Genomic DNA, 144,179 nt, shown 5'->3' with positions numbered 1-144,179 from the left:
TGGAATTATTTGTTTGTCTGCCAACCTTAACATGCACTGACCGTTTACAACGCACAGCACACGGACGCCTTTGCGCTTCGCTTCAATCGAAACGCGGTTGCCGGGGAAGGTTTCGAATCTGGTTATTCCGGTCAGTAGTCGAGCGCTTGACCACTGAGCCACCGCCGCGAGCGACAAGCTGATTCGCAAGGCTTCACTCTTCGCCACAAATCTTTTCCAGGAGCTCCATTCAAAAGCGCTTCAAATAATTAAAACGACCAAATATTCATTAAACCTCGTACTTTGATGTGTTCTCTGCTTATTCATCTTTCTTTGAATGCCAGTTAATCACTTTTGAAAGCCATTTGACCATGGAACTCTATTACCGAAGTTTGTTATATTTATATCTTGGTCCTGATTAATATGAGATAATACAAATGTTGCAATAGTGAGGGTAATCGACGATGCGCATTAAAAGGAAGTGTCTCACACAAAGCTCATGCGTTTATTCGCTTTCAATTCAGGACACTACGCTGCCTTCCATCTGCTCTAACACCACCCCCAAACCTACAGCAGCAGTGCTCACCAGTTCAAGTATGACGGATGAAGGCAAACCTGAGGTACCTCGCGAAGTTTTGCGCCTATCTTCAACCGAGGACAAAATCCCCTCGAAAACAAGAAAGGCTGTAGGCAAAATGACAGTTCCCGTCACTTCCGAGGTGCGTCCCGCAACTTCGCAGCTCGTTGACAGGGACCGATCGTTACCGATTACCCTCAATAGCGGGGGGCCGGCACACGAGGCACCGAATTTGGTAGTGAACCCTGAGCTACCACCTGTATCCAAAGATCACCCACAAACACCTAGGGACGAACCTGCTATTCCAGCACAAGCAGCAAGTGAGAAGACAGCCCGAAAGCATGACAAACGGCGGCGCTCCTCAGTCAAGCCGCGCCAAAGTTCCGAGGAAAAAGAAGTGGTCGCAGGGCGCGTTGGAACTGGACGCATCAAGCGACGCAAGCAGAAATCAGCAGAAGGCGAAGCTGGTCACCCTGAAAACAAGGAGGGTGCGCTTATGCAAGCTCAACCTGCGCCTACCTCGGAAACTGAAATGGAACCGATGAGCAAGCAAGGACGCCGCCTAGATCCAGCTGGCGAGTGTAAGCCTGAAGCCGCAACTTCTGGGGAAGATCTACGCAAGCAAGAAAGCCAGAACACAGACTATACGCCTCATGTGGGGCCTCCGCCGTTCATGTCCTCAGCCTCGGCTTTGAACAACCACCAAGCTGAAAAGGTCAAAGGTGGAGAAGGTGGCCGTAAAGAAACCAACGGAAGCCGCTATGATGACGTGAATGTCGATGCTCATGCGACTGAGCCACCTAAAGAAAAAGGAGAAAACGTTCAAGGAAAGACCGAAGAGGAACGTACCGAAGATCGCCTCAAAGATGATGCATCTGAAACCAGAAAGAAACCTGCCAGAATGCTTAAAAGAATGAGCTGTGTCAGTTTTCAACCACCACAAGAAGACCAAGGCAGCCACGTGAGAGGGTCGTCTCTCGCGGGAACCCCACCGAGACGACTCAGTCGCTTCCGAATGAGAAAGTCGGATGGAGAGCTGCATTCTTTGTACTCAGTGGTGGCGCTCAAAGACCTGGCAAGTACTTCCTCTTTTCGTGCCCATTGCTTCTGCAATGTAACGTAAAAGCCGTCTCTGACCCGAAGAGTTATGTCGCGAGCCCACATGGGCTGGCTGTAATATTTGGCTGTGAAATCTGGTGTCGTACGCCGTAAGCTAAGAAACATGAAAGTGTTTCAGTGGTTAATACTTATAGGGAATAAATGCATCGCCATGTGAGCTGCTCCGTCAAATATAATCCACTGCTTCCTTATCGACTAACTACAACTGAAATTCGTCTATGGTGCTCATTATATAAGGCTTACAAAACAGTCTCTTTGGTTCAGTCTTCTGTACAACCAGGTGACTAACAGGTTCCTGTAAAATCAAACAGGTCACGTGACCGGCAAACGAATTACGAAGAAACAGCGATTCGGGCTCATCATTGCGGTGCTAAAACAGTATACTGATATGCAGGATGAAACAACGCAAAGTGGACGACACAGAGCCGCTCTTACAACAACTACAAATAAACGTCTGAATAATAAAAACAAGAAAAACTGCACGTTATCATTTGAGCAAGCTAAGCTGTCAAGGCCAGCCCTCTCAAGTGCAATTAGAGTAGTTCAATACACATACTTTAGCGTAGCAACACTATCTAACGCTCCCATGTCTCTGGGTACGGCTTCCACAGTGACTCAAAGTAAATTCCAATCGGCCGAGTTCGAACCCGAGTATTCGGAGTCGATCAACTCCAAACAGGTATCCAAGCATCCCTATACCACGAAACATGGCCCACACGACAAAAGAGCGAATGTGTCTGGTGCGGAAACACCGCTACATTATAGCACACAATGTGGGGATGTAGATCTATCCCCATAATGCCTGCAATAGATAACCCTGGTCTTCAGCAGAGGGATGACTTTCTTGCGACTAGGGCGCACAGCATCAGCTCATGCTGGTGCGGCGAGCCAAAGCCGCAGGTGAGGCCAACAAACTCCTAGACTCCTAATTTCCGACCATTTCTCCCTCACTAACTCTTTCTTAACCCACTGCCCATTACCCCCATATTTCAGTTGATAACGTTCATCAAAAAAATAGATTAACCACTGGTTCATCCCGCCGATGCACACGATCGTTATGAACCCTTGCAAAGCTCTGGAAGTCAGCTTCTCGGCACAGCAAATACACCTTCACCATGGAGGTCAAGCCTTTTTGGGGGGCAGAAATCGGGTGCAGTGCAGGAGACGTCAATTGCGACAATAATGGCCACGCCCATTTCCTGCATCCCTATACCGTGTGTTGCTGCCACAATTTTGTGATTAAGAGCCCCCTCCGCAAAGCCAGTGCCTCGAAAGTGTCATTTATAACGTATTCCCCGCCCCTACCACCTGCTGGTTTTCAATAGCGGAGGAATTCTGCTTGCCAGATTTGTGCATGTCATAAGGCTTGACATAAAAGTATTCTGCGCTGCACCTAACTTCTGCCACCAAAAAAGATTTGGTCGCCTTAGTGAAGGGCTCTTTACTGTACAGAGAAACTGACTTTCAAATTTTCTTTTTTCCTACGTTAGCGCTAGTACCACAAGTTCTTGACAGAGAAATTACACCCATAGTGCGCTAATCCTGGATAACCGTGGTATAATTTCTATATATGCCTTACCGCCCGTTCGAGCGAACTATCTATCCAGCGAGTTTCAGGAGTGGAAGAAAATCTCTTGACAATCTATAGGTACGAAGCATAGCCCGCTTATATGCAATCGCCCTGAATGTTGTCTCCTTCTTGATGAAACGAAGTGACAGCAGCATCAGACATGATGGGACTTAATGTAAAAATTTCTATGTTTACCTTATCGCCCGTTCGAGCGAACGATCTATCCAGCGAGTTTCAGGAGTGGAAGAAAATCTCTTGACAATCTATATGTACGAAGCATAGCCCGCTCCTATGCAATCACCCTGAATGTTGTCTCCTTCTTGATGAAACGAAGTGACATCCCATCAGACATGATGGGACTACCGGTAAAAAAAATAGCAGTCGATTTAACTAACTCGAGCAGATGCGAAATTTCCGCGCTAGCACATGCGTTTTAACATCGCTACCGGTTCGAGACTAGGCATGAGGGAGTCATTAACGCTATCTCCTCATAGCATTAAAGGCACAGCTCAAATGTCCCCATAATCTTTTTCTCTGGTCCCATAACGTCTGAATCGCACAATCTATTCAGTAGGATTACCGTGTAAAATCACCATTAAAAGCCGCGAATATGGCAGCCTTTTTCGGGAGAGGAAAATTATTGTGTATGACAAATATTTACAAGAAGTTCCAAGAACGCACCTGACAAGAACTGCTGAATGCACGTTGCTCTGCACGGGAGACCGGTAAGATAAAACTGACAGATAACAGCGGTTTGGTCATATATATCGATGATGTGGTCAGCAGTATCTTCGGCTGCGTCTAATGATAATATGAAGCTAAAACGGTGCTTGCGTGCTCTGTTTATTTTCGGTGATACCAAGCTTGAAAGCATTTTACGCCTTAAATGAGCGGCGTGACTAGATCTCGTCACCGAAATGTGTACGCAGCAGTAAATATCAGACTCAAAGGTGAAGATCACAAGTCAAATTGATTTTGGTCTCTAAACGGGTGAGGGCCAATCAGTCGCGCAACGAACATTTAGAAACAGGTTCGCCGTCTCCTTGGCAATGCAGGGCCGCCACTGTGCTCAGCAGAGTATTTTAGATGGTCACGGGCAAACTTGACTCCCCAATAGGGTCTTTGGATCTCAGACTCAATAGCAGTGAATCAAGATGACAAAGAAAGTTGCGTCAATCTGTCTGAAAACAGTTCTATGAAATAAATACTACACAAGAACTATACATAAATGCGTTTGCATTTTCGCCTTTAAAGGAAATTAAGTGTCTCTAAAACCTTTCCTTTGTTCATCCTAGTAGATTCTCTCTGGTGACGGCTGCACATGTTCACGACGGTGCCTCATTCTGTGACGATTCTCGATTTTCAGGCGACTACGCTCAGGGTCAGCTCGGTGGAGCGAATACGGCCGTCCAATCGGCAAACGGCCACGCTGCGAGCCGCGAAGTACCGCACCTGGGTAATTTTGATTGCAGTGGCCTGTGTCCTGGTGGCGCTCACGCTTGTTCTGTGGATCAGAAGCCTCCTCAAGCCCGTGCCAAGGAGCGTCTGTGGCTCGATCGCGTGCGCAGAGCTGTCGGCAGCTTTCGAAGGCGTACTCAACTACAGCGTCGACCCCTGCGTCGACCTGGACGCGTTCGTGTGCTCCAAGGGAAACAGTCCGGGCTCTGGCTTCGACATATCGTCCCACAGTTCGGTGGCGCACTACATCAAGGAGTACCAACTCACCATGGTCGAGTTGTTCCTCAGTGGCGAGCCCCCCACCTTCATGGCATCTAGGTGATTTCTTTATTGGTCAAAATCAATAACAAAGGAAGGCAAAGCCTTAGGCTGTTCGGTAAAGATTCGGCAAATATCTTGTCCTAATCGGGGCCCGTATTCCGAGTTTGCGTCGTTATCGAAGTGTCGCTATCTCACGTGACCCCGAGTAATCTGATTGGTCGAAACGCCGGAACTGGGTGTTGCCAATACGGAACCGGAAGAGGTGGCCACATCACATTCCGTGGTTTCCACCAATCAGATTACTCGAGGTCGGGGAGATGGCGACACTTTCGATAATGACGCAAACTCGGAATACGGGTCCAGGACTGTTTGTTCGGACTACTGTTGTCTGCTTAAGCTACCGTCTGCCGCATTTAAGGGTAAATATTTATTGCCAAGATTAGGTAGTTTTGGTCAGCTTGTATTTTTCTTAATGGCAAGTTTGAATGTGAAACACTTGCAGCCTAACACTTCCAGTTTGGCATGTGTTAGGCTTTTCTTTTTAACGTTCATGCTTCATGCATGCTATAGGCAGTGTTGTCTGTGTTTCTCTTGTATTTTATGTGTATTTAAATTTATCTTTATTTTGGGAGAAATCAAGTACACGTTGAAAATAAGAAAGATCAGACGGGAAACATTCTACCAGGGTAAACAGGCAAAATCATTTCAGACACGCCTGACAATGCCTGGCGAGAAATATTGCATGCTTTATAAAAGCAATTAAGATTCAATATGAAAATTACATTGTACCTCTCACCACGTGCAGAAAGCAGGTTAGTGAAGTAATGTGATCAAAGCATTATATAACATAGATCGTAAGTACTATAAAATCCAAGAAAAAAAGAAATTTACGTCCATACAAGAATTACCGCTCAGGACAAGTCAGTTGTGATATCAAAAGGCAAGATTAAGCATCAGTTTCCCAGAGATATACAAAAATATAAGAAGAAACATGGCAGTGTGTTTCTAAAATTGCAGGCGCATTCCGAACATCAGTACATCCTAAGAAACGAATTTAAATAAATTTTACTAAGTTAATATTCTCAGTGCTAGACGCTGGTGAAATATACTGGTAATAATAGTATCTCATTTCTGGATGCATTCTAAGGATAAAAGGACAAAAATATAAGGATACATTTTACATGCATGAGGATATATAGGAATATAAGGATACATTTGAATACCTTTGCGTAGCGATGCCTCATTCTAATATGCAGCATTGTAATCGAGTTAATCATGATATTATAAAGCTGGCGGGTTTAGCCATGTTTGCTACCATAATTAAATTTATATCTTTTTAGCATTGCACAAGTTTTGTCTCGGTTCTTACTCAAATATTTTATGTGCAGTTTCCGGTTGAAGTTCTCGTTAAAGGGCACACCGAGAAATTTTGAGTGGTCACAAGATTTAGCGTTTCCTCCTTGAAGACCAAGTTAAGATTATTGTCAATTGCATTACTGTTAACCCGAAAGATAATGTAGTTCGTTCTTTCTGTGTCGAGTGTTAGTTGACTGCTGTGTTGTAAGCACAATAATAATTCATGAGACATGAGACATGCATTAGCATTTTTCATTAGGAGCACATTAGTTTCGTCAACGTACAGCCCTATGCTACAACCTCCTTTACCCTGCTTCATGCATCAGGTATTTCATGTGTTGAATGTAGCTCGAACAAATAGCAGCGTTTTACCTACAATTGAACCCAGTTTGGTAAGTGGTAGCTAGGATTGGTTAGCCAAAAATAGGCGCATCTCAGCCGAATTACTCGCAGCGACTTTAATGACGCTGCCGCCCTAAAATTACGGAGGACACTTAACCTTTGCCTTCAAGGGTACGACACTATAGCAGTTTCTCTTTCGCGTACATCTAGTTTCATCTCGCTTAGTTGCCAACCCCTTAACTAGCGTCGCTAATGTTTGATATTCTGACTAGCATATCATCATCATCATCAGCAGCAGCAGCAGCAGCAGCAGCAGCAGCCTGATTATACCCACTGCAGGGCGAAGGTCTCTCCCATATTTCTCCACTTAACCCGGTTCTGTGCTAGCTGCATCCACTTGACCCCTGCGAACTTCTTAATCTCATCCGCCCACCTAACTTTCTGCCGCCCCCTGCTACGCTTTCCTTCCCTTGGAATCCAGTTTGTTACCCTCAGCGACCATCGGTTATCCTCTCTTCGCACTACATGTCCTGCCCATGTCCATTTCTTCCTCTTAATTTCTACTAGAATGTCGGTAACTTGAGTTATTTCTCTGACCCACTCTGCACGCTTTCTATCTCTTAATGTTACCCCTAGTCCTGAGCTACTACGCTATTCAACTGCCGGTCGTAATTGACCACCTGAAAAAGGTATACAGCCCCGCTTTAACCGAGCCGTGCTAACAAGTCTGTAACACCTAAGAATAGCGTGCCTTAATCGGCGTCCAAAAGGCCTGGAAGCTTGACTAAAATACTGCCTCCCAACGTCTCAGTCGCAACCCGAGTTAGTAGCTCTCCCCAACTTTGTGACAGCATGCGTAATCGTACGTCACACAACCAGCCGTCTAATCAGTGCTTTTCCAAGCCAACTGCCAACGACCACCTGCCAGAGCCGTGTTAGTAATTATTAAGCTGCGCTTCTCAAGGTTAAATTATAGTCAAATTAAACACATCATTGTGAGCGACTTTTTGCTTTGAGAATGGATACCTCTCACAAACAACGAATGCCTATAATTCAAAGCATGACAATAACCCTTGGCAAATAAGTAGGCAAAAGATCGGGGTCCGTCGTCTGCCCATCCACATGCAGACTGTCGTTTCGTGCAGACTTCTTGCTAAGGCGGGCTGACGTAGACAAAAGCGAGAGTCGGCCCGTCCGCTTTTTTGCAGGGTGGTGACAGACTTCTTGCGCGAGTGCACGGACATATCCGCTGCATCGGCGTCCGAGGAGAGCCTAATCGATTTCTTCGACCTGATGTCCGTGCCGTGGCCTTTCGGCCACTCTGGGCTCTCAGAGATGCATCCTCTGGAGGCTGTATTGACGCTAAGCCTTACATGGGGCATAGACACGTGGTTTCGTGCCTATGTTCAGACGCCTCACTTCAGTGGTGCCCCAGGCTTGTTCATTGAGGCAAGTCGGCAAAGTTAGTAAAAGTGTAGAAGCTTCGAAAAAAAAAAAACGTATTACGAATACTTAGCAGACACTGTTACACTCTAGACTGGCGAAAGTGGCTATCGTTCTCTCTTGCGAAACTGCCAAATCATCACAATGTTTTCAAAGCTCACGTACCGTCGTTCACTCTTAATGCGAACACTCGAGCTCTGTTTAAAACGCCATTGCGTACAATCCGGCCGCGCATTGAAGCCAAGTGGCAAGCCGTAGGTCCCTCTGGGTCCGGGCCACTTTGCTTCGGCGGCGGCCACGTCGGGTGTAATGGCGCTTTGAAGAGAGCTCGATTGTTCGCGCTAAGAGTGGACGACCCTGTACAGTCGCAGGGCTCACTGTTGGTCATCGCAAAAAAAAAAAAAAAACATTCTGGTATGGTACGTGACCCGGAAAGAGCTGGTTATGTAACCAGCACTTGAAAATGCTCAAACATGCACAGAAAAATACTTTCAATACCTCCTATTGAGGCAAGCGCGGGGAATTTCGCGCAGTATTGGGCAATATTGAACACCAAGTGCTGTACAATCGGGACGAATAGATAGTTTGAGCAGTACCTGAGTTGAACTATCAAAATCTCTCAAAAGAACTCTCAAAACGTAGCCAACCGATAAGTACTGTACATGCTCCTCACAACAGTGACATATCTCGACAACAGTGAATTTCTTACCATGATTTCATAACAGCTCAATGTAGAAAAACCAGCTGTGAACGCAAACGCCGGACAACATTTCTTCCTTTTCTACAAGCACGTACAGTCTTGGTAAAAAATCCTGAAGCCAAATGATTCTCATCTCAGCCGTAAAATGAAGCCGCCACACCATCATTAAAAAAACAAAAGGCATATAAAATGCTAGAAAATGATTTTTTATCACAACAAAAAACTGTCTCGCAGCATTTCACGGCCCTTCAGTCTTTTAATGGCACCGTGACGGTTCATTTTGCGACTGAGACAAATATCATCTGGCTTCGAGACTTTTGACCAAGACTGAAGTCAAGATACGTCATGAAGTGAACCCTTATGATCACAGGCATCTTAATTTTTAAAAACGTCCCGTGGATGCACTTTCCTGAACACTTTAGGCTTTTGAATTTTCATTGGAACGAACATGTTAGAGGTTGAGACCGCAAATGCGGCAGCGCATTTAAGGCGTCGCGTGCGCAGGCCTCGGGGCAGGCTTCTACCTGGCTTGAATACGTCCAAATTCTGGATCGTGTCGGTGGCCGTGAGAAGTACTTGCAACTGTTCCACGAGAGGTACAACGTGTCTTTACCGACGGCCGAGGGCATTGCGCTATGGTTGACTACCGAGAAGGAAGTGCTGTCCATCCTGGACGCTGCGCGATCACCAGAGAACCTGGAGCAACCCGCGATCGCACACCTGGCCAAGATCGCCGCTCACGTCCGCAACAGCACCGTGGACAATTGGCTCACGCCGGTCACCGAAGCGCCGGGAGGCAACGCCGTAGACGAGAGTACGCTGGTATCTGTGCAAGGCGTGCACATTTTGCGAATGCTCGACCAGCTTCTTTACAAGTACAGCGCGCATGAGCTGATGCACCACCTGTCCTGGTGGTTGCTCCAGATCTTCATTGTGATTGGCTCGCCTCAGGATTACATCCTCATCGCTGGCAGCCGCGAGGTGAGCCATCGAAGGAATTAGTACACCGTATCCTTCTTTTCAACTTTAAAGGAAATGTTGTACTTGGCTGCAGCGTTGAGTCATTTCGTTAAAACGATTCTGGCCACACGTGCCACTGCAGAACAGGAATACAAAAATGTTTATTTCTTGCACTGTAACAAACTTATCTTCGATATGGTACCAGAGTAGCGTCAACTTTTGAAGTGCTCTAAAAGTTTAACCATCGCGGAAGTCCGCAGCTATTTCTCATGGTGCGCGAAAACAGAATGCGAAATAAATTTAGTTCTTGAGGACGCAATTACCTGTGCAGTAATCGAGTGCACCTGATGTTTTTGAAGCATTTGATCTCGAAAGCGGACTGTTGGGTAGCAGGTACGTGAAATATACTAAGAATGTGCATGCAGTGCAAGAGCGCCGCTTCGCGCAGTTTGCAGCAAAGGAGGTGAATGTGGAGTGCTACAGAATGGCGGCTGCTCGTTTTGGCCTGCTGCTGACCTCCGAGAGTTCCGTCCGCTTATTCACCCGGAACTCGCGCCGTGAGTTGGAGGTCTTTTTGAGGGGCCTACTCGACATGCTTGGAGGCCTTGCTGCAAACGCTACTCGGATCAGCGACAGTGACAAAGTGGCCATCGCCCGGAGGATCCAAGACCTCGATGTATGAATCCACAAAGAAGTATCACTTTCTCTTACCAAAGAAAACCATTTCTTCATAATACAAGCATCACTCTGAACTGCTGCGATTTTGTAGCGAGTTACTAAGGGCCTTTAATGAGGCCTTCCTAATAATCCTGATCGAATACATTTTATTGCGAAAGTGCGAAACCAATATACTGCTAGCACTTTTCTGCTGTCGGTGGAGGTCGTTCCTTCGCTCCGGCGCAGCTGCGGAGCAAAACCACGTGACAGCGTAACGTCACGACCAGAGGAGAGCAGGGGCCCCAACTCGTCTCTTCGGCCGTAATCGTTCCTTCGCTCGGCGCGGCGGCTACCACGTGACAGCGTGACGTCACGACCAGAGGAGAGCAGGGGCCCAACTCGTCTCTCCGGCCGCAGTCGTTCCTTCGCTCGGCGCGGCGGCTACCACGTGACGGCCTCCTCGGCCCGCCGCGTGAGGGCACTAGCTAGGAGAGGATAAATGTTGTGTCCAGAGTAAATCCTTTAGTTGCACAAAAGGCGAAGCCATGCCAAACCACCAGCAGAGCCAAGAGCCAGGGAGGTATTGCTTTCGCAATAACTCAGGCTTAACCAGAGCTAAGCCACAGCTAATTTTATTTGAGAAGATACCAGGCAAGAAAAGTATTTCAAAGAACTGTCATGAAATTTTCATTGAAACGCTCTTGCGTTATCCTGTCTGTCTCTCTCCAAGAACATGTGCAATCCGTGACTATTCGTGGTGATTTTAGGTTGCTGGTCTCTCCCTCTTTTTCTACGGTAGGAAGTCACTACAGTGTATTTAATGATGTCCTTTACTCGCATACCATTACAAACAAACATATACAGCACTCATTGATAGCAGTTATCTTCCGTGTTAATTGGCAAGGGTGCGTGAGCTAAGCGTCAGTTTCACCGACGTATACTAGTACGAATTAAATAACAGCGTGCAGAGCTTCTCACAATCCCAGACTTATAAAGAATACATTTCCGCTTTTCTTTCTCAGCTGCGCTTTGACGTTTATTGCTTCAAGCGATTTACTTTATTTTACTCAATGCACACAGCAGGATACTCGTAACTTTACACTCACAGTCGCTGGCGCAATTCTACAAGCTGCATTGTTTAATGCACTCCTGGCATGAAATCGAAGTGCCCTAAAGCCTGTAATCTCGACACGCTTAAATAAAAAGATCGCCCTGATGGAAATGATGGTTTCCTAACCCCTTTATTCGGTCACTACCGCAAATATTCATGATGCTATGTCAGGATATTTACGTGCCACTAGTGCGTGTACGGCCAAGTTAAATTCAGCATGCTAAACTGCAACTTTCTGAAACAAATTTCAGCCACAGTAATGTAAGAAAATTGTTAAAAAAATGCTGCCTATTTAACTAATCCGGCAAAATGCGAAGTACGTGAGCAGGAACGTCACGTTTCTTTTCGCATTCGGTTCGATGCTGGGGTTTCAAGGTCGAGCTTCGGCTTCAGGCAATGATCGACAAAATAGACGACCGGAAAATTTTCGTGGTAGAACAATATGAAACTTGGGACTGCCGAATGTACCTTAAGAGGGCAAAGCGACAGTGGTGTGTTTGCATCTATTGCCTACGGCTGGCAGTTGATGAAGGCTACTACATGTAATGCGCAGTGCGAAATAGTGACAATTGAACACGCCTTTTGATCGGTCGCGTCGATAAATACGAATATCCGTGTGACGAATTTTGTTTAGGGTCATCGTTTCCCATGTACCTCACAGTTTTTTTATTTACCCCATGAAGAAGCGGCTCCGAACTAAAACACGACAGTGGTGATGCCTGTCAGAGTCGGACGCCTGGTGTAACGTACTTCACCGTTAACGAGTGAAAAAGTACTACGAGAAGATGAAACGCTACATAACACAAGCATCCACTCGCAATGAAAGTTTATTTTCCACCTCTAGACGGAGGTAGGAAGAAAAGAAAATATTACAGCCGCGCAAAGAACCCGAATCGCTGAATATATAAAAGGCAGAACTGAGAGATTGCGTTTTGTCGTCTTCCCCTTTGTCGTCGTCTTTCTGTGCTCATTAACAATAAAACCGCGCCAACTAGCCCAAATTATGGCGTTAATGGTGTGTTAAACATCCTGACAAAAGGTTGATTGGTCGTTTTTAGCGCCTATAAGAGTATGGTCCTGCAACAGATATTAATTAGTTCTTCAGTTAATTGCATCTGTTTTCTCGCCCCATAGGTCGCTCTGTGGCCACTCAAAGTGGATGGCTCAAACGAGACCCTGTGGCAGTTGTACGGGAATTTCTGCATTTCATGCAAGCCCCTTAGCAACCTAATCACTGCACAAGCTGCAGAGTCTGAGACCAATGCCACGAACCCTCGGGCGATGCTAATGGACCTTTTGTTGCACGCCAACACCGTGCTCTGGAGTTTTACAGCCGATCAGCGTGAGCGTATGCAGCTGCAGTGGCAGCATGACACTCTGGACGCATTTCGGTACGAGCCGCTGACCAACCGACTTCGGGTATCGCACGCGGCACTGCGCCGGCCGTTCTACCACCCAGCCAGCGAAGATGTCCTGCCTGCGAACCTCGGAGGACTCGGGGCGTCCTTCCTGAACCACGCGCTGCGGATGTTCGTTGCGCCGGTGAGTCTGCAAGCACCTGGTGCTTGCAGTATACAGACCTCACTGATGCTGCTCTGTACACTCTAAGCACGATTAAGCCTGTAAGGGAGTAAAAAGGGAGTAACTTGCCTTCTAGCGCATTCCCTTTTAAAATCATGGCATGCTGCCCAAATCTTGGGGCACATTTTCATCACTAGACATATGGAAGCCAATTCTCAGACGAGAATATACGAATTTGTGGCAATTACGAAGATTTTTAATTAGGTTTCTGTGTCGTTTAACTGCCGATTTCAAACCTCCTGGTGCAGTGATTAAAATCCTCTTTTCAATGCTAACTACATCACGTAAATATTACTTGAGAAGGGAATATGTTTATGTTGCCAAAGTATAGCATTCCGTAGAGTGAGTGGTGAAGATCTACCTGAGGAACACCGTGCCCCCACAATGGAGTGTGCTAGAGGACATGGTGCTCCCTTTTTCCTCCCCTATAAGCTTATTCTTGTTTAGAGTATGTATACATTGCCAGTAATATCTTGCAAAGGGCCCCGCCGCGGCGCCTCGGTGGTTATGGCGCTCGACTGCTTAACCAAGGAAGCAGAGTCAAGTCCCTGTTTTCGATGGTGGCGAAAAGCAAGGCGCTCGTTACGGTGCGATTTCAGTGCAAGTTAATTAAAGAACCACAGGTGCGCGAAATTTCCGAAGCAATCCACTATGGCTTATTTCCTCATAGCCTGAGCAGCCTTTTGACGTTAAACTTTTGAAAGGAAACCAAACCATATATCTCACGAAGCGTTTCCGCGAAGCATTATTCGTGATGTATCGACACTAAACCACTCAAAACCCCATGTGTAAAAACGTTGCTTGGTACAACAATTTAAGCAGCATGATGCACCACGCCGCAGGGTAGGCGACGACACGCAGGAGAGGCATACAATCCACACATACACATAGACAAGGACAATGCTGCACTGACAACTGAATAAATATAACACCAACATCCTCTTCCTTCTCCCCTTCTAAGGACACACACCACTTCTTCTTTGACGGTCCTCCCCATGATGCACTACGCCAACTCTGCTGCGTGGTGCATCATGTCGTCTGACCAACTAGCTCGACTTTCAACTGTAGTATTTAAGGGGTTTTCATTCTACGTCCGTGTCGTAGTATGCATGACGTTAGCGAAGATTGCGTCGATATTTCGCGGGCTTTCTCAAGCTTTTCAGCGTGTGTGTGTTGCGGTGTGTCAAATCTCCGACGTATAGAAGATGTTAGCGTAAAAACTTCGACAAGGACATGGAAGCGACAGAAGACAAAATACAATGGAAGCGCTTGCATTTCGTCGTTCGTATTTCTTCTATGTTCTCGTCCAACGTTATGAGCTAACGTCTTCAATACCATGCAAAACCAACTAGCCCAACAACACGCCTTTTTGGACTACCCTACGACACCGTTTGCTGCCCGTATTTTGTGATATGTCCGTTACGTCTTTATCTCTGTCGGCTGTAGTGTTGTATCCCTATTAAACTGAGACAGTAGTAGTTCTGAATAAATAAATGGCAAAGAATTTGCGCGGGTTACGAAATATATATACCGCTTCCACTCAGAGAAATACTCCACGACGCGAGTTTATGACTCAACAAAATGCAGTCTAAAGAATGAATTGCATTCATTATGAGTGGAGCATGAAACCTGCGTTATTGCAACAGAACGTTCATGAATCAAACCAAGCACGATAGACCGCAGACACCTAAGCGGTATACAGCAGTCAAGCGTCGCCTTTTGCAACGCACACCCAATTTCAAAACTCAAGTTCAGCATGCGCTCACTACATTGTTCGCTTGCAGCAACCTGTCATGATTCACTATATGTGTCTGCAACGCATTGCCGAAGTTCGCCGCATTTTAGACTGTCTTCAGGAAAACAAAACTCAGCCCACGTATGCACAAGTGTAAAACTTATCGACGCAGTAACAGTGCATGGCCCACGCATATGTCGGGAGACCTTATGAACGCATTGAAGAAATAAAAGTGCCAAAACATATAACGCCCACTTTACGAATTTCTAGTCTTCTTGCAAACGTAACAGCAGTTATAAGGCCCTAATATTACATCACACGAAAAGCCACTTTTTCTTGTGGTCTATGTGAATGCATGCAGGCTGCCGTTATCGAGCTGGGCGTGTCCCTCTCGACCTGGCCGGATGTCGGCGGCGTCACAGCCCTTGCGAAGAGCCCGAACTGCAGCGGCGAAGCCCTGCCCAATCTGCTGGACGTCTTCGCCTTGGCGCTCTCCTGGCACGCGCTGCAGACCACGGCAGGCGCCTCTTCTGAAGGCGACCATAGGTATCCCTCCAGAAGCGCCCACCTGGCCATCAGAGACGAGCATCACGTGACGCACTTTTACAGCGGAGACCAGCTGTTCTTCCTCTCCTACTGCCGCAGTAGGTGGGTTGGCCTATAAAGGTCGCTTGTCAGAGTCGAGACCTAAGGGTCACAGGTTCGACTTGAATTTAATAACCACAGTGTTCTTTTAAACTAAAGTAAATTTACCTTTTTAACATGACATAATGACGTTTGAATGGTATCGTGACTTCATAATTACAGTTTATCCTATGTTTAATTCAATAAAAATTCTGTCCCTTAAGCGGTCCGCTCATGTTTTTGAAGGCACAAAGCTCATATTACTGCACGTAGACACGGTATAAAAGAGCACTGAACAATGGTTAATGGAGGCGGGGGGGGGGGGGGGGGGGAGGGGGGGGGGGGGAGCCTGAGTTCGCAGGTCGAGCCAACGTTTCGACAAGTGGACTTGTCTTCGTCTGGGCAAAGCGATCATCACAGCGATCGCTTCGCCCAGACAATTGCTGTGATGATCGCTATGTCCAGACGAAGACAAGTCCACTTTTCGAAACGTTGGCTCGACCTGCGAACTGAGGCTTCCCCGCCCCCCCCCCCCCCCTTCAGTGCTCTTTCACACAGTGTTATCCATCTTCTTCCTCTCGTTCTACCTGCGCATAGACAGGGAAATATCATCCATATTGATACGAACATCCACATTAGAGGAAATATATAGTTTCATGATGCTGACCATCGCTGAGGTCGAATATGGCACACTTCGTCACCTTACCCTTATGCGATCCTCTTGAGAATATATGAAAGCGCGTGACCCCAAAAAACCGTCTGAGGGATATTTAGGCATCGCGTCACAAATTTTGAGTGCGAAATGCGAAAAAATGTTTTTTCTTCTTGGTGTCGCGCAGGTGTGCAGGAAGACGGCGCGTCGGAAGCTCCCGAGGTCCGGACTGCAACGCGGCCGTCCGTAGCATCGCCGACTTCGGGCGCACCTTCAACTGCACGCCCGGGTCCCCCATGGTTCCGCGCAATGCGTGCAACGTATTGGAATTCTTCTGACGCACACACCAAAGCTCAAGAACACTTTGTTTACTTTTCCTTGTTATTTTTTTCTTTACAGTGTTGCCGTCGGGGCCCGCGTTCTCATCTCATTTTGCGAGCAGCAGAGTTCTGCCCGATTTTTATTTCCTATGCATCGTTACAGCTTTTACTTGGTAATCGTACTTAATGCTAGTTAAAACCGCAGCTCCAAACTGATGCGTGAGTTAATAGAGCACCGCACAGCGTTAAAGCTTGCGAAGTTAGTATATTTCCCCCGCTCACGCCAAAGGTTCGGTCAACTTATTTCCCCTGTTGTGGGCTGCGATCCTTTTCCGAAGCCATATGTGTTTGGTAACATTTAGCTTTCCAACGTGCGTAATAGAGAACGCGTATGCGTGCTTTCTTCCTTGTTTCAAAGGACATTTCTGATAAATTTTGAAGAAAAATTATCATATCCTATAGGGGCCGAAATTACAAGAATATTTTGCCGCTATAAATGCGCATAGTACTCGGAGAACTAGCTGCATCAGCCGGCAGCAAGTGTTGGACACAGGTCTGAGAGACCTTCGCTTGGTGTATTCAGTGACTTCCTACGGTTCTCGGCTGTTTTCTGGACCATTGTACATGTTGCCCCGCCAGGACTTGGTAAAATCGTCTTTTTCAACGCGTGATGCTGCCCATGGATTCAGCGATTTGATTCAGCAGTGACTGAATAACGCAGTGTCTTTTCTCTTTTGATTTTGTTTTGGTTTTTTTTTTTTTGTACTTTCGGCGAACAATGAAAAACCTTGCAGAACCAGTATACGCGCAGCGTGCTTTTTCCTGAAGGATGTGATTCGCTGCTATGGTATAACATTGGAACATCTCAGTGTTTTTAACGCAACTGTTAACGTTGCTTAAAAAGATTAATATTTTGGCTTGTGGTGTGCTTCCAGTAAATACTGACATTCGTTGCACGTCTTTCGTGTGATTTCATAGACCCCTCATCCGTTAACGTCACAGGAAAAATCAGTGAAATGCAGGCGGTCAGCTTCGCGTCAGCTCAGCACGCATATTCCTATGGTTACATTTTATTTTTTGTTCTTTGTCCCTAATAAAATTCGTTAAACAACCTTGCTTGTTTGGCATGTAAACACACATATTTGACCTCTAGGACGAGGTTAGTGCTACGCTAATTTGTACTCAGTAATTCGTGAATCGTTACAATGGCGCAAGCAGAGCACATAAATGTGAACCTACCTGTACAAGCGAAACTGCCGATATTTTCGTTTTTCACGCTTTCGCAAGGGCTTGTAGTTCACGAATCAAAAAAGCGAAGCGAAGTGCACCAAAAGCGGTCTGTCTTCTGCAAGGTATTGCGAAATTCGCAATTGTTATATCTCTACCGCCACGATGTTCGCTAAGGATTAGTAAATTGAAGCATCCACTCCTGTGACAAGACTTTTAGCGAACACCGCATGCCGATTCTCAAAGTCCGACACATTCGCAACGCTGCAGGGTACAGACCTCTGATTCAACCTTCTGGATTGCCATTCAGCTCACTAAAATTAGACACTCTCAAGAAAAATGGTAAATTAAACGCAGGTATTTCACGCTACTACGAGCAACACGTGGAACAATTTAATGCGTAATCATGCATTAAGTGACTATGTTGAGGAGTTTGCCACCAGAACATTTTAGTCAGGGTTTCGCCGAAGTGAAGGAACACAGAGAAAGTCGAATGGTTGTGGTCGATAGACGATGAAAAAATGTCACCAGGAGAAAAATTTTATGCATGTGGACTCATTAGCTATTTTACAGCCAGTTAGGTCAATTAGGTCATAACTGCAGATGAAGTTATGTGATGAACGACTGAACTGAACTGAGGTCAATTAGACGTCGAAATAGCCATACGGAGTAATGTCGACATCTAGAGTGATCACGTGGTACCTCACTGCCGGTCTCGTGACTATGAGAATGTCGGATTAGGGATGTAGTTATGTCGACGTCAGATGTGACGTCAGTGTGTGGTGACATAAAACCGGAAATGTGCATGTTTGGACATAAGAGAGCCGAATAATTAAGTGAAAGTGATCGAGTATGCAAAGGTACCTGTTACAAATGCCGCCAGAAAAATATTTGGTGCATGTAGAGTTATCTAATTGGAGCCAAATAAGCCAATTAGCGGTCGAAATAGCCAAAAGGGGGTAATGTCGCCGTCCAAAGTGATCTGCTTACGCATTCCTTCAATGCGGGTGGCCGCAGTGATCTCGAACAATATTTTTCAGCAAGAGGCTAAGCCAATGTCAATAAACGTTTTCATCATCATCATCAGCAAGAGGCTTCAAGTACAGCTGTCAAACGCTTTCAAATGATGCCCAGTCATCAAAATATATAGATTTTTTGTTGTCACAACAAAATTTGTGTACTGTTTGACAGTGAACCTTCTTGTGACAACAGAAATTTCTTTAGTAACGTCAGAACTTCCAGTTATGACAGAAAGTTAACAGAACAACAGACTGCAAAAGTGCGACAGAAAAAAACTGCAGACCTATAGGAAATTACTCAAAACTAGAGGATATCCTTGCGTTTACCGTTTTCAAAAGAACTATAGAATATTTTTTTTTTTATTTCTGACACACTTCTTAGTTTTTTAGACTATTTGCGCAGCAGAGTGCTTGTTCATCAATAGTAACTGAATAGAAAGAAAACCTTGCTGATGCTCCTGATCGCCTACTGAATAAGATAGCATTCTGCAATCCCGTCTCGATTCGTCGTGTCACCGTGACAACCTAACTCCGCCTGCACAATAAGATTCCTGGAACACAGAGATGCGTCAAGGAAGGGTAACTGGTCAGTGGGATCATGAAAGTAGTTTATTGGGGGAAAAGGAAGAAGCTAGCGTTCACTGTTAATTTCAGTACACCATTGCTTTGAGCGTAGGTATGGCTATGTAGGTGAGAATCCACTTCAAGCCTAACACTCGGTGCACCAAATGCAGCTCAGCGCTTATGACACCACAATGTCGATATTACCTATTTTATAAAATTGTTTTCGTTCGCCGCTAATTATCATCGCTTGACCGGAAGCTATTCTGCAGAGAGAATGCAGCCATGCGGCCGATTGCTGAAACAAATTTCTATCGTGGTTAATTTGGCACACTAATGAGGGAAAGGGAGGCTCCGTACGATAACTACGAACCTCGCCCAACAATGCAATAATCTGCAAAGCCGAGCGCACCATAATCCAGTTTTTTTTTTTGTGTGTGTGTGTGTGTGCAAGTTACCTCCAAACGCCTTCACATCATTTTAAATATTTTAAGGTTTGCCAGGCATTGTCTTCTTACGCGCCTTTTTTTTCGCTCTTGGTAGACATTTTCCACCGCAGCTTGCGAAGACGCCTCTGCCTGCTCGGCAATGCTTCAATGCCTATACTCAGAATTCACTTAAGTGATAGTCCACGTCCATTTTAACCCATACAGTAGACTACAATTAAGTGCATTTGGGACCCCTAACACACATTTCATATGGGCAGGATACGTTTAGTAACATCTGCGTATATTATCAGTAAGTTAACGGAATGCTTACCGTTGGTAAGAAAAGTATAATAAACCGAAAGCCTTCATGGGCTCATATGTGGGCGGGCGTGCTTGTGTCCATACGTCGACAGAAAGTGCCACACTCAAGCTGTCACTCAAATGATGCATCCACCACCAACGAGAGACGCTCTGTTTAACTTTTTTTTTTTAAGAAATCATCCTTCACCGGGAATGGATTCGTGCCCATCAGATCGCCAGACGAGCGGCTTAACCAACTATGTCACTGCAGGCACGCGAGAAACATGTCTTAATTCTCCTTGTCTGGCGTTCCTGCTGTCTCCACGGCAACGCAGGGGAGCAACGACAAAGCCTTCAGCCGGGACTCCAGGAGGGCGAGTGGCTCACGCCATCTGCCGCCAGCTATGAAACCCAAGCGCCACAACGAGCGCGCGCCATCGCCGCCAAGTGAAACTGCTCACCTCGAATCCGGCACGCAAAAAGCACCGTCTGATCGGCGCGGTTCTGACAAATAGGCATTATAGTAGAGTTGGCCCCAAAATTGTTCGTCTTATCGGTCTTATGGTGTGTTACTCTACTAAGGAGTCTTATTCTACTAACTCTTCTCGACTTCACAGAACTCATTTGGGGAATCCTGAAGCGTGCTGCTTAACCATTCGACATCCTCCGTGAGAAGTGCTGGGAGTTGGCACGTACAAAAGCTGTCGCGCATGCCGACAGTGCTGCGGCCTTCTTTACTGCTGGCTAACGAACATGCATAACATAGGGCTGTAGACCTTGCTCGCGTCTCTAGAATTCCTGCGCAGTATTATTCGACCATGGCATATTTTAGAGAGAAAGAATTCACAGTCGAAGAGGCAAATCATTCCTTTTCAAGACTGCGCGAACGATGCTAGCGCCGATTTTCCTCCTTAGTGGAGAGGCGCGGCCCTATGCAGGCGTGTCCAGCTGTTGGTCCAAAGTTTAAGGGAAATTTCACGAGGAGGAGTCGATTTATAATAACGAAGTAATCACCGTTTAGCATCTGTATGGTTGCAAAGAAACATTATACAACGTACTTAGGAACTGAACTAAATATATAAGGTGAACGTGTTTGTTGAAATTGAATTTTATATAATTGTCCTGCGATACTAGCGCCGATTTTCCTCCTTAGTGGAGAGGCGCGGCCCTATGCAGGCGTGTCCAGCTGTTGGTCCAAAGTTTAGGGGAGTGTCACGAGGAGGAGTCGATTTATAATAACGAAGTAATCACCGTTTAGCATCTGTATGGTTGCAAAGAAACATACTAAATATATAAGATGAACGTGTTTGTTGAAATTGAATTTTATATAATTGTCCTGCGATGCTAGCGCCGATTTTCCTCCTTAGTGGAGAGGCGCGGCCCTATGCAGGCGTGTCCAGCTGTTGGTCCAAAGTTTAGGGGAATGTCACGAGGAGGAGTCGATTTATAATAACGAAGTAATCACCGTTTAGCATCTGTATGGTTGCAAAGAAACATTATACAACGTACTTAGGAACTGAACTAAATATATAAGATGAACGTGTGTTGAAATTGAATTTTATATAATTGTCCTGCGATGCTAGCGCCGATTTTCCTCCTTAGTGGAGAGGCGCGGCCCTATGCAGGCGTGTCCAGCTGTTGGTCCAAAGTTTAGGGGAATGTCACGAGGAGGAGTCGATTTATAATAACGAAGTAATCACCGTTTAGCATCTGTATGGTTGCAAAGAAACATTATACAACGTACTTAGGAACTGAACTAAATATATAAGATGAACGTGTTTGTTGAAATTGAATTTTATATAATTGTCCTGCGATGCTAGCGCCGATTTTCCTCCTTAGTGGAGAGGCGCGGCCCTATGCAGGCGTGTCCAGCTGTTGGTCCAAAGTTTAGGGGAATGTCACGAAGAGGAGTAGATTTATGATAACGAAGTAATCACCGTTTAGCATCTGTATGGTTGCAAAGAAACATTATACAACGTACTTAGGAACTGAACTAAATTATATAAAATTCAATTTCAACAAACACGTTCATTTTATATATTTAGTTCAGTTCCTAAGTACGTTGTATAATGTTTCTTTGCAACCATACAGATGCTAAACGGTGATTACTTCGTTATTATAAATCGACTCCTCCTCGTGACATTCCCCTAAACTTTGGACCAACAGCTGGACACGCCTGCATAGGGCCGCGCCTCTCCACTAAGGAGGAAAATCGGCGCTAGCATCGCAGGACAATTATATAAAATTCAATTTCAACAAACACGTTCATCTTATATATTTAGTTCAGTTCCTAAGTACGTTGTATAATGTTTCTTTGCAACCATACAGATGCTAAACGGTGATTACTTCGTTATTATAAATCGACTCCTCCTCGTGACATTCCCCTAAACTTTGGACCAACAGCTGGACACGCCTGCATAGGGCCGCGCCTCTCCGCTAAGGAGGAAAATTGGCGCTAGCGTCGCAGGACAATTATATAGAATTCAATTTCAACAGACACGTGCAAGAGCAATATCACTGCGTTTTCCATTCTTGTAAATTGACTTGATGCTCAGAGTCGCAGTCCCTGTGCGACAGCTTCTAGGTGTAGCTTCCAGAAGGGAGATTCTGCAAGGATATTGTTACTAGTATCTAGTTACAACCTCATCTCTCAACATATTCAAGTCTAGCCATGCTGTACACTTTTGACCAGTCAGCATTTCCTCGAGCCGTCCTTTCAGTCCGCCGTGTGGCTGCTGTCAGATGGTTGCCAAAGAGAAACAACACATATATTATGCGATTCAGTTTGGTTCGATACAACAGGAGCTCATGATCGTTCCATGCACATCGCCTTTTATCTGAATACCAGGGTCCACGCACGATGAAACAGGAGAACATTGGTTGTACGTTTTCTGCCTTCTTTGCGTGTAATACCTTATCCGACTAACGTTCGACTTCTCACTGACAGCTGTGCGATACTTGCGTACAGAGGTTTACGCTGTCTAAGTGATAGAACCACAACGAGAGTTCCCAGCTACATGTAAAAGCAGTAGTCAAACAAAGTTCAGCTAAATAGAATGCGAAAACGCAAACTTTAGGAGCAAGAACATTCACTCAACATGACTGACAATACACAAGAATGGGTGCTATTTACAGCTGTTGCTATGTGACGGACACCTGAGGCTCTGTCAGACAGCAAAAGGGAGATTTCCCACCGACCGACTAACCAGTTAACTATCATTTCGAAAACTGAGTTCACTTGAAGATAATCACATTTTATGCAGGACTATATTTAATGCCGGTCCATTCCGTTCTACAATCCGTTATTTTCGAAGCAGTACCCCTTAAACGATGTCTTAACTAAAATGCGGCAAATGCGTCTCGCAGCGATCGATGGCGGAGCACTCGTCACACAGACCTCTGCGCTCGCGGGAGCAGTGGTACGCACTGACGAATTCGGGCGCGAAATTGGCGAAATCGTTCCACTCGTCGCGACCGCGTGCGTCTCCGCAGCGTTCGAAGCAGGCTAGTCGAAAGAACAGCCTCTCGAAGCTTCGGTTCTCGCTCGACGCTTTAGTCGGGTCCATTCGCAACGCCAATTGGACGGCCCAGCGATGTCCCATGAACGGCTTCACTGCGGCACCGATGTGGCCGTCACTCTGTTCCGCCGAGGAGGGCAGGCGACCGATGGCGGACACTACCGAAGCGGCGAAGCACCGGTTCACGTAACTTGCAGCCCAGGAAGGGTCGTAGGCGGCCTCTGATTCGAAAATGCTCCTGGTTTCGCACCAGGGACACATTTCGCATCAGGAACTGGCACCGCCCTCGAGACGAATTGAATACACATCATTTTAACAAGCTGGTTAACCCTCATTGAAGGGCGAAGGCTGATTAATATCTAATCAGCCTTGCTCTGCATAAGCCGCAGTGACCCCACCTCAGTAACTTCAATTTGGTTACCACGAACATTCAAAGATAGATTCACTTACTAAAAATAGCGAAACGGACCACTTTGCAGATAATCATAGTTATACCAGGAGCACCAAAACTGCTAACGTAGTAAATAAAATCAGCATGAAAGCAGTGGCGATGTAGGTTACCCCTACGGCAAACACATTCAAACACGAAAGTAAGCAGTGATACACCGTAAAATACCGAGCAAACGCCCCCCCCCCCCCCCTCGCCCTCTCGTGTGTAGAAATTACAGGGAAAATGGAGAGTGGCGCTCGCTTTCCCGGTAAGGCACCGAAATTCAAAATGGCGGTGACAAATTTTCCCGTCAGAAAAATAAATTGAGCGCAGTGCAGATAGGTTCAATTTTTGTTTCTCTCTGATCAGGTCACTCGGGGTTAGAAGTGTGCACTGAGACGTCGGCAAGCTGCCACCTGTGTGTTCTCGTTGCGCTGCTACCTCGATGCGAACTAACCGGCGCCCACCGCCGACGTCTCTCGGTGCATTATTTAAATATGTTAACGAGTACCTAATTTCATTTCGGCGCCACCTCCTGTCTAGACAGAGGCCATCTGCTCATCTGGTCGCGCGCATTGTATGTCTCGCTTGCGATGGTCATCCGGCGACAGCCGTCAGCCTTTGATCATGCGCTTCTCTGGGCGAGCCGGTGCCGTGCGGGTGCTGTTTTTGCTTGTGATCTTTTTGAGGGTTGATATTGGATTTGATTCTCCCACTGGATGGGGCTGGCAGTGTTGCCAGGGTGAGGTCCTTGCTAAGGGTATATAGAACGGCGAGGTGCGGTGCAGTATGGGAGGGGGGGAGGGGCTGCATTGTATTTTATGGTAGATGGAGTGCCCCTATGAGAACAAATAGCGTTTTCGTGAAAAGAATTTATAGTAAATGTCAGGAAGTCATTCTGCTCAGTCCATCTTTATACCATGACTGGCACAGAGGTGATGTTGGGCCCTACTGGCATCATAATTTCATTATGGCTTCCACACCCCCAAGATGGACTTGCCTGTGGGGCGCTTGGCCGCTCTGACTGGTGAGCGGGCTGTGTTACGTCACGAAACCACATGTCATGGCCAAATTGGCTATGACTACCACTGTGGGACGCTCTTTTTAAACGAAGTATAACGCACCAGTACTCTCAGAAACCCGAGTCAGACATGTTACTCCTATGACATGCAGGTACGTTTGTGCATCTTGGTAGAAGCAGGAGTTTTCATATGTTTCCGGTGGTCTAGCTATTACACAATGCCGTCATCTTCGTCAACATCGAAAGTTTGTTCATGTCATGCACCGGAATGTTAAGAAATTCCCATGAATATTTGCATAATATTTCACAATATTTCACGACTACCTCGCAAATAAAAGCAGCCGCAGCAGAGAAAGCTTCAGTTCCATCCGGAACATCTCCAAATCTCCACTGCCACGTGACAATTTTTCACCTCTGGAGAGGCACATTTCTCATTTATCACTAATCAACTTTTCCTCCAAGAGAACATTCATTGCCTTTACTTGGCACTGCTTATGTTTCTCATTTGCATTTCCTCATTTTGATGCCAGTAATATTGTCGGAAAACGGTCTTTGTTCTTTAACCCAAGAAACGAAGAGCTTCCGTGTGCTGCGCAATGTCAGTGCACGTTAAAGATCCCCAGGTGGTCGAAATTACTCCGTAGCCTTCCACTACGACTCCCCTTTCTCTCTTTCCACTTTCATTCCCGTCTTCCTCCCTTCCCTTACGGCGCGGTTCAGGTGTCCACATAGCAAGTGTGACAGGTACAGCGCCTTTCCCTCCCTGTGAACCAATTATTATTATTACTATTATTCTTTAACCCAAGCTATTTTCAATTATTGAAACTTCTAAGGGCTATATATACGCACTTGAAGGAATACAAAGCGAAGGAGGTGGTGAAGGGTGGCTGTTCCTGGCCCTACGGGGCTGAGACGGTAGGTCAACGCCGCTTGCGGTGGGGGCTAGCCAGCCGCCGAATTTTTATCTGTTGTATGCCGTCATTGCACCCGCCACCTCTTCGGTGGTGGACGACGGCTGTTGCGGCGCGCGTCTTTCTGTTCCTCTTCTTTTTCTTTCTTCTATACTTTCTCTCTTCTGTCCGCACGAGGCAGCGGAGGTGGCTCAGCTACAGTGCCAGTAGCAGCCCGTGCCTTTTCTTTTCCTTCTTCCTACAGCCACAACAACAACAAGGAATGCAAAGCCAGGCCTCGTCTTTCTCTTCACGTTAATCTTATTTTCCTCTGCTTCGCCTTTTGTGGTGTTCCAAATTTAATTGTAATCAGCTCGTTGCCTGTTTGACCCCAAGTGAAATAAGTAATCGACGCACAGCAAGACGTCAATCTAAATGCTAGGTGTTTTGGTCCAACTTTCTTTAGGTGACAATCCATCTATACACTTTACTTTATCACCAAGGACACCAGCCATAGCGTAGTCGAATCAAGCTACAATCAAATCCCAAAAGCTGTCACAAATATGTCACTAATTGGCCGGCTAGCCCCACTCCAATTTGCCAATTTAAACTGGCGGACTTGTCAATCAATATAGGAGCGAGGGTAGGCTATTTTACAGATTGGCGAGTTTTTTTCTTTTTTTTTTGTTTTTTTTTTTTATGCGGTCAAAGAGTAATTCGTCCCCAGCCCATCAGTATCGCTGCAGACTTCGCACTCCCTACGCGCTTTAAACAGCAAAAACTTGAATTGTTTGTTTAACTATCAGCATTATCATTCCACCTGCGTCCACCGCATGGACAAAGACATCAATTAACATCTCCTATTAATCCCGCATCCTATGAATCGTTGTCTCATTTTGTCTTTGTTTTCACGGAAAGCATTCCAGCAACGATGCAATTTTTTTCATCACCACATCTAGACTCATGTTCCCAAATAGGCCTCTGCCGGCCGTGGATACGCTTAAAATATCTTACTCATTCTTGTTGCATAGCAACAGACACAAGATGTAGAAGACATATACACACACGGGCGCTGTGTCTCTTTCTGCGTCCTGTGTCTGTTGTCGCCTCAAGAATGATAGACCACCGACTCGCCCAAGCTTCCACATTAGCCCATTAACTTCCCTTGGCTTGGCTAGGCTTACAGCGTGGCTATAACGTTTGCCTGCAACTGTCATACCTGAGGATGCGAACGACTAGCGTCGCGTATCGCGTGTCCTGGCTGGCAAATGGCGAGTACAGGCTCGTTCGGTGTACGAAAACGGTGCCGACCACGAAGTCGGTTCCGTGGAAGCCCAAGTGACCTCTCAGCTGCAGAATGGAAGCCTGCAGAAGCGCTTCATTCACGCGGCCCACTCTTGACGCGATCAGTCGCGCCATGTTGGGCAGAAAGAGGCTTCCCAAGGTCACCGGAAGCATAGCGGTCGACATGTTGCCACTATCTTCGTCGCCTGTTGGTTGATAAGCAAAAAGGAGGCAGAATGCAGATATTAACGTGGATTACATCATTCCCTTGTACTCTGATATCAAAACTGGAGCGACCAAAATCAATTTTCAAAAATTTACAAAAATTGTTACCGGCGTATAGTATTTGCGCTATTTCTATGTTGCTTGGTTTTTGCATTTTCAGCGTTAGCCGATTTTCTCATTATTAAGTACTTCTCAAGAAGTTGCAAGGTGCTTCTTATTGTCTTTTATTTTATGCCATTTCTGCTCCAACCCCCTACGTAACATCCTCTCATGAGGGCTCCTAAAGTAATATGTGAATAAAAATATATATATGTAAAGAACTCTTAATTGTCTCTAACAGTTGATACAATAGCGCTGCTGCATGCACTGAGGCTATTGAACTGATTACTTGGTAATTAATAGTGCTAATAAGCACAACTCATCGGTAAAGCTGTTCAGTAGCGCTGAGTAGATCTCATCACTACAGCTATTCAACTCTGCCAATTGGTGAAAGTAGCCCCCCAAAGGGGCTACTGTACGCTGCATGAGATCAGCAAAGTGGGCTTGACAAAATATTGACCTCACGACACGGATAAACGTTGAAGTGAGAGGCATCGCAGGCTCCAGGGGGCGCTGCCAACCCCAGTCATAGCGTGGGGGTGTTCCCGCTGTATGTAAGCGTTCTAAATATCTAGCTTTTGCTCAATTTAACGATCTACTCAGTGATGACATAAACAATGTGCAATAGTTTACACTATTAATATTTGCCAGATACGCACCCAAAATCACAAGTCGGGCCTTCACGAGGCGGTACGTGCTGACCACGACGCCCATGTTGACTCTGTTGCTCCTAGTGACAGTCGAGACGATGTAGCCGAATATCTCTCTCAGTTTTGTCACGTCGCCTTCATCCTCGAAATTATCGCGGACCCACTGCGGATATATGGCGTCGAAATAGGTAGCCGTTAGTTCCAGACACCAGAGAAATCGGTCGGTCGAGCTGAACGTGTTGAACGACTGCTTCATGGGCGCCTTGTACTTCATTATCTGTAAGCGAACATTGTAGCCCTTGTTAATGTCGCCTATGAAATAGGCTTTCAAAAATCCGGATCTAACAGGTTAGAAAGCAAATTAATAATTTCTTTACCGAGTTTTTCTCCTATCAAAAAAAGTTTTTGTCATCTGTCAGGTTCCCCCATTATTACATATTGCGTGATATGATGTGTCTGATCAAATTATGTTTTAGCACATGGGTGTGAGCAACATTTGAAATGCAATAAAATAACCAGTGTCGATGTGACCTCTTGTCTGTGGTGTCGGCCGAGGGCACACGTCAAGCTCTCATGTTCCAAAGCTAATTTATACGGATATTAGCGTGTGTGGGTGCGTTCCAATTTCTTAGACCTCTAGCAAGACGGCTTCGTAGACGTCATCGTAGACGTCTACACATTCTTGTAATGAGACGCGCCTACCTATGTCTCCTGCCACCTCGCGTCATAAAAGATGAACGTTTGAATAACTATTATAACGATGGTTCTTAAACCTTTACGATAATACAGATGAAAACAACGTTTTTAACGGTTCGCAGATTTTTTGCAACAATAAATTAGAGTGTTTAAACGTCACACCATAAATCGACTATTGGGCGGTCTATTTGCAGCAGACAGTACTGACCGTACTGCTCGGGCAATGCGCCCGCTCACGGCTTGTCGGACGAGAACGTTAGTGACATTTTTGCTCTATTATTACTCATGTTGTAGTGTACATGTTTCTCAGATGTGCTCATGCACACAGCTGTAAGCATGAAAAAAAAAATGCAAAAGGCTTTAAACTTGAGAGGATTACGAAAGAAATGTGATATATATGGCTACAGTAAAAAACTGTGCGTCTTTACACCTGCCGTCTGCAGTCACTAGGCGGGGAAACCAAAGACAGCAACTTGTTTCAGTATTATACAGACAGGCTAAAGTCAATGTGTAAAAAGCCGGCATCTTCAAGTGAGTTAGTTCCTTCGAAATTAACTGTAAATGCACGGAAGAGTTTGCGATCATGTAAACAGACCAACAGCATCCAACTCTTAAGCAACACTCTCAACCGCGCGTCTATGTCTTCCGCAATTCAAGAATCTGCAATGCTATAAATCTCACCACCATAAAGGCAGCCGAATTAGCCTCTAGCTAACGTAAGTATTGATGTAACAACTGTCATCTGAAAGATCGCGCATATGCATACCTCGGCGCTCACGAAGAGCACGACCACCGTAAGCACGACTCGCTCAGCTAGCTCAGCGCTATGGTCCCTGCCAGTGCGATCCGCGCACTGTCCGCCATGCTTAGAAAGCGAAATAACCTGCATCGATGTTGACTACGGCGAAGGAGCTTCTTTAACGGCTTCGTGAAAACTAGAACGTGTTCCAAGATGGCGGCTGTATGGCTAGCCATCTTAATAGACGTCTACTAGGGAGTATTAAAACCAACGTTACTAGTTCTAGTAACGTTCATTAAAACCACGTAATTGGAACGTACCCTATAAATATCCTTTATTTACGTGACCGGGAAAGCCAAATCCAAGTCCAAGACAAGTACGAGCACAACCCACAAAACAGAAACAGAAACTGAATACAATAGACAAAACCCAAGATATAGCGTAGTCTACTGCTGTTTTCCCGTGCATTTTCATCGGTTTCAGGTATCGGCTGGGCCAACTAGGCCAGGAACCTCTCCTATAACGTTTTCACGGGAGAGCGTCCGAGCTCGACGCACAAATGTAGCACTTAGCTGGAACGTGCGAGGATTGTTGAATGAGTTATTCCTGTCGAGGTGTACGTTGTGTTATTGGGGAATCATCGAAATATGCAGCATTTAAACAAAAGTCTGGAATGTCCTCTTTAATTTCCTATCGGCAACGCTTAAATGTTGCCACCAAACCATCTGTGCGCTAGTCTCTAAATGATGTCGTAGGAGGAATCGGGACAGCTGTATGCTTTCGCCTATTGTACAGACTAGAACTTGTTCCCACCCACGGCAACTCCTTCCAAAATGGCTCATTAGTACACATTTTAAACGCAACGGTGAAGTCCCCACTGCAGTGCGCGGCTGCTCTGTCACAACCGGGCTTGTCTATAGCTTCGAAATGGGGCTAAAAAACGTAATGTTAAGTCAGTCTTATTGCTGTCAATGGAGCTGCTCTGGAACGCAAATATATAGCACGTGGGACCCAGAGAGTTTCGTAAATTGTGGCCTCTTTTTTGGTAAAGCTGAGCTTGAGTACTCTATGCAAGCCTGCATGTCCATGCCTGCATTCCTGAGGAATAAGATGTCCGAAACTGAGTTCAAGGCAGAAGATGCCTAAATTTTGTTACTATAGTAATACCGAAAGCAATGACCAGAAGGCAAGACTAATTGAACATAGTTCTTGGTACAGATGCGGACGAAAAGGGGACGCCTCGTATATCCCTGCGACGTTAGGTTTTACGTTGCCCGCCAGGTTTAAAGAAAACCACGGCCACATCCACACCTCACGCCTGCTTACTACTCGCTCACCTGCGACAGCAGGACTACCAGAGAGTAGAGGCCTGCGGATGTCAGAGGCTCAGCCCGAAGCCGATCCACTAGCCGCACGATATGCCCGGCTCCGTGAACTCGCACGTGGCTCCTTTCGGACCCGTTTCGGAGCCACTCGGGTAGCCCTCGGTCCAGAGCTCGCGCCCAGTCCAAGCCAGGGAGCAGCAAACCCATCTGATTGCGGCTGCTGTGGGCGGTGTATTGAGTAATTGGCTAGCAATAACGAAAAGTAAACGTACTGACTCAAGCGATGAAAACCATCATTATTTTGCTTCCAACTGATAACGTCTTTCCTTAAATCGTGCAATTAGCAGGCATTTGGCCACTGCGAGTTAACGTAACAGCTAGCTTACTACTTGTGGACCAAGCTCAACAGCTTCTAGCGCGCTAAGCCTAACAAGGCATCTAATTAGCCCCTTCTAATCTATCCCTGCCACACTATTTTCTTCTGGAAAGTCATCTTCGTGCCTAAATTTCAAGCACATGGGTTTGTGTTTGATCTTGTTCCTATTGTATTGGTTCATATTGGTTTCTACTGGTCCTTGTTGATAGGTTCCATCGGTGGATTTAAGACTCTCGGCAACGTAGGGGTGGAAGAGAAAGAAAAAGGCAAGCGAGAAAAGCGAGGGCATATCTGCTTCCAAAAATATATGCTGACAAATCTTAAAGGAATGTGTTGTGCAAATTTAGTCAATCACCTACAAGTGGATTCAGCAACAGACCAATCCAAGAAATTCTTACGGTCACCTTTGTTCCCAAAAATTTTTCAACGGGCATTTACCTGTAGTTAGACCAGGGCCTCGGTCCGGGCTCCTGCCTTATATTCTCGAGCTCGTCGTCGAGTTCCAAGATGGCAGCAGATGCGTTTTTCCCTGGGCCCCACACACCCTGGAAGGAGAGGACGTAGCCCGACACGTAGTTTTCCACTCCTTGGTACTGGGCAAAAGTCGAGGTCAGCGTCTCCCCCAAGACGACCTCATACGACTTGTTCCTGCATAAGCAGTTTCGAATGAATATTGAGACATAGCCGTCGTAATTATCATCGGCATAAATAGATGCACTACTACAAATGCTTCTCCTATTTACCTCCAATTCATACTGCACTGCGCGTCTACACGTTACATCCCCGAAGCCCATCCGCTTGTCTAATCTGCCACAACTGCTTTGTTTGTTTTCTCGTGGAATGCATATTGTGACTTTAACATATCAATGGTTACAAGCCCCAAAATGACATGAACTGCCTTTTTCGATTTTTCTTAACCTCAGTTGCATTGTTAATAACTTGCGCGTCTTTCCTAGCTGTCTCCGTTCTCTCCCTCTCAACGTTATTCCTATCGTGGCCGCTTCCACAGTGGCAGAGTTGTGCGCAGTTCAACTTTAAACACTTTATTAGCCTCCCAGTTTCTCACCACAGGCAATTTACCACACACCTATTATATACAGCTGAACCTAATTATTAGAGCGAAGTGGAGGGCATTGCAAATTCTTCTTAGCTACATGCGGCTTACTCTACAGCGGTCAAATGTCATTAGGCTTACACCTGTCAGAGACTATAAAACAAAACAAGCATTCAACATTATGTTTGTGTATGTTGCTGAAATCTTCAAAATTGGCACCAAGCGCTCACGATTTGGTCGTATACGTTTGCACCAATCGAATTTCAGACTTGCAAATGAGCGTCCGTGTGTTCAACACCTTCAGGAATCTAGAAAACTGATCTCGGTGTAATAATGTCGCAGAGAAAAAAAAGGTGGGTGGGGGGAAGATCCTTATCAGAATATGTAGCTTCGTCGTTTTAGCGCGGAAGCCAACACGAGCCACATTTTGACTTATGTATAAAAGCAGTGGATATCAGACAACCGAAGTTCATTCAGGACAAGTGGAGGGACATGAGCAAGTCTTCTGTCCTGCAGTGGACATGTTAAGCTGGCAATTATTATGATGACGGGGATGGTTAGGATTAGGCATACTGGAATGACACCGCGACGAACGAGGGAAGTCCCGTCTTGAGGCTCGTGGAAACCACGAGTTCCAGGAGAGAGCCGAAGCTGGCGACGCTCAGCCACGTCGTGACGTCAGTACTTAAGGCATCAAGGACGTCTACGACGCTGCCTCCACCGCGACCAGATCCCAGGGCCGTGTTGAAACAGCTCAAGTAGAACACTGCCATCTGCTGCGGGAGAGTTCGTGGACCCTCAGGCGTCGTTAGGGCGAGGCGAGCAGCGTTCAGGAGGGCCGTTATGACGTGGTTGTTGAAGGTGCGCACGAGTTCTTCTGCCTGCAAAGCGTATTCAGCTTCAAAATTGACCAAAGCTTTGCAAAAGTTAAATCTTCAGGGATGTCTTGTGCGTTAGTGAGTTCCAAAAATATTCGTTCGTAAGGTAAGAAAAGATACATATGGAAGCAAAATATATAGAACGAGTCCTGACTCCCTCGCGCTTGCCTTTGTAAATGACTCTCAGTCTTCCAGAAGAAACGCAAATTAGCAGAATGACCAAACTGATGCGACGGACGTGCATAAGCAGCGGCGATTAGACCCTTCCAAGTAATGTGTTTCCAAATGATGCTTTTGTTCTCAGTGTTTCCCCAAATCTGCCGCACTTAGCCTGTACTTGGTATCCATTCATGTCGTCCATCTTTTATTTTTGTTGGCTCGTTGAAACGTGCCGCACTGTTGCCTGCGATGGCTCAATTCACTGTCCCAATGGTTGGCGCATGTTGTTATCAAGATGACCCTTCTCCACCCTGGTAAACTTCTGTACTTACTTATGTCTTTAAATCACTCAATGAATCTTTCGTGACTTATTTGCGTTTCAGGGCAGAGTTGTTTTAGGCTTATCTGTAAAATAGCCTTTCCTACGGAAGCTCTGGATAAATCGGCAGGACCGTAGGGTTATGATCGAAGAAATATGGCAGCCAAAATATAGGACTGCGATGATCGCTTGAGCGTTGAGGAACGCTAGGTGCAGGCAAGTTGTGCTTTGCATGGATACTGCACCTTCGGACTTGCTTTGCTCAAAGCGGCCACCGAGATTCCACCACAGCCATAAGGGGAGGGGGAATGTGGGGGGGGGGGGTACATTAATTCAAAATATGCATGTATAACTTAACACTTCCTCCTTGTCATTTTTCTGTTGTAGAAGCGACAACATTTAAGGAATACACATATGACAGGTCCATTGGATCCAAAAGAACACGCAGGTCACAAGTGAGAGCGGTCGCCCAGCGTCCCATCTTGAAAATATTATTTTATACTATAGCATTTGCAGGGTTATAACTGTTCACACTGTAAAAACACTGAGCAATATGCGATTTACCTAGTGTTGTAGCGAGCCACATACTCAGCAAAAAATTTACAAGCGTTACGAGGAGTCCACGAGGACTTCGATCAAGCAAAAGCCAACCTGCGAGGAGCGGTTGTTATTCCAGCGGTTCCACCAGCCACACACGTGCCCGTAGAAGTCGGAGCAAGGCGCCACGTTAGGGTTACTGGCCTCCAGCACTGACGTCATCACGTCGTGGCAGTCGCTAAATTGCCGAGCACGAGGAGAACCAGGACAGACCTGCACGCACGGCGATGAATCGTGCAGCCCACCCGACATGTGACAATGGCAGCAATTAGCCATGCAATAATAATCGTGCTATGTGACGACGCCAATTCATGCAGGCGACGAGCACCACGCAACAAAGAAAAGGTGAGGCGGTGTCCTTAAATAGAAACTGACGCAGCAAACGTACCAACAGATGTTATAATAACACTAGCATTTAACGTAAAACCTGATCTGGCATCACCCTAGGCGCGCTAGAACAAAAAAAATCATGCCATCAATTTTTTTTTTAAATTTGGGAAAATGAAACACCGCCTTTAAGGCTATGATGCGACAGCATCGATGGCTCCTGTCTGTGGGTCCCCTTGGGAATCCTTATTTCCATATATACAGTCTTTGCCAAAATATTAGAGTACCTGGGGTTTGCTTCTAAGCCGTGTAGTGACGCTCTCAGCATTCGTGGAAGTTGTACCCATTGTAGAGGGTAGGACAAAACTTCTTACCTATAGAACGCTTAGAACACAAGGAATAGATTACGAGACACAAGATGTGTGGCTCAGAAGCACTCTCCCTGGGCTCTAAACATTTGACAATGACGGTACATTGCTACTCGCTATATTATTGGTCTCTTAAATTTCTTTGCTGTTGCCTCACAAACTCATTGTCAATCAGTCGCAACCTACGTGTGAAAAACCACATGGCATAAAAAAATTCGTTGGAGGCACTCAGATCTTTCTTCAAAGCGGTAAGGCGAAAGCCTTTACAGCGACTGTTTGTACTCATTTGCTAATAATGATAATAATAATCGTAATTATAATAGTGGTGAATAAAATAATAAAATAAATATACAATAAAGTAAAGTAAAATAAAGACATTAAAAAGCAATAATAATAATTATTGGTTCACAGGAAGGGAAAGGCGCAGTATTTGTCACACTTGTTTTTGTGGACACCTTAACCGCGCCGTAAGGGAAAGCAGGAAGGTGGGAGTGAAAGTGGGAAGACAGGAGCCGTTGTGGAAGGCTACGGAATAAACGGGCGCTGACATCGCAAGCACAGGACGCCTCTTTGTTTCGCCTACATCGAAACGCACCCGCCGGCGGTCGGGAATGAACCCGGGTACTCCGGCACAGTAGTAAAAAGTAAAATTACAAAAACGTCCTGACAGTGCTAATTCTATCGCATTCTAATCCAGTTTCTGCAGTGAAGCTTTTTGCAGCGCTGTCTGGCGACTTAGATGACAGTGGACGGAGCATGCATGTTTCCTCGTACTTCCCGTCATTTAGGGCTATTTGCCGATGTTATTTTGAACTAAAAGAACTGCGGATTTATGTCCCGTAACGCTCATGCTACCATCTGTACGCGCGGCTCTCGCAGGCACCTTACACTACAGGTCGTGAATGGTACATTGACCAAATTGCTCTGGTTGCAGGCCTTTCTCAAGCAGCTATGTAAAGCAGCTAACTCATCGAATGTTTTTGTGGGCATGTGCTTAAGGGTGCTCCTAGCTGCGCACGATGTTGTGCAAACACAGCTTAAATCTCTAAAATCGAGCGCGCCACATCAAAGCGGACTGCACGCAGCACGTACCTGCATGAGCTCGGTCAACGTTGACGGATCTGGCGAGCTGTCTGTACGACTGCGGCCTTTAACCAAGGAGAGTAAGTAGACGATGGTGAAGGCCGCAGCCGGTAGAATGACCAGAATGCAGCACAGGTCGCCCACGGATGTCTTTTCGTAGTTTTCATCCGAGCAACCTGATGCGACGCAGAGGTTCATTAGAGCGTTTATCACACCGTGATCAGCGATCCCCTACCATGATCCGCCACCGCGTGCGTTTCACTGCGCATGCTCAGATCAATTTGATGCCGATAGATGGCGCCAGATACTGGGTGTCGGCACATAGACCTGCCGCATTGGAACCAATCGGCTTGTACGCCCCGACCACGAGCGGTAGAGGGTCACGGTGGCGGATCGCGCATCACGGTATGCTAAATCTCTCTATAGACTTACTGTACCGTGCGAACGAAAAACTTCAGGTCAAAAGCGGACTCTTGTCTGCGGTCCCTCTTGGGAAGTGATCGGAAGGAATCACTGGTAATCGCTTAGTTTCTTTTTTTCATGCCTATAAACTTTTAATGATTGAGCATTCATGAATAATTCATGATAATTCCCAAATGGCGGGAAATTAGGTGTCTATAGAACAGGTGCATCATGCACTGCCCCTCACAAGATCTTTACCACGTCACCTTATTGTAGAGGACAATCTAGATTACTTAACTTCTCTAACACTGGTTGAAGGTCGAGCGACCCGGGTCAGCTCAGTTCTTGGCAAGGACGTTAACAAGACATATAATCACCTCTTTCATACAGCCCTCGTCTAGGAGCTGCGTTGGGGTTTTCAACGACCACATCAGCGAAATTATTCACACCGTTCTTACATGTATTGAATTGACTTTCACAGTGACAAATAAATGTTGAATCACTTCGGCTACATCAAGGAGCCCTACAAAGATCAGCGCCAATCGCCCCTACTTCTAGACGACATCAGCATCCCGCTACTGGCGTAGACCTTGGACAGCATTCCTATCCAGCACTCACTCGTGCGGTATCATGTGGTATGCGTGTGGTATCAGTCTAGTTCATCCTCCCTGCAATCTCAAGCCGAAAGTTTAGGGCTCGCCCTTGGTATACTGACGACGAGTTGTGGTCTGTAGAACGTAGTCATCCCCGAAGACGGTTCAACTTCGAGTCGCGAATGCGCATCGTCATCGTGAATTTCATCATCATCATCATCAGCATCAGCAGCAGCAGCAGCAGCCTGATTATACCCACTGCAGGGCGAAGGACTCTCCCATGTTCCTTCAATTAACCCGGTCCTGTGCTCGCTGCATCCACTAATTCACCCCTGCGAACTTTCTACCGCACCCTGCTACGCTTTCCTACCCTTGGAATCCAGTTTGTCACCCTAAGTGACCATCGGTTATCCTCTCTTCACACTACATGTCCGGCCCATGCCCATTTCCTCTTGATTTTCACTAGAATGTCAGTAAGTTGAGTTATTTCTCTCACCCACTCTGCACGTTTCCTATCCCTTAATGTTACCCCTACCAATTTTCGTTCCATAGCCCTCTGAGTTGTCCTCAACTTAAGTAGAACCCATTTTGTTAGCCCCCAAGTTTTAGCCCCATAGGTGAGTACAGGTAACATGCAACTGTTGTATACTTTCCTTGAGGGATACCGGTAAGCTGCTACTCATAACCTGCGAGTGCTTGCTGGGTGAATTTACCACCACCCTAATCGCCTTTTCCTCTGGGAACAGAAGTCTAGTCGTCCCTTCTGCCGAGTCCTCGGTCTTGACGTGTATGATTCGACTCCGCCAGCTCCCATGGTATGTCTCAAGGTGTCTCAAACGCTGAATTTCACCCGCCGGATGTCTCAGACAGATGGTTCCCCATACACAGTCGCCTGTCTCTTCAGTCAAAATTGATATACAAAGCCTAATTCCATCACAAGGCATGCGCAGAGCTGGGTCGCTTGAAGCCTGCAAATCGAACATCAGTTCGTGCTATAGCGGGCCTCCCCCAATTTCCCCCTTCACGCCGTCCACACTGAAGCGAAATTTAATACGCTCGACGAACTGATTCATCAGCAACACCGAGCTCGATTCATTGTCATACTATGCCTGACGCTTACATAGTATATGGAATACAGCTCTGTTTTGTGCATCTTTTCCTGCCCGCTACTGTTACTGTGAACTTATCAGCACGTAACAGGCTCGACTGTGACCTGCGTACACACATTGTTTTTTGGCACCAATTTTGTAGCTTGGTAGCGGAAGGCGCTTCATTTGCGAGTTAAAACTCTCCGGCAACATATGTGGCGTATCTCGACGCTACAGCGTCAGCGAAGATTACGTCGCCACAGCTATCGTTTGTCTTGAACTTACTGAGAGGAACAGAACCTGCTGTATACGTCTTTTCCACTGCCTGCCCGTCAACGCAGGTGAGGCTGCTCGCAATACCGGACGTATTACGCATCATGTGCCCGCTCCTTTTGTCTGTTATTACCCACACTAACATCGGCACAGACTCCTCAGGCGCCGTCCGAATGGTGCGGAATATTCTGAATGCCTACGTTTTGGCGCTGGAAATTCAGGGAATGGTTGCTAAATAATGTCACACTACAGGTACAATGAATCCTTTAAAATGAACTCTTCATTCAAGCCTTGATGGACACAGCCAGACAAAATTCAACACATATTTGTCCCCTTCAGTTCCCCCCCCCTCCACACATACACACACTTCAGACATATTGCTCATAAAAAAAAAGGAAAACATTCGACGCGCCATTCCCCGCCGGAAGGCACCGCATGATATATGACACGTCTACACTATAGCGGCCTTACACGCGTGTAAAAGGTCATTCTTCGAACATCTTCATATCGCCGACATATCTGCGGTATCCTGGCCCATATCCGACGTAATTTTACGCTCATTTGGCGACTCCTGACCTTTCTGCCCTGCTCCTATTCACGAGGCGGATACTATCCCGCTGCTCCGGGTATCCTCTTCCCTGCGCGCCTTATGGCATAAACACCAGTTCCGACGGACCATCTCTAGGTCAACCATGAATATAGAAGAGCGCACCTGGCAGCATATAGCACATTGAAAATTTGATATTTACAGTTTACTACCACTCTCTCAAAGGCATGCGTCGCAGTAAAAATATTCAAGCTTCAGGCCCAAGTTTAATACCTTGGTGAGGCACCATGGCCTCGACTCACGCATGATATGATAAGGTGTATCTCAACCTGTAAAACGAACTGAGTGCTCTACATAATGCTAGAAAAAACACCAAATTATTAGCATTACCGAAGCGCTAATTCAGCTGTTACATATTGGTTTGTGAAAGAGCCATGTCAGCACATGAAGATCATGTACTATACATTGCGGTGCGAGTGGAAAAGTCGCTGCACAGCAAACGTGCACAAAAATCGGCACAGACGACACCACAGCATGTATGCCTAAATATTGAAAAAATGATTCAATATTTTTTATATATCATTGCTACAAAAATAAATGCGATGTGTAAGCCCAAGGTTCTAAGCTCTGTATTCAAATGCATTTTATATTTCAAAGAAGGATAGAGAAGAGACGATACCTATTGCATCCCTTTCGACTTTAGAAGGTCCAGATGATGATCCCGCCCCAACCTCGTGTGGATGTGGGCCTGCGTGGCGTTCCGGAACAGATGGCCTAGGACTGACAGTCTGCACAGATGTGCTCGCTCCTACATTTGGCGCCATTATCCTGACATCTTCCTTGGGCAGAGTCTCTGGGTGCACCGGCACGCCGCCATGAGAAATGACCTCACGATCTCTGACTTGGTCGTCTCGTGTCGCTGTTTCCGGATCTGAGGAAACGGCGATGGTAGGACCATGGCCCCAGGCCGCGACTTCACGGCTGGAGGTTGGTTCTTCAGCCGTTGTCCTATCGGTAGTGGAGCTGGGTTCGACCTCAGCCCTTTCGCAGGCCGCGTCTGGGTGCAAAGAACTGAGAGGAGAGCCTAAGACTCCTGATTCGCCTTCGAAGGCAGTCTTTGAGGTGCTACCGACCGTGGTATGGCGCTCTGATACGGGCGCAGGTGGGACACCGCTCTTGCCGGAACCTTCAGCGGTAGACGAATTGTCAACATTTTCTAAAGCTCCGGGAAGCCTTTCAGATGTGTCCTCGCTTGTCGAGGAAGGCTGGTGCATCTTCCCAGAAGACTGTTGGTGCTGGCCTAACGAGCGAATACCGAGTCGATGGCACGATGTCCTGCTTCTTCGTCTTCCGCCACGCGCACTCTTAATCACGAGGGTAAGCCATGGTAAGAAACATCTCTGACTAAAAGTGCAGAGTTATCAAGAACGTAAACAACCATATCTGGGTTAAGACCGCAGACCTAAAGAACGACTGCTGGATTGTAGCAACAACCATCAGAACAAAACCTCTCAGCCGATGAAGGGGACAATTCACATTGATGCATGAACTGGGACAAATTCCGCAGACAGAGATACGGATGCCCCGCGGGACATAGAAGACATCCAAAAGTGGACAGTAGAGTCACATGAGGATGTAGAAATTCACGCCAACGTAACTGAAAAGAGCGAAAACCAGCCCAGAATAAAATCCAAAGTCCCACCATTTGGAGGCAAGAAACGAACTAGTGCGCAGATATAAAAAACAGCCTCAATATAACGTTGAAAATCAAGATAGCTGGACCGGGAACGGGAAATGAGAACCACTCAGAGCAACTCACTAGATAACAGTGGGCCCAAACGTGTGACAACTTAAATGGTCAACTAGGCAAAACAAGTGCCTGACACTTAAATGTTAATACGCGCACCCCGTACATCCATCACAAACCGTATCCGCTAACCAGTTGGGGTAATCAATAAACTCGTCCATTCACCGGAGTACTTCAACTGAGAACGGCGGGAAAGACAACCCCCACTACGCTGGTATCGACAACCCTAAAGACTGGTTCACACTGGCGACTCGCGGAGGTCGCGCTGCTCGGTTCGTCACGAAGGGCGAGACCAGTGACAAGCGCCGATCGAAACCGTGCGTTCACACCAGCGTGCGACTCGCTTCACGACCCCTTCTCCGAACGAGATTTGAATGAAGAGCAGATTTTTGCGCCTTTATGGCCTCTGCTACCGCGTTCGGAGTAGATCAGTTCACTCATTTCGAGTATGAATATGTGCAATTATCAGCGAGGAAGCAGATCTTATGGTTATGCCCCTGTTTAGGGCTGCTTCGACAGCGAAAAGCGCTCTAGTTCGACGAAGACGGAAGCGGCGGTGGTGTGCTTTGCGGTCTCGCGGAACATCAGCTCACGAAATCGCCTCATGCCAGAGCGTCGAGCATATGACCAAGAGTACGAATACAAACGCGAATTTGTACGCTTCACTATCGCAGTGATCCAATTGACATGTGTGCCCAACAACTGCGGGCGCAGTAATTCGTGCACACGCGCGCATGCACTCTTGAATTTTCCCGCCCAAGTAAGAAAGCAAAAGCGCCGCTGGTTGGCTGAGAGGAGTTCTGCGACTTGAAGCAGCATGGTCGCAGTGTTTGCAGTGAAGCCATGGTGAAGCCGGCAGTGTTCACACTGACGACTTGCGGTCGTGAGACACGATTCGTCAAGAAAGAAGACCCGAACGAATCGCCAGAAACTTGAGGGAGTCGCTCGCTGACCGAATTCTTGCGAATTAACTCTATGGACGCGACTTACAAGTCGCAGAACTCCTCAGCCAACCCGCGGCGCTTCTGCCTTTTTCCTTGGGCGGGAAAATTCAAGAGTGCATGCGCGCATGTGCGTGCACGACTTACTGCGCACGCAGTTGTTGGGCACACATGTCAATGATCACTGCGAGAGTAACTCGCGTGATAATGAGTTCGGCGCTCGGGCATGAGGCTATTTCGCGATTTGCTATTTCGCGAGTCCGCAAACAACGACGCTCACACCACCGCCGCTTCCGCCTTCGTCGAACTGGAGCGCTTTTGGCTGTCGAAACAGCCCTAAACATGGGCAAACCATAAGATCTTTTTCCTCGCTGATAATTGCACTATTCATACCCGAAATGAGTCCGGATTTATCTACCCCAAGCGCGGTAGCAGAGGCGCGTAAAGGCGCGAAAGTCGACTCTTCGTTCAAATCTCGTTCCGAGAGGGGGTTGTCGTGAAGCGAGTCGCACGCCGGTGTGAACACACGGTGTCGATCGGCGCTTGTCGCGGATCTCCCCCTCCGTGACTAATCGAGCCGCGCGACCTTCGACCATGATGTCGCCAGTGTAAACCAGCCTTAAGCTACCTGGCACAACTGAACACGACGTTATCCCCCGGACCAGACTGGGTCACAAGCAAACTCTCAGGAATTCCGAAATCTACAGTTGTACAGCCAAAATCGGTCGCCGCCCTACCCAACAACATAACAAGTGCTGGGAAACTGAAGATATTCCGAATAGTCGGAAGCGTGCCCTCCTCGGATCTATCTCCGTACCTCATATGCTCTGAATACACCGAAACTTTCTCATACCATGACTGAATTCAGAATAACAATACCCACCAAAAATGTCATGCTGCACCTCTCACAGGACATTTTAGCCGAGGGCCAATGCCAAGGCCATTCTCACTGCAGACCTTAAAAAAGCATTTGACAATGGATAGCACAACACGATATTAGAGAACCCAGCGGGCAGAACTCAACTCTGGAAGGGTATGCCATGGGGGCGATCCTATTCCTGCTCAGCCTTCCACTATCATCAAGCTAAAATAAACTTAACGCCAACAGCAATGCTCATCATAGCCTGTACGCAGATCAATGTCACTATCTGGATCCATCGGGGCTCAAGTGGACAGATAGAAGCATTAAATGCATGGCAGGTCAGTCGAGGAAAAGGCTTACAAATCAACCGAGCAGGTCAGAACTGTGGGTAATTCAAAGATATAGTCCAGAATATGATACCAATCATATGGTTAACTCCATTGTAATGAAATGGGAGAAGTCCAAGAAAGCAAGATGCTTGGACTAAATGCGCTTAGTAATGCAACCATGCTCAAATCAAAGAATCCGTCAACCAGACAGCCAAAATTATTGGGCATATCACCAATTGAAATAGTGGAATGAAAAAGCACAATCTCCTAAATCATTAACTTCTTTGCACTATAAGTAGAAAATTGTGCGGCCTATCCAAGGTCGAAGCCGGGAATGTCAACGCTATGACCAAATCGGCTTACAAAACAGCTCTACCGGCCTCCCAAATTGCACAGCCGAGTAGCTAATTGTGCTCGCAGTTCACAACACATTTCAAAAACTCAAAAGACTAACGACTGCAAATTCATAGCCTACCCCCTATATACGCAGGTATATGAGCGATGTACACACCGTAGTGCGCCAAACGCGAGCCAGACTCACTCACGCCCCGCACATATGGGATAGCGGCCAGGGCTTGGCAAGGAGGACCAACTGGTTCTGATGGGCGTGATGACCGTCGAAAGGAATCCACAAAGTGCGTGGGATAGCCGCACTCACAGAGTTCTCGGCGCACTTGGTGTAGGTCAGCAGCCCAATCTACTGGCCTTGGGCAGATGTTTTTGGCGCGTCGGACAAGGGAAGCCACAACAGAGCTCTTGTGGCAAACTGAGCGAACAGAATTAAAACGAAGGTACTGGCCAGTGTCGGTATCTTTTCTACAAGCTTTGAAAGAAAGGCAGCTCCCACGGCGTTCAACCAAAACGTCCAGAACAGAAAAACGGCCAGCAGCCTCCTCCTCTACAGTGAATTGAATCTTCCATGCTATTAATGCGATCTGTGAAGGCCCCTAACACATTCTTTTTGATAATGCAGAAGCAGTCGTCGATGTAACGTAAAAAGACCTTTGGGCGCGGTGTGAAGGCAGCCAGTATGCGAGCTTATATTGCTTCCACAAGCTTCTATAAGATTCCCTGTGCAGACTGCGACTACTGCTATATCAGCGAGAGCGGGAGCTTCAAAAGATGATCGAGGGACCACAAAAACGACGTCAGAACACGTGGAAGCCACTATACATAAAATAGCCTGGGAAGAAGCATCAGTTATCGCAAAAGAAAAGAATTGACTGTCATGTCGGTATCTACAATCCCTGATAGTCCGAATAACAGAAAGAATCCTTAACCACAACACAGGCGATCTTCCGCCTATGTACACAAGATGGCTAGGGCAATAACTGTGACGCATTTAAGCTTCGTGCTTTGGGCTTTCCGCTCAATGATCAAGGTTTTTGTACGGAAGCCGAAACATATTCATATTAACAACAAACTTTGGTCGGCGTTCCTTTCCTTAATTCATGTTGTAATGTGCTGAGTGGAAAGAGGAGGAGAGGGATTTTTGATCACCGATATTTTCTGTGTTAGGTTAAAATTGTTTGCGCAGTGGAGGCGAGAGATGAAATAAAGGCTGTTTGTACATGTTTTCTAGTCTTTTGACCACATTGAAGTCTGCAGCAAAGTTTTCAGCAAGTTTATTACTACAAAAATATCATTTAACAGTGAAGACATGAGCATAACTCTTTGGCGGTGTTCTTTTCACTTGTTATCCAGGTGGCCAGCCCAGCTGGCGACCACCAAGGACATGCAGGTGAAGGTGGTAGACAGACTGACAGCCTTGCTTCCCATTGTTGATCACTGCAGATGCAAATAAATAAAATTATACCTACTGCTGAAAATGTATCAAGCCAAGGTTAACGAACAAGACTGGAGTATATAGGTTTGTTCTCAACAGTGATTACAGTTCCAGGTAGTGGTTCAATGAAATCAAGATTTACGACTAAAAAATCTGGCAGTCGATGCAGCACAGTCAAGACATGGCGGCAATGATGTTTTTATCCAAGCTCAATCATAGTTGACACAAAGAAAAAAGCAGACTAGAAGTGTCTCTGGGTTGCCTGTGCTCAAAAAAGGAGTCACTCAGTCTTGCCTCAAGCCACAGTAATCTGGCAATGACACCGACCAATACAGGCTACAAGCTCCCATCACATATGCAGGTGTTTTAGACAAATGGTTCACGTGACAGCACGAAAGTAAAATTTTCCCATACACTTACATCCCGAACTTTGGTTGACTAATGTAAAACTTAATTAAGAATTTAACTAACCTAGAAAGATGCCTGCATTATTTGGCACACCAAATTAACCAGTGCTCCCAGAAAAAGTCTCCAAAACCTGTTGTTATCATAGTCAGCCTGTTTGGTGAAAACCTTGGTAATAACTGTCTGCTGCTGAAATAAAAACTGTGCGGCAGCAATGGCTTTTCACAGTTTCACCAGATATGCTATAATGCATGCGCACTAAAGCAAATCTCAAAGCAGAGGTGCCCTGTGGCTTCCCTCATGAAGCAACATACACAGTAGTGGAGATTCCTCATAAGTGCTATGGCCGCATGTGAGGCTCCGCTGCACACAGCACCAATCTCCATCCAAAGGGCATGCAACTGTGCCCCGCTGGCCATAAGAGGGACAGCGCAACGATAAGTAAAGCGAAGCTGAAACTAAGCAGCCCGACGACAACAGTCCAATTGATTCAAGCAACTGACAGTCAATTCAGACCAATTCCACAATTTAGATTGGTCAATTATGCATTAGATGCATAATTATCTACCAAGCGTTTGGTTATTTAGCTCAATTCAATGCCTGTGCTCCTGGTATGTGACAGAGCAGTCGAATACATTAGGTCTGTGACATAGCGTGAGCCGCTAACTCAGATGCAGCCTGGAGTAGAGCCGGGTCGAGGCCTGAATGGCAGTGATCGGAGGTCCTCCGTTGCCATGTATTGCCGTGTTCCGAGCGTCGCCGAGCCCGCAGCGACATCGGTCGAGCTCCAGCGAGGCGAGCCAAACCAAACTGCACACCATTTTTGACACCAACTGGTGCATCACTACTCTTTTTTTTTTTCTTTGCACCTCTGTAAGCATTAGCTCTTCTCGGCTCATTCCTCCGTTTTCAATGCTCTTTGCAGCATAGAACACCTGCTACAACGGGTGATTTTGGCAATGCACAGACGTTACAGAGCCAGTAGCAGCATGGCGTGTTTGTGAAAAATTTTTTGATTTTATGCCACAACACACTCATAAAACTATCCTGCGAGTTTCACACCATTCCGGCACACATGTATGCTCCCAGCGCCGAAAATGCATGCTTGTCACAAGGTTATTCCCGAGCTGCAACCTTCTTATGTGGATGCTACCACTGGTAAAACTCCACCGCTACTGCTTCACGCCTGTCCCATATTGGAGTAGCTCTGCTGATATTCCCGACAGTTGGCATGCATTACAGCAAAGAAAAGCATTGCAAAAAATCATTACTGCCGCATAGTTTTCACTCAAAAGCAGAGGACTACTGCCTATTTGTTTAATCGATTAAATTTGGAATGGTGCAAACCCTAATTTTTAATGCACTTCTGTAGCCATTCGATGGGCTGACCTCTTGTAATTTAGACTATTTTTTCATTCCCTCGAAGTCCTCATTAATGTGGTTTTATTCGATATGGATATGTGTGCATCATAGACGATTTTTTTCTTCTGCACATAAGCTAGACACTGTTGATTTAGGAAATCCATTGAAGCTTTTCGATACATGTGCTATTAATGCTAACAACGTTTAGGCGGATAAATAGTTCTTTAATACTATTTGTATGCACTGATATCCATGAAGCAAATGACATTTAGTTTTGGTCAGATTAAGGTCATATATTTCTGATGATGCAAACAAACATCTTCAGTCCTTTGAAGTTTGGATTAATGAAAGTCTGCTAACTATTCACTGGTGGCAGTGCCCTCAGACCATTATAAAGCTTTGCGTTGCAACAAGTGTTACTTGGCAAATTGCTTCCTGTTTTAGGGGTTACACCTCTAGGTCGCCTTTCAATGGAAGCAAGTCCAAATCAACTGTGTCACCTCTAGATGACAAGAAGCTGTATAATCTAGGGAGCAAACAAAACTTGTCTGCTTGAAAACAAACACATGTGAACAATTCAAGTACCATCTGCTAGCCTCCACGAGGTACCAATACGCATGTAAAGTGGCCAGTGCCTGCCTGACATGCGGTGCTACCATCTGTTGCTTGCATCTGTCACCAGGATGGCCAACGCTCACACAACAGAACGAGTTTATTTTCAATGAGTGGAGTTTGGGAGGAAGCAGAGCAAGAGAAGCGCACATGAACGAATTAGTCATGTGAAAAAGACGGATGAACTGGTGTAAACCCAGCTGCGAACAAATTATTGAGTGTCTGAAGCAACAGATTTACATTGGTGTTGGCCACGACCATAATGAAAGTCTGAATTGCCAAGGTATTACTGCATGTTGCGTGCCAGTTAGCAAAACATCACTTATCCAAAGCATACTTCAAAAGTGTAGTATACGTTTAGACCCTAACTCTCTTTCTCTCCTTCAACACATCACAAATATGAAGCAAGTACAAAGACAATAAACTAGCCATGCCATAACGGCAATTAAGCTCACAAGAAATTCAGTGCACGAATGTCCCTGAAACAATGGGGGAACAAGCAAAGCAGCAAAAAAATTGTGCAGTCATAATACTCGCTTTTGCTTAACTATCCAATGACAGTCAAAGATGTGCAATCATTGATTGGGCTTTCAACTATGTACTCTTACTCCATTTAGTGTGACCAGCTCTTTGTGGAGACATCAGCTAGGTCCTAAGATGCTATGCACTGCATATCAATTGTAAACAAAATGCATACATAAGATCTTTCTCTTGCCTCCTCCATCATGTTATGTGAAACTGCAGCGAGCACGGAGGATGGAAGGGTCAGCATTCACGTTTAACACGCACTACGCCTAAGGTCCCTTCTCAACAGAGCAGTGACAAAGCCGGGTTGTCATGAATAGCAGCTCCAACCACAAAATTGCAATATAAGCCAATACTTCCCGAGGCCCAAATCATAGGCAGAGTTAAAAAAAGAGTGTTCCGAGAAAAGTGTGAAAAGCTAAACGTGGCAGATTTGATTCTAATATTCTCGGACACAATGAGCAATTGAGCGCTATAGGGCCTCCAAGGCATTTCTCATAATTAACAAAGTAATTTAGCGTTCATAAACCTATGAGTTTATTGAATAGCCGAGGGCTTAAAAAGTTATGTCAAGCCCATGGAGCATCAACAGCCAATGCACTATTTCCTGGTTACACAGTGCACACTTCCTGCAACATAAGACCACAGTGACCTCTCATTCAGCAGTGATAACGCAAAAAACAATGGCTAGGCGTGCTAGCCCATTTTCCAGTCAAGTGGAAAGCACAGTTGGCCTTAGAAAACTAGGTGATGAATTATCTAAGCCCATTAAAGTAGTTCACAACTGACCTTGGTCATTCAATGCCAGGCTATCACAATAACTGAAACTGTGGGCATAAGTCAGTCTAGACCACTTTACATATAAGGTGTTTTAAGAATTTCAGCCCTTGGTTCATTGACATCAACTGTAATTCTACTTCAGTATTAGCACCAACCAGCAACAGTAAGAAACTGTATTAATGTGATTAGCGTGGTTTGAAGACAGCTGGGCTAGTCGATTTTTAGATATCTGGATGACTATCCTGTTGTGCTAAAACGAGTGATGCTGAATAGAATGAACAATACTGCTGAGTGTGTGCTTAGTGTTTTTTCAAGCCTGTGGAAAATGCTTACATTTTACTCATCAGATCTCTGTTGAGGGTTGCTTGCATTACTTTGATCTCAGCATTAAATTTGACGTAGTTCACTCTGTTGGACATAATTTGCTAGCTCAAAAAAGCCTGTTCTAAGCTGCAATTCCGCTCATTCAAAAATAGTAGAAAGAGGGATAGCATTAAACTTTTTAAGAGCCACTCTTCAAAAGTCCTGTGAACACAAGATTAATCTGAGCGTTCAGCAACAGGTTCTCAGTCTGTGTAACACTCGCTTCCTTGAGAGCATGCTCAGGTCTGTCACTGAGAGCCTTATTAGAGAGGTCACAAATGGACGCAAGACAGCAGGCTGCAGCTATGTTGGCCCCCTGGAATGTCGTGTGTCCGTGCCTTACACGTACAACCTGTCCCATCGGCCCAAAAAAGCTGCATGAAAGTGCCGCATTTCTGTCGTCTTCTCAAACCCTCAAAAGCTGTCAAGAATGTGCCACACGATTAATGGTTCACCCCGTTGTAAACACTTATGGAATTAAGCACGCCATGCAGTTTGTGAAGTGCAGCATAGGAGTGGTTTATATAATTACACTGACTTGTGGCAAGAACTATAGTGGGCCAACAGGCCAGTGGCTGATTCGAAAGGCTGTAGAAACACTTAAAAACTGCCGCAGCTCTGATGGCTGGCAGCCATTTGGCGGTACTGTAAATGCAAAGTAAAGAGAGATGGCAGAAAAGAATAAAAATGCGCTCCAATTTTTCCAACGCATATGTGTACTGAAGTGGCTCTTCAAGCCGATAGACAGGGAAATTTTCGATGCCTTTTGCATCAATTAGGCTGGGCACCCCTTCACTAATCCTCACGAAAAAAAAAAAAAAAAAAAAGTTTGACTATCCGTCAAAAACGTGTGTTAGTGTATCTTGAATTTTTGTGTGTTGTCTTACAATAGCTCGCTTCGTCTATGTGTTGCCCTACGATAGCTTGCTTCGTCTATAAGAAAAGTGAGGGAGCGGAAGAGCATACAAGAACTTTCTGAGCATGCGCTAATGTAAATCTGTATTTCTCTTTTACATGGACAATAAACCTCAGTTGAAATTTAGCGGGCTGTCCTATCTCTTGCCTTCTGTCGCTGTCCCTTGTCTGTTACACGTCCCCTGTCAGTTACACGCCGCTAGTTGCCATGTTGCAGTCACTTAATGATTAGCATGAGCAATGTAAGTAAACCAAACTATATACATAATGCCCAACGAATACCTACCTAGCCTGTAACCATCTTTGAGCTTTTCCTGTGCAGCCACTTTCTTAGCTGTGAGCATCAGGTGACCCAGGAGCTGGAATATGAAAAAATCAAAAATATAATACATAAATTTCCACTTGAACAATACGCAAACTGAAGCAAAGAGTACATAAATTTGGCCAATATCTACCAATAGAAAGAAAACGACGAATTCGGGTATGGTGGTCACTCACAAACTGGGATCTGGAAAATGCAGCTAAGTCTGCCGGCAGTACAAACCGAGGTTTTGCTGAACAAAGAGGTTACTCACAAGCAAAGCAGCAATGAGGGCTAGTTGGTTTACCATTTCAAGAATTTTCACGCTACGATATACACAGATACACGAGAGGGCAGGAACCACGTACACAGGACAAGGTTACTCACTTCATGCTATAGTGCCATTAAGCTGAGCAATGCACCCCTAGTGCATGACAAGTGCTCAGCAGCAGCTGTGCAACTGCAAAATTATTGCTCTTATTTATGTTCTATTACAATTAACAAATTACAGCCCTGTAAGTACACCACAGCTCAGAGAGGCCAATAAGAGCCATTTATGTTGCTGTGACATGATTGTTGAATTGTAGAGTTTGTCTCAGGGTAACAGATTGGCTATGAAAGACTCTGTAGTGGAGGGCTCGGGATTAATTTGGGACCCCTAGTGTATTAAAGCGCTGCAATACTGAACACCATGAAGGCGTTTTTGTATTTCACCTCTAACAAAATACAGCTGCCGTGATCACACCTGCATCAGTTGGACAAGTAGCCGAACGCCAAAGCTACTGAACAGCCATAGCAGGTGCTGTAACATGATTAACAATTTACGCATCATCGAATCTTGCCCTTTTATGGAGCCAAAATTTAAAAAAAACTATTTTTGAATGTTACTTGACAGCAGAGGTTTCACTACCTGCTCTACAGGCAAATATGTGAAGACGTTTATTGAACAAATAGTCTAATATACCTAGTGAGAAACTACACGTTATTCAGCAGATATGCTAAGACAGACAGCCACATGCAGCAGGAAAGTAGAATGAGAGGGCTAGCACCCAAATTGTGTAATATTTCCCACAAAAGCCTCCACTATTAGCTACTACGTGTAAGTATTGCTATGGAAGGCCTGGCTAGCCTTGGACCAGCTGTCAAAGCAGTTGGCACAGTATATCCTTGATGCTGAACAGTAGATAATAAAAAGACCTATTCTCTTTCTGGCAACCCTCTTATATTTCATGCATCATATGTCTATCTTTCCACAATTATTCCACATTGCAACATTCTAAGACCTTTTACTTATTCTCACCCAAGCTGAGAGTAAAGCCTGGCACCAAGCTCTTGTTGCCATAATGTGTTTCTACTAAGAGTGACTTGCACCATGTCGTTTATTAGCACAAACATAACAAGCTCAACAGAGGCAGCATTTCACAACCACTAAGAGAGCATTAAAACAGGGCTGCTGTTACTCCCAAAAGCAACTATTATTTGTTTTCTTTTTATAATGAATGAGTACACTGAGCAGTGAGTAACTAGATTCACAAGCACTAACACTACCAGAATTCCCACAACTAAGATCAAATAATGTCATCCGTTCATTTCATGAAGTCACCGATGCACATAGCTACCACTAAAAAAATATAACTAAAAGTTTTTTACATGGCAAAACTGCGTAGTCGGATAAAATATGCCATTGTGCCGTGCTCTGAATTAACTCTCATCATGTGACGCCCTTTTAAGCGCACCAGTAGCTTCATAAAAAAGCATCTTTTCCCTTGGCCTCTAGAAATGTAGTAACCACAACCAGAATCAAATCAACAAATTCGTTTTGAGCACAGAAGTGGAACGCTCTGCTAATTGCAGGGCTACTCTGTTTCAGTAGAGCCCGGAACGTGCACATGAATTTCAGAGCAGGCAGCTGACTTCACCTCGGCATCAGCATCGGTGGCCGAGTCCAGCATGGGAATCGGCTTCCTCGGAATGACCAGAAAGTGGACAGGGGCCTGTGGGTTCACATCCCTGAAGGCAATGCACTGCATAGGCAGACAAAATGACAAGGTGTAACTGTCAGCCACTGTTTAAACTGGGGTTGCAACAGACCAGGATTATTCATACCGGCTGCCTCATGTTACTAACAAGCAATGCAGCAGTGTTCAGAGTTAAAAGGTAGCCACGATCATAACACGAAGAAAACACACATTGCTTTTCAAAACACTGCACCATGTTCATGGCCAAGATCCAAGAATACCTCATTGTTGTATCTTCAGTTTTTGTTTTGCTGAAGAACTTAATGTGTGCCTTTTTTACAATTTTTACATTTATAAAGAGACCCATCAGCAAAGTCAGCTATGCCATCCCTTCAGAGTTAAATGAGAGGCTCCTCACAACAATGTTTTTTTTTTCTTTAATCCCAGTGATCAGTGCCAAGCATTCCCCAGTAAGTGTTCCAGTTTAGCACCGACTCAGTGTAACTTCTTCAACATAGCAAAGATGTCACTACGATAGTGCTGTGGCTAAAAAAAAGTGAGAAAGCGTGTATAGAAGGAGATGAATGTTGTATGTTTAAAATTTTTTTATTTATGCAAGACCATGCTAAATTGTGCTCATAGTTCGGCTAAAGGAATCATTATTTTTATGTTCGTGTTTGGCCAAATTTTCATGTTACTGTGTTTTGTTACACGAATTAACAAAATTCATCCTTTGTTCTTTTTCCCTAAAGGAAGAGAATAAGTTGAATCTTGAGCTTTGGTTTCATTTTCTTGGATTGTTACTTTTAATTTGTTTGCGACCATTTCTACTTATGACTGGCAATTTGTGTCACATGTTTTGTAACGAGTGAACTTCCAGTAAATTTGTGCATTCATGGGGTCATCCCTCTTGCTACGAGTTTTGGCTCAATCCTTCCCAACAGCCGCATCAGCTGACTTAACACCCATGCTATAAATGGTTAAGTTCCCAACGATCCAGCAATGCCTCTTTTCAACTACTAGTGTTGCCCGCAACCAGTCCTACTTGTTCTTTTCCCTCCACTGTCATCACAATTTTCCTGTCACCTTAAAGGAGTGGAGACACCAAATTTTTGGTTTGTGTCCGTTCTTTGAATGATGCAGAAGAAGGCTTGTATTCATGGCTCACATGGAATTTGCCTGCACACACTAAGTACTATAACTTCTATTAATTCGCTTTATTTTATCCGCAGCCTGCGGGTTGCGCAATCAAACGTGCTCATGTCTATTAACGTTTTTCGTGCAGAACAAATGTGTTCAATGCCTCATTTTTTCCTAAAACTATCCGTACTTGGAACGACCTACCTGCAAATATGGTTGAGTGTTCAACGTTGTCTTCTTTTCTGAGTGCATTCCATGATAGATAGCGGTGTTTCACATTGTCATATCATGGTGTATACACTTTTTTTTTTGTGCTTTTTGCTCTGTACAAGTGATATGCCTTTTTTTTTTCGTTGTCGTCATTCGCAAGACGGAATGTACTATGTATTCTCGTGGATTGTATTCTTCTGTACCCCCCACTCCTGCCTAAAGCCTGACATTCAGGCTGGCAGTATGCAATAAATATATAAACAAATATTCGCATCCTTGCTTAGTTTCTAAGTTTTTAACACCTTTGCGAGTATATTATCGGTTAAATATCTGCTGCAGCTGTACAAAGCACGCTAGAAACTGCATTTGACCCGTGCCGATTAGCCAATACGCCATCCGCTCTCTCTTCACTAAGGTCACTTTCACTCAAAACTTCACTCGGTTTGGGACGTGTACTGACTCAGAACAGCGAGATCTGCGTTCACGCATGGAACCAGTTCGACCAATGCATGAAAGAACGCACAGCGAGGTTCTCTCGATGTCTCCGCATACCTTGTCGTCCTTGTAAATTATGTCGGCCGGCAAGCTTCCGTCAAGGATCTTGGAAAAGATGGTCGGCTTGGTGTCCGACGCCGTAGCATTTTGGGCCTTGAAAACCTCGTCGCTACTGCTAGACGTTTTCGAACTCTGGAATAGCGCAGCGACCACAAAGCAATTCAGAAACAACGACGACATTACCGTAAACGCAACGATACTGGCGCAACCGGTCAGCGTACCATGTGTTATCACCACTTTCGCGAAGGTTGAGAGCGCACTGCTGACAAAATCTGAAGCTGGCCCAACGGGTCGGCGTGGCACCAGGCAAGAGAAAAATATGAGCAAAAAAAAAGTCTACGTGCTACTGCGCGTGTTTCCTTCGGACCCACTTTATTTTCCTTCACGCTAAATCGCATGCGCACGCTCAGAACACAAGGCCGCGCAGGTTCAATCGCGGTGTTCCGAAAGTTACTTCGATAACCTTTCGGCGCCCTGTTATCTAGCGAGCAACTGAGCTCATGTCACCAAGCATTACAATATCCTCCGAAAAAGCACCAGCGTGAGTTTCCATGTAAACCTATCAAAGTCCCGCTTCCGTACGTACTACGACTACGCGAAGGACAACATGCGCCCAATGCTTGGCAGCAAAATAAAAAGCCCATATGATAACCAGAACCTTACAGTCACAGAAAGAAGTCTTCTCAGCGTACTTGAGCCCGGATATTTCCGCTGATGCAGACAAGAATTGCGAGAGGCGAACGCGACACAAACTTTCCGTGCCGAATCAGCTGACGACAATGCCCTCAGGGCGGCCATGTCACGTATCGCACTCTTGTGTGTGTGTGGTTTTGTTTTTGCCGCTACAGGCGCTGCTGGCGCATGCGCGCTGGCGCCGTTAAATGCCTCTCCAACATGGCGGCGCGGAGGTGAGCCTGGCGAGCTGAAAACAATGTCAGGCTCGGGCGCCTAGTTGTGTCTGAATTTCCCCTCACCGAGCTATGACTTCTCTGGGTTCGGTCTTCGCGTCCGAAAAACGCCTGGCCGATTACTTCGTCGTGTGCGGTCTAGACCTCGAGTCGGGCCTCGAGCCGGATGCGCTTTCGGGTAAGACCTTTCTGTATGTGCTTGCCGCAGTTGGACGGGAGAAAGAGACTCTCGTTGTGCTTTGAGGAGTTAAGAAGTCGAATTTTTCTGCACGAGAAGTGTACTTTCGTGCTTTTCTAGCCTAAGCAGTCAGCTACTTTCGCAAAGCGTCGAAAATTCTGGCGGGTTTGCAACTGCGCGGAAAACGGCTGAGCTGTGTTTTTCTGTTTCGCTCGAGTTCGTTTCCTCGTATCGTCGCGCACCTTGACTTTCCGTACAACGTAGTAGAGTGTGTTTTCAAGAAAATAAGTTTTGCTCTTGGTTTGATCTTGGGAAACCTGTTGTAGTCGCTCAGCCTGGTAACCTTAACTAGCTTTCGGTTTTTTTTTTTTTGCTGCCGGAACGGTTTCCGCGACGGTGCGTGACCCGTCGACAAGTCGGTCGCGCCAGGAAACGAGCGCTTCTCGCAGCGACAGTGCATTGTCAGTAGTAAACTCGCCACTTTCGCATCACTTTCTCCAGGCAACCCGGATTTCGAAATTCCTTGCGCGCGTGAACGGTGTCAGGCACCGCATCTTTCCACCTGCGGGCGTGCCTTGTCACTTTCTTTATCGAGCAGGGAAGTTCGCGGGCTTGCACCAAAACGCACGTGCCGTTTATTAAGAACCTAAGCTTCTGAAAAATTCACGCGGCGCAGCGTGTTCTAGATATCGAACTTATCGGGTGCGCGCCGCTATATATTTAATTCTTCGTCCCTGTTTGTTTCCTCTCGCTAATAGCTCTTGGGACATCGTTTGCTCACTGACGCGTCGCAATTCTCCGAACCTCCGTGTTTGAATCGACCCTGTTGTTTCTTTTTGGATTCCCGGGACCGTTTACCGTAGGCGCAGGTATTCACTAATTAGGTTAAGGAGTTTGCGTTAATGCGAGCGCCATTCCTTGATTACTTAAACTGCTGGCTCTCGGTGGTCGTCGCGAGACGGGGCCATGATGAAAGTTGCCTCTATATATAACAACTTATTTTGCAGCCGTGCCTTAATCATAACAGAAATGTAAACTAGCACGCCGTGGTCGCTCACGGCACGACGTTTTATTATTATTTTTTTTTTTTCTGGTTCATATGAGAGACATCGTTTGCCTTAGCGGGAAGTTGCATATCCTGTGTAGCTAGTTCCGTGACTCACGCCAGCTTCACAGTTTCCATGACAACCACATTCCGCGGTGACACATGTGATGAAAAACTTGCTGCATCCTGAACAGCTGAGGTCATCGTGTACTGTGTTCTCATTGTTCACTTCGTAAAACAACATGACAGCTGCAGCTGTTCATTCTTTGGCATGATTGGAAGCTGTATTGCTTGCAGGAGTGCAGCATTTCATCTTTGGAAGTGCGTCTTTCCTGCTCGTCATTATTCGCCTCATTTTTATGTCTGCTCAAGGCGCTTTTTGATGAAAAATGTTTTTGGTGTTGGGAAAATTGTGATATTACCTGCACTTTCTGGCTGCTTTGTTCATCTTGCTACTGTTTCACACTTAATGTTGCACCTCTGAAATTTTTTTTTGTTTTGCACACTACTGAAGGTCACTATCGGGCGGGCTAGCTTTGGTTGTTTGCCAGCAGTTGTTTTCTAGCCTTTTGTAAGAAAACATTGTAATATCAAGATTAGATGGCACTGATGGCCGCTCAATAAGCACAGTGCCTTGCTTTATACTGGGACTATGTGTTTAAAAATGTTTTTTAGTGTAAACACGTAGAAGAAAGTGCTGATGGTTCTCTAGTACCGTCGTGGATTAGAAAATAACTCTCTTATAGGAGTATTGGTAGCATGAATTAGAAAAGTTTACCATAAGATAATGTAGCTTCAAGCATTGACTGTAGTCTTTAATTCGTGAAGAAAAAAGATATCTAGTTTTTTATGGCAGCTTGTGCAATGCCTTCACAGCAAACATGCTGCAAGTTGTGCCACATTTTTTAATTTAGTTTTTGTGCCTTTCGCTTAGTCTCTTACACATCGCAGCCAGCATTTGGTTCATGAAACCAAGACAGAATGAGAGAAGAAATTCAGCTATAAATTATTCAGTGGTCATAGGCAAATACCATGTGTGACACATGTATTCTAGTGTCTTATTTGTCATCACAGAAAAGAAAACATGTAACTAAAATTAAGCGTCTGTTGTGCTATAAAAAGATGACTTCATTCCATTCATTCCAGCCCACAGTATATGTGAAGAAAAACAAGGGTGTGGAGTGTTTTTGTATGGATACATTGCACATGTACAGAAGTACAATAGCTGTTGTGGCTATTCGATAAGCTTTTTAGATAGAATTGTTGTCGAGGGTCAAGGTATGAAAGAATTTGGTCAAGGCATGATACTTTTCTGATATCCATGGGGGCAAGTGTAGAAAGACCAGGGTGCATTTTTAGCTGGTCACACTCCCCTGATAAGATTTGTCGAAGAGAAGGAATGGGAACAAAGCTGTCAGTGGGTGAGTAGATAGCATTGCTTGTTTGCAGTTGAAAATGGAGTAGTTGTTTAGGAATTGGGAGCTGAACAGTTTTACAAAGATGTGAGGGCACAGCAGCCACAAATGTCAGTGGTAGGATGAACTAATTTGATTAATGTACTCCCACAGCAGCTGCTTTTCAATGGAGGCAAAAAGCAAGAAGCTCGTGTACTGTGCGACATCAGTGCGCGTTAAAAAACACATGTTCAAAACTTCTATATCCCGTCACTATCTCTCATTGCATTAGGCACTTTGGGACGTTAACCATAATATGCTGAGGAAACAAATTATACCTATGGAGTTATGAATGTCAAGGTATTTGCCTTCTTTAGTAGGTATCATAGGGCACTTGTGGAAGTGACAGGTAGTTTAACCATTTTTGTGCAAACTCTATAGAGGCTTTATATAGAATGTCACATGAGCACCAACTACAAATTATGTTGTACTTACTACTTCTACATATGTCATCAGGAATCCAGTTGCTTTGGATCACTACAAAAGATACTTTATTGACTGTTATGAGATATACGTCTTGCTGCGATGCACATAGTTTGTTTTCTTTTATATTTGACCAGAATAACTTTAACCATCATTAACTATAGGAGAGCAAGAAAAGTTAACTGTGGCCCATAGTGAGAGTGAAGAGTATAACGTTTTGAATAAACAGGTGTGAAATCAATCGAGACAGTACGTAGAAATCGACTACTCTACAGCCGTTCTGAATACTTTCTCTTCCTCGTTCTCTCCTCGTGCACACATCTAAATACACTTCGTTTTTATCACAGGAATCATTCGAGGCCTTATTTGCTGTTTCCTTCTCTTTTTATGACAACATAACAATGCAAAACTGTGATGTGTAGAGCCAGAAAGAGGTTGTTGCCATTGCTATCATACTATATCACAAACAATTAGCCAAGGAATACTCTTAGCAAAATACTTTGAGAAACACCAAGACTGTCACTCATTCTTTAGTCTTCTATTCATTACTCCAACGAGGAAGCTTTCACTCAGTTCTTTTATTGGTTGGGCAGTTTCTCTGCAATAATGCCTGCAATCACGTTCATCTTAAGTTTCATCTTAAGTTGACTGAAGATGATAGCGACGGCCATTCGAACTGTAATGGTGGACTGTTTAAGTTTGCAGTCATCACTGTGATCAATGGTAGCTTTTCTTGGCAAAGAAAGCAAGGCCACAGGTAAAGGGCATCCTTAACTTTGTCATTCTGCCAAATAGTTTAGTTGCGCGATAGTGCCTCTGGTCTCCTGGCAAATTGTTCTCTGTACCATGTTGATGGTGTAGCTGGCACCATCTAATGGAAATTTGTTTTCATAAAGAAGACTGTTTCTTTTTCTCTTGGCTTTGTAGCATCAAAGTTTGGCACTTTTACCTGAAATATATATAAACAGGACGTCACACAACTTTCCCGATTATCTATTTTATTCTACCAACAGTTATGGACGGTGCACCTTTAGAAACTGTTGATAGAATAAAATAGATAATCGGGAAAGTTGTGTGACATCCTGTTTGAATTTCCCTGGCCCATTATTCACATGCAAACTATGTCTATATATATACATGTGTGTTTGTATGAAGTATTAACAATATGCTGTTTTATCAGAAAACTAGTATTTGCAGTTGGTGCCTATCATCTGCTTGATAGTAAGGGGCATATATTTTAGCTCAGTTGTGTCTAGTTCACTTGCAGGAAAGTGTTTGCATAGTACATAGTGTATAGTTTAGTTTGCTATTTTGACTGAATAAGCAGCTTGTTTTTGAGTGCCTCTCTTTCTCTGAATGCCATCGCTGCCACGTGTCATATGGTGGCGTGTTTTCTTTTTGTTTGTTTTCTGTCTCAATTCTTGGTTCTCTCCATAGGCGACCACCTGCATTTTACGCCACTGGACCGCTGCTACAAGGGCAAGGTCCTCGCACACTACCCAGAGAATGTCCCCTGGAACCCTTTCGACCCAAGTGCCATTGGCATGGTGAGGGAATTCTGAGTAATGGAATGCTGCTAATAACTAGATTTAATTTTGTATGCAGTGAAGCACTGAGGGCAGGCAGAGATTTATGTAAATGTCACAGTACAAGAGATATATTTTATCTTCTTATCAATCCAAAATATCCTCAAGAGAAGACCAAATAGAGACCCTTGACAATGTTGCAGCATTATATGAACTTAGACCACAGCTACTCCTTTCATTCTCTTTCTGTTGTGTTCAATCACATATTTCTGGATACTCTCGCAGGTAGTTATATGTGTTCATGCAGGATTGTAGGGCCCGCCTTTCTTCTAGTTGGATAGTTTAAATGCGAAATCATTTCTTGCCTTCACCAGCAACTGTGGACAGACACCGCAGCGTGACCTCATGAACTGTCAGTCATTCATTATTAAATTTTATGAAGGGATATTAATAACTAAGAACATAATTGAATTTAATAAACTAATTATAAAGTAAATTGCAATGTGTAATTAACCGTAATTAATTAGTTGATCAGTTATAAATAATTAATTGATTGTAGTTACAGGATGTAGTTGCTGAACTGGTGAATCGCTACTGATCACGTTTCTAATCACATAATACCAGATATGTCCAGACAGGACTAGGATGTCACCATAGTCAAACATGCAGCAACAGAATTGGCAGCAGGAAGAGAAATGCTTTGACATTACCACACCTAAAGGACACTTAACTGCGCTCCATAAAATTTTTTGTGCATCTGGTTGCTCGTTGCAGGTGTGAAATGTCTATAAATATGGTTACGCCAATGCTAGCTTATTTCTTAGCATCCGCCAGACCGAGATCACCACGAACACGACACATGCGAAAAATCAGTGAAATTAAAAACAAGCGGCTGCTTCTAGACGCCGATAACAGGCGGCAATTCCAAGCAACATGTCATATACACTACTTAATCATTGGGCACCCGCAAGTGACATAACGAAATAAGTGCACAAAGCATTCTTCAGGGACTACCTTCCTCGTGTGGTTCCTTGGTTCTTTATGTATCCATGAGATAAAATCGTTGGACAGCATGCCTAGTAAGGTAATCTAGCCATAGCATGGTTTGGACTGCTTTTTTTTCTTTTCTTTTCTTTTTTGTCGTGCATTTATTGCGACAAACTGTGTAGGCAGAAAGGCTTCCCAAGGCCCTGAATGAGGCATCCATCCAGATAATTGTGAAACGCAAAACGTGGGTCTGTTGTCTCTCTGATATTGGGCATTCATCTTCAGAGACGTGTTGAAAGAAAGGTCATGACACCATGTTGGTGTGATAAACTGAGATAATGAAAAGGGAACGGGGTCTTGCTTTTAGGTTTAGCGCTCAGAAAAGGTGTGCCACAAAAAAATACCCCTTTCTGGGGTGAGAGAAAGATGAAATGTCAAGATGACCATGTTTGTTGGGCCGTGGTTCTCAGGTGTGAGCTCAGAAATTTCTTTTGGACCTCTGTAACTCTTTTCAGTCATGCTATCCTTTCAGATTTCCCAGCTGTGCACGTTAAAACCATTAGAAAATATAGCAGCAATCATTCCAGTCTACTTGGTTTTGGGCTGTGCTTTCGACTGCGGGGGTTGAGTAAGGAGTCGAGTTGAGTGGGCTCGACTCTACTGGCTTTACATGAAATTGAACCGAGGAGCGGCCGAGACGAAAATCTAGCAGATTGCATCATGGTGTAGCTTTTCTCTTCAGCACATCTCTGGCACTTTTCATACCGTTCTCCTCTCCCGCTATTCCCCGACTCGACAGCCTTTACATGATTCCTACAGTAGGGTCGAGTCAAGTCAACCCACCCCCTGTGCCAGAGTTTTTTCATTTCGACCCCTCGACTTCTCGATGTAGCCCGACGGCGTAACCAGTTTTTTGACCCAACAAGTCTACCCGCCCCTGTCGGATCCATATAAACGCCACTACAGAGGCTGCACGGGTTAGGTCCTTATAGAATGCCTCTTCTCTGTTCTCACTGTTTCAGCTTGCTTTTCCATGAGACAGATTAAAAGGGAGCAGCTTGCATGTGGTGTTCTAGGTGTTGTCGATGGTGATATCTATTATTTGTTGACATTAATTAACAAGCCTGCCAATTTTTTCACATTACACTAATTCAGTGGTGTACATATTTGCAGTTAATGGGTAGTGTGGATGTGTCCCAGCTTGTGTGCACTTATTTTTAATGCACAAGTGCATTTTAGGGCTTGCACATCAGGTTTTCGCAGTAACGATTTGGCAGATATGATTTAGAGCTTGCCCAGGTGGCAGTCCAGGTCTGAGCTCACTTGGATAGCATAGTAGGCAACCATCATGTTCAGCAAGATACAAATCAATTATAGCATAGCATACTCTTGGAGGCAAAAGTCCCTGAATCATGTGAACGGTAACAAAGCACATAGTTTTCTTATCTGCCACGAGTTTCAGACCGTGCTTGTGGACATGAAAGTTTGACTGCTTGAAAATTAAGGCAGCTTTAAGTTCATATTGCAAAGAAAAAAATGTGTGGCAGCAATTAGCCAAAATGGTCTAATTGCTAATATACCACAATTACAAAAAGAAGGAAAGCTTTAGTATGTGCAGTGGACCTTTTAAAATGTCTGCATGTTCCTAAAAGAGGTTTTTTAACGAGAGATCACTGCAATGACCCGTAAGAAAGGACAGTTATTTTGCTATATCTTCAACTTGAGATATTTGAAATCAGCTTCCTAGTCTGCACTAGCATGGAAAGTTTCAGCAAGATATGTTGAAAAATAAGAAAGAGGGTTTTCAAGACGCTCAAACCCCCCTAGGGTGATGTCATGAAAGAATGTGTTGCTGGGTTACCTGGCGACAGTTTTTTTTCGGTAAAAAGCACACACGAACACAAAAAGGTAATGGGACATGCAAGTGCCCCCATTGCCATACTTGTGTTCATACGTGTATTCACGCCTTTTACTTAAAATAGGGTGATGTCATTATATCGGTCGTCCATGTCACTGAGGTGAGCTTAGAGGAAGAGGCAGCAGACAATGAAGGATGAATTACTGATGCTTTTATGGGGCCTTCTGTAAGGTGATCTATCATGCATCGCAGGCGTGCAGTTGGTTGGACGGTCAGATCTGCTGCATCTACATTCAGCATTTTTCGGGTGAACCTGAACTTTTTTTTTGCTTGGTGCCTTATCATTCATGTGGGGCCACCACCTTGTGCATGCAGCTCTGCCTGCCCCATGGGCTGTCGTTCCGGACGCAGAAGCATGTGCGGGAGCCCTTCTTCCACCCGTTTGTCGTCACGAGAGAGGACGGCTCCCGCTCATACGGCCAGGCGCTCACCTTCTACGAGGAGGTCACCGACCGGCAGATCTGCTCCGCCATGCAGACACTGCAGGTGAGACTTCAGTAACTGGCGTGGGCTGTAGGTGTGTGTTGTCGTTACACTTAGTAAGTCTCGTCATCTTAGTTTCTGTGCCTTAACAAGGATCTGTTTTCCTTAATTTTTCATTATGCATTATGTGACGAAGTAAATGAACAGTTGCTGATGATGGATTTAAGAGTAAATTCTGTGAAACCACTATGGGCTTGTTGCTCACACCCAAAGGTGCAGGACTCATTGCACATTTGCACAAAAGAAATTTGATGCAATGATATACTGAAGATATTAAGGCTAATTTTTATTCCGTCTTTTTGTTTTAGGGTTTTTCTTCAGTGTCTTCATCATTGTTTCATTTGATGAGCGGTGGCTGCAGTTGGTGGGAAAATATTTTTGTCTGTTTTGTGCAGTGATTTTACATAAGTGTATCACAAGAGGGTGGATTCTTAAGCAGTTCAGTGCACATTTGTGTTGCAGCACTGACAGGACACAGATTTGGGGAAGATGTGAGGACATGTATGTTGCAATCGACTGTCTTTCTCTGCATCTATCTGTTTTGAAGCAAAAGCTTCACTATGCCAGTTTTTTGAGCGGGCAGTGTCACAGAGGTGTTCAGGTTGAACAACCTTGAATGTCAAATGACTCATTCTACACCTTTCCTTTCTTATAAACTAATTCGCAATTGAAGCTATGTGTTCGCTACACTAGGTAGAACCGGTCTTGGCGCTGCACTAACTTTGACCTTCAAGTGACCTTGACCTAATGAAGTGTGGGTATCCATCTGTGGTGTCCAGGCAAAGTATACTGCACTTTCCTTTCCCCAAAACTTGCACTAATTTGACCTTCAAGTGACCTTGACCTAATGAAGTGTGGGTATCCATTTGTGGTATCCACGCAAAGTATACTGCACCTTCCTTTCCCCAAAACCTAATGTATGGAAGTGCTATTTGAGCTTGGTCAATGAGGGCCAGCAGCTGGGTTTTGGTGGAGGCAAAACGAAGAGTCATCCATGCACTGTGTAATGTCAGTATACAGGTTAAAGATCCCCAAGTGGTTTAGATTACTCTGCAGCCCTCCACTGTGGCACCTCTTCCTTTCTTTCCATTTTCGCTCCAATCTTTCTCCCATCTCTTACAGAGGGATCCAGGTGTCCATAGAGCAAGTGTGACAGATACTGTGCCTTTCCTTTCCTGTGAACCAATTAGAAGAAAAATTATGAAGGAACCCAGGATTGAAAAGGCAGTGTTATAGAGGCTATTGCTGCAACACTCGCAGCTTTGGCTCTCTCTAGGTTCAAGCCATGCTTAAACCCCACAATATTTTATATACTGTCCGTGCTGCAAGATACTTTTGGGTAGGATTCATTTTAGTGGCACCATTGTTCACACAACCTACACAGCATGGCATCTTTTATAGGCAAGGAAGGTGTGAAAAGTTGAATGCATAAGACGCATTTTTTACTTGTCACCTAAATTTGCTTTTCTTTATTTAATGTCTGCACTGTTCATATAATGCTTTTTTTCTTTATGCTGTTTCTTGTGTCCACAGCTGTGATGCCTTTTGCTTTGTAAACAGGGTGCTGGTAATTAGTGGGGTTTTGCTAGCATCACAAGTATTGTAACTTCATTAATGCTGAAATAAAGTTATATGTTTTGATATGATCAATCATATTGATAAAATGTCGATCTTATTAAAGCAAGGTCATCATACTAACAGGGCCAAGACCTTTTGTTTGTGCCGCAGGTATAACTTGCGTGCACTTTTTCGAGAAACAAATGGCTCTGCACTGCAGTGCACAACTGGGAATTCAAAAGCGGGACTTGTAGGCTTATGTAGCTGAGGCATGCCTTGAAGACATTCTGCATGTTTATTGCAACTAAAGAGCAGATCAGACTTAAATGTGTGAGAGGCAGTGGTGGTCAGCAGTCTGCTTGTTCCACCCTGAGAGCAATGTAGTGGCACACGCAAAAGGTAGAAGGAATAGTTATGGCAGCAATCCACCTATAGTGCAGAGGAAAGATAACCGGTGATATTGGGGACTAAAAATGGATGCCAGTGGAAGGGAAACACAGAGTCATGTGGACAGAAAATGTTCAGAAACTTGCTTGTCGTAAAATAAAGAGTAAGCGTCTGCATAAAAAATTTGAAGGTAAACGAGAGGGAATTGGGGCATGGGCGCTCAATAAGTGCAGCGTAAAGAATATTCAGAATAGGCATTTGATGGAGCAGCTCACTGTCTTACGGTAAATATGCTGGCTGCAGCTGGCACAAGAGGCAGGTTTCGTTATCGAGTTTTATTAGTTTCTATTGGCATCAGTAGACAGGTACCTGTCTTGTTGTGAACATAATCAAAATGACAATGATGTTGAAGACTACAATCATTTTTTAATCGTGATAGTGGTTGTTGTGGTCTTTTTATTGTGGCCTTGACAGCCATGCTGCTGCACAGTCACAATGTGTTCCTCCACTTTATTGCAATGCCACCGTTTTTCTCTGAACGAGCTACGCGCTGTCTTCTGAACTCTGCGGAAATGTGCTAATGGTAATGGGGTGTTGGTGTTGACCCCTGCTCTCTCTCGCTGCACCGTAATCACAGGCAATGCACCTGACTGAACTGAGCTCGAGTGGGAACAAGGCACCACTTTCACGGACAGCGGCTGTCAAGACAGAGGCACCTGTGTCGAGGTCACTGCCCAGATCATTTCGGCTGATGACGACCTCAAGGTCGTCAGACGCCGGGGCACTCTACGACATCACCAAGGTGAGGAGCAGAGGCTAGAACTGATATTTATTTTCCTCTTTACCTGATTTTACAGAGGTGTGCTGTTCTCGCAATGGTAGGATTTTTCTGGAGCCCACTTTGCAGCTACGACTTTCTGTTCATACTGCAGAGCTCACATGGTCGACCATCCAGACCTGCGTCACACGGTTGGCAATAAAGACCACCCACACTCAGCATAACGTGTAGCATGCTTAAAGTGAGCCAACGCAGGTTTCTGCTTGACAGCGAGTCGGTATGCTTTCACACAAAGCACCAAATATCCACTAAACAGCCACGAAACGCATAAATCACCAGCAGTGCAGAGTGCACACTCCTTTGGGAACAGCTCCGAGCAAAACTTGTGCATTGAAGCTCAGTTGTGAATGATAGTGCGAGGAGGTCACGTACAGCATACGATATGTACATGGTAAGGTATACGAAGGACAAGTTATGTTTGTTACCCAAGTAACCAAAAGCTGGAGAAGAGGAAGGCTATTAGACTTAAGAAGATACCCTTGATAGACTACATGGGCTTCTATGAGTTTGTGTAGTTGGGAATGCGTTTGTGTACATGGATATCTTGCTTTCTTTGGGGGGTGCTCACAGGACACGCTGTACGTGAGCAAGGCACTATGCCTGGTGACCCCGATGCCCTTGGTCAGCGCCTGCCGGACAATACTGCACAAGCTGCTGGCGCTGGTGCAAGCGCGAGAGTCGCCGCCCTTGCCGCTGGAGTGCTACGTGTACAACCTGCTCTACGAGCTGCCCCTGCCTCCACCGGGGCGGTCATTGCGCCTCAGCTACCTCTACCAGGACCGTGTGTGCCAGAGGCCAGGTCCCGCTCTCTTCCCTTATCCTTCAGAGTTGTAACTTCAGCAAGTTGTAAAACGACAAATATTACCTTGATCAGAAAATTTGTTCCTGTGTTGGGTTCCTTATTTAGACATATGTTAATAATAGTTTTCTGATCAGTGGTTTTTTTCTCCATTGTTTCTATAAAGAAAGGAATGAAAATGAGAAATATATTAAAAGCATTATGACTTATCAGAAAAGTGATTACATATTAGCAATCAGCATAAAAAGAACGAGAATTTGCATTGTAATTACATCGAGCCTAAAAATAAAAGTATATATTCCAAGAGCCCTATCCCTCCTTGGCAGCCAAGTCATCTGGTTGTAGCCTTCCACTTCAGGTTGAAATTGTATTGGTCCGTAAGGATTACCTTCTTTTCACTGCCCTCTGCTCCACTGTGCCAGGATGTCAAATTTCTTGCCTGTGTGTGTCTGTGTCCTCATACTGCGGTGTGTGCTTGCAGGAACGAGTGAGCTGCCATTTTTCGACTACTCGTTTCGGGAGCTCTTTGCAATACTGGGCCTGGAGAACTGCATCCAGCTCTTTACCAGCGTGCTGTTCGAGAACCAAATCCTGCTCTGCTCCGAAGGTGAGCAATCTTCTCGCCGTGTCATTGCCCGACGTTCAATGCAGTGCAGCATGCCCTGCATTTATTTCGTGGACTTGCAGAGTTAGTAGGCTTTGTTAAAACAAGCAGTGCAGTCATTACACCTGACGATTCATTAGCTGTGATGCCGCTTGCAGATTCTTGAGGGGGATACAAATGGTCATTTCATCTGAGTGTTATTCTCATTAAATTTTAAACACTCTTCATGTTAGAGTTGAAAATGTAATGTTTCTCTTCCTGCTACTCGATTCGAACATCAAAGACGATCTCTAGACACTGTTAGACTCGGTGATCATTGACAGACTGTAGTTTTGTAAGGCCTCAGAGATGTGCATAAAAAATAAAAATGAGAGTTATTGACATCATTGCATCGATGATGTTGTTCCCGACTCCTGACTGAACCACTAGATCAATGACGTCACAGTCCGCGTGTCGTGGTGTGGGCAATTCAAATACTGCTTTTATGCTATGTGATTGATCTAACCAGATTAACTACTGAATAATTTTTTACACCCCGAAAAGCCCTTGCTTTGTATTCCAGGATAATCACTGCCCCTTAAGTCAACTCCGACATAGTGAAATAATATATATATATATATATATATATATATATATATATATATATAAAGTGAAGCGACTTACTGTCCCTTTTGTAGTTTGCAGTTTGCAAAAGTAACTGCTGTAGGGACCTAATGATTCCAGCACCTGCCCCGGGGTGGGGTACCCACTGGCGTTCCCATGGTTGCAAGGATTTCTTCTGGCCTTGGTTGGCAAGTGGCACTTGACCCACTTTCATCCCATCCGTCGTCGTGTGCTAATTCCATGAGCTAGAACGCTTTTGTCCTGCCTGCGCTCAGGCCATTAAAAATTAAACCGTCGTCGATGGTTTGGGAATCCACCTTGTGTGACATGACCTGACTCTCGTCCTCTCCTCCCTTTTGCAGACTACTACCGGCTGATGCTGGTGGCGGAGTGCGTCACATGCCTGCTGATGCCCTTCCAGTGGCAGCATGTGTATGTGCCCATCCTGCCTCACTCGCTGCACCACTTTCTGGACGCCCCCGTGCCCTTCCTCATGGGCCTCAAGCACGTGTGCGGAGGAGAGGAGGCAGACGCCATCTGTCCCGGAGAGGTACTACATGATCGCTTTGTGGACCACTTTGGCACCAAGTGACAGCCAGTACTCCCGCTAGCAAAGGGGTGTCCAGAGAGGCTTATGTAAAAAGTCTTTAAAAAAAGCTATTTTTGGTGAAGGGCCAGTGTAGAAGAGGAGTTTGGATTGCAGTAGCTGATCAATTTTTCGGAAGCCAATTATTCAGATTTTTATGATATTTGGACTCAACGAGGCACCTCATACAGTAACTGTCCCATTGCGGTGACGCAGTAGTTAGGGCGCTCGACTACTGTGCCCAAGGATGCAAGATCGAATCCTAACCACGGCGGTTGCTTTTCGATAGAAGCAAAAAGCAAGGTGCTGTGTGCTGTGCGATGTCAGAGCACGTTAAAGAACCCCAGGTAGTTGTCGAAATTACTCCAAACCCCCCACCCCTCCACTACAGCATCTCTGATAACCCAAGTTGCTTTGGGACATTAAACACCATAAACCACACCAATCATACGTGTACATATTGGTGACCGATATTTCTGACTCTTTGAAGTCCCAAGTTTAATTTTTGGGGCTTAATTATGCACAGACAATACTGTTGGGACCACTTTTCCTTTTTTTTCCTTCGAGCTCTTTTTTTTTTTTTTTTCTTTCATCGTCGCCACAGTCTTTAGTGGCCTCGCTGTTGTAAAAGGCATCATCTCGAATTTGAATAGAGTCAGTCGGATGGATCGGCTTGGATAGATTTGGCCACTTGTTCCCCATTGTTTCTACTTAAGATAATGGCACTCATTGTTGCCATTGAAAGTGCTTAAAACAAAGGGCATTCATGCCATGCAGAGAGCGTTATTATGTTGAAAATGGGACAACAACAGCGTCCAACTTGGGTTAGACAAAAGTGCTCACGATGCATGGGGCAGATGGAGAGTGTACAGAAGGGGTGGTGCACGCTTCTGTTGGTTTCCACTCTCAGTCTTCATGACCATCGTTTTTTTAGATCTTCTAGAGCACTATACCCCCGCACAGCAACATTTTCGCTTCACACAATGCCATTGTTTGCGGCCACGTCACAAGCTCTCATGTTGGTGGCCTGAGATGGTGCAGACATGACGAAAGCATGGTTCTGGCGCAGATACAATGGAGCATAAGAAGCAGTGAGGTTCGTTGCTAATTTTTTTATAGAAGAGTGATTATTCTTTTTTTTTTTTATTTCACTGGTTTTTAGGACTGTTTTATTATTCTGCAGATTTCTTATGAACCCACCAAGACTATAAAAGTAGTCGGCAGCTGTGCCCTGACTTCGAAATTAAAGGGGTCTATGCAGCCAAACATGATTTCTCACCGCGCGTCTTCTCTTGCTGCACCCAGTAACTAAGTACAGTAAGAGCTTATTATTTCAAGCCCGGTTAAATTTGAAATCTGGGTAATATGAACTGCTGGCATGGTCCCGGCCAATACCAACATAAGTCTTATGATGGTTACTCTTGAGGATAATGCGCCAAAGGGAGGCTAGATGCTGCAGTCACCTTCTAGTCCCGGCGTGCCAGCCCTAACAGACAGAGCTGTGACCCTCAACCTGCGCTATGACAAGTCGCCACTGCGGTAGGTTCGGGCCAGAGGAGACAAACACTGAGTTGCATACTCGAAGCGAGCTTTAATCTGCTTGAGTAATTATACATGGCAAATCAGCAGCACTCAAATGCAACCGCTGTAGTGAGCGAACGTCCCACTCGCGTACGGCGGTGAAATAAAAACCCATCAAAATGGGAAGCACATGCAAGGAGGTGAGAGGAGTGTCCTGCTCACCTGGCGTGACTTTGCGCTCATGGCCCGTTGCGGTAGGTGCGTACTGTGACCAGCGACTCGGTAACAGCGGCAGTCTCCCCAGCCAATAACACAATCGCGCATGTCCACAATTAACCACCGAAAAACCCGAGATTGCATTGCTTCAGAATTACCTACACACCTATGATGTGCACGCGACAGTAGATGTGAGGAAAAACTGGCTTAGTGGATCCCTTGGCTTCGATGCGACGTCATAATGGACAAGTGCTGATCTTTCATTCTCTGAGAAGCACGCGGCAAGGTGGTGCCTTTTTTGTCCCTTCATAGTATCCCGGCTCCCTCCACGATTCAATGCATGTGATCTTTCTTCTCAGGCAAACCTGTGCCTTGTGGACATAGACGGTTGCAGCGTACAGGTACCTGAAGACCTACCAAGCTTCCCCAACAAGCAGGAGCTCCTCGCCGAGCTGCAGGACCTGCTTGTGCAGTTCGGTGTCCGAACACCCGGGGGTGCGCCCTCCCTCTTGACTGCGTCGACACAAAATGTGGTAACATCGGCCACCCTGGGGCGCAACTTGAATGATCGGTGAGTGAGGGAATGTGAATTTCTGCCTTTCTTCTTTGCTATTCCTTTTTAGTCGTAAATAGTCGTAACTGATTAGTATTCACTGAAATGCAACAGTATGTCGACACAAGGAGGCTATAGAGCAATTCGTGTAAACATTGTAGTTGAAGAAAAGTTCTGTCCTGGTTTAGGGTTTGTCCTAAACTCACTGGACTAACTCCATTTCTGCTTTGTGTTGATTAGTTCACTCCTGCCTTACCCTCTGCTAGCCATTCTGGTTATCTTCATTGGTAGAGTGACTGCTCCAGGCAGGTACGAGCTCCGGGTTCGATCCCCGCACCAGGATAAATTTTGCAGCAACACTGTTTAAGTGTGCTTTATACCTTTCCTTTGAAGTTGGAGGGTTGGCATTTAGGTGGATGCCATTAAGTAATTACCTTTGTCACAAATTTTATCCACCTTTAGGACAGTCCATCCAGATACACAAGACTAGTGCCTTAATTTGGATGTGCACCATACAAAAACCACATGGTGTAGTTGGGTTCAGAGGTAGATGGTGTCAAAGGCGCTGCAATTCAGTTTTCTCTGACCTCTCTTTACTTCTCAGAAATGGGGAAATGGGGAATCTTCCTACTCCTGTGATACCGGCAAGGTGCAGTGTATCTGTCAGTACTACACCTGGCACAGTCATGTGCTGATCACAGCTCTTTGGGGATTGTCAGCATGGTTGGGGTGCAGCAAATAGTTCTGGATCCAGTGTTTGGTGTCCCAAACGCACGAGCCCCTAAAGGGCTTCACCTGCGCGCAGGCCGTTTCCACGTCGGAAGCACTCCTGGAGCCTGGAGAGCGGGGACTCTGGGGTGAGCAGCACGGACAGCAGTGCGCGGAGTTCCTACACCAGCCTGGGCCACCCGTCGCCCCTCTTGCAGCACAGCGAGGCGTTCCAGCGCATCACAGCGGTCGCCAAGAGAGCTGGTGGGTGGCCACACAGGGTGGTGAAAGTTTTGTGCCCACAAGGCTCACCCTGTGAGCACAATGGCTCATAAACTTGAGTGTACAAGAAACATGGCGGAGTTTCACTTGTTTAATATCCTGCAAGAAAGGGAATGTTGAAGATTTGAAAGATTTTGAACTAATTAGCCCGCTGTTTGTAGTGTACATGTTATGCATTTTGGGAGCAGTTCATTAGTGCGCCATTGCTTGGTGCAGTGAAATGCCAGGAAAAAAACAACAACCAATGAAGGTGTAAACACTGTTGGTTACCTAATTAACATTGTGTGGTTTGTAATGAAATTAAGCCAGTGGTCGATAGAACCCAAACGTGTCCTGTGAGCTCTCATAAGGTACTTAAACTGTTGCTACGTGAACTGTGATACCTTCTCTGTTCTTTATTAGCTGAAGCTGTGGAGGTCACAGCCTTAATTGCTGCTGCAATTCATGTGATGTGCTCAAGGAAATGTTCCATCATTGCTCTGGAAGCTGGAATAAGAATTCGTAATTCTGAACCGATTTCACCGAGCATGTTAGACTTTGTAGGATCCACTTTCAAAAATGTGATAGCATCAAAAAAGGCCTGTCAGTTAACTGAAGCATTGGGCAAGCGATCTGGCCTTATGTACAAGCACCCACAAAAGTTTCCGGAACTTGAGAAACAACAAAAATCCAAACTGTTTTTGCTCTTTAAAGGCTCTGTGAGGCATTTAGGGATGAATTATATAGGTCAAGCAGGGAAGCACTCACCATACCCTTCAAATCTGGGCTGTATGCTTTGATTTCTTAGAAATAAATTTTTGTCCTAATTTTTGGCACTCTGTGATATTCTGTGGGCACCACACGCACAAGTTATTGTTTAAGACTACAGCCCCTACAGTGGCAGCTTATTAATTCGAATACACTTAAAGTTAGTTTCCTTGATCTACCAATTTGGTCTTATCAACATCACATTTGTTAAGGGAGGACCGACTGATGTCTCTTTAATTTGAGCTGCGTGTAACTTGAGCAGATTTCCAGCCCCTACGAAGTTCAAATCATTGAAATTTGTCTGCATGTCCATCAGTTAAGCTGGCTTCATTGCAAGACATTATACAATTTGTTGACTGTACTCAGCAAGTACTATGAGAACACTTGTAGAGTTCTATCTTCCGCTTACCATCATAGAAAAGTTCTAGTGTGTTATGTACTGCTTATCACTACTGTTTGTCACAACTGCCACTTGGTACTGGCAACTGGTGGTGGTAACCAGTATTACACCGTGCTTTGCATATTTGTCAGTGTCGAAAGTTGCATAAAGCGTTGCTCTTTCTCTACCTGGGCAGGTGTGATAAACTCCTTGGAGGACCTGCGAAGGCCGCGTTGCCAGGACAACAGTGAGGGCAAACTCAGCCTGCTTCGGCAACCGCAGCACCAGCAGCACACCTCCAGCACCGCCGCAGACCGCCACCCGCAGCTGGAAGAGATGCGGCTGAACAACGCCGTGCGCGAGATCTTCTTCAACCGCTTCTTGCACATGTTCCGCGCGTACGACCACTTCGTCATACAGCCCAACCAGGTGGGTAGCTTGGTGATCAGTTCTCAGACACTGGAAAACTGGGGTTTCGATCGGTTCATCAATCTGTCAACCGATTAATCGGCCAGTTCAGTCAAGTTTGTTGCAGTAAAACCAGATTTCATGGTAATGATGACAATGTGTGAAGTAACTCAATATCAGATTATCTGGAGACAGCAAATAAAGTCCTAGCAGAGTGTTGTGTGCAGTAAAGTCTAGTTAATTTAGAAATTTTGATAATTAGAACTAGGAGCAGGCTTCCTGCTGGCACCCATGTAAGTCGTTGGTGTCGGAGGCTTGTTAATTCAGACGTGGGTGGGCTCGGTCCGGTTAATTCGGGTGGAGGATCGCATCAAGGTGCTATCTGTGAAACCAGCGATCGCCAAAATCGACCACATATCGATAGATCACCTGAAATAGACGGTGGCCATGTTTCGATGGAGGCAAAACGCAAAGAGCTTGTTTGCTGTGTAATGTCAGTGAACGTGAAAGAACCACAAGTGGTCAAAATTATTCGGAGCCTCTACCATGGAGTCTCTCGTGGCCTGTGTAGCTTCGAGACATTAATGTCCACAAGCGAACCAACCACATTGCAGAAGGACATGGAGCAGTGGCTGGCTTCGCGCGACACGGTGCACAACTTTGACAAGACAACATTCCTGTCGGATCAGCCTGAGCCACACCTGCCTTTCCTGTCGCGCTTCATCGAGACTCAGATGTTTGCCAGCTTCATTGACAACAAGATCCTGTCACTCTGGGAAGAGCCTGACCCGTGCCTCAAGGTTGGTAACGCATAACAACATTGGTGGTCTTGTGGTTCAGTCTCTGTGCATTTGCACGTTTTCAGCATGTCTTGATGTGGTAGTGCATTGTTTGGTGGGTAAGCATTGCTTTGTCTTGAGATTAAGTGAATGAGCAAAGTGCTCCAAGAATGGGGCTAACAATATTAAGTTTAACCTCCATTTTGATTGGTCATTTCTCTGAAGACAGGTGAAGAAAGGTGAATTGGTGCATAGCACTTGCTGTGATTAAAGCATAAAGCAGTTGCATGTAGAAGAATTCTGTCATGACAGTATTTAACTCTCAGACTGAAACAAGCCAAAAAAGGATTTAGTATATCTTACTTAAGCCTTGTTGGCCACTGACTGCCCCTTTAAGCTACATTTTTGTGGTTTCTTTTTCTTTTTTTTTTTCCAGATCTTTGACAACCGGATAAAACTCCTGCGTAACAATTCTAGTGAGCCCATCATCAACCGCTACGAGCGTTGCACCATGTACAAAGAAACGGGTGAGTCTTCTTTTGCTGATCAGGCAATGTAAATAGTTCAATGCTGACTTTGTTATTTTTTCCCTTTGCGATTGTGCATAGTTAAAGCTGCTTGTGCCAAATGCAAGGTTAAGGTTGGGTTTCTCATTTTTGAAATTTTTTTCCATCAAGAAAAGATATTTAGGAGGTTAAAAAAAAAAGTATCATGGGAATAGGTCTGGCAGCTGAGCCACTCTGATTCTTGGATTTTTTGCCAAATGCATTCAGAGTTGTCCATCGAGAGCCGGTTATCGGCGCCAGACTTGGTGGCGCCGGTGCCGAAGATAATCGACCCCACGGTGGACCTCCCGGGGCGCCGGAACCACCGGACGGGCGTCTTCCCGATGCTGGAGTCATCTGTGCTGAACCGGGAACCCGTACAGTCCAAGTAAGCCAACTGCTGATTTGCATTTGTGGTGGTCGTTTCATCTGTGGGAGGCTGAGCATGTCGGAAAAATTTTTGAGAAAAGGGATCACTCTTTTCACTCCTCAAGCCACCTTCTCGCATTTTCATGCCACCATAATCACTACTGTGATGTTGAGCACACACAACTCTTGGCACATTTTGTCACGAGAGGCTGGCGGAAAAGATTGTGTCATATCAGAGCGTCCACTGGAAGCATGGGAAGGCATAAATGTGCCTGCCTCATTATTTTGAAACAAGGGCCCTTGAGATGTCTTTACCCTTGGTGACCTTCGACCTTGCCCGTGACCTCTGCAGGGTGAAGAAGCGCCCTCATGCCCAGTTTCGAAGGAAGGATCGCTCCATACAGCAGGCAGAACACCTGAAGCTCACTGCAGAACAGCGCGAGGTCAGTGGTTTGCAGGACTTCAGGAGGCATGCGTGGTTATCTCGCAGTTATTTTCTTTATGCTTGCACACATAATCCATTGGTTGTGTACTAGTAGTTTTGTGGGGACATGTAATTGATGTTTTCATCTAGTCTTTGCTAGATTACTGGTAATAAGTGAAGTTGTTAAACGAAAAAATTCAGATATCGCTTTCATGTCACCACCGATGTGGTAACAGTACTAAATTCTGTTTCATGGATTCGCATCTTCTACATCTAGTAATGTGGTCGTACTTTATGGCCACATGTGTGGTTGGCTGGCATGCAGAGGTATAACAGTGTCCAATAGTATTGCCATTTTGTTTTAATGAGAGATCTTCTACTTTTCTCACGGGTTCAGAAAGGGAAAGTAAGGATTGTGTGTAACTCGTAGCATTTTGTTTTTAGCTTTAAGGGCTGTCGCCGCAGTCTTTTGAATGCTCAGTGCAGGAACAAACAAAACTGGAAAATATGCATTGTCTTATGCACAAACACAAGCATATTGATGAATAAATGCAGATGTAAAAGGCTAATTATAACTTGCTTTAATGTCAGGAATGTTCAGGAATTTTGTTCATTTCTAATGGTATCATTCTTTCAGGTTATTTTGAAAGTAAGTTGTCCCACTACTTTCTACAGTTTATTTCTGAACCTATCATCATTGTACATTACCAATTTGCTGATGCTGCATTGTAAAAATTAGCTAGTGTGAGTTTGTCTTAGTCCTTTCCTTTTTTTCTTTTTTACTGCTGCTTGTGCATGACGCTCGATTGCTTTGTAGCTCCTTCAGTTTTGCATTCTGCCATTTTGTTTTGGTTTTTTTTTTTTTTTCCTTAGTCTGCCTGTGTGAGCACGAAATCGAAGCATGCTGAGTTGTGGCAAGTGAGTACAGCATTTACGCAGTTCTTGTTTCGCGCTTTAAGTGTCCTCGTGCTGAATGAATCGTTATATGTCCTCATTCTGAATGAATCATTAAGTGTCCTCATGCTGAATGAATCGTTATGTGTCCTCATGCTGAATGAATCATTAAGTGTCCTCGTGCTGAATGAATCGTTATGTGTCCTCATGCTGAATGAATCATTAAGTGTCCTCGTGCTGAATGAATCGTCGTGCTGTGCATTCCTGATGTCACAGCTCCAAGTGGACATGAAGTCTGCAGTGTGTGTGATTAGCACTTAACGGGTTGTATTGTTCATGGTATGTGTACCGGAAGATGTTCGGTGTTGTTAATCACCACCGCGTTTTGCACACGTGAGAGCCATGCAGATCTTTGCTCTAATTAGTGCCCTCTGAGAAGCTTGTCTCAAAAGCTGCATTTTTTTGTTGAGTTTTAGTAAGCCGTGCTATGCTGGCCACATTTGCTTTGCATTGTGAGGAATGAATGTCGGCTTTTGGCCAGTTTTGTGTCTGGAACTAGGAGACAACAGAACAGAATTTCTCTATACGTCATGCTGTGGAGAACTGTTGTAATATACAACTTTGTCATTCGTATTCGCCTCCACATCACAAAAATGTGATGGTGTCACTGTGTAGCAGGGAGGCTGTTACGCTCATTTGCCGAAGCATTAACATACTTGAAATAACACACATTAAAGAGTTGACAGAATCACTCCATACCTGTTTAAAAGTGATAGTTTTCCTTTCTTTGCTGCTTCTCTAATCTCTGCCAGGTTGTCATCATATTTTTTGTGGTAAGCATTTGGAGCAGAGTGAGGAACTCTATAACTGTATGTCAGATGTGACAGTGTTCACTGTGCAAAGTGTGCTTCTTGTCCCAGAGACAGGTGTTAATTTAATTACCCGATTCTAATTATATGCGAGTTCTTTCATTCATCCAATCTTTGTGTCCTCAAGAACAGAGAAAGCGAGATTTGTGCATATGCATCAGACACAGTCGTACACCCTTCCATGTTGTTTCTCATCATTCTGCTGATGGTTCTTTGCTGTTTGCGCACCACCATGTCATCCTGCACATCATCGTAGCGATCGGGAAGCATGGATGCTGAAGATGCCTTCATTCGTGGACAGCAGCAAGGATATCCAATGCATTAGCAATAAATATTGAAGAGCACAGTAAAATAGCTAAGCCTAACTTTCCCAAGATACCTGCTATGTCAATTCAAAAAGGCTTAATTAGCATATCGCAGTTTTAGTAATGTGTACAGTTGTCGTACACATACCATTGCGGGGCTCAGTGTTTTGTTTTAAAATGTGCACGTTACAATTGGGTGATAAGGGGCGTTAAAATTGCATTAGTCTGTAATGATGTCATCGGAAGACAGTTGAAGCTGGCAGATAAGCAGTTTTAAATCTTTGATTAGCTATGTTGTAGAGATCATCACTTAGAGAAGCTTATCCCTCATGAAAATCACTTTTAGGGAAGATGCCATTTTAAGGATTTGAAATTTTTCATCCTCACCACTATTTCAACATAACAGGACAGTATTAGAGTAATCACGATGAGTTTCCAGCTTGTGCTTCCAGACCTTAATTGGTTGCTCATAAAAAAAATAATGTAATAGGGCGTTTATTGAAGCTCAGATGGAGAGCTGTGAGGACAGGACCTTGCAACGGCGAGCCCAGCGTACTTCGTCTTCGTCGCACAACGCACAGGTGCATGTCGATGGCGATGACTATCACAGTACATTTTCCCCCCGGGTAAAAAAAAGGAGCCATCCTGGCGACTTATGGCGCGGAAAGCACAGCGGGGTCATAGAATGGCTTCAATCGGTTCACGTGAACTGTTTCACGACCACGGCGACGCAAGTCCGCAGATGGCGTGACGGGCTCAACTACGTAGTTGACTGCAGATGTTTGCTGGAGGACCCTATATGGCCCGTGGTAGCGAGCAAGAAACTTCTTTGAAAGGCCAGGGGTTGTGGAGGGCACCCAGAGCCACACCAGTGTGTCCGGGAGATATGGCGAAGATTCGCCGGTATCACGGAGGTATTTTTGTTGCCACTGATTTTCTGTTGTGAGAGAGCGGGCGAGCTGACGGCATTCTTCTGCGTACGTGACGGCATCGGATAGCGGGGAAGATTCGGAAACGTCAGGGCGGTAGGGAAAAAGTGTGTCCATAGTACAGGGTGGCTCGCGCCCGTAAAGGAGAAAGAATGGAGAGAATCCAGTAGTGGCCTGTGTCGCGGTGTTATATGCGTAAGTAACAAACGGTAGAACTTGGTCCCAATTGGAATGGTCGGTGTTCACGTACATAGCCAGCATGTCACCGAGAGTGCGGTTAAAACGTTCTGTCAGTCCATTCGTCTGAGGGTGGTACGAGGTAGCGGTGCGGTGTATGATGCGGCATTCTTTCAGGAGAGCCTCAAGAGCGTCTGATAAGAAAACGCGTCCGCGGTCACTGAGCAGTTCGCGAGGGGCACCATGGCGAAGAACCAGGTTTTTCAGAATAAAGGCAGCCACGTCGCGTGCGGAAGCAGAGGGCAATGATGATGTCTCAGTGTAGCGGGTTAGATGATCCACTGCCACGATAATCCAGCGGTTGCCAGCTGAAGTTGTAGGAAGGGGACCGTATAGATCTATGCCGACACGATCAAACGGACGGGCAGGACAGGGCAACGGCTGCAACGAAGCAGAGGACTTGAGAGGAGTTTTTCGGCGTTGGCAAGACTGGCAGGAGCGGACAAAATGGCGGACAAAGCGGTACATTCCACGCCAGAAGAAGCGTAGACGCAAGCGCGTGTAGGTTTTCAACACTCCGCCGTGGGCGCACTGGGGATCAGTATGGAAAGCAGCACAAATTTCGGCGCGGAGATGACGGGGGATGACTAAAAGCCACTTCCTTCCGTCGTGAAGATAATTGCGGCGATAGAGCAGCCCGTCACGAATTGAAAAATGGTGAGCTTGGCGGGCAAGCGCCCGAGACAGACGACCTGGAGAGTGACTTGAAAGAAAGTCCAGAAGTGTAGATATCCACGGGTCGCGCCGCTGTTCCGTGGCCATGTCAATAGTGGCAAGCGAAGACAAATCGTAGGCGCAGATCTCATCAGGCAACGAAGAGGGAGGCAGCGGTGAGCGCGAAAGAGCGTCCGCGTCAGTATGCTTGAGGCCTGAGCGATATATGACACGAATGTCATACTCTTGGAGGCGAAGAGCCCAGCGAGCAAGGCGGCCGGACGGGTCCTTGAGGGACGCCAGCCAGCACAGAGCGTGATGATCAGTGACCACATAAAACGGTCGGCCATAGATATACGGACGGAATTTGCCGATGGCCCAAATAATGGCCAAGCATTCTCTTTCCGTAACAGAATAATTGGACTCTGCCTTGGTCAAGGTGCGGCTTGCGTACGCCACCACATAGTCTCGGATACCAGGTTTGCGTTGGGTGAGAACGGCGCCTATCCCAATACCGCTAGCGTCAGTGTGAATCTCAGTTGGCGCATTCGGGTCGAAGTGGCGGAGGATGGGAGGCGAAACCAAAAGACGGCGTAAAGTGTTGAAGGCGTCATCACAAGCAGGTGTCCATGCGGAGAGGTCGGAGCTACCGGAGAGGAGCTGGATGAGAGGAGCAATAATAGAGGCGAAATTTAAGATGAAGCGGCGAAAGTAGGAGCATAGGCCAATGAAACTTCGTAGCTGCTTCAGTGATTTTGGGCGTGGGAATTCGGCAACTGCACGAAGTTTGGTGGGATCGGGAAGAATGCCATCCTTAGAAACGACATGACCTAGAATTGTTAGTCGGCGAGCAGCAAAGCGGCACTTCTTCAGATTCAGTTGGAGGCCGGCGGTAGCGAGACAAGTGAGAACGTCCTTCAGTCGGAGCAGGTGGGATTGAAAATCGGTAGAAAAGACTACGATATCATCGAGATAGCAAAGACAGGTTCGCCACTTGAATCCACGAAGCACAGTGTCCATGAGGCGTTCAAATGTGGCCGGGGCGTTGCAAAGCCCAAAGGGCATGACGTTGAATTCATATAATCCATCTGGTGTGATGAAGGCAGTTTTAGAGCGGTCAGCGTCAGCCATTGGCACCTGCCAGTAGCCAGATCGTAAATCCAACGAGGAGAAAAACTCGGCGCCCTGCAAGCAGTCTAGTGCGTCATCGATGCGTGGCAGAGGATAGACGTCCTTGCGCGTGATCTTGTTGAGCCGGCGGTAGTCGACACAAAACCGGAAGGAGCCATCTTTCTTAGGTACCAACACAACTGGAGACGCCCAGGGACTGTGGGATGGCCGAATGACACCCCGACGGAGCATGTCGTCCACATGATCAGCAATTACGTGGCGCTCCGAAGCCGACACGCGATAGGGGCGCTGGCGCAAAGGTGCAGTTTTACCGGTGTCGATGGTGTGCTCTACGACAGACGTGCGGCCCAAGTCAGTTTGAGGAAAGTCGAATGAAGAAGCGAAGTTCTGCAAGAGGGCGACAAGTTGATCACGTTGCGCAAGTGGAAGATCAGCATCAATAGCATGTTGGAAAACGTCGGAGGGCGTCGAAGCGGTCGCAACATCGCAAGAGCACAGACTAACGTCGAAGGAGGGGGTTGAGTCAGCAAGAGTGGTGATATGACTGGGATCAAGCTCTTCAAGACGTCCAATGCATTCGCCACGGAGCAGGACTGCTGGGCAAGAAAATGGGTTCGAGGCGTAAAGTGCACTCTTGCCGTCTTGAATTTCGAGAACAGCGAACGGAAAAAGGAGGCAGGGATGACGGGAGGTGGCTTCGGAAGGTGTAAAAATCGCAGTCAAAGGAGTTACCCACTCACAAGACAGTGGTACGAGGGCAGCAGAGAACGGAGGAATGTCGGTGTCATGGGCGACGAGAAGTTTTGCAGTGCGGGGAGGGGTATCACAGAAGGGGGCATCACAGAGGGGGGCGAAGGCAATTTGTGCACGAGCACAGTCAATAACGGCTTGATGAGTCGATAGAAAATCGTATCCGAGGATGATATCATGCGAGCAGTTCGGCAGAACAATAAACTCGATGGGGTACAAGACGTCTTGAATGAGCACACGGGCTGTGCAAGATGCGGAGGGGTGAATGTGCTGTGATGAGGCGGTGCGGAGCGAAAAGTCGGAAATCGGAGTGGTCACTTTGCGAATTCGACGGCAGAGCGCTTCACTGATGACGGAGACGGCTGCACCGGTATCGACGAGAGCGAGAACTGTGGCGCCTTCTACAGAAACTTTGATAACATTAGCGGGACGGCATGGAGGACTTGAGGAATTCGAAACAAGCGCAGTTCTTGCCCCCGGAACTGCGACTGTTAGTTTCCCTCAACGGTGCTGGTAGAACGTCGCAGCATTGGAGAAAGCGATCGGCGCCGAGGAGAATGTGATCGACGAGTGGTATAGGTTTGGCGATCTTGTGGGACAAATTGAGAACCGGGCGGAATCATTTGCGAGCGTGAGTCGGTATCGTACGGGTAAAATCGAATGTCAGGCTGTGAAGGTTGGAGGCGCTGGCGACAAAGGCGCGCAACATGGCCCGGCCGACCGCAGGCATAGCAAATCGGAAGGTTGTCCGTAGTACGCCAAGGTTTCATAGGATGAGGGCGGAACCTTGAGGGTGGGGCTTGAAACGAAGGCTCAGCATGCGGCGGTGAACGGTAGGCAGGGACCTGCACATAGGAGCCAGACGTGGGCGAAGGTGGTGGCCTAGCCGTTACTTGGGCATACGTGAGAGGTGCCGTCACAGGCGGCACCACGGGGTTGGACGGCAAGGCATCAGCGACGTGTTCTTGCACGACACGGCGTATAGCAGGGGCCAAAGATGGAGCCAGTTCAGGAACGAGGTGCCCCGAGTCTTGAAAATGGGGAAGGAGTGAGATTTGACGTGCGACCTCTTCACGAATAAAATCTTTGATCTTTTGATTCAGCGGGCTCCCTTCAGAAGTTGGCGAACCACCCAGGGCTAATGCGGATACGCCTTCGTCGCACACACTGGAGCGGCGCCTAGAAGCGCGCCGCTTGCGGAGCTCGTCGTAGCTCTGGCAAAGCTTCACGAGTTCACTAACGCTGGTGGGATCTTTCGCTACCAGCATCTGGAAGGCGTCCTCAGAAATGCCCTCGAGGATGTAGCGGATTTTGTTTGCTTCCGGCATGGCCGGGTCGACTCGTTTGCAGAGATCAACGACGTCTTCTATGTAGCTGGTAAAGGTCTCATCAGCGCGCTGAACACGATCGTGTAAACGTTGTTCGGCACGAAGCTTACGCACTGCCGGGCGGCCGAACACTTCCGCGAAATTCTTTTTAAATGTCGACCAAGATGACAGGTCAGCCTCATGGTTGCGAAACCAGAGGTTCGCCACGTCCGTCAGATAGAATATGACGTTACTGAGCTTGTATGAGTCATCCCACTTGTTGTAGGTGCTTACTCTTTCATAGGATGACAGCCAGTCGTCGACATCTTGATCGGCCGTGCCGCTGAACAGGCAAGGGTCACGCTGGCGCACGACGCCAGCACACATGATCGTGGGTGGAACGGCCGGCAGCGTCGAAGTGTCTTGCATGGCGGTCGTAGAGGGTAGTGTACGGCTTCGCAGTTCCAGTTTGGGTGGGATCGTTTCCGGCACCTCCGCCAATTGTAATAGGGCGTTTATTGAAGCTCAGATGGAGAGCTGTGAGGACAGGACCTTGCAACGGCGAGCCCAGCGTACTTCGTCTTCGTCGCACAACGCACAGGTGCATGTCGATGGCGATGACTATCACAGTACAATAATAATAAACTTGTGTTTAGTTTTCTGTATTAAAACCCTGGTTTTGGGCACTGTGGTTGTTTTTGCAGTTTTTGTTCCTGTCACTTGGGTGGGGACATTCTAAACAGGTTCATCACTTCCCCCCTCCCTTTTTTTTTGTTTTGGAGTGGCTTTAACACGCTGTTTTTGTTTTCTGTTCGGTCTCCCTGGTTTTCTGTATTTCCTCTCCCCACTTCGCACCAATCAAAAGTTCCAAGTGAGTCGCACCTCTCGCCATGTGCGCACTTCATTTTGTGTGCATGCCCTCTGGGTTTCTATCTTATCAGACATCTTGCATCCTGATGTGGATGAGATAAAGCAATGTGCAGTGGTGGTGGTTGGTCGGGGAGGCAGAGGAAGCACATGTCCCATTCAACCTTTGTTTCGTCTTGGTGTTTGCTTTCTTTTATTGCTGAGATTTTCATTTAGACGTGTTTATTTCTACCACGTGTGGGGAGAAATAAACGTCATGTTGTGTGGCCAGTCAAGATAACACTGACGGCTGTGTTTCACTGAGTCCTTGTGCGGGCATGTGTGCTTGGCATGTCATTGGCACGTTCGTCTTTTGGTGGCACGTTCATTATTTTAGCAAAGCCATAAGTAATCTTTTTGATCTTACACTAATCATTAACGCTTGTGTGGCACAGACTAAAACCTATATCTGGCATGTTTTATATTTTTTGTGCATGCACTAACATCTACCAGTCTAAATGCCTTAGATTTTACAGTGCAGAATAAGTTAGGTACTTTCAGCAATAATTGAAAGTTGAAAGCGTTACCTCGTGAAGGCTACAAGCTCCAACCTTGAAGGCCTTCGCTATGGCAGTGGTAGTCATAGACCAGTGGGGTTTACGTGGGGAATTACTGCATTCAACTGTTCTCAACAAAAAGAAAGTGTTAGTTTTGTTTATGATTATCGAAATCTAACATTTAGAATGTATTTTTTATCGACAAGTCCAGTTGTGTTGCAAATTTAAAATTGCCTGTGAGACCATAACAGTAAAACAGAATACCTTTGCAATCGCTCAAAAAGAAAACTGGCAATCCTATTTTATTTGACTAATCTTTGAATATCCGTCATGTGTTCTCGTGTCTAATATTGAGCTTCAAAGAAGTGATGGCTGCTTTATACCTAATCTGCAATATACTCTGTTATCGATAGCTTCTGTCTTGAAAAAGTGCCACTGCCTCGGGGCATAGGTCATGTTTCGGGGTTCATTTCACTCTAATAACAGATAAGCCATTGTGTGCATTTCAATAATAGCTACGCGTAGAATACTCAGTGCTGACCAGACTAGTTGCAGTAAACAAGCTGCTAACTGAATAGCTGCATCATGCTTTTAAAAATTAATTGTGTTAACAGCTGCAGCTGGCAGTGTTACAATAATTAAGCCAGTGGCACCGCATTATTCAGAAACTTCTCACAGCATGGGTGCATTTCGGCAGAGAGAGTTGACAGGGTATCGCTAGTTTTAAGGTGTAAGCTCTTACATATTTGCGAGAACTGGGAGATCTGTTTGAGCTTCTTAGGTAGTTTTTGAAATGTTTTGCATGCTAGTGCTGATGGTATGCTAACAATAGTTTTTGCTCTTCTGTTGTCATGGCTGTTGTGCGCCACCTGCAGAAGTACATGAACGAAGCCCGGGCCAAGCACATGAAGCAGCCTAAATTCAGCGACACTGCGTCGGCCGCAGTCATCGCCCAGACCAACTGGAAGTTTGTGGAGGCTCTACTTATGGAGTGCAAAACCAGGGTGAGAGCCATGTGGGAAGAAGTATTTCAGAGTTTTGAGTGTGTGGTGCGGTCTGTCGTGGTGCGCGTTCAGGTGTTTTGGGGGTGTCAAGTGACGCAGTAGCGTGTAGTGTGGGCTGTCGCACGCACGTCACATTTGCGATTTTAAGGCTCGTACTTCATTGCAGCTTTGCTGACTTAATGTGAGACTTTGTACAGTTTCGCGCAGCGTCATACTCGTCCTTTAGCAGCAAAATTTTCTCTTTAGCATGCAAAGTGCAGTTGCGGCCATAATGATACGAAGCTCACCTTTAGGACCATAGACTATAGACCAAAGATTAAGAGGCATTTGGTACACGTTAGCAAATGCCATGGGTGTACTCAGCATACCTCCATAATTTCTGTACAGAGTGCAGTAGACAAATTGAAACACCGAAGCATTTTCCATATTACTTTTGCCCAGCTGTTACTGTACATTGGTTCCTCCAGTGTGCATCCGTGCGCTGCATCAGGGCACCACCAGTGCTGCAGCGTAGTGCCTTAGGGAAGCTGCATTGCACACTGACTTTTCAGTGGTTCACGCTGTTACCCTACACTCATCTCATACTGTTGTAGTCTTTTATTTTTTTTTTTTTTTTTTTTTATTGTTCCAAACGAAAAGTGTCGGGGAAAGGGGGTTGTTATAAATAGATTTTCAAATACTGACTGACATAGTGGGGCTGAAATGTGAGTTAGTATTTTTGCGACCGGTAGCTCGACCAAAGTGTGCTCTGTCGCAAGGCGATCGTCTTCTCTGTGGCTGACTCTCGCAGACCAAGCGCATGCTGGTGGAAAAGATGGGGGTGGAGGCCGTCGAGCTGGGCCATGGGGAGGCCAGCATCACGGGCCTCGAAGAGAACACCCTGCTTGCATCGTTCTGCGACCTCCTCGAGCGCATCTGGTCGCACGGACTGCAGGCCAAGCAGGTAGGCAGCTTTCTCCCCCCAAAACTCTAACCACATCTTCTTACGCCAACTATTAGCAGCTGAGCAGGCCTCACCCATATTGCTCCAGTTAACCTGGTCCTAGGCTGGCTGCACCCACTTGGCCCCTGTGAACTTGTTTACCTCATCCGCAGAACTAACTTTCTGTTTGGGACGTTAAACCAATGAAATAAACTAAACTAGTAATTAACCTTACCTTTTACTGGTAATCTTCAATGAGAAGGTGTGTTATTTTTTTTATTTTATTAAGATATTCAGTGCAGCAGCAGTGTTCAAAGCCATAATTCCTTTGCGTTGTAGTCCACGCTTGAATTGTTTTGAATGTGGCGGGACCCATCAGTGAGCCACTGGCGAAGCCAGCTTTCATGAGCCACCAACAGGTGACAGTAGTAACCTGGCTTGTGTGTTTTTTTCGTAGGTTCCGACAAACCTGGGTCGTCCCGTGCATTTGTCACGTGACTCGCTATTTGTTACTGCACAGTACATCTGACCCACTGGTGACTCGCAACGTGGTAGACGCATTAATCAGTTTCAGAGCATGCCACCTTCGTTTGTGGATGCGGAGTTCTATAGGGCATCTCTCTACGGGAATAGCAAATATGCAAATGAGCGTGCGTGGATGAACTGCTCACGGGATCTCGTTTTATGCAGGGCAAGTCGGCACTGTGGTCCCACCTGCTCAACTACCTTGAAGTTGAAGAATGTCGGTCTAGCGGCAAACCGATTGACCGAAACTTTTTGACTCCAGGTGAGTGTTTTTCCGCCAACACTATCACAGCTGTTCCTGAGACAGTACTTTCGGTTGTGCATTTACGATACATCGCGCTCAGATACTGAACCGCAATTTGCCTCGAATGAGCTTGCTTTGCTTTTAGTGGCTGTTTCAGCTTCCTCTCCTTCTATCTTTCTCTGATCATAAGTGCAGCGGTATTGCCCTGTGTGGTCACGATAGAAATTGTGACCACACAGACAATACTGCTGCCATGGCATAAAGCCTGGTATTGCTCATACTGAAAAAATATGAATGTTTAATTTTTTAACATACTCTACTAACAGTTGGCAGTTTTCTTGTGCTAACCAGCTTCTTTTTTTGCATGGTCACTAAGCATCTGTGCGTGCATGAACAGTTTTCTGGACCAAATCTTGCACAGAATTAGTGGCCTCTGTAAGGTTACGTTCACGCTCATCAGCATATGTGACATTGCTTGTCATAGATAAGTTTTGGCTGACTGTGAACCCAACTTGCACTCCCCGATTATAAAACTTCAATGTTATCTGTGTTCATCAGTGGCACAAAAAAGTTTTAGTATTAGCAGTTATTCAGAATATTAAAATTTAGTCTAAGAGCACTCGTTGACCTGTGAATGCCTAGTCAGCTAATGCCATAACCATTAAGTCGAGCTTTCTAATTAATGCATATATGACAGCAGCAAGCTGGTTACTCTCTCTACCAGAGAAAATTAAAATGTTTTGTGCAATGTGCATTCAGTTCTGGATTTGCATGTTTGAGGAATACTGGCTACTTCTAGCTATTTTGTCATGAAAAAAATAATAATAAAGCAAGTTATAAATTATTCCTTGTGATAATGTGATTGAGCAAGCTCCGGAGATTACCACTTCCTTCGGAATTATATTTACAATGCTGCCTTGCATGGCATAAAGCACTTAGTACTAGAAGGGGGCCCTGTGCCAGACCTGAGCTTTGCCCTCCTCCGTGTGTTGTTTGTTACTAATCCTCTGCTTTTTGCATTTTCTTTGTTTTTTTGTTGCCATCCTTCTGCGCAGCTCTCGCTTGGTGCGTCTTGAGGAGAAGGATTGACTGTATGTCCCGCTTTCTTTTTCTCCCTAATCGCACATTGCTTGTTTTGCGCGTTTTGTGCGTGGTTGTCCTTCCAGGCTGTCTTGACTCCTCACTAGCTGCTTGAAACTGCACTCACGCAGGCACTCTGTCGGGTGGGGTTTGACTCCCAGATCAGAGAGTTATACTGAAGGGAGTTAAGTGGAACTCAGATTCCCTTCAGAAGGGTGTTCTTCATGGAACTGTTCCGCTAACAAGGCAAATAAAAAACTTAGCGACTATTCAGTGGTTCCTGTTGTTTGCATGCTTGTCGTTGTATCCGTCAAGTTTTGTTTGATTTTTCTGGCATAGATGTTTCTTTGTCTCAAAAACGTTGTGTCGCATATTGATTTGAAAAATGCACTCCACAAGGTACCGATCCATAAAACCAAATTTGTGCTCATCTCCCTCGGAAATACACTGCATCAAAATATTTTTCAGTTGTTGGCTTATTGGTGTCTGCATTTCAGTTTTATTATAACATGTATACAAGTCTGTTTTAACTAACAGTTCTTAAGCTGCAGCTGTATTTTATTGGAGCCTCACTAGTTTTCTGAATAGTTAATTGTAGATTGCACGAGTGGCTACGCATCAACTGCTTCAAAGTTTTAAAATGATATGGCTGCTTGAGCTCTGAATTGCTGAATCCGCAGTGCCTGACTTCTTTCATTGCTTTTTTTGCACGGTTAAAAGCAAATTTGTGCATAAAGTGTTACAAGTACCTGATTACTCATTTATGGTATCCTGTAAATTTTGAATTAATTGAATTAATAGATTACTTTTTCTAGGCGGTAAGGTTCGTGTAATTCAGTAATTTTTTTCTGTAATCAATTGTGCTTACTCAGTTACTTCTTTCTTTAAAAAAAAAAAAAAACAATATGTAACCAGTGGTGCAACTTAAGAGATAAAGTGGCAAACACTGTTGCTAGCGGGGAAGTTCTGCTTGAAGCAGAAGGGCAGGGGACTGGCTGCGGAGAAACATCACGCACGGTCATATTTGGGACCTGACCAGTTCACCGCCATCTCCTACTGCAGTTTCTGACATGAGAAATATCATGTGTACGCTCTGTAGGGACCTCTCCGTAATGCCAGATGATGCCGCAACTTGCATCTCACTGCACCCACCTCTTCAGGGTCCGTATTTTGACTTTGTGTCATTATGGAAAGTGTCCCTATTTTCCCGACCTCAAGTCGTTTTATTGGTGGAAACACCGGTACCAGAAGCAGTCAGATGACTCGAGGCTGGGGAGGTAGCAACACTTTTGATAACGGCACAAACTCCGAATGCGAATCCAGCTTCCCCATACAGAGCATGAAGGTGCAAATATATCTCAAGAAGGTGTGTAAAGCAAGATTCTGTTGAAACCAGCACTGCTGCTGTACTCTGTCTCGAAAGCAGCTTGCAACGCTGTGAAAAGTAAGGACAACCTGGGCCAGTCAAGATGATGTGCACAACATGATTGTGTCCGTACAATACGATGATCAATAGGTCCATGGAGCACAGTTATGTAGTGTGCAGCATGCTGATTGATTCAGGTTGCCCTCACTTTTCTTGGCTTTGCAAGCAGCTTGTGAAACAGAGTATAGAGAGTTTTGTGTACGAGCTGGTGCAGAAGATGTGCATACTTTAAAATACTGCTTTTCCCTGCAGCAAATACATTGAGAGAGTGTTCTGTGTAGCTGCCAATTTCTTGACAGGGAAATAGGGACAAATTAGCGCCGATTTTTATTCATAATTCGTACTAAAAATTAACATGGTATGAAATATCAAGTGATCCATACAAGCTCACTGTAGCCTGCTAAATTTTTGTTATGGCAATAAAAGTTGGAGGTAAAGTAATGTAGTAGTAATTAATTACTTTCTTGTAGTCATTCAGTTACTTTTCATTAATTGACCACAGGAATCAGTTGCTTTTCCGATGGAGCAATTATTTCATTTCATTTATTCCAACATCCAACATTACAGATGCTGAGGACTACGAACCAAAAGCCTGTAACTGGGCCTGACAGAGTTCTTGGCCCCTAAACATGGCACCCACTTATTATAATTTGTTACCTATTTTTTTTCTAACATGTAAAACACTGGTGACACTTATGTAAAGTGAGAATAGCTCAAGACTATTTTAATTTGCTTGATTGCAGCTGGTTTTTGTTTTTGTTTTTTTCCTTTTCTTTTTCGTCCTCGTAAAGCTTGGTAGAATTGCAAAGCTGAACTGATGGGCTTGTAGCGTGGAGTACTGCCTTTTTCTTTCTTTTATGCTTTTGCCACATTTTTTCTTCCCTCTGTTCTTTTTCTATTTTGTGTTGCTTGGTGTGTGCGAGTGTTGTTTGCTGCTGCTTCTGGTGGCTTCTTTTTTTTTTGGCGGTGAAGGAAGGTGCACCCGCTTTTTGTTTTCGTTTTTGTTTTTCTCCCCTCTCTCTCCCGTCCACGTAGTGCCGGTGCGTGCCCAGGGGCCCAACAAGAGCTTTGGTTTCCCTGAAATTATTCTCTCCCTTAAGTCAGGCGCCATAAGCGCTGTTGCCAGACACCTGACCAACAGCCTGGGTAAGTGGGTCGCCGGCAGCCGTCACTTCCCAACCCCATCCCCCACCACCACCCTGCCCCACCTGTGCGTACCACCTTTTGCCTTGACCTGGGCTAATTTTCATGAAAGCTCGCACACACGTTCTGTGCTGATTCAATGTGAAATCGGTTTAATAGGCAAATCCAGATTGAGTGGCCAGGTTTTCGATTACTGTGAGCTCGTTTTTCTTGCACGCAACACTGCATAGTTGAGGTAGACAGCTTTTTTTTTCATTTTTGAAAAGCATCTTTGATCGGGCACTTGATAGTCACGGAGTCAAGGTATCTGTGACATGAAGGTCTGAGCTGGAGTAGCAATCGCATCTACATATGTGTCAAACCATAGACTACGCCATCTTTATATTTAGGCACCGTGTCCTGTTGGACTGTCATGACTTTACAATGATTCTGCAGCATCAAAGAGTGTACCAGTAGGCATTATGACTAACACACATGCAGTAGAATTTGGAAGCACTTTACTGAGCGCGCCTTTGTGGAGTCAAATTAGTTACCTTTGTAGTCGTGTAGTCATCATTGCTGTGGTGAGCTGAGGGGGTGTTAACGCATCTTTATGGTTGCGAAAAGCATTTATTCAGGGCATGTTGGTGACTAGGGGTAGGGATCTGTAGCTTCATTTCGCTGTCTCCTTCATTCCGTACAGCACATGAAGCCTAATGCATGCTAACTTACCATGGCAGTGAACACATAAGGAATAAGAACGAGTGCTTTTTTCAAGAAGAAATAATGTGGTCATCGTTAAAAGGAGTGGTTCACCTGTTAGTATTCTGACCCACTGCTTTCGATTCATTTCATCTCTCACTTAAAGGAATCAATTTATGAATCCTTTATCGGTTGCATTCTTAACCATCATTGACTTCTATCTTCCCTTCTTTTCTTTTCATTCTTTTTTTTTGTGACCTTTTCGGTGTTTTTCCATTGGGGCATTGTGATGTTATGGTTATCATTTTTTGTTTTTCAGTTTATCATTTTTGCTTGTCTCATCTTTATGTTTATTTATCATCTTCAAGCATCACCATGTTAAACTGCTAAACTGCCTCGTTATTAGCCTAATTATTCAGTTGAGACACTTAAGCACCCCATTTACATGTCTGGAGTTTGACCCGATTACGAGCAGTCTTCCCCAACCTTCAAAGATTAAAATGGAAGTAGTAAAAAACTGCAAATATGAAGTGAACGCGAGTCGATCAGCCATGCCTTTGAAACACTAAATGTATTGAAGGGGTTAATATTTCAAACATATTGGACCAGTGGTTGATTAATTATCACAAAGTATTGAGGAATCTGTGCAGGCCCAACAAAATGGGGTGGCAATAGAGTAACAAAATAGGGTAGGTTATTATACTGACATTATTACATATTAGTGATGTTGGCTTCGACATGCCTGGTATTGTATGTTGTAATTTTTCTATATGAAAATAAATTGTAATCGTTATTGTTTTTAGGGATAGTACCATATTATTGTTTTAGGGACATCACTACATTTAGGGACTGCATGCAGGCACTAGCTACGAAATATTTCACCCCTTCACTTAGGTAGTTCATATCTTCGTTATGCTGCTATTTTATGATGCTACAATGTTTAATAGTGCTTTCACTATATACGGCTTCTTTAATTTGCCTTCTTTAATTTGCACACTTTCTAATTGAGCCAGAAAAAGAAACAAAGTATAGCGTTTCATCAAAAGATATAGAGCTGTGGTTCATTAGTCCTTAAACCGGATTCTGCATAACACTCGAGTTTCCTCGAGCACATAAGGTCATGAATGCCCCGACCCCATCTTTCCATTGCCAACTTCATTTGGGGATTAATCAGACACTAATTGCTGATACTAGTACTCTCTCGTGGCTAGATAGCTAATGACTACTTGAGGTGCCCTGTTTTCATGGGCTAATTCTCTGCATGCTCTTTGCTGTTCGTATGTTAGTAAGGAATGGATGGAACCCTAGACATGTCGGTTCTGCAGCACTTTTTGAAAGCTGTTGGGGTTTCCTCAAGGCTACAATGGTTGATTACCCTTTTGCTAGACCAGCTCCTCAGCACAGGACCTTATCTTCGAACACAATATCTTTTTGTGGTAAAACATCAAATGTCATCATCATCATCATCACCATCTGATCATCGTGGTACAGATCTAGAGATTTCTTGTGCCACTGAAGTCTGCTTTTGACCACTGATGGCTGTATTTTCTTGCCAGCGAAGTGCAGTTTCAAGCAGCCATGGGGTTGAGTGTACAGGCCAGTTGTGTGTGTGTTGTTTTGCTATGCTATAAATTGTGTTTTTGTTTGCAGCTTGTGAGCTCGTAATTGGGCTTGTCTATAGTTCTGTTTGCCAGCCGCTCATTGAAAGTCGTGTGTAGTTGATTTTTCTTAATTCCAGTGTAGATCAGCTGGTTAATTTCATCTGATTTTTCAAAACATTGGTTGAAGTGCGTGCGTTCCAGGGCTGCCCAACTTGAGCAGTGTTGTCGTGTGTAATTCCTTGCCATTTCCTTCTACCTTCATAACTGTAACCTGGCAGGAAAGGTGTGTGATGTATGAGGACTTTTGTTCTTAGAATGTGACACGTTCGGGACAGAATGACAACTCACTTTCGGTTGTTGTCGTCTAGCCATAGCTAGCGCATTATCCACTAGAATCTTGCCTTCAAGTGTTCTGTGCCATTTAAGGCATATCTATGGGCAGAGGTCACAAAATGTTTTGTTTTTTTCTGAATGTTGATTTTTCATCAAAGTAGCGAAGTGTAGCATATGAGCACATGTAGGTCGCAGAGTGAGCAAACACGTTTTGATAACTTTTTCCTGCATTGGTTGGCCCCCAATGATAACTATATTTTGGATCACCATCAAAAATGGGATTGTGTGCATGTGTGTTCGCTTTTTATGTGGATATTTAAAATGGAGGTGTGATATGTGCGAAGGTTGCATATGGCTTGAAGTGTTAGACTTTTGTTTTTCATTTTCAATTTGAAAAGAAATGGTGGAGTGCTAGTGAAGATCTGTTTGGTGCATTTGTTCTCTCACTGTTCTGCTAATTTTTTTTTACTGCCATGTCATTCTGGCTTCTTTTGCACCGTGGTCTTGTATGGCAGCTTTCTTGTCAAAGCACGTTGACTGACGTACTCTTGTCTTGCGTCGTGTGCATGCGGATGGATGCTACTGCAGACCTGTCGAACCTGGTGCCGGATGAGATGCCAGCATCGCGGGGCAGGGAAGCCAAGGAGCGGAGTCGTCGGGTCAGGACACCGGACCTGCCCGGCCTCAAGCCGCTTCCTGTCTCCCTCTTGCTGGACGTCAAGTGAGTAGCTGTCCCTTAACCTGCTCTGTTGAGACCAAAGCAGGGGCACTTTTCAACGCATGTGCGAAAGAAAAATGCGTTGTAATAACTCGTGTAGCGGTTACACTTACTGTTCAAATGCATGCATTGTGAGAGATTTCTGAAGCACCCCACAGTCGTGATTTTTAAATGGTGAAAGGCAAGTGCCGACCCATTTTATGGAAATAAATATTGTGCATGAACTATCCTGCCCATTCTAGCAGAGCTTTGAACCTACTTCACTACAACTGAGTCAATGAAATTTTTCACAGATCCCAGGAATTTTGTTAGGGCAGGATTCAACTCAACTTGCTCAACTTGGTCCAAAAGGGGGTAGTTGGGGGTGTACAGTAGAAGTAAGAGACAATCGCCAATCGCAGCAACAGATGGAGATGCACTTTTGCTATTGTCAAGCCCTGTGTTTCATGAGCTTGGTCAGCAGGTATTCTTTAAGCGGAAATAAGATTGTTACGCTGCAGTGATCACTGTTCATCCTGTTTTCGCTGCAGGACTGTGCAGGCAATGACAGAGGTGAAGACAGACATCGGTTATGCCCGGGCATGGGTCCGCCTTGCTCTGGAAAAGAAGCTGCTGTCCAAGCACCTCAAGAAGTTGCTCTCTAACCAGGAGCTGGTTAGGTCAGTGTCTCCGACTTCTGGTGCAGGGCAAAGGGTGTGAATGAAATTAACCTGGAAGGAAAGCCTAGGGTGCCTGAAAAATATCCAAGAGGCCAACACTGCATGCTCAGTAATCAGAATAAGAAAAGGAGCCCCAACGGGCTTTTCTGCACAAGGCTGATTTGTACCCTTCGAAATTCTATTGAAGGGAAAGCCCTGCTTATTCCTTTAGACAGAATTCCATTGGCGATCGTTGTTGTTGGGGCCAACCGATGGTACCAAAAAGATGGCGTCTTAACAGCTGTCATCTAGCCACCAGAGCGATGAGGGCAATGGTGGCATGCACAACAGATAGCTTGCTATACTGCTTTTACTCGTTTTTATACTACTGTTGTTATGAACATCAGTAGGAATGACAGAATATTAAGAAAATGACAAATTTAATTATCTTCATAAATACGATGTGAGAAGGAAGTTTTGAGACCTCCAAAAAATGTCAAGAGAAGTATTAATACAACAACACAACTGCTTAAGCCAGCCACAGCCGAAGGTCACCAAAAGCACTTATGCAGCATGCTAGAATACAGAATCAACGGGTACTTCATTGTTATTTAAAGTGTAATCCATTGGGTGCCTGCTGTACAGTCAACTGAAGCTGAGCCGCCATAACGTTAATGCACACAGTCTCGCAAGCAGCAGCGGTTGCTGTCGTCACTGTGTAGACACTATTCGGTGTTTCAAGCTGCACAGTCCTGTTCCCCTTTGCCCATCTCTCGTTTCCCTGCTCCCTTCAACTCCTTCAGTGCCTTTTCTTTCTCAGCCACCCATACCGTCCTCTTCCCATGCCCATAGTCACCTTACTCTTTGCACTTGGACCACTGCTAGCTTTACTCCAAAATCATTAAAAGGAATTAGACCACCACTTGCATTACTCCATAATCAGAAGCTGGCTTCTCCTAGCTACTTGCGAGCCTAATGGCGAAAGTCGGTTGCTAGAAAGAAAAAAAATTGTGGAAACTGCATTCTGAAGCATCCTTTGATGTCTTGCGTGAAATATTGCACACTCTTCGTAATAACGGAGTAATTACTCATTGACATGCACTCAAGCACAGCCATACAGCTACAAAGGAAAGCTATACAGCATTCTCAGAAACTTTGTAGGTAAAGAAAAATTCGTCTTGGTCTGGGGACAAATTTTCTTTAACTATGAAGTTTCTTAGAAAGCTGTATAGCTACCTTTATAGCCGTATGGCTGTGCTTGAGTGGACGTCAATGAGTAATTATACTCCCTTATTACAAATCTACTCCACCTTGGGGGATTCTTCCCCTAAATATTCGATCAATTGTACACTCTTTGTTCGCAGTTCGTAGAACCTAATATTTTGTTGGTTTTGGTTACTGTCACTGCTGTGCTGACATACTGTGGTCGCGTGTGATTGGTGCAGGAGCTCTTACAAGCGGTACGCGTTTCTGCGGTGCGAGGACGAAAAGGAGCAGTTCCTGTACTACCTGCTTACGCTCAATGCCGTGGACTACAAGTGCTTCACCAACACCTACACGGCCACAGGTGTGGGGGCAGTGAAACTTTTCATCCGCACAAATATTTTCTGTTTGGTGCTCCCTCCCCTCTTTTCCACATCAGTTTTGTGCATGGTCCCTTGATACGAATGGGGGCAAAGCCTGAACATTCAGTTCATAATTAACTAGTTTTCCTCTTGGCATATAAATAGCTATAAAAGTAGCTTTGAACTTCAGTCAAGAAATGTCCCTTTCACATTGAAGTTGCCCTGTACAGGCCAGCCTTAAGCAAGTACACTGACCTCTTTTTAGCTCAGACTCTCTAAATTAAAGCGTTTTCTTTATTCCAACGACACACTGTCCTAATTTTCGAAAATAAAATGCATGTAGATTGTGATAGTCATATATGGGGAAAGGAGACAGTTGCACTTTGACTTCGTTTAGGCGAAAGCCTTTAATAGCTCATGCTGCCGTAGACAAAATGTGTGTCCCGCTTTTGTGGCAGCTGTGATTTGCTGAGGCGAGATGGCTTCATAGAGGTTTCGACCAATCACACAGCACCACCACAGTATGTGCGAATGCGTGCCTTATATAGCCATATGTCAATGAATGATCAGTTAGGAATAATTATTAATTGATGACTAAATTAAATAATCCAATAATTAAATAAATAATGTGTAATGATTTGATTAAGTAATTATTCAGTTGCACACATAATGCGTAATTAAATTATTAATTTTTAATAATTTTTGTTCAAGGTGTAGTTGCCAGTTTTCTTCATTGTGTCTTCTGCCGAACTGATCCACTTGTGAATGCTCTTGCATTCACAAGCACCGTGATGGTCACACGTGGTCACACATGACAGTCACACTTGTGCCATGAGGCACACATGAAAGATCAGTGTGCTCCCAGTTTTCAACTTTGTTAACGAGCAAACCATCCTTCCTGACCTTTCTTTCTGCTTCCACTCAGAGGTCCTTCTGCTGCTTCTGGCTTGCCCTTTTCTCTCTCTCCTCTGTGCTCGCAGTGTGGGTGTCTGATGACGCTAACGGCTTCTTCGCTCTGAACCCTTCCGCCCTCCCCTCCTCCCCGTCCTCCTCCTCGCTACCATGGTGGCTACCCCACCCAGAGATGCCGTATAGGGTGGTGGTCTTTCCGAGCCGTAAGCTGAGTGCCTCAACGACATCGGCCAATGCCTGGGTCAGCATTTCGGGCACCATGGGCACCACTGGCGTCCTCCCGGTGCCCAAGCAGTCCCTGGAGTTTGTGTGCCATGTGAGTGTGTGATAGCTTCTGATATTGAGTGTGATCTTGAGTGTGATCTTGATCTGATCGTTTATAAATGAAGTGGGAATTATTATCGTTTTAATTTGCACAGGAAGTCTTATGGATGGTTTCCGTATCAAGAAATCCTGTCGTCAGTTTTAATTTTGACTGGAGTCATGCTTGTCCATAACTGGACTCAGTTTTGTTTTGTTTGTTGAGTGATTTAATAAAAACAACTTGGAAGAAGGAAGAAGCCCAATAATACTATATGACTGTTTTGGGACCCTACTGATGCTTGTCTAAAAAAAGAAAAACATTATTAGGTTTGTTCACTGCATGCGCTCGAGCAAAAATTATAAGCTACAACTAGTGGAGTTGGTATGCGGATTAGCTCTGGAAATGTATAGAGCAGAAAAAAAATAAAGGACAGTAGAAAGAAAGCTAAAGTCTTATCTCGTGACTTATAGGAAACCTGACACAAAATGTCTAAAAGGGGTCTTTATTTTATTTATTTTTTTCATCTTTTTGTTATGTGTGTGTGCATAGGGGTCATTTTTTATCACTGATCATCTACTTGAAAGCCAACTCTTTACTGAATCAGTGGAAACCAAAGTTTCAAGAGCAGCATAAAAATCAACAGCTTGGTCCTCTTGTGAGAAGTTTACTAGTTTAGCACTGTGTTTTGATAAGGGGCGATCATACTTTTGTTGTCTTTCCTTATGTGTTGACTTGTATCAGTAATCGCAGTCCAGCCATTTCTGTACGCTTTTTACAGTTTGTGTAACCTTGATGGTTATCTGTGTCTGTTTGTTTTCTCCTGTTTTTTTTCGTTTGCAGCATAAAAACCTGGGTCTCCTGACGACGCTACGAATAGGCCACGATAACACGGGGCTGTCGCCCAAGTGGATGATCGAGCACTGTCTCGTGCGGAACGACGTCACGGGACACACATACAAGTGGGTTGTGGTTGATTTTTCATTTGCAAGATATGAGCCACTGCTCGCGCAGTGCTAATATCTGGTTACCTGAAGCTTAGGATTTTACAGGTTTTACAGAGAATTGTTTTAACATGTGTTTGTATGAGGATATTACAAGTTTTGTTGAATTTGTGCATTGCCAGGTCCCCACCCATTGAGAGCTGAGCAGCAGGCTAATGAAACTATTAAAAACTGTTTAACTGGGGACAACACAATGATTTATGGCAAGAAGAATGACTGCAGTGTCATTGAGGGATGGGAAAAGAGTAAATTGGGTCAGGGAACCATATTGTGTGCGGCACTTTGGACCACTAAAGTGTGATGAGGCGAAAGCCTTTGTTTGAAATGCCACTGATTCGTGCTTTACTGCCTCTCCTTCTGTATGCTGTGTAGTGCGGCATTCCGAGGAAGCGCCAAATGAAAGGCGCAGCACGGACACCCAGCAGGATCAGCTTCTTAAATGCGTCAATCGCCTGGTGATGTTATCGGTGATGACAGGACGTATCGTCATGACCAAATGAGACGTCATGCCACTTCCAGTTATTATATGAGACCTGATGTGATGTCTTCACTTCCAGTCATGGTCGATGATGTCACCAAGTGATGACGTCGCAATCTCGCAGTATCCTGCGGAATCTCAAAGTGTGACACTTCTCGTGACTGGACTCGCTGGCTAGTCATGAGCCTATTAAGGCTTGCGCCTTAAGGGGAGACGCGGGTCTTAAAACGGTCGAAAATGGTCAAAAAGTCGATTTTGGGAAAAACTCATTTTCGGAAGGTTTGTCATTTCGAGCATCTACTATAAAATTATTAACGCTGAATTCGGTCGGGAAATGCGATAAAATCGGCTTTCAAAACACCACGGCAGCGACGAAATGGCCCCGAAAAGAGAGACTTTGTTCGAACTTCCCGCGCGCGCCGCCGGCGTTGCAGCCGGCCGATCGCCGCCATCTTGGGCTTGTTTTGAAGCTGGTTTCTTTGTGCGCAATTTGAGCTATCTCAAAATGGCGTCGCTCAAGCCGAGCGGCGGTTCGGGCCGGTTTCCCGAAGGCCGCTTTCGGGTCGCTGATTGGCTCGCACGCGGCGCGCTTCCCGCGCGCGCCGTTCTGCGCCTCCCATTGGCTGGTGTGACCGTCTACGTCATTTTTTTTTTTCTTTCTCTTGCGTTCGCCGCTGTGGCTGTCGCTTCGTGCGCGTCTGTTTTTGCGCTCGTGTTTCTCTACACGCCGTGTTTCCGCCTTGTGCCGGGAGTTTCTCTTTGCGATCGAGATGCCGGGAGACAGTCGATTGAAACCGAGCACGCAACGAGCTTTTGGAAGCCGGAAGAAACGTCCGTGGAACAAAAAACAGCAGGCAGCGGCCACCAATGCGTCGCCGGGGCCTGCAGTGCCGGACTCGTTGGATCCGCCGGGTACATCAAGCACGCTGCCCGATGACGACACCGCGGGACCAAGTTGCAGCACGAATCGTATCTCGGATCGTGGTACACTTCGTGTTGATGCTGTGTACTATTCGTCGACCGAGCAGGCGCAGCGTGTTGAGCGATCGGCGCAAGCAAAGTCCGTTCTGTCGGAAAAGTCGGCAACCCAGCGCAAGTTTGACCTTCTTGGCGCGTCAGTGCGGATTACCAGACAGCTGATGCCGGTACCCAGTTCGTGATTGTGGACTTGAAGGTTTTGAACAATTTTTTCGCGCAAGCGAAGTGCGGAACCTGCGAGGCAGGAAGTCTGCGTTTGAGCAAGGCAACAGATAAGGAGTACGGCCTTGCTGTAAAGCTTCTGCTTGTCTGCGAAAACTGCGATTTCGAACAGAAGCAGTTCTCTTCCCCAAGAATAAGCGAAGCAGTTCTCTTCCCCAACTGTTTGCCTGGTGGAGCTCTCGTCTCCTTGGCCCCGGTCCTCACTTTCACCTCAAAAAAAAAAAAAAAAAAAAAAAAGTCAACTATAATTTCATCACACTTACACATTCGACATTTTTTTTTTTAATGTTTCCTTGGATGGAATAAGACACTTTTTGTTTTGTTTTGTAGGGAAACTGATAGGGAACATCTGAGTAACATCCGTTGTCGAAGATTCTTCCCAATATTTTCTGCACTCAGTGTCAAAACTTCAAATGAGTTTTTCTCAGCTTCATGTTTTTTGGTGACATGACTAGCCTTACGGAACTTTTCATTGGGTTTTTGTGGTGCAATTTTAATAAATCTTATACCGTTGAATTCAGAAAGGTTTGAACTGTGGAGCTATGCTATTTTTATATTGCTAAGTTGAACATATCAAATTTATTGAACAATAATGTCAGCTAATTATATTTTCGAATTGTGGGGCATCTACATAATTGAATATTTTTATACTGTGATGTACATCAATGATAATATAAATAGCATAGCTCCACATGGCAGGTCTTTGGCTACAACTACATTTTAATCGCAACGAAAAAATATTGAGGGAAACTGTCCTAACGACCCGTAAGAAATTACCTAATTAGGCTTTGGTCATTTCCCAATAACAATAGAACTAATTGAGATAGAGTAAAACTAATTACATTTTTGAAAACAGGAGGAAGAAATACATATACACACCTAATTTCGTTATTATATCTCTAAAAATAAAAATTTTCATTTTAAGACCAGTGTCTCCCCTTAAAAAAGGGGGGCTGATGAGATTATGACACTTTCGGTGATGGGATGGCTTCAGCTGACACTAGGCTGGATTAGTTAGATTAGTAAAACAGCATTTGTTCTACTGCATGCATAACTGGGACGACAACGATGACGATGATGATGGTCGTGATGTTTTCAAAATCATTGAACTTGTCTTCCTGTGAAAATTGTGATAACGCCTTGAAGTGCAGTGTTACACATTTTTTGGGATAAGTTGGATGCTGTAAGGAAGGGAAAACTTCTCTGACACTGTGGACAACCGAGGAACAGGAGTCATGGCTCAGCTTGCACCCTTTCTTTCAGGTTCCCCTGTGGCCGCTGGTTGGGGCGAGGCATCGATGATGGCAGCACGGAAAGGCTTTTGGTTGCAGAGCTGGTTCCTGCAGATGTCGATAATGAAGGTAGACCTCACCAGCCCTGCATCTTATTCACAGTAGATGACTAGTTCTGTACTTCATTTCAACACATCAGGTGCAACACTAGTAAAGCCAATACTCTTGTTTGCAAAGCGTTTCTTGTAATGAGAATACAGTACTGAACGTTTGTTTAGTGGGCCTGATACATTGCATAATTAGCCATGAGCTTAATAATAATGTAAAATATACTCATATTGCATACAGAAGACTCTAAATCTGTAAATTGCCCTTTCTAATCATTTTTTTTATGGCGTCAGGTTATTGCTATGCTCTCAACTTCACTTGTAAGGTTTTGGGAAGATAAACTTCAATGGAGTGGCCTTGAACAACTCTCCTCACTTATACTTCTTGTTAAGAAGTCACACTTCAACGTTTTTGAAACGTGGCAAGCAATTGTGAGCATGTATGTCTGTGCAAGGATCTGTTTCCGTCTGCCTGGGAGATATTGAGCACTGTGAGCAAAGTTACTGGAGTACCTCTTCATGCAGTTGCAAACACGAGGTGTTTGTTTGGGACTTTGGCATCTCTGCAGTGAAGTGCTCGCTCAATTTTCCCGCAACCTCAAATGTGCTACATAACAGTAAGTTCCGACATAACAGTAAGTTCCGATAGCATAAAAGACACAGATCACATGGACATTGCTTGAATGAGATAGCAATCGCATATAAGTGCTTGAAGTGGAATTTGGACAGCCTGTACTGGGTGTCCAAGCTAACTTTAGCCAAGGGTTAAAAAATAAAACATTTGAGATAGGCCTGAGAAACCACTTATATGCAGCTGCCAGGCATCTGGCGTACTACGGGGAATTTCTTTTATTTTGCAATTGGCTAATTAGTAATTAAGACATTTTTTTATCTAAATATTGCCTTTACACAATAAATACGATTTGCAAAGTTGGAGAGCACTTTCTGAAACCCCCATTCCGTTTATTTCTGATAAAGCGTCACATGTATCGTTTTTCCAAGCTCTAATGAAAGCCCGCGAAATACAAAAAATATCACGTGACTATTGCATTCATGCATCACGATTGTGGTGCTCTCAATCGTGGTTTGAGTGAACAAAATTAGCTGCGGCCGTGAGTCGACAGCCCATTCCCAGCGGCAGGCTGATGGCGATGGTTCACGAGCAACCGCATGGCAGCGATGGACGCACATTGCTCACCCCGTTTTTTTCTTTGTTCTGTTATTTTTTGCTCCTTTTAAGCATGAACTATTGCAGTGCCACATTACAAAGTTGAAAGCAGCGGAGACTGCTGCGATTGCCACGTTGATACGCCGACGGCGCTGAAACATGGCACGTTGTATCAACTGGGCCGTCAGTCACTTGTTATTGTAAACGTTCCTCTCACGTCAGTTCATGCTCTGTCATCCTGAAACATGCGGGGTTCTGCCAAATTTCCAATAATTCAGCATTAGCTAAAAGGTCAGCGCCGCAGGTTTGTTATCTCAAGGTCAATCGCCAAGACGTTTTCATACATGGATTCGGGAATTGAATAACTTTGTAATATCGAGGAATTCGCTACGTGGAGGTTCTTTACATTAAGGTTTAACTGCACTTACATAGTGAAATCAAAAAGATGTTTGGCTCATATCATTTTGCTTTGAAATCCGCATGTTTATTTTGGCTGCACTACGAATTTCCTTCTGTGTGCAGAGCTTATGGAAGCCTGCCGCACGCCTCCCAGGTGTCGGTCACCGAGTGTTCCACGTAGGCCAAGTGAACCACGTACGTTGACGTTTCTGTTTTCCTTTTAATGTTTGTTAGTTTTGAGATGCTTTGCGACAAATGCTTGACCATGAGAGTTACCACGGATGCGAGTCCTATGTCGAAGGTGCCTGCCAAGCTAGAAAACTGAATGTTTCAATTTTTATGTACTTGGAAAAAGGGCTTGAAACTTTATAGTCTTATGAGCCATAATAACTTTTCACAGGCTTTGCTGTGTATTTTAATGCTTTGCAAAAACTATAATATGTACATTAAAGGGCCCATGAAAAGCTATTTGCTAAACCTAGAAAACACACAAAAGCAATAAGTATTCCATGAGTACTCCCGTCACTGCAGAAATTTTTAAGCTAGCATCATTAGCACTGAACATATTGGGAACCAAAAATGATGCTTCTCCTCTCCCCTTTATACTTAATTCAGAGTAATATCTGGGCTCTGAACCGGTCATTATTTGCTGGTATGAAGCATGTGGCATGCAAGCTGTTATTGTACATTACCTCTGGAATTGTTTGTGGACTTCTACTTTTAAATACTTTGTTCCTGTTCATGCTACTTTTGGCTTATTCTCTGATGCTTTTGCAGGGCTAACCATTCCAGAAATTCAGCAACTACTTGGTGATGCAGTCAACAACATAGTCAAATATTTTTACAAGTCCGAGCGAGAGGTGACTATGACTTGTTCATTTTTGTTGTGCCTCCTTTTATTGACATAATACTGAATATTGGAAGACTATTTATATGTAGTAAGGGAATAGAAAATACTCATCTGTTGTCTGGTCTTCCTACCGGAAGCCTTTTCTGCTGCAGTCATACAATCATTAGAGTCCTTAACCTGTGGCACAGACTGAAGCATTAGTGATGGTTTTGTTTGCATCTGCAGTGTTGGTAAACTTAATAGCGTTTAGGACATTGCAACATGCAAAATTTTGCATTGCTTCCTACAGCTGCATAATCGTGGTAGCTGACCCATTCGTATACGTAACAGACGCAAACAAACAAGTGCTGGCACACATTTCGTTAACTCACCATTTCCTTGCCTCTCTGAAGTTATAAATGTCAGAATCAGGATATGGATTGATGATGACTGTATGTGTAACTGAAGAACAACCTCATTTTTCTCCAGAGGGGCAACCTGACTATTCTCCTCTGCGGAGAGCTGGGACTGGTCTACTGCCTTGAGCAGGTATTCCTGTACGGCTTCAAAGACACACGTTTCTTCAGGCACGTCTACCTCTGGGAATATTTTGGTATGTCCTGGCTGAGTATTTTGCTCACTGTATCTGATTGGCAGCAGCTGTAGTGGTGACTTGGGAGAAGCTCTAAGGGGAGTATATTGGGAGTAAAATGAGGGTGTTGCTTTGAAGAGAGAGTAAACTAAAAATGGAGTAAAAAGGGAGTAGGCAGGCTGACTCACTGAAATTGTTTCGAGCTTCGTTTCTCTTCATCGCAGGGAGAGTCTGTGCCTCTGGCACAGTGACTAAAAAAACTGCTCTTATAAATTTTAGTTGCTATAACATGACTGTGTATAAAGTGTGATGCTGCCTGGCTGTGCAATCCACCATCCTTTTTTGTCTTTTTGACTAAACTCATCAATGTTGCCCTCCAGTATTTCCACTTCTGGGGTTAGGAGCACACGCTGTCGCCCCTAGTATCCAAAGATGGGAGCATTCGCTGGACAGCACATCAGAGTCGGGAGATAGTTGCTCGCAGTATCAAACCGGCAGCTGTGAAATCTTGTGCACAAATTGGGAAATTCCAAGTGATGAAAAACGTAATTAAATGAAGCTACTTATTGGAGACTTTTCTGCATGCTTGTCTGTCACATCCATGCAGCCTGTGTGGGAAGTTATTCGCAGCGTTTGGTGTTGCTTATGAGGCTTGGCGTAGCTTTCCCATGTGTGCTGTGCGAACCACAGTCCCAGAGGTGCTGCGTGCTGAGTAGGATGTTGTTTTTATTTTTCACTTGTTCATGAGTGTTGCTTCCACAGCTCTGGAGTAGGTTCTTCTTGTACTTAACATAGGCTACAGTATGGCAACCACTCCTTCATAAGTGTTCTTTAATTGACGTTAGCAAAAACAGGCATATGTATACAAAGGTATAAAAGAGGGAGAAATAGCTGAAAACGGTTGTATGAACACTGCATCTATTTGCAGCCACAAACTTGCTTGCCATATTTACATGACTGTAAAGTTTAGTGGCTTTTGAGAAAGAGAGAGAGAGAGAGAAAACTTTATTGTCAGGAGTAGTGTTACTGGGTCTTAGTGGAAGAGCCAAGTATAAAAATCTGAGCTGTGGGGAGGTCAACCTACAATTGTGACCAAAGCATGACACCTGCAGTAAGGTGAGGCAAATGAAATATAGGGGATGCTATGCTGTGGCTGCAATTTTATGCTTGCGCCAAGGCTCTCCTCATAACATTTTGCTATTCCCACGCGCTTGTTCAGAAGTATTCTTTTTTCTTTACTTTTACTGTACGCACAGTGCTCACATGAGTGTCGATGGTTGAACAAAAAGCTGCCACTCCACTCCAATGGTTGCTGCACTAGTCAGAACCACAGTTTTTTATTATCGCCTGGTGCAGAAATTCCCATGGGCACATGTGTCTAAAAACTGTGGTCCAAGCTAGTCCCAAATCGGGTGCTTACGGATTATAGTGATGCCCGCAGTTGTTAAACTGTGTCCACATTGCAAACTTTGAGATTGTTGAAAATGCAAAACCCCTCGGCAACAAAATCACTTAAAGAGAGGCAGTAGCAAAAATTGGGAAACGAAGCAGCCCAGCAGATAAAGCGGTATAAGAAACAAAAAAAGAAACTCTTTCCAGAATGTAATGGCGAGAACAGACGATAGATTTTATTGGCTGGTTCTAGAGGGCGCTGCAATTCTTAGGCATCCAAAAAGGCATGCTAAAACTAATCACTTTTGAAGTGGAGCTTTCTTTCTGGTAGGATCAAAGAGGTCTGGTCGAAATGGCTGGGCTTCTGAAAAGTATAGTAGATAGAAGAGCCAATAACACTTGCATATTTTTCAGCTTTGTTTGACCACTACTAGCAGTTTGATGAATTTGACAGGTGGTTTGATTTGCTATCATACTTCGTTAGTCGTCTATGTGTGCCAGTTCTGATGAATATGCAACACTCACGCTCGTTGTTGACAACACTCAAAAGGGAGCTGTTATTCTTTATGCCAAAGAAGCATACAACTTTACAGTGGGCCTCAAATTCGACAGTGTGGAACAGGTAGCAATTTAGAGGCAACTGCTTCGAGGCAAACTTTGAGCTGTGACGACAAGGAAAAAGGTTTCAGCGGCTGAAGTCTGAGCACTTTCCGGAGGTGGAGGGCAAGTTTATGGCCTACATCACTGTAATATACAATCGGTCCCTACCAGTAACTTGGGACATGGTCACACAAGACGCTCTGGTCTTCAATTTGGAAGCGGCAGTACCCAAGACAGGCCAGCAGGGTTTAGGCATCAAGTTTGTGAGCATCAAAGTTTATGAAAAGGGTCGGCTTCTCCCTGCATTGGCATACTAGTTTCTGTGTAGTTGGCTGGTCCACATGACGTCGTAGTGTGGTTGTTTGCGAAGTGCGAGACTTTGCTGCACGATGACGTGCTGTGTCACAGCAGTTCTATGTTTGCCACATAAAAGTTTGTTGGAAGCTAACACATTGTGCGTCCATTCCTGTCTCTGTACCATGTCTTCTGATCCTCTGCAAACCATACCAGTGTTCTGGTGAACTCTTGCTTTAGAGGACATTGTCTTCATATTCATGAGGTAGTCAAAGGTACTTCTTCTCCATGCTTTACAGTGAAGGTGAAGGAGTACTTTGAGTCAGCCCTGCAGGACAATATGGAAGACGAGCGGCCAAACCATGTGTGGCGTTGCTACTGCCACCTGGCCAACAAGGTGGAGAGGGCCTCGCACACCATGGGCAAAGACGGCAAATTCCAGCTCTTCATCTGCCTCGCTGCCAGGTGAGCGGACACCCTTCATCCCGGATGCATAGCACACTTATAACACCTTGCCACACGTTAACACTCGGTTCTCTATTTCTATTTCTCACGATTTCATCGCACATTCTGTTCAGTTTGATCTTATCTTTGCCATTTTTTACATGTATGTAAATCACACCTATCTATAGCTTACAATCCTGTGTAAATGGCAGTTCTTTTTTTTTAATTGCAGTTAAGTCTCGTCAGTATAATGAGAAGCACTTGTTTATTTGGCAAGGGCTGTAAAATAGTGCGGTGCCCCTTATGCTAGAGTGAGGTGAAAATACTTGCGCGCAGCATCTGGTGTGTGTGGGCGATACTCGAGCTCTAGCTGACGTGCGTTCTTCCCGGGATCTATCTTTTAGAGCAATAGTTACTGGCTCGTTCATTCGTTTCACGCCGTTGTCAACGCGGTTCGCAGCATAAAGTCACCGTTGTGCATCCATGCTATATGGTTCCAATTCTGCAACACATACAGAAGAATCTTGGTTAGACGAACTCGGTTGATACAAATTTGTGAAATTTCTCAGTCGGAGTGCATTATGCTCAATGCGCAGAATTACGGATGCTTTCCTGTGCCACCATGGATGATACGAAAGCGCGAACCGCGACCGCTATTTTGAGCACTGCGCACTTCCTGCTCATTGTTGACTGCACAATTGTCAGCCGTGCTGTACGCATCGCAAGCAGTTTAAGGCAGTGCCGTCGCAATGCGTGTCTCGCTTTACTGCAGCAAGAAGTTGGCGGCGGTGCATGGTCTGAAAATTACCAACTTGCACTTGCCAGTCGCTCTATGCACCACGAGCAGTTAGCAGTGGCACAAGCGCATGGCCCGCGCATCGTTGACTCCATGATTTCTAATCGCGTTGTACACACAGGTAAAGGCTTGTGGCGGTGCGCAGTCCGCACATCACCGAAGTCATGCTCTCCTGTCGTGCTGTAAGTGCCATGAGAAGTTCGCGGAGGTGCACAGCCAGGATATTGCCGATGTTACGATCGTCTCTCACACTGTACATGACGCAAGTAGCAAGCTGTGGCCGTGCGGCCGTAATAAAGCTCCTTGGCCACAAACAGATTTGCGTGAAGGCTCACCCTTGCTTCTGCAAACTGGCTTTTGTTCGTTCAGAGCAATATGAGTAATGATACAAATTTTTTCGCCACAGCTTAAGATTCATATCCCCAACGTTCTGTTGTATTCAACGGCACACATGTTGAGGAAGAACAAAACTCAGTTCGCAGCATACCATGCGACTTTTCTGAAGTGAAAAGGAACTGACACCAAGATAAAAGTTAATAAGAGCATGGCTCAACTGGATGGGGTGATAGAAATATTGTACCATTCTTCTCGTTATGTGACATCACAAAATTACTCTTATTGCTCTTTTTACATGGATTTTATTTCAAACACAGTGTTACTACACTGCAGAGGTGGTTTTCAGTGTGCTAAGGAAAATCCTCCGAGTTAAAGTAAGTTTGAAAAGGAAGAGTATTACCGAGCAAATACTCCTTTACGCCCCAAACCAGGCAAAATTTCCTTCGGCTATTTCTGAGAAAGATGTGTAGCTGTCCATTGTAGTTGTTTAGTGGTGCTTGGATGAATGGTAATGAGTAAATAGTCCCTCATCGCTAGCACAAGTAGAGAACGGTTAAGAGGGTGTTCCATTTTATTTATTTAGATTAATTTCGTGAAATTCATTACAGAGTTAATGAAAACACGTTTGGCATAACATACAACAAAAATAGAACATCCTGTGCACATTAGTATACAGATTCGTTTAGTGGCTATACCATTAGAAGTATCTTTTGCACTAACTATAACACTCAAGTGCATCAATAACAGGAGCAGATTAAGCGCATATGCAGTTGATAACAGCTTCGTCTCGGCCTCGTCGTTCTGTTCTTCCCTCCAATCTCCTCCGTGTAGAGAGCATTTCCTGCACCAGATGATGTTCGACTTGGCAGCGTGTCCTGTAACGGCCACCATGTACGAAGAACGGTCGTTCCTGCGGGACCCCAACCTGGTGGTCTTCCTCGTTCAGATTCTTGAGGCTCTGTCAGAGTTCGACATTGCCCTCGAGAGCTCCATCACCCGCGGTGTGGACAACTGAGCCACAGCAGGGTCAATGCCACCGCAAAATGCCACTTTTGCCGAGGTACTGTATGTCTCCTGCACTACGTTCTGTACGGTTTGATAGTTGTCTTACATACCATATCCTTTTCATTCCTGTTCGCAAGTTAAATATTTATGTGCTAATCGAAATATAGTTCTGAGGACTTATGGTTCCATGAATAATAATAGTAATAATAATAATAATAGTAATTTGTTCACAGGAAAGGAAAGGAAGGGCAGAGTATTTGTCACACTTGAACTGTGGACACCTGAACTGCACTGTAAGGGAAGGGAGAAAGGCAGGAGTGAAAGCTGAAAAAGGGAAAAGGGTGGCATAGTGGAGGGCTCGGGAGTAATTTTGGCCACCTGGGGATCTTTAACGTGCACTGGCATCACACAGCACACTAACGTGTAATTCCATTTCCTCAACTGTAGAGTCCCGCAACTTCTTTCTCCTCACTGGTTGCCTCTCAGCACGTTAAACGGCAATTGTTATAGAGAGGTGTCTCTGAACGCAACCTAAAGGTAACATACACTCACTGTAGGCAGGAAGTGATTACGGTGAAGGTAATTGAATAGTGTTACTTTTGTCATGCCATCGCCTCGGGGCTCTGTTCACGGCTGGTTTTGTGGCTATTAAGAATTAAAAACATCACATAGTGCAAACTAAAGGGGAACACCCCCCAGGAAAGATCTTAGTAGCTTATTTTAAAGTTGCGATTTAAAAAAAAAAAATAAAAAAAATGTTTCACTTACAGAATTCAAACAGATGTTTTATTCGCTCAGTGCTCAGGTAAGTAACGTCAATCCATTGCGCCACTGAAGCAACAAGTACGGCAGGCTTCAAATGCGCTTTTATTCATTTTTACAATATTTCCGCCATCTGTCGCCAGGTGACGCTGCTCAGAGGACCCTACCATTGAGAGAACGGAATCACGCCACACGGACGCTTCTTCGAAACGATGAGGCGAGGCATCCGTGTGCTGTGCGATGCAAAGAGGTATCCATGTGCTGTGCGATGTCAGTGCACGTTAAAGATCCCCAGGTGGTCGAAATTACTTTAATACTCGCAAAATTAATCACACGACCAAAGGGTCAACAATTCATAGAAGAGCAACTTGTTGGCTCTTTATGATGTCACAAGTAGCAGATATATTTTGACAAACCAGCACGCTGAAGCTGTATTTTATTTTATTTATTTGGTTCATGACCTACTGCAGGCGGCAATTCCAAAGGAAAGGTGAACAAAAAAAAATAATTAATCACTGATAAACATGTTCACCAATATGTTAGCAGTAAAATTTATCTCTCACTTTCCCCCTCCGTTTCCTCCCATGTGCATTGCACTACGCTAAGTCGGCCATCATTTTTTGTTTATGGCTTGAATAGGAGCACACCTTTAGCCAATGCATGGCTGAAGTCCGTCTAAGGCCAGCAGTCGGGGAGGCTAGGAAAGAAAGTTAAGGGAACAATAGGAGGAAGGGAAGAGGTGGGGAGGAAAATAGAGGGGGGCTGCTACTGACAGAGAGATAAACAAGAAAATCAAAACAAATTCTAAGCAAGACAGCTTTCCTCATTATCGCTCTGGTCCAACTTTATCAGCACTGCATTGGCCTAACAATTAGTGTAATTGCCGACAGGAGTGCTGCGGGGCGTTCATTGCCCTTGGATCTTTCTATCCCACAGCTAGTTTCGTGTCTTAATTCCTCCATTACCCAGGCGATTGGCTGCAAATAAAAATAAAAGTGCTCAGCAAGAGTGAGTTCAGACAAGATTTTATATGTGAATAGCCAGAGAAGCGTAACAGAACAAAAAAATCGGCTTGCATGGATTTCGTGGCAACTGCCGTCCTGTCGTACTATGTGGGGTGCGCTTGGTCATCGCGCTCGGGATGCTCAACATGGCAAAAGCAATACCGTCTTTATTCTGTCACCGAACTTTAGGCCAGTCGGCATCATAGCAAAGCCTTAGTGCAGTGGGCGACAACAGTGGCACCGGTGGCAGCGCATGGAGGACGGACCTCGAACTTTCGAAGCTGCGATCTCTTGTTTTACAAGGCCGTTGCACTGCTTAAGGCCCGTTCACACTTGCAACTCGCCGAGGTCGCGCGACCGACAGTCGCAGGCCGTTCGACCACTGCTCGACTTTGCAGCTTTGCGACTGCTGGTCACGAACCGTTAAACCAATCAGCGGCTCAGCTGACATAAACGTAAGTTAGGTTTACTCTATGTGGTGAAAAGTCAAGGTAGACAAGATGTGGAAAGCGACCCGCAGGTCGCATTTGTAACTGTGAACATCAGTCGCACTGTGCGGCATGCGCCAGCCGGTAGCATTCTCTTCATGACTCGCAAGTGTGAATAGACCTTTGGGCATTTTTTTTCCTGTTATTTTTATGAGGCGCGGCCTTTGCTCCAAAATTTTATTTCGTTCCGTGTAGAGGGACGGTATGTGTGACATCCATTTTGGTGCAAACTTGATTCAGCTGTGTCAAGTTTGGTCTGGTGTTTAAGGTGAATTGATGATATTGAGCATGAAAGTAAGTGAGCTAGTTAAAAATAGAAGGTCGAAGAGTGCTCTACTTTGTTCTTTTGTCATCTTTGGTGCGCACTTTTTTTTTTTTTCTATTCGCTCTGCAGTTTCACTTTTACCACTGTTTGGGGTCGGCTAGGTTTTTTTTTCTCTCTTATTTGAAGATGATATTTGGAATAGCAGCAGCTGCTTAAACAAAGCCTTTTAGATAAATAGTGCATGCAATATCTTGTTTTGTCAACTTATGAGCAGATAATGAGGAATTGTAATTGGTGTGGAGGAGCATTCATTCAACTAGTTGGCGTAAGATGAATTTTAATAAATTCTAATAAATTTTTAATGCAGTGTCCTGCCACCTGAAGGCTTGACGAGCTCTCCAGTTCTTCAATTGAAAGTGGATGGCTGTAGAAGTTGTCACTGTCTATGGAGAGGTGGTTGCCCCCGATCCGGCCAGCCCGTCAAACGTCGGCCTGAAATGGGGCAGAAGTAGGCCAAAAGTCGGCCGCAAGTTGCCTTCACAAGTCACGACGCAAAGTACACCATATTGCGCTCTTAGTTCCTTGGACAAAAGAGGAAAAAAAAAAAGAAAGTAGGAAACAGATTCCCCAGTGCAGTTCTTGTGCAAAAAAGGCAAAAAAAAAAAAAATTCCATTTTTAGTTTGTGGTAGCATCAACTTCCATAGTTGTAGTTTTGTTGCCCGTATGTTTCATCTTGTTTTTATTTTTATTTTTCATCTTTTTTGTTTTTTTTTTTAAATACTTGAGATCTGCTACAATCTCTATGATGACTGCATCTCAAAGGGTTGCATGTCATATCCGTGCTGTGCATAATCAGATTGCCCATCTCAGACGGGATAACTAAGGAATTGCCTTCATGATGAAATACTCCCCACATGCTGTCATTCTCGGTACATTGTCACCCCATCACGCCTGCATTTCTTAGTGTACATAGGAACAAACAGTCACCCGTGAGGCGTCTCATCTGGAGCAGAGCTGGGCAAGCAAGAGTGTGCAGGAATTTTTGTGAACAGAGTCTGGGAGAAATCTTGTTGGATTCATGCGTGCTGTGCCGCTTCTTGTTGCTGTTTTGTTTTGCTTTTTTGTAGTCATTGTACATAGGTTTAAACGTTATGCATCTGTGTTGGTTCATTGGGACATTTTAGCCTCGCAAACGTTGAAAAAGTTTTCACAAAGTCGGTAGTTCAGAACTCGTATCTATTGTAGTTGAGATAGGGCTGGGAATACTGAATTTCCCACAGCACGAACGGAAGAACGGTCAAAGGGAAGCCTCGATTTGCCAGCCAATGCTTTGACTAGAGCACGTATCCTCATCTGGACAAATCCTCTTGTTAAGCGGGAAGCATTCACTGAGGCTTCCCTCTCGGCCGTTGTTCATTTCATGCTATATAATCCACTTGGCTTACAGACATGGACTCAAACCCTGTTAACCCCCCTCGGTGTGACCCCTTTGGGTATTGGCTTAGTAACAAACACTTTGACAAACTTGAAACTGAAGATAGAAGCCTAATCCAGCCATGTAGCTATGGGTGAAAATTCGCTGCGGAACTGGACTACTAAGCTTTAGGTGTATATACAAAGTTTCTCAAATCTGTACTATGTAAGAATGAAACTAAGTCATTTCAGAAGAGCAGCTCTAACATTGCCCTCGTTAGTAGTTCCTTTCAGACCGTTGGCTTGAGTTTACGCTACGCTTTGATGTTTTCGCGCCTCATCCGTCTGAATATCCTGTGCCTTGCTCAGTTGGGAATACTTGCATCCTGCTATTTTAAGTGCCATCGCCTGTTGTTCATGCCTTTTGAGTCAGTTCCTTTTGTAGCAGATGTTTTAATTATTGACATATCTAATGTTGTTAGTGGGAAGTGTTTTGGCATTGTTCACTGGTTTTAGTCAGGAAACTTTATGACGTGGCTCGGTGTGCAGCGTTAGTGTGTTTTGTGCTATTTTTTTTTTTAGTTTTGGCTCATCAGAAAGCTTGTCTACTGCTGGGAATTGCTTGAAAGATGCTGGATTTGACAGCTAGCAACCATGTTCAAATCAGCCTTCTTTATTTTTGCTTTGGCTAGCATGAGAAAGAGTAGGCAATACCATTGTGAACATAGACGGACATGAAGAAACAACCAAAAAAATTAAGTATTCTAAGCTTATCTCTTCATCCTTTTGCTCCTTACCTGTATCTGAACAAAATCTCAATTTAAAACCAAGTTTCGCATCTAACCTTGGCCGAGACTTCTTATATATTCCCAAGACCATAGCACACAACATTACATGGAATATACATTGATGTGTAATGCGTAACTGAACACAGTGATCATTCTTTTTTCTCCATGACAGTTTATTACTTGTCTTGTACTTCTTCACACTTATTTTTTCACTCGAATTGCTTCTGTGCTCTTACATCCAGCCGTATCTATAAATGAACTGGTCAACTTACTGTTTTATTAGCCCTCACCTCGGTCTCATTTCACGATTCCCAGCAGCAGACTGCCTTATGTACGGTGTAGGGCCATGTAGCCTTGTGTTCTCAATCTTTGCTAAATGCCATTTAACTTCATCTTGTTTGGCAGCTCGAACCTTTTTGCTCTACTGTGTAGCCGTTGCAATGTGATTTTGTGAAAAGACAAACTTGTCTGGGGACCAGAGTGCATACTGTGAAGTAGTTAGCGTGTTAGCTGCAGCATCGTCTAACATGCTAAAATAGGAAGCGGTGTTGTCCGGAAGTTCACAGAGCATAAATCTCATTTGCAGGGGGAAAATTGGCACTGTTCAATGTGTTCCTTTGTTCCCTTTGTGCAACAGTTGGCACCTTGTAAGAGTGTCTCTTAGAAATGAAGCTTCACACTTGTGCGTCATCTGCACTTTGCATCGTCTGCACTTTGCAACGTCTGCACTTTGCATCGTCTGCATTTTGCATCGTCTGCATTTTGCATCGTCTGCATTTTGCATCGTCTGCATTTTGCATCGTCTGCACTTTGCATCGTCTGCACTTCGCAGCGTCTGCACTTATGCGTCGTCTGCACTTACGCGTCATCTGCACTTTGCGTCATCTGCACTTTGCGTCACAGCAGACACTGGGCATGTTCTTGGTCCTTTTTTGACGCTGTCCAAAATAGGCTTCTTGCATTTTAAAACTGGTTGACACGCGAGAAATACATGGAAGCGAGCTGAAGTCACTGTTTTTGTGAAGAACAGTAGTAGCAACTCAAGGATGGCTCACATTTGTCTGAGGAACAATTGATGTGAAGAAGTACTATGTAACAGTTTAGTTTATGTCAAGTAGTGGAAGTTAAAAGGGTGCTGAACTGCAGTTTTCATGACAGCACAATTAGGGAATCTTCAGGGAATGTGCATTTTCGTGCTCTAATTCTAAGCATTTAATTTCATACAAACCAAGTCCTTGTAAACTTGTGTAATACATTGGGTAATGTTGTTGATGAGTTTTTGATAAACTTCTCTTCCAGGAATTTGCTCAAATTTATGCTGTCGGCTTCCTCTCATATCAAGGAATGCAGTGAGGGTAAGGTTATCATCCCGCCTTTTAGAAAACTTGAGTTAAGGTTGCCTTTACAGGAACGAGGTCACAATGCTTTGGACCTTGTTAGGTGAGGGTATTCTAGCTGCAGAAAAATTAAGATGCAAAAACACGACTCGTTTGGTGTTAGCTGCACGTGAAACCTTACTGACCTGAGTGGAGTATTTTGTGATAGAAATTCAACGTAATATTGCATGTACTGTGTGGTACTTGAGATTTTGTTCACGTACTCCGAATTAGGGTGTGCGTTGTCTGTTCCATGCTAAGTGCACAGGTGCGATGATTTCTTTTTGCTAATTTTGCATTTCATAAATTTTAATAGGTGCACTCAGTCAGGACCAAGAACCAAAGCTTATTATTGTATGAAGGCTTTGTAAAGTAATACAGGTTATTCCAATATAACCATAAATATTTCTAGTTAGATAAACATTCTGCCCTTCCAGTAAGGTGAATATGTTTCATATTCTCGAATGCTTCAATTCAGCAATGTAATTCACAGCTCTTCTGGATTTGGGTACACGACCTTTGGACAGTATAACTTGTTTGGACAATAAGTTCGATTATTTTTCCATCACTCCCCGTTACCAACTCTGTGGAACTCCGGACAACATCCTATATGATTGTGCTAGGCTTCTTTGTCCTGCTAACACTGACATACATGTGTTTTGAAACTTATAGCATCATTTCGCATGATTGTTTGATCCCAGATGGTCTAATTCATGTCATGCCTTGGGAAAAAAAGTACCTGTGATTTATTTTGTGTTAATATCTGTGAACCACATCTTAACATGTTTGAATGTGTGTTTGCAACTGTCAGTGAATCCGACAGCATTGTTTTATCGATTGCCTCATGCTGTCTTTTGTGAGTTTTTCGCCAGTTGCTCATAAATTGATGGGTCGGTGCAAGAGTTCCGTGTCTGGGAAAACCTGAATTTGTCTTATTTATTGTCAGTTTTCCCAGTTCCTTTACAAAAAAGATTGTTTCCATTCTGCTCATGTTCTTTAGGCTAGGACGTTGCTTATTTAAAGAACACTTTCTGTATGTAATTAAAATCTCTTAGTTGCCTTTTTGTTGAATATGTGGAGCACAGAAGATGCTTTGTCCTATAAAGCTATGCTGATTCCAAATTTGCTAGGTTATATCGACTGTTGCTACCAAGGGGACAAGTGTGAATGCATCTACATAAAGCTGTGACTATTTCTGCTCAAATTTTTCACAGAAAGGCTATTCTGGCAACGGTGCCGATTTGCTTCATCGGAAAAAAAAAAGGTGTAAAGCCACATTAATGTTATCGAGCAGGTTTAATGAGTATTGCTTTGCATGATCATGATGATTATCGAGCAACACTGTTTCATCTGTTGCAAGAGTGGCTCTATACACAAAAAATGAGGTGAAGGTCAGGGTAATTGCATTTCACCATTCTACCTCGTTTATGAATTTTGCATTTCCAAGAGGTCACCGCGATCAATGGGTTGTTTGCATATTGTAGACGCAGCAGGTCTGACAGGGCATGGTACAAAAGGTGCACCACAAAGAACGACAGAATACAATGATACAGTATTAAAAAAATGCAAAGTTACATGCGTGGTACAGAACGAGCAACAAAATGCTAACTTTGTGGAGAATTTGAGCATAACATAGATTTAAGTTTCACATCTGTCTTCTTTGGTTGCGCAGCTGTTCAGATACTGTGGCGTTTGTTTTACATTGATTCCTTAAAGCCCGATCAATGCTTATAGCACTGTCCTTTGTGTGTGAAGCTTTCTGGCCATTTTGGAGAAGTTCAACGTGGCTGACGTTTTGTAGTCGGCTTATTGCTGCCTGTTTGCTGGTTTTAATTGCACTGAAACCATTGCTCATTAGAAGGTTGGTGACATGACTTAAGCCTCTTGACTCAAGCCATCTCAGGTTTGCTCTTGGATGAAATAAATCTCAGGCAACTATAGTACAATGTTTCATTTTGTTTTTTGTTAAATGACTGTGGGATGCAATAATGTTAACTTTTCTCCTTTGGTACAGTGTGTTTGAATATTACTTTTTATTGATGTGGCTTGGTAGCTGTGAGTCATTTCGTTAACGGTAAAGCATCTCCACATTTAATACCTAGGAGGGCTGTGTAGTGAACGGATGCTGTTTTTTTAAAAGAGTCTTCCTGGAATGTACATTATCTAAGTGTCACATAACAAGCTCACTGATCACTAACATGAGAATGAAGAATATGCTGACCTCACATAATTCAAGATAAGTACGTTTGACACAAAAAGAGGGCATAATGCTGCTGTTTTATTCCCGATTCCAGTCTTGTACACTCTCTTTGCAATATTTTGATTTCATTGAATACAACTCTCTTTGGAAGTTTCTCATTAGGCTTAGGATTAATGTTATAAAGTAAACATCTTTTTCATGGTGAAAGTTGCGAGGTTACTTTATTCTCAGTGCATGTCCTGGAAGAGGGACTTCGAAGCACGGCTGCAAGGACTAGCAAGCCTTGCAACTTCGTCACTGATGCTAACGGGAAGGTGCATTCATTGCTTATGATATTGTAATAGCCCAGACTTATTGTCAATGCAGTATTTTTGACAACTTAAAGGCCTGGTTATTACTGTTACTACATAAAGGGGATTCATGCTGTGAGCACAACGCATTTCTATCGCCGTCATTGTGGGCCATAGTCGATATCTTAAGTACGGCTCCCCCCCCCCCTACACACACACAAGAGCATATGACATCAGAAAAGTTTTATGGTTTTATTGCATATCTTTAGAAAGAACTGACTAGCTGCATCAATGTGCAATTATTGTGGAAACAGTTTAGCTTAAGAGGCACAAAATATGCTATCTTGTGTTGGGATCATCTTTTGAATGTCTCTTGTTTAAGTCTCGTGAGTTAGACATTCAGCCTAAATGTCCATGTCACCTCTTGTTCACACTGCCGTAAGAGGTGCTGTGGATAATGCATAAACTAGAAAAGGTTGACGGGATGCACAGTTGTGTAAATCTAGGTCCAGAGATGTGCCATTGCGCATTGCTGTCTGATGTTGGCGTCACCTCTAGTTGAAATATTTGCACCCTGGGTTCAGTGAGGCAAGCTTTAAACAAATTAATAAGCTCTACACTGTATTAGGCAAATTGGAAGTAGTTCATATTGTGGACTAGCACAAAAGAGAGAAAGGACCAAGGAAAGAGAAGAGAAAAGCGCCCATGCTGTCTCCACTTTTCTCAGTACTTTGTCTCGTTTGCACTAGTCAACAATATTAGTCTGGTTTTTTTGGGGGGGCTGAAAATGTAATAGCTTGTTGAACCATGTACAAAGCAGTAAACTTTTTTTTGGAAAGCTAATTTATAAATTTTTTACATGTACGCATATATTAAAACGTCAACCTTCCATGTTATGACTGCGTGTCATTTGGTCGTATCTGTTAACGAGTGTAAGCATTTGACCCTTAAAATATGCCATATTTCGTTTTTATACCTTGAAAACAGTGCAATGAAGGGTGAGATGGTTTTTTTGTCATGGGTTTAAGCGTGAAATGTTCATGTGTGTTCATGTTGATGTTTGTCTCAAGTGCTTGTGCATGCTTGGCAGTTAGTCTGATCAAATCGTTATCATTTGTTGATGGAGTGTTTGTACCTTTTTGATGATCATCAAGTAAGTTTAGTTGTTCGTGAGAACCTGGAGGTTATAGAATGCTCCATGAAACACAGATGCCTCGTAAAGGTAAATGCACAGTTATTCAGCACTCAGGCATAACTTTAATCCTCTGATTACTGAGAAAAAATTTTCAATTCAGCATAGTAGCCCTAAAGGTATCGGTAATTAAAACCAGCCTTCACATTTTCCCTCAACTCATCCGGCCAAGCGAGAAAAAAAAAATGGCCGAGTTCTAACCCTACTTAAACCTGGTTAGTGAAAGCATTCGCTTTGCTGTGGTGGCTCAGTGGTTAAGACACTCGCTGAAGAGTTCTAATCCGACCAGTTTGACTTTACTCTGATTGTCTTTTTTTTTAGTCTGAAAGCACTAGATGCGGATATGCAAACGATTGTGCTAGGCTCTGAACCTCAGGATCAGGATCACACTAAAAGCATAGAAGAGAATAGACCAATACTGCGCTTCGCCCACAAATGTGTCACCAAACCAATCCAGTTGTGCAGCGTCCTTGCCGCATGGTTCCTCGCCATGGCTTAACAGTAGAGGAGTGAGGGGAAAGGGAGCTCCTGTCCGGCGTGTAGCTGTCACCACCAATAACTTGACAAAGCCAGCGCACCTCAGCAGCCTATGCAACAACTGCGGGATGTGCCACGAAGGTTCACCAAATGAAGTTGAAAGCACAAATCAAAGACAAGTATGTCACCCCCTTTACGTGACCCTTAAATCTAAGAAAGAATAAAATTATTAATCTCATTCATGAAATCTGTGAGCGCACACCGGTTAAGGATTTGCAAATAGGAGTGTCAGTGAAATTATTTGGTGAGAAACTTGGGTCTTTTAGTATTTAAAATTATTGTTAATAGCATGTGATTGGTTAATTTTTAGAATTACTCTGCAACATAGATATATATTATACTTGGGCAGATAGTTCAATCGCCTACTGTTTCTACAAATATTCAGACCTTTACTGAAGCAGATTCATTTCTCCCACATTAGTTTTTCTAAAAGTGGCAGATTCCCAAGTCATGAGAACAATAATATTGTCTTTCTTGATAGCTTATTCTTGGTCAGTAGGCTGTTATTTAATAGACCCTATCATTTTTTTATACACTGATGTAACTTAAATGCTAGTATTATTATTTTGACAATGCTTATGTGAGAGAATGGCTGAAATCCAACAAATACTTTCTGGTACAGACCTTTTCCACAAGTACCTTGAATGCATGCTGTGTGGTTTGAGGACATTGGCAGAAAGTTACCCCAGTGCAGCCTTTCTGGGTTGACGTTGTGTTAGTGTACATAATGGGAAAGCAAAGTCTATATTTTTATCTGGCTGCACCCAGAATAGCCTCATCTAGTGATTACATGTGCGCTCTTCCTTGTCGCCTTTATCTGTTGCAACAAAGCAAGATGGACATGGCTGCCCAAATAGGTTTTTTCTTATATGTTGCTTCAGGTACTCGTGACGATACATGTGGACGCTGATAATATATATGTGTTCGTTCTTATCGTGTAAATATGTACATAGCCCAGTTTTTGTTACTCAAGAGGAGAGTTTGGTGAATGCACATGCTTTTGGCTGTGTTCACAGTGCTTTGTGTGATCTTGTTTTGTGGCAAAGTAAATGTACCGGCGATTTCGTTCCCTCAAGGGCACAGAACCGCGATTTCTGGTTATGCGCCTTCCAGCTTGTTACCCAGCTTCCTAAATGATTATATTGGTTCACAAGCATCTCACGATCTGAATTACCAACACTATTTTACCTAAAATCGTAATATTTGCCACTAAGGGGCACTGTTTAACAAGGAAGTTGCAGGGCTGTGCTTTTTTGAGAACGAAACCAAGCACCTTGGCATGCATTCGTTTTGTTTCTGTGTCTTCAGTGTTGTGCTGCAAAAAGGAATGTGTGTGTAGGCATTGTGTCTTTGGTGATGTATCACTAGTGAGCTTACCGAAGAGAGCATAATATGCTGCCTTTTTTTTCGACATGTGGATAAATACAGAAGGCATATGTGCCTCAAATGAAGAGCCTGCGTGTACTTCTTGGTTCGGGGCATACACGTGCATCGATTCAGTAAACTGCGGCCTCAGAGTTTGAATGCGACTCAAAAAGGAACACTCAAATTTAAAGCTATCTGACTTGATCGGACATCACATCTGTCTTACTGGACAACAGAATGGCTCGCCGCTAATACATTCATTGGCTTGACACAGAGCAGTATCTGTTGGCTTAGTACAGAGCAGTATCAACATACTACACACAGGGTCGAAGTGGAAATTCTGGTTAGTCAAGACAGTTTTGAAAGGGAAGCTTAGCATGACAAAACAGTGAAAGAGATAGAGCCAGCAGAGGATATGAGAGGGTCAAAGTGGAAATTTTGGTTAGTGAAGACAGTTTTGAAAGAGAAGCTTAGCATGACAAAACAGTGAAAGAGATAAATAGAGCCAGCAGAGGATATGAGGGAGAACAACTGGATGGCTTAATTGTAAATAAATACAAATGTCAAAGGGAAGAAAAACTAAACCGTGAAACAATGTATGAAAAAAATACAAGTGTTGTATCTTGCCATTATGGTGCGAAAGCACAGGAAATGCAGTTTCAGCTGTACATGTAGCGCCATCTGGGAACCGCCGCAACAACTCCGCGATCAGCTCCAGTGCAACGGCGCACTTGATTGCCGAGATCACTAAAGCCGAGGTCAAGGGGCTTTAGAGGTCACTAGTGTTCCCGTATATGCTCCTAGGGAGCATATGCGCGGTGCTCTTCTGCGCCGCAGCGCTCACTACGCTTGCCTACATGCCGAATCTACTCATCCTGCCGGCATCGTTCGCCGTAAAGAAGCAGCACGTAGGAAAAATGAAGCTGCGAGAGCTAAACGATCGAGCGATTAAAACTGAAGAGCGAGAAAAGAGACTTTCAAAGCGATGACGCAAGGCGGTGGAGAAGGTGCGGCAAGAACAACAGAAACGAATTCAGCCTCACCCTACTGCTTTCGCCTTGTATTCCTGGCTTCACTGAGTTAAACCGTTAAACCACGGCCAATTTTCATTACCAGTGGTGGTCGCAGGTCGCAACAATTCTTCTCTATCGCTTCGAAATTTCGCCAAATTTTGTAGTCTGATACAATCCCTTTTTCACAAGGTCGCTCTGCGCATCCCTAGGTTGAAAACATCAAACCCAGCTGCGCATGCGCAGTTGTTGGCCTCCGTGATCAGTTCAGCCGGAGCTGATCTCGGAGATCATTCACTCATTCATTCATAAACCTTTATTCATGAGGATGACCTGATGCCTAGAGGGGAAGGGGGTGGGTTAGGTGAGGTTGAGGGCGCCAGACTCCGATCTAGCAGGGCACTAAGCTTGCGCTTGGCATTGGTATTGGGGGCTGTCCAGTCTTCGTAAGTCTGGATGTGGTGAGCAGATGTGTAGCGGGCGCGGAGGCTAGCTGTGCCAGGACAGGTCCAGAAGTGCTGCAGGTCAACGGAGTCAGCAGGCCAGTTGGGGCAGCTAATCTTGGTTCGGCGCCATTGACTCAGGATGTCTGGTGTGTACTCTGCGCCAGCTGGCGCCTTGTGAGTTAGAACTTGGGCAGTACGAGAGAAGCCGGAAGGGATTTGAGTAGTAATATCGGGGACCGCTCCCAGGGGGCGCCACATTTTGTAAAAAAGGCGGAAGTGATCCGCGACAGAGAGTAGTCCGCTGTTAAAACTTTTCTGGTTACCTAAATAAAAATTTGAGCAGCAGATTACAAGCTCAATATTTTCGATGCCTGAACTTCTTTGGCATGGTCAAATTTTAAAAACTGATATCGCTTACTGTTCAGCGGAGTAACACGCACGTCACGTGCCATGGCCCATAGTTGGCAACTGCTGTTTATTTTTAAGTTGTATTCTACTATAGTAAGAAATATTGGGACGATTTGGTTTTTTTTTACTCGAGACGGAGAAAAAGTCAGTAATGGTTTAGCTCAGCTAGACTATATATGTAGCGAAAGATTTCCTGGTCGCCTGACGCAGCTTCTTGCAGTCTCCGAAGATGTAGATGAACGAACGCTCGCCGTCCACTTGTTCATCCATGGCGCATCTGACTATAGCAAGTGCATACGCTGAGGCTATAGTGTTCATACTCGGGCCTATATGTTTAGCTACGCAGTTAATTAGTCTCGTGGTCATACGGAGTCATACGGCTAGAGTTTAAATATTCTAATGGCGGCGGTGAGGAATTGGCAGATATATGTTAGGTAGAGGGCATTTGGCCAAGCTCCGCCATAATCATCATCAGCTGCTGTACTTTGTTGTGTTTTTGCTTATCTTTGTTCTTCCATGCTGCCGACGTCGTTGCCGTACGCTTCGTCATATCTCTCTTCCCTTGGCGGTTTACTCAAACGGGATCGCGATACGCGATCCTATTCGCGCAGAATGCCGTTAAAGCCGTGGTTCTGCATGACCGTCGACAAGATTGTGGCCGTTTGTCGATGCGCTCAACATTGGTGAAGGATTATTACGATATAATTAGTACGATATTAACTATAGCGTACTATATGTTGGAGGATTACGGTCGCGGAATTGCATAGTGCGGAACGTATTAGCTATTTTCTAGGTTTGACAATCCTTTTATTCTAACGTTTAAGAGAGAAATAATGACCGACAGTTGATCTGTGGACCTTTCTTTGTTGTCCACATTTCCGAACCGCTTTGCAGGTACGATTATGCGTCAAAACGCAATCGGAGAGGCACCGCGACAGCGAAGAAATTAACAGCCGTGTTGTACGTAGCAGACGAGTAAGCGCACTGGGACAATATATTTTCTTTTTGTTTTAAAATGTCAGACTCACACTGTTCTTCAGTCATTGGCATATGTTCGTTGCGGTCTGCTGCATAGCATAATGCAGTTTCAACAGGCAGTTTCAACAGGCCACTCTGTGCCCTCTGTATGCACGATGGGGTTATCTGAGTGCCCCTGATTTTAGTGCGTATCATTACGAGCCTCAATCACAGATTTCGCCGATGTCTGTCCGAAGCCGCTCACTCTCTCTCTCTCCGTGAACTTGAAGTGGAGAAAGAGGTGGAGACGCGTGCGCCGCGCGGCTCAGCATTGAGGAGGCGGAGCGGCCACATAGCTGCAACAGAAGCCGCTTTCTTTCTCTCACTCTGTCCATCCGTCTCCGTGAGGAGCGAGGAGTCGTGTGTCGCTCGCGCGTCCTCAACTTCGGCATCTCTCTCCTCGTATCAGTCACTCCTCAGCCTTGACGGACAGCAGATCGTGCACGCGTGGTGCACCCTGGACCCCGGCTCCGAGCCGCTAGCCGCGTCGTGAAGCTGCTTGTGCTTACCTCTGCGCTTACTTACGCGCCATACCTACTGGCGCTCGCCTTCAAGCGCGTTTTCCTCTCTCTTCTCTCTTTCTCTCCCCCTATGATCCCACCCCAGACCTTTCGGCCACAGAACAGTGCATTGTAAATCGGAGAAATGAAGAGGGCAATTGAGTTATCGGGAGGATGCGGGAAGCAGCTCGTGGGCCCATAGGAACGTTGCGCAACGAACAGATAGCAGCGACTGACTGATGCCGCTGACGCCGCTAGCGAGTGAAGCGAGTGAGAACGGGATGCACGCACCGCGGTCCGCTGATAGCGAGCCGGCGTTTAGGCAACCGGAGAGCACCCTCGCCGCCACGCAGGAAGAGGGGGGAGCATGGCGGCGACGGTGTTCTACGCAGTCAGGTTGTCTTGACCACGGCCGGTCTCGAGAGGGAGCGCGCTCTCCCTCGAGACCGACCGTGTCCTGACTCACTAGCGGCGGCAGCGGTATCAGTCAGTCACTGCTAGCACTGCCTCCGGCGACCCCCCCCCCCCCCCCCCTTCTTTCTTTCCTCGTGTTCTCCGGTTGCTGCGCGCGCTCCTGCCCCCATCGTTCGCCGCTGAGTGTAGCCCCCCCCCCCTCTTCCTGCGAGGCTCCGCTTGACGAAGCGCCGGCTCGAACTGGGGGGATGAAAGGGGGGCGGAGGTGGTTACGAGGCCGACGCGGCCGACGACGACGCGAAACCCAGGAAAGGGCGCCAGAGCTGCGCTCTAAAAGGGAAAGACGCGCGTCGGGCAACAGCCGTCGTCCACCACTGAAAAGGTAGCGGGTGCAATGACGGGCTACAATAGATAACAATTCGGTGGCAGGCTAGCCCCCGCCGTAAGCGACAGTGGCCTACTAGTCCCAGCCCCGTAGGGGCAGGAGCAGCCACCCCCCACCCTTGAGGAACCAATTATTATTAATACTCTCGAGAAGAACTAGACATCTGACTCCGTGTCGTGATCCAAGTGAGAAAAAACTACCAGACACTTAAGTCTCCTTACGTGCTACTAATGCGTATCATTAAACTCTACTGTTTCGCTTCTGTTGCGTGCTTTCGTTAGAATCAATTTAGTTACAATTGATTAATAAACAACTAAGATATACAATTAGTGCAGCGCAATTGTACTTGACATAAGCTATCCAACAACATATATGATTAGCATAAAGTTCAACTTAATCACAATGAAATAATTAATAGCAGTAAATTGAAACGTAATATTAGTAAAATGCAATTATACTCGACATAAGCTATCCAACGCTATAACACGTGTGGGTATTAAACTCAGTATAAGCTACACAGCCACTGCAGACATATTCCGTGCCCGCATTCCATACATGGCGCGCATGAGCCAAGTAATGCTGCGCATCAATAAAAAAATGTATAAAGCTTTGTTTTCTTAGCTGATTTTTGTGTACATCAAAGTGCACAGCAATATTTGAGTACCTTAGATGACGATAAATGCCAAGTAGCGCGTCGCTAATCCTGTACTGCCATATAATGCTCCGGTATCCAGAATCTCCCCAACATGGCGGAAACGCGCGCGGTCAGCGCAAGGGGAGCCAGTTTTTGCACACAGTGGCACTCCGACCGAAATTGCCCTTACAAAAATTAGGATCACGTGACTGACATATACGATGCGTCATTTCTGATATAGATCTCGTCATGACAAATCGATTGCTACCACTCTCGTTTGTGTACGACTATCTATTATCGAGTTATGTACCCCTAACAAACGTCCCAAATCAAAATCGGGCTTTTTGAGGGGTTTCGGTGGTCAAGGATTCGGTCAATAATTCGATATGTTTACGTTTTAACTAGCAATTCGAAGTATTCACTGTTTACATTTTATTTAGATGTAGTTTTATTTATATGCCACAAAGCCATAGGGTTATATTTTAAAACCGAAATCGGTCTATAACTGTTCCGGGTAATGTAGCTCGTGTGATGCGAGTCGGGCTGCACCAACCGTGTTCAGTCATAGCTTCTGATTGTACTAGATTAGAATGTATTATTGGCGCATGGGCCCTGGAAAGTCGCTCGAGGCGCTGCTGGCCTCATGTTTCGACAATGAACGCAAGTGCTCACGGAATTGACGATATCAGGGCGATAACACAGCAAGCGCAGATCGGTGTGTGCACAGTACCGGAGGTGCTAGGAACCAACGGAAAGCTCGAAAACGACGTGGTGACAGCAGTGGCGTAGCCGGAATTTTTTTTCGAGGGCGGCTGACGTTGTAACTCAACCTCCTCTGTATCGAGATACCTGTCACCAACCTGTCACCTCTCAACTGCGCCATAAATTCTGCACGCCGAGATGCAAAGACTACATGGAGGAGTAGTACCGTCCGGGGCTTTCGTTCCATCGAGTATCCTGTGCATATATGTTTCAAATGAAAATCATTTGTTTAAATAATTTAGCAAGTGCAGAACTGAACATTCATCATAGCCATTTCTCCACCCATACAATTAACATTAGTTCGAATACTGGTTACCTGCACTCTCTCCAGTGTGCTTATAACTTTGATTATAATGCAGCATCTGCACTCTAACAACTGAAGTGTTACGAACAGACGAGGGCTCTCAGCAGACCACTTCGACAGACTTCAAACCGGAGCATACATACCTGCTAAAAACACCGAGAATCAGTGCGAACAAGAGGCCCGAGAGAGAAAAGACAGTGCGGCGCCAGAAGATGGAGTTTGGCCTGCGGAGGCTGCGCATGTGGCGTCCCGCTCCCCCCCCCCCCCCTCTTTTTTTTTTTTTTTTTCTCCACGCATTCCATCTCTGCGGGCTTTGTCAGCTTGCCTGATAGTATGGCTTGTCTCTATTTGTATGGCCCAATGAACGATTTCAGAAAACTAAATGCACCTTTCGCCTTTTTTGTTTCCGCCGAAATCTCTTTTTGAGCGTGAAAAAGACAAACTGGAGATAAAGTACAAATTGATTTCCGGCTCTGGTGGTAGTTTTGGTTTATGGTATATGACTAGTAGGAAAACAACTCGTGGGGGTCTGAAGCCCCATAAGCCCTCCCCCTGGCTACGCCCCTGGGTGACAGATTATTTATTTATTTATTTATTTATTTATTTATTTATTTATTTATTTATTTATTTATTTATTTATTTATTTATTTATTTATTTATTTATTTATTTATTTATTTATACACAGTACCTACAGCGCCCTCACAGGGGCATTAAGCCTGCAGAAACGTTTCGATGTGGTTGAAGTAAGCAGGGAGGTGCATAGAGCAGGTTTTGGCAAAGGCTTTCAACGAGATGGCATCCATTTTTATCGTAATGGTGGGAGCAGAGATCGGCTAGCGCCTGGAGAGCAGGGCTGCAGGTTTTTTAGGCGGTCCGCGAGGGTTCCGGACGCAGGGTATAGTTGGAAGTGAAGCAGAAAAAAGCGTAAAAGTTCTGATCTTTAATGCACCTCTATGAAAACTAATATGCACGTGCTGTTCCGAAAGAGGGCATGGCGGCCGCAGTTAAAAACAAAAACCTGCCTCTCGTAGTAATACAGGACAAGTTTTGTGACCAAAAGTCTTCCAGCAAGTCAAATATTGAATCATGTTGTTGGGTTTGTTATTTGATAGTGTTGAGTGGTGATGATTACCCAAAAATGGCCCCAGCTATTCACAGTGAGCTTTCACTCTGAGTCCGGGTGGGTATATAGCATGAAAACGCATTTCTGAAGGTCCACCGCATGTCCAACATGTATATCCGGCCTTTACAGTCAGATTGCAGCAGTTTTAGTTTGGTGACTCACGAAAACCAGGAACTGCTTCACCGAATGACACGAGAAATGGGGCTATTTCGAACTGTGTATATTTTTGTGTAGCTGAAGAACGGCACTGCAAATATAGTTTTTTACCCAGTATTCCTGGAGAATTAAACTTCAATGTGTATATTTTAAATTTTCTGTGGTAACAATGCGTCTGTAGACGTCGTGCTTTTTCTATCATATTTTTATCAACTCACCACGAAAATGGCAATCTCTCGATTTGTTATGTGTTCCCTAATAAATTTTATCATTTCTAACTTATTTTTTTTTTTGAAAGAGCATTTCATTATTTGCAATTTCGTATGCTGCAATGTGTGCAGCAGTATTATTTGTACTGGGAAAATAATTTTTTCCGAGACCTATGAAAAATGGCCGATTACTCGCGGTAACGAAAGTTGTAGCGAGACCACAAATCAGGAAGTTGGGAGGTGCTGCCAACTCATGTTGGTCATCGAGGTGAGAAGGTGGAACAAAAATCTACCTTGCAGTGGTATTGGATATGCCGAGTCAGGAATGCTACACGGGGCGTTATACGTCGGATGGTATACGCTGCTCTATCGGATTATATATCCTCAGAGATGGAGCTTATAAGTTATAAGTGTCGCCAATTTTTCGTCCACACGCAGGCTTTATGCCCGTGTTTGTGCGAACGCCCAGCCTTCTTCTGCAAGCCATGTGAATCAGCGTCACGTGCAGTGTTGCCCGCTGCATGGCGAAGAGGCGCGGGCAGGCTCTCCGCGGTGACCTTTTCACGAACTTGGGAGAAACCGGTTTGACTGGGCTGTGAAACAGGTGTGGGGGGAGAATCCTCAGCTTTTTCCTGTGTTATGAGCACAGCCCATTCTCCGATATGGCAGCGCCCTTTGGCCAATTTTGAAACTTTGTTCGCAGCTACAAAAGACGACGGCCTCCGCAACTGGGAGCGTAATATCCCCCCCCCCCAAAAAAAAAAAAAAAAAAAAAAACAATAATAATAAAGCTGACATCAGTTTAGACCGTTATCTCTACTGCGTTCCTTTGCGAGTTTCGCATTACTCCTGAGTTCTAGGTGGTCTTCGCGTTATTTCTGGATCCACTGGATCGATCTGGACCTCGGATATAACGAACAACTGACCGCGGCTATAACTAAGATGTACGCATACCAACTACAGTCGTTCATTTTTTTGAGGTGAGAAAGTGAAATAACTTTCCAGTGCTCTTGGATTCCTAGTTCCTAGTAGTCAGATATACCGAACACGCAGCCTCTGTTATAACGATGTTTGGATACCGCGTGATCTCGATATAACGAACACGCAACCTCGGTTATAACGAAGGTATAGATCTTCGTTGTAACCGGGGTCAACTAACGATTGATAGACGTGTTCGGCAACATCGAACGCCTAAATTTTATTCCGCCGTAGCATAAGCGTCACTTGAACTCCACTGAATTTGTTCTACGTACGGGAGCATGCACACAAGTGCCGAAGCAGGCAGCCTCCAAACACAGCACGGGATGCGGTCCAGCAAGCTGTGAGGATGATGACAAGGCTCTTAATTGGGCTAGTTTGTGGCTAGATTCGGACATAGTGGCTAGCGCACAAGGAGACGCACACAGAACGTAGGGGGACAAATAAGACGCATGCTAGACTTGCAACCGAATTTCTACTCCGGAAAGGAAGCTGCGCTTGCAACCGATAATCGTCTCTTGACTCTCTTCAGCCCACATCAGCTCCGTCCAATGGATGGTGACGAATCGAGTTGGAGATTCCCGAGGCTTTGATACATATTGCAATATTTTTTCAAGCTGGAGAAAGTACTATATACAGATACGACACGAAACGGGTGTCTATATTATGTCTATATTACAGCGTCAGAAGAGGCATTTATTGCCAAAGTGTACAGTCAATATCTTGTTGAGTACTGAAGAAACCGTGAATATAATAGTTCAGAGTTCAGCACTGCCTTTGCTCTTCTTTAATTGCTTCCGCAAGCAACTCTACTAGGCATGTTCTGCGCACTGAATTTACTCTTCCTGGATATGTAAGGAATTATGAAACGATGAAAAATCTAATGGGATAATTTTGAGAAAGTTGTTTTTACTTGAATTATTAGTTCGATCCTTTAATTCTGACCTGAGGCTTCAAACACGTGGCTGATACACCTTTCTCATCTTTTGGAAGGTATACATAGTCTGCCTGCATCGACAACATAAATTTTAATACACAGACCCTAGTGAAAAAAAACCGTATGAGTCACAATAACCTCATACAGATTTCTCATAGTAATCTCATTAATTCTCATATATCTCTCATATGATGAATGAGTTTAGTATGAGATTATATGAGATTTGTATGAGATTAGTATGAGTTTGGTATGAGAATTTGTATGCGGCTATTGTGACTCATGAGGTCATAGGGTTTTTTCACTAGGGGAGAATGCAGGAAGACATATTTATTGTTATGTGTGTCCTACTGAGTAAATATAATTTAAGTTCACGGCAATGGAATTCAGCTGACAATGCCCGTGATGTTAAGGGTGAACTGACATTTGAAACTATTCAGGCAATTATTCTGGCATTGCTGGGGTGGACATTAACTGCAAGGCCGGCCTCCGACTTTGGCCAAACCTCGGTCCCACGTTGGTTGCCATGTTTGGCCTAAGTCGCCCAGACTGCTTGTCGACGTAGGACCTACATAGAGCCAACATATGACCTACTAGGTTGTCCTTCAAATAACCAAACGCGAGCTCGGTCCTAACTTGTTGGCCAAGCTTCGACTAAGGTCGGTCATGTAGTACATCGACGTTGGGCCAACGTAAGACCACGGTCAGTTTTTCAGTTGGAACCACACTGCAAGTTCTAGAGAAGCGCGTTGTGCTTGCCGGGCGCGAGGAAATGCGGCAGACAGCACTCCACAGTTTTTTCTTCATGCGATAGCACAGCAATTAACTATGTGTTCATTTCGGTATCGCTGTCAATTTTCATGTTGTATTTCTCGTCTCGCGTTTTCTTTCTTCGGTCCCATGAAAAATTTGTTAGTGGTGTTCTACCATAATGTTATCAATATTATACGACCAAAGAGGCCGTGATACGAATTAATATTTACTCTATTGCAACATTCAAATTGTATTTCTAGTCCGCGGCGTTTGAATATTTTTGAACGTTAAAGCTTCCCCGTGACATAAAGCTTTATGTCAATGTTTACATTTGTGTATCGCTAGATTAGAACAGTTACCTTATTGTTAGACTGCAATCTATTCCAAAGAACCAGGATACTTCAGCTATATACTGTTTGTCATAAAACCTACTGGTATTTTCAGCCGGTGCAGGTTTTTTCCATAGGCAACTTGAAAGTGTAAAAACAAAAGTGTTTATCTGAGGGCGATAAAACAATCGCCGGGACGTCAGTGTTAAAAAAAAAAAAAAACACAGGCACCATCGAAACATTACAAAACGTTTACGTTCACCAAATATGAACATGCATTATTCTTACGGTAATTTTTAAATGTTTCTGAAATGCAACCCGGAGGCAGCAAAATGTTCTGGGTGTTAGTCGAACTGCGAATTTGCGCTGCATTCGGCAGCGCTTAATTTAGAGTCAGCAAAGAAAAATGGAAATAGACTGGCCAAAGGAAGCTAGTTAGAACAGCCTGGAACTTTGTGGAAACCGTCAGGACGGGGCTGCAATCATTCGCGATACATATAGGAGCATTTCGCGCAGCAAATTAAGTGATAAAAAGCGGTTTTTCGTCGACACTTAAGGTGAACAAACAAAGATCAGAAAACTGTTCGGCGCTATACAAGCAAAATGATAAGGTCACATGCCAGCGGCCGTCAACAGCAACAAATAAAGATTAGAAGGGTTCGCGGCAATATCTCGAGGTCTTAACATCGCTAGGCTTCACGTTTTCGTTAGAAACGCAGTAAATATGCTTGTCGCTTTTTTCTCTCGCTTTATCCAATATCTTGCCGAACTCAGCGGGTGTGTTGATGGAGATATACAGAGTCGTCCACTCTTAGCGGGAACACGCGAGCATGTGGCCGCTCTCTTCAAAGCGCCCCTTCACCTGACCCGGCCTCGCAGTAAAGCTACTATGTGGCACGCCATGGAAAACACCTCCATTGCTTCGGTATGCTGCAGTGTTGGACACAAAGGCTCTCCGAATAGAGCACAAGTTCACGCTAAGATTGGACGATCCTGTACTTACATTCTCACTTTCATTGTCGGTTTGGTCGACCTTCAGATGCACATGAAGCATTGTACGTGTTTCAAGGTCAGAATAAAAATATGGGGGACAGATCAGCTCTGCATTTAAAGGCATGACCCGATATTGTATATATACGCGATCACCTGACATATAAACCGTGTTTAACCAAGCCGCAAGTATGTACTTAACTCGTCATCCCAGAGCACTAGAAGGTTAGTTCTTATTCCATCTTGCCACATCAAATGAGTAACCGCAGCTCCTAAGAATCAGTGCCTGGCGTCGACAACTGCCAGCTGCCGCCTGCGGGCACCATGTCCGTAATTTTCAGGCCGAAACACCGATGCAGACGGCGATTTTTCTGAATAAGGCTACCGTTGATTCTATCGCTGAAAGATTAAAAAAAAAAATAATGTAAACAGATAAAAGAATGTTCCCCAGGTGAGGCTCGAACTCACAACCCCGGCATAGCTCACGAAGCACTGTCGTATAAGTACCGTGCGCTAACCAATTGCGCCACTGGGGAAACACGCCCGGCGCATTTGTTCGCATGGAGAATTTCTGTGGCTTCCCGCTTTTTTTTTTTCTTTTTTTTTTTTTTTCTGACAGATGCTGCGCGCTCCGCTCTGCTCATGACGTCATCTGTCATCCAGCGCGCCACATATGTGCGAGCCGCTTTTAATGCGCTAGCGCCTGTCACAAACGCGGCTGTCTTGCGCGCGCTCGGTTCGACGGGAGCGAAGCTGTCGCATGGCTCACTATCTCAGTAAGAGTGCATTGTGCCTGATTGTGTGAGCTCTTGTCATTCTTGGTTAGGTGAAGATTGGAGTGCGAGGTGTTTAGCTCACAGTAATAACTGAGACTAGCAAGCTTAAATGGAACAGTAGTAAAAAAAAAAAAATCGCTGCTCTGACGGTCTGTCTGACACAGCTGCCAGAAATCATGTCTCAGTAATATAGAAGAGGCGTTGGCCAGCTGTACGATTATGGCGCCAGTTTTGAACTCGGTGTGTTGATCATGACAGTGGATGCAGCCATGCGCAAAAGCATGGCACCCATGCGAGCAAAGAAGTGTCTCAAAACATAATCTAGGTCTTTACTTGTGTACATGCTGATCGCCGCCAAGGTCAAACACCAGGTGTTTCGGAAAAGCCGGTGACTAATTTTTAAAAATTGACTTTTCGGGGTATGAAGACGGATTCTGCAGCACAGTAATACTAGTGTTGATGGACTACAGAACTTCAGCAATGTTAACTGTAAAGCTGGTTAACTAATTGATCATTATCTATGACAGTTAGGCATCCAGTTGCATTTAGGTAACTTGAAGCAGGTCAATGCCCGTAACAATTGTCAGAATTTTGAAAACGCGATTTCCCTCGTTGCAGTGGCTGGACAACGTTCGGCTATATCGCTGCAAAAGACACAAATTTTCGAAAATTGCGCGCGTCAGAAGCGTCAATCAAAGGTGCAATATGCCCGGTGACCTTCTCTGTCTCTCTGCAGCGTTCCGTCGCTCGTCGCTTTCAAGAGATCATTATCGCATTTGCCGGACAACAGCTAGGATTGTCTCGGTCGTGTGGCCGCGGCAGTTTAGCCTATGGAGGTAAAAAAAATCATTGGAGACATTTAGCTCTCTCTCTCTCAAATGTGGTAAGGCGAAAGCCTTTCTGCGACTCTTTACTCATTTGCCGTTTTTCATTCATTTGCTTGATTTTTCTCTTTTCTTTCTTTTTTGCTCATTTTTATCTGTTTCGTTCCGTTTTTCACTCCTTCTAATTTTTTTCTTTTGATTGTTTTTTTTCTGTTTTTTTTTTTAATGTACTCTCTCTGTTCTCTTTTACTTTTTTTTTTCCTCTTTTACTCCTGACTGTTTCCGATGTTGATGGGGTCTGACATTAAGGCCTTGCAACGTACTTTTATCGCGTTTTTTTTTTTTTGTTTGTTTTTTTTTTTGCACAATTTTGACGTATATTTTACACGCATTTCACGTCCACTGCTGTTTTGACATCTGCACACTATATCGACATTCATAGCTATTTCAACGTCAAATTGACTTTTTCGCACTAATTAACTAAATTTTGCACATAGAAACATTTTTTTCATCCTCTCCGTTCTTTTCCCCACAAATCCTGCCTTTTTTCGACAGTGTCGGCGTAATAACCTCTGCGGACGGGCACATTCTGCGCAAACACATAATATTAATAAAAGTAATAATTGGTTCACAGGAAGAGAAAGACGCAGCATCTGTCACACTTGTTTATGTGGACACCTGAACAGCTTCGTAGGGTTTTTTTTTATTTTTTTATTTACTTCTTTTTATTTACAATTTCCTTATCATTAGTTATCGTTATTTATTTTATAGCCTAGTAATGCTTTTTTATTTTATTGGTTCACAGGAAAGTAAAGGCGCAGTATCTATCACATTTGTTCTGTGGACACCTAAACCCCGCCATAAGGGAAGGGAGGAAGGTGGGGGGGGGGGGGGAATCGGAGAGAGAGAGAAAGAAGTACCATAGTGGAGGACCACGTAGTAATTTCTACGTCCTGGAAATCTTTAACGTGCACTGACATCGCACAGTGCACGGCCTCTTCGTTTCGCCTCCAACGATCCAAAACTAAGCACGCTTCCATCCCACATCAGGGAATTTCTCTACATCAAACCGCTACCTCGAAACATGCACCCTTTGCGGGATCAAGGCCGCAGGACTTCCCGGGCGAAAGCACTGCACAAGTGGTACGGGGACGCCCCGAATGCGTTCTGGGAAGATGCAGCTGTAAACGACCGGGGAGCTACGGCTGTAGTATACCAACCAAATACCGACCCCCTCAGTTTCGAACTGCCACCAGGCACCACAGCAGAAGAGGCTGAAGAGACCGCCATCGCCATGGCCCTGACAGACACTAGTGCCAACTACATCATCAGCGACTCCAACACCGCAATCTTGAATTACACTAGAGGCAGGGTACACCTCTCTGCCAAATGTCTGCTAGCCCTACCAGCCCCCTACTTCCCCCGACGCGTTGAGCTCATCTGGGTGCCTGCGCACTCGGGAAATCCCGGCAACGAGGCCGCCGACTCGATCCTTAGCCCGAGGGTCAAGAAACCGGGCACAGGCGAAACTCGGGGGGGGGGGGGGGGGGATATCTCGAAGGAGCGCATGCATACCTTCGCTGAGCTCACCACACACTTCCGCGCCGAACGGCAGCAATACCCACCACCACACTCCTACCTTACCACTAGGGAGCAGCATCTCTGACGACGACTGCTAACGAGGACCCTCCCCACTCCCTCCCTATTATCCCACTATTAATCAATCCCGCCAACCTGCCCATCTGCCAGGCCCTAAAGCGGCACTGACCCATATCCTACTAACCTGCACGGCGTCTCCTAACCCCAGCGGATCGGTGCCACTCCGGACTTGGGAAGACCGGGAGACCACACTACTCTCCAAGGACCCGGCGAAGCAAAATATCGCAGTTCGCCGGGCTGCCGACGTCATGGACAGATTGAACATGAACGTTTGAGTGCGGTGGGGTCGTGCAGGGACCCAGGGGGTCAGGGGGCCCCGAATACCCTCGCGTCAATAAATGGTTTGTCCTCCTCCTCCATCGAAACGCAGGCGTCAGCGGTCGGGATCGAACCCGGGGATTCCGGCACAGAGGTCGGGCATCTAACCACTGCACCACCACGGCGAGGAAAGCCTCCATGGAACAAAATCCCGTGTGCGAGAGTTGAGGGCGATATCTGTCATATTCCGCGATATGTGTTCAAACATGTGGACGCCGAGCCGCAGCCTCCTCCAGAGATTTCAGCTTTTCATCCAAAGGCAAGTGTTTCATGGGTACTATAGAAACTATGGTACTATAGGCCTGTCTCTCATATCATTGAGGACAACCGACATCATTTGATTTGCAATTGAATGCCTAAAAGCGCGGCAAATACCCAAAAGTTAATATCAAAATGCAGAGCCACAGTAATACCGCATGTCGTTGTTCTTTTCGGCGGGGACACGAAACAGCAGCACAAGTCAAAACAGCACACAAAAAAAACAGCACCATAAAAAAGGACATGAGGAGAACAGCACGGCGACAAAACAGCACCTCTTCCCTTATCGCCGTGGCCCTTTCTTTCCGGTCAAGCGGCCGCACTTTCGCTAATGCGCGGCCGCTCCGTCGGAGCACCACCCTTTCTTCCACCGAGATCGGGCACCAAGATAAAGCACGGAGAAGGAAGAAGCTATCAGAATGGCCGTAGCAACTTCCTGAGCGTATATTTAAAGTCTGGTCAGGCGATTTCATACCTTTGACTCTTGCGCATGCTTGCCTATACCTGGTTGGGCTCCGCGGTACAACATAACACGTGTTGCGTGACACTTGTGAGATGCGTAGTTATAGTTTTACACACACGCACGCACGCACGCACGCACGCACGCACGCACGCACACACACACACACACACACACACACACACACACACACACACACACACACACACACACACACACACACACACACACACACACACACACACACACACACGCACGCACGCACGCACGCACGCACGCACGCGCACACACACACACACACACACACACACACACACACACACACACATGTCAATACTGGTATTTTGTTGACAAGCCCATACCATATGGTATAAGTTTGCCTTCTGGCCACAAAATTTGCACTGCGCCGAAAAGGGCTTGGGCTCATAGCGTGAAGTGTTGCTGGATTATAAAATGACATGGTTTCTAGCCTCCGAAGGTGACACTTTTCTGATTTACTAAGACCCTTAGCGGGCTTCGGGAATGTCTGCCTTTCAAGGCGAAAATGCTGTAATATTTCTTAATATGCTGTTAATGGAGAGGGGGATCCTAAATCAGCAAGGAAGGACGTACAAGGATTCCAGGGAATTAAAGCTCGGACCGAAGCGGCGTGTGCGTGCTCGTTTCCTTCAACTCCCTGGTGACCTGGTACCCATATTAGCTCCTTCCGTGCAGCTGAAGTCCTACATAGAATCAGAATTTTGCACGCTAGCGGCGTGATTCTGCCACGCATATAGTTTCTGTAAGCTATATTCAATGGTGTAATGGTTTCACCTGCCACACTCCTCAGTCAGCCTAAATAATATTGCCAATTGTGCCCGCATATTATATCCGAACAAGTTTATTATTGTGCAGGAATAATAGCCAGTCAGTTATTTGTATTTAGGGTACTTCTAAAGCGTATCATTTATTCTTATTTGCATACATACAGTCGAGCAGTTATCATAGAACCATTTCAATGAGGGGTTTGCCTACATTATTACTGCAGCATATAGCACATATGTGCCATCAACGTGACCCGGTATTTTTGCTGATTTAAGGGCGTTCATTTTAAAGCGAATAAAAATAAATTAATTCTGTCGCACACTTGCCTTTAGATAAAACGTATTCCTTAATGGTACCTTACTGTCTATATGCACTAACAATTGCTCCCTTCCCGGAAGACAGAATAAAACGACCATCAAAAATCAAGCACATAAAGTTGCAGAAGTAAAATGCCGTCATATTAATGCTGTCGATGGTTTTTTATCAAGCACAACTAAATAGTTTTTGTTGTAAAGAACTGAAAAAGTTGTTGGTCGAATGCTTAGGAGAATATCCCCCAAGGTGGAGTAGATTTATAATAAGGTGGTAATTACTCACTGACATCCACCCAAACGCCGCCATACGGCTACAAAGGAAAGCTCTAAAGTTTTTCAGAAGAAGACACCTAAACTTCATCGTCAGGTTGTCAGCGAAATCTTTCAAGAGAGCCATAATGGTGTCTTTTCCTGCAACAAAACCAAACTGACGCCCTAGACGATTAATAATTTCCTTCTTAAAGTGTCGTGATATATTTCAAACAAATATATTGCCCTATAATTATCAATGGTTTCTGGTTTAACGCAGCTGGCTTGTCTGAAATATGACTGAGAATAAAATATGAAAACGACCAAATAAATCAAAACCACTTTAAAGGGGGGCGCAGATAGCCCGTCTGTGCAAATCGATTTGTTACGCGGCTTCTACGTATCACCCAAAGCTTCTTTAAGAGTACAACACTCAGTTAATCCTGGCTCTGGGAGGTCCACCGCGTTAGCATCGCGCTGATTTAAGTTAAACCATAATAATTTGATTGTGAGAGCATCAGAGGCTTCATAGGGTAAAAATTGTATTGCGTGTCGCATATCAAGAAAAAAAAAAGGAAGCTCCCCGTCGGGGAATCGAACCCCGGTCTCCCGCGTGACAGGCGGGGATACTGACCACTATACTAACGAGGAGAGACGTTTAATTGTTCTGCCAAATCTTAGATAATGCCACGACACGTATATGATAAAATTTTTCACGGGTCTGTTTTCTTTTTTTTTTTTTCTTCTTTTTTTTTTTTCACTTGGTGCTAGCACCCATGCACGGTGAAAGCCGCAGAAGAACCAGTTTTTCAGCACTCCACAGAGGAGGCGTTTCGACATCTGCCTCACACGCCCGTCATCCTCGGCAGAAAGTAGTCCATTGTTAGTGTTTTTCTAGTTACAGAAATAAAAGCTACTACATCAAAGAAAATTAAAAACGAAGGAATTTTGACGGTTTAGCTTGTTCGGTTTATTAAAACATCAAAAACTGATACTGTTTAGTGTTCAGCGAAGTAATACGTGCACACCTCGTACCCCTGCCCGCAGATAGCAATTGCTGTTTGTTTGCTTTTTTTTTTTTTTTTCAGCTATACCTGTATCTGTATCAAAGAACGTGCGAACTGGGAGATGTGGCGGGAGTGTATAAAAGAACTGGTGCCGCGAGCGCCGCGTCTGTGAAGCCATCAACGGTTTCTTTTGCTACCGCATTCCAGAAACAGTTCGGAAGCCTACCTGTCGAGATTCGTGCGGATGTCATAAAAAAGACTAGGCTTAATTCAGCTGGAGTCGGTGTGGAAAAGGGTAGGCATGGCAATTAATGCAACATGCAGTGTACAATCGGCAGTAGCTCTGAAGGACATGAATGGCAATACCATGTGAAATCTTGACCTTAGGATGACCTTGGTAGAATCTGAGCGTTGATAAATCTAGGGGCTTTCGGGTGAGAATCGGCTTGGCACGAGCCCTAAACATTGGGTTAAGGCGTTCTCAACGCCTTCCGAAAATGCACTTGGCCCGCCCCCGAAATTTGGTAGCCCACTCCCAAAATGACTTCGCTCAATTCGAGAAATTAGCTGACCCACGTCAAAAAACGACTACACCGCTCCCAGAATTGACTTGGCCTACTTCTAAAATTGGGTTGACCCACGTCCTAAATTGGCCTGCCCACTACCAAAATGGACTTGGCCGAATTGGAAAATTGAGTTGACCCATATGTCCAAAACTGATATGGCGTACCCTAAAATGGACTTGGCCGAATTGAAAAATTGAATTGACCCACGTCTAAAATCAAAATGAACTTGGCCCTTATCTAAAGTGACTTCACCAAAGATGCTGAGTGCTATTTCATACCGTGTAGCCATCTTCTTCCTCTCGTTCTACCTTGCCCAATTCAATAACTGAGTTGACCCACGCCAAAACAAACCTGACCCACACCTAAAAATGAACTTGGCGTATACCCCAAAAATTTTGATACCCACACAAAAAATTAGGTCGGAAAGTCCTTAAATGTGGACGGTCTTGGCTGGTGAGGTCCAAATATATTTTTTTTTTTTTTCCAGTGGGTATTTTACAGAATAAAGCAAACTGGTTTTGGCAAAGCAAAGCTAGCTCGCCGGACACAAAACTGGAGCGGACCGAATAAATGAGCAACGACGATAAATGCTTTCTTTTTAAGGCGAAAGTCTTTTCAGGCTCATGGAACGAAATCCCGTGCGCGAGAGTTGTTCGTCGGATCTATTGCATCGGATCTGTGCGCTGGTGTGTCACTTCGTGATAACGGGTTTATGTCGAGGGAAATTGGGAATGAAAACGATTGATGATGATTGGTAAGGAATAAAAGTTATAAGATAGAGATAATTAATAATGATAATCACTAATAAAATGATCATAAAATTATTAAAAATGACTACGGAATGACAAATATGTCAAACGACGACTTGTAATGAACGCAACTGTCTGGAAATAAGTAAAATTCTCTCCCTTCTTTTCTTTGGCTGTGTGCCGTTGCGCTCGTTGAAAACTGTAGGTGTGCACTGCTTTGCATTACGAGCACATGGGAACGGCCCCTAGTGAAAAAACCTCTATGAGTCACAATAACCTCACACAAATTCTCATACAAAACTCATACTAAACCCGTACAAATCTCACATACTATCATACAAATCTCATTCAGCGTATGAGATATATATATATATATGCGATTGTATGACACTTGTGCGAGTTTAGTATGAGAAATTTGCACGAGGTTATTGTGACTCATACGGCTCTTTTCACTAGGGGCGCTGCGTTTTATTGACACACTATGGTTGACAAAAGCAATTGTCGGGCGAGTTGGTGTTATTGACGATCCATACTGCGCCGAAGACAGCACAAAGATGAAGGAGGGACACCACACAGCCATACACAGCGCTGATTCACAACTGAAAGTTTTATTGGATGTCAGCAGGTATAAATACTTCCCTGGCGGCCAGAAAGAATACAGTGCACACTTGACATGCTTTAATGACATACCACTAGTACACCAGGCACGTGTCAATAACACGCAATTGAAATGCGTGTGATTACGATACGATCAGTGAGCAGGCACTTGTCCTGCTGGGTTGTTGGGCTGTCCTAGAACTCCAGCCATCTCAGAATCATGTTAATGTTAATAGGTTTTAGATTCTATATAACACTAGTTTTGAATAGTCTTGGTGGGCATCGTGGTGTTGCCAAGTTCGCGGTTTTCCCGCTAAATTTATCAGGTTTTTACACGGTATTGCGGGCAACATTGCTGTAATGCGGAAGGCTGAATTTTTAGCGCTTTCTAGGTCCTGTTGGCTTTTCGTTTCGCGACTTTCAGTAGTTCTGCAATTCTTGTCTAGTATAGATTATGTTCCATAAAAGTATACTAATTTCTGCAAGATAACATCGCTGTGAGATCATATAAGGTGACTGAGATGTCTAGGGGGTGAACACTGGAACACTTTCAATACGATTGCACGTTTGAATTAATTTATGCAGCTTTTTTCCATGCAATTCTTGAATCTGCTGTAGTCGGGAATGCTGTCCGGTCTTAAGTATATACGTGCACGAATTTGGGAAATAGCGACTGCAGGACGTTTCGAGAGTACTTGAAGTTTCAAATACAAATGTAGTTATAAGGAGTCATCGGCGCCCTTAATGTATCCATAAGTCTGCAACGAGAAAAAATTGCTGATATCCAATAGCAATAAAGCCCAGTCTCATTAGCTGGAACTACCGTGGGCGGGTGAAATTAACAAGTATACAGGGGTGCTTCCGACGAAATCACTGCAGGGGAAAAGCTAGGCGCCTGTGTGCTGTGCGATGTCAGTGCACGTTAAAGAACCCCAGGTGGTCGAAATTACCGGAGCCCTCCACTACGGCGTCTCTCATAGCCTGAGCCGCTTTGGGACGTTAAACCCTACAAACCAAACCAAACCAAACCAAACCGAAATCCCATCTTCGAGCTGTCCGAGTTTCTTCACTTCATGATGATGCTGCTCTGGTCGAAAGGCGTTGGATCCCTGTTCATTTACAAACAGTCACAGAAATCCTAATGGGAACAGACGTATGACGAATCACATCGTAACTAACCAAGCAGCATTCCGAAACTAGGTTAAATGTTGCGCAGACTACAAACTGCTCTCAAATATATAATCCAAAGATCCGCCTGGCTCTCTCAGGGGTGTGCGTTTGGAAGAGGCTCTGTTAACTCTGCTGTTCTCCTTCGAGGGCTTAAAGTTTCGAACAAACTAATGACCTGCAAAGGTCGGGTTCACAGGTCGGGTTTCCAGCATGGCTGGTAGGGCTTTTTTTTTTTGCTTTCACCCTATCCTGTATTTATGCATTCAACAATTTGCAAACAGTATAATTTGTTTTGTTTGGTGTTATTATTTTATTGTGTGAATTCTGCATTGTAAGCATTTGCCTTCATAACCTACAATGCCATGTACCCATGTTCTTTCCTCCCCTCCTTTTTTTCTTTTTGCCAAGTCCCACTCCCCTCTATAATGCCCACCGGGCCAAGACGGTAACTGAAATAAATAAATAAAAATAAATAAATATGAGGGTGTACGTAGGCAGCAAACCTGTAACCCTGCCTAAAACCAGCAGTAAGAGTGGATTGTCGCCCAAATAGTACTTGGCGCACTAAGGTCAAGCAGACGACGTCTTTATGCGAATAAAAGTGCCTGCAGCCAAAATATTATGCTTTTGCAACTTTAGTTTAACAGAAGGCAGGCAAGATATATTCCTGAGAATGAAAATACTTGCAGTCCGAAGTTTCTAGCCAAGGGAGAAATATGGTTTGTTCGGTTCATATATACCAGGGATTTTATTAACGTCCCAAAGCGACTCAGGCGATGAGAAACGCAGTAGTGGAGGGCCCCAGACATTTCGACTACCTGGCGTTCTTTCACGTGCACTGACATCGCAAAGCACACGGTTGCATTGCTTTTCGCCTGTATTGAAAAGTGACGACCGCTGTATATTATATTTACACTGCGTGCAGACTGAATAGCAGAATAAAATTCCAAAAAATTAGTTTTTTGGTGGAAATATTTAATTTACCGGTTTATAGCTGGTCTTGGAGCTTACTGTTGCGGGTTCTTTTTTGTTTTTCTTTTTAGCTGAAATATTTAATTTACCGGTTTATAGCTGGTCTTGGAGCTTACTATTGCGGATTTTTTTTTGTTTTTCTTTTTAGTTGTAATCGTGGATATGTATCTCAGGTAATCGAATGATACAGAAAATATCAGATAGACACAGTTAATGGAGATGAACTCCCAATAACTGTTATAAACTATTTTCTTCGGTGCATGGGCATTAGAGCAGCAACAGAGCTAATATCAACATGCACTTTGACCTACTGCGACTTTAGTGACTGACAGTCAGCTACAGATCTCAAGGTCGCGAGGGATCTAATCGCGGCTGCGGAGGACGTATTACCGCATCGCATCATACTATACCGTATCATATCATGCCGCACAGTAGGTACCGTACCCCCATGCCGTGTCATGCTATACCATACCATTTGTAGATTACAAACATACAGTGACTGAAACCAAGTTCTCACCGATTGTAGGTCATGTCTAGACTAGCCTTCACTGGTCAATGAATTTGCTTGTGTTTTGCTGAGAAGGCTTATGCGAAATAGGCACGCTTCCGAAGGTTATTTGAGATTGCTGCTTGCTTGAGCTTACGTACAACCTTTTCCTCGCCTTGTTTCCTTAACCTCGTTTCCATCGCGCCCGATCGCGATCAGTGTTTAGCAGAGTGTTGGCCTGCTCGCGCTCAAGAAATGGCCGATGACGTTATGGCGCGAGAGGCCGGGGATTCCAAGGAGGACTGCTCGGTTCGTGGGCGTTCCACTTGTTGTGCACCTTACTGCCTTCACTGTGCCTCATGTGTCATTGTATTTATTTCTTTCTCTCTCATTTTATGTATCTCCCTCTCACTCTCCGTTTGTTTTTCTTTCTCTATTTCTGTTTACTTGTCTTCTCAGTTTCAGCCATTATTCCTTCCTGGAATTCGTTTTCCTTTCTTTACTCCTGTATTATTTAATTATTGCCACCATATTTATGTCCTTCTTCATTTTTCTTTTTTCTTTTTTTGCTTTTCTTACTTTTCCTTTCTGGATTCACATGGCCGTAAAACAGTCTGCTAACGCAGACTGTAAATATTAGAAATGCTATGCAACATAGATAATCGCACTGTTAGAGATGCACAGCTGAAATACATGGATAGATTGCTACATAGACCATGCCATAGAATTGCACAGCTGAATTAATAGCTGCATAAGAAAGCTTATATTTAATTTGTATTTATATAGCCTTAGTTCAGCGGGCATCATGAAATTAATTATTCCTATGGCGCTCTCTTTATTTGTAGTTTCATTGCTTATATAGTTTGAAGACTATACATTTTGAATTTTGCTTCTGCTCGGAGTTCTTGTCTCTATGGGCGCCTCATTACTCACGTCCGCTAAATTATAGCAAGCGATCAGCCTGCGGCTGCAGTTGTGGGCGATGTGATTATGCTTCTTGTTACTGCAAGCGCACGGTTCGTAAAGCGTAGCATCAACCGTATATGTCACTGCGCTCAACGTACGCGGCTAAAAGCTGGGTTTCTACGTACTTCTGCGCCCACGACCTCTTATCCGCTCAGGGCGAGCGAGTGGCGTGGAAAGTGTTTCAGGCGAGGGTCCAAGCAGTTATCTCTCTGGAAAAAGCAAGAAAATTCAGAGGACAGCGTTTTTTTTTTTTCTTTTTTTTATCACCACATCTTCCGACTGCTCTCCTCTCCAGCTCGAAAAGCCGATAAGCGCTACTGTTCATCGCCTTCTCTCACTGGACTGCAGTAGTTTCGACGACGGTTTCGAATCCGAGCAGACGATCGCAACATTTCTTCACTGCGGTGCGCACGCTTGCCCGTCGAAGCCTTGGGATTACCTGCCTGTACACTGCCTTCCAGGCTTTAGATAAAACGAAAAAACGGATCTTGTCACTAGCTGTGATAGCCGTTAGAAGCAAAA

The 144,179-nt window shown here is 44.9% G+C and overlaps 2 protein-coding genes and 2 non-coding genes across 7 annotated transcripts; 1 reads left to right on the top strand and 3 right to left on the bottom strand.

Moving 5' to 3' along the window:
- Positions 1 to 44,469: 44,469 nt before the first annotated feature.
- LOC146173046 (uncharacterized) lies at positions 44,470 to 54,610 on the bottom strand. Its single transcript, XM_084583227.1, has 5 exons — positions 54,436 to 54,610; positions 53,770 to 53,904; positions 51,829 to 51,933; positions 49,895 to 49,967; positions 44,470 to 44,648 (listed from the first exon to the last, which is right to left on the bottom strand). The coding sequence occupies exons 1-5, from the start codon at positions 54,568 to 54,570 to the stop codon at positions 44,557 to 44,559; spliced, it is 540 nt and encodes a 179-aa protein (XP_084439353.1). The 5' UTR covers positions 54,571 to 54,610; the 3' UTR covers positions 44,470 to 44,556.
- A 23-nt stretch (positions 54,611 to 54,633) lies between these two features.
- pns (DENN domain containing pinstripe) lies at positions 54,634 to 113,922 on the top strand. 4 transcript variants are annotated; one of them, XM_084583223.1, is made up of 31 exons: positions 54,634 to 54,858; positions 59,218 to 59,327; positions 62,527 to 62,697; positions 65,276 to 65,440; positions 66,047 to 66,275; positions 66,757 to 66,882; positions 67,845 to 68,032; positions 70,165 to 70,376; positions 71,164 to 71,330; positions 72,671 to 72,903; positions 73,497 to 73,682; positions 74,098 to 74,188; positions 74,435 to 74,594; positions 74,928 to 75,018; positions 75,873 to 75,917; positions 84,354 to 84,482; positions 85,273 to 85,425; positions 86,095 to 86,191; positions 89,715 to 89,825; positions 93,026 to 93,158; positions 93,686 to 93,814; positions 95,239 to 95,360; positions 96,441 to 96,586; positions 97,415 to 97,533; positions 100,517 to 100,614; positions 102,283 to 102,354; positions 102,937 to 103,019; positions 103,478 to 103,601; positions 106,166 to 106,331; positions 108,274 to 108,502; positions 111,334 to 113,922. In XM_084583223.1, exons 1-30 carry the CDS (start codon positions 54,753 to 54,755, stop codon positions 108,455 to 108,457), a joined length of 4,146 nt encoding a protein of 1,381 aa, XP_084439349.1. In that variant the 5' UTR covers positions 54,634 to 54,752; the 3' UTR covers positions 108,458 to 108,502; positions 111,334 to 113,922. The 4 variants fall into 4 exon arrangements, with proteins under 4 accessions (XP_084439349.1, XP_084439351.1, XP_084439350.1 ...); XM_084583225.1 differs by lacking the exon at positions 89,715 to 89,825 and adding an exon at positions 87,229 to 87,264; XM_084583224.1 differs by lacking the exon at positions 75,873 to 75,917.
- Positions 113,923 to 131,924: 18,002 nt separating this feature from the next.
- On the bottom strand, positions 131,925 to 132,017 carry TRNAI-UAU (transfer RNA isoleucine (anticodon UAU)). The gene is given in 2 exon segments: positions 131,925 to 131,960; positions 131,980 to 132,017. It is a non-coding gene; the product is annotated as a tRNA-Ile (tRNA).
- A 5,705-nt stretch (positions 132,018 to 137,722) lies between these two features.
- TRNAD-GUC (transfer RNA aspartic acid (anticodon GUC)) lies at positions 137,723 to 137,794 on the bottom strand. Its single transcript has one exon. It is a non-coding gene; the product is annotated as a tRNA-Asp (tRNA).
- Positions 137,795 to 144,179: the final 6,385 nt, after the last annotated feature.

This window comes from Amblyomma maculatum, chromosome 11 (genome assembly GCF_055883805.1).
Source record: "Amblyomma maculatum isolate TAMU_Amacu chromosome 11, ASM5588380v1, whole genome shotgun sequence".
Classification (NCBI taxonomy): domain Eukaryota; kingdom Metazoa; phylum Arthropoda; class Arachnida; order Ixodida; family Ixodidae; genus Amblyomma; species Amblyomma maculatum.
Note: the sequence above shows the minus strand (reverse complement) of the source record. Positions and strands in the feature narration are given on the sequence as shown.

Bases quoted from the DNA above. Each gene is read 5' to 3' on its own strand.
- LOC146173046 (XM_084583227.1), bottom strand. From the start codon at position 54,570: ATGGCCGCCCTGAGGGCATTGTCGTCAGCTGATTCGGCACGGAAAGTT. The intron at 49,968-51,828 runs GTGAAGTCAGCT...TTCATATTCCAG, and splicing joins CCACCGATGCTGATGCCGAG to CTCCTGGGTCACCTGATGCT. The intron at 44,649-49,894 runs GTAGGTATTCGT...TTGCATCTGCAG, and splicing joins CAAAGATGGTTACAGGCTAG to TGATCAACAATGGGAAGCAA.
- pns (XM_084583223.1), top strand. From the start codon at position 54,753: ATGACTTCTCTGGGTTCGGTCTTCGCGTCCGAAAAACGCCTGGCCGAT. The intron at 72,904-73,496 runs GTGGGTAGCTTG...ACCACATTGCAG, and splicing joins TCGTCATACAGCCCAACCAG to AAGGACATGGAGCAGTGGCT. The intron at 95,361-96,440 runs GTGTGGGGGCAG...TACCCCACCCAG, and splicing joins CAACACCTACACGGCCACAG to AGATGCCGTATAGGGTGGTG.